Here is a 134,541-nt window from a genome sequence, read left to right as displayed (position 1 = left end):
GTCATGCAGGGGGTGGTGTTTCAGGGTTTGGGGCAGTGCAGTGGTGTTCGGGCAGTGTAGAGGTCGTGCAGGGGGTGGTGTTTCAGGATTTAGGGCAGTGCAGTGGTATTCAGGCAGTGTAGGGGTTCATGCTGGGGCTGGTGTTTCAGGGTTTAGGGTAGAGCAGTTGTGTTTGGGCAGTGTAGAGGGTCATGCTGGGGCTGGTGTTTCAGGGTTTAGGGCAGTGCAGTCGTGTTTGGGCAGTATAGGGGGTCGTGCTGGGGCTGGAGTTTTAGGGTTTAGGGCAGAGCAGTGGTGTTCGGTCATTGTAGGGGGTCATGCTGGGGCTGGTGTTTCAGGGTTTAGAGCAGTGCAGTGGTGTTTGGGCAGTGTAGGGTGTCTTGTAGGGGGTGATGTTTCAGGGTTTAGGGTAGTGCAGTGGTGTTTGGGCAGTGTAGGGGTCATGCAGGGGGTGGTGTTTCGGGATTTAGGGCAGTGCAGTGGTGTTTGGGCAGTGTAAGGGGTCGTGGTGGGGGGTGGTGTTTCAGAGCTTAGGGCAGTGCAGTGGTGTTCGGGCAGTGCAGGGTGTCGTGCAGGGGGTGGTGTTTCAGGGTTTAGGCCAGAGCAGTGGTGTTCGATAGTGTAGGGGGTCATGCAAGGTGTGGTGTTTCAGGGCTTAGGGCAGAGCAGTGGTGTTCGGGCAGTGTAGGGATCGTTCAGGGGGTGGTGTTTCAGGGTTTAGGGCAGTGCAGTGTGTTCGGGCAGTGTACGGGTTCGTGCTCGAGGTGGTGTTTAAGAGTTTAGGGCAGTGGTGCTCAGCAGTTTCATGGGTCTTGCTGGGGGTGGTGTTTCAGGGTTTAGGGCAGTCGTGTTCGGGTAGTGTACGGTGTCTTGCCGAGGGTGGTGTTTCAGGGTTTAGGGCAGTGCAGTGGTGTTCGGGCATTGTAGGAGGTCTTGCTGGGGGTGATGCTTCAGGGTTTAGGGCAGTGCAGTTGTGTTCAGGCAGTGTAGGGGTCGTGCAGGGGGTGGTGTTACAGGTTTTAGGGCAGTGCATTGGTGTGCGGGCAGTGTAGGGGTCGTGCTGGGGCTGGTGTTTCAGGGTTTAGGGCAGTGCAGCGGTGTTCAGGCAGTGAAGGGGGTCGTGCTGGTGGTGGTGTTTCAGTGTTTAGGGCAGTGCAGTGGTGTTCGGGCAGTGTAGGGGGTCGTGCTGGGGCTGGAGTTTCAGGATTTAGGGCAGTGCAGTGGTGTTCGAGGAGTGTAGGGGGTCGTGCTGGGGGTGATATTTCAGGGTTTGGGAAGTGCAATGGTGTTCGGGCAGTGTAGGGGGTTGTCCTGGGGGTGGTGTTTCAGGGTTTAGGGCAGAGCAGTGGTGCTCGAGCAGAGTAGGGGTTGTACTGGGGCTGGTGTTATAGGATTTAGGACAGAGCAGTGGTGTTTGGGCAGTGTAGGGGGTCGTGCTGGGGGAGGAGCATCAGGGTTTAGTGCAGTGCAGTGGTGTTCGGGCAGTGTAGTGGGTCATGCTGGGGCTGGTGTTTCAGGGTTTAGGGCAGTGCAGGGGTGTTCGGGCAGTGTAGGGGGTCATGCTGGGGCTGGTGTTTTAGGGTTTAGGGCAGAGCAGTGGTGTTCGGACAGTGTAGGGGGTCGTGCTGGGGCTGGTGTTTTAGGGTTTAGGGCAGAGCAGTGGTGTTCGGGCAATGTAGGGGGTCGTGCTGGGGATGGTGTTTCAGGGTTTAGGGCAGTGCAATGGTGTTCGGGCAGTGTAGGGATCGTGCAGGGGGTGGTGTTTCAGGATTTAGGGCAGTGCAGTGGTTTTCGGGCAGTGTAGGGGGTTGTGCAGGGGATGGTGTTTCAGGGTTTAGGGCAGTGCAGTGGTGTTCGGGCATTGTAGGGGGTCTTGCTGGGGGTGGTGTTTCAGGGTATAGGGCAGTGCAGAGGTGTTTGGGCAGTGTAGGGGGTCGTGCAGGAGGTGGTGTTTCAGGGTTTAGGGCAGTGAAGTGGTGTTCTATAGTGTAGGGGGTCATGCAGGGGGTGGTGTTTCAGGGTTTAGGGCAGTGCAGTTGTGTGCGGGCAGTGTAGGGGTTGTGCGGGGGCTGGAGTTTCAGGGTTTAGGGCAGTGCAGCGGTGTTCAGGCAGTGTAGGGGGTCGTGCTGGTGGTGGTGTTTCAGTGTTTAGGGCAGTGCAGTGGTGTTTGGGCAGTGTAGGGGGTCGTGCTGGGGCTGGAGTTTCAGGGTTTAGGGCAGTGCAGTGGTGTTCAAAGAGTGTAGGGGGTTGTCCTGGGGGTGGTAATTCAGGGTTTAGGGCAGAGCAGTGGTGCTCGAGCAGAGTAGGGGTCGTACTGGGGCTGGTGTTATAGGATTTAGGACAGAGCAGTGGTGTTTGGGCAGTGTAGGGGGTTGTGCTGGGGGAGGAGCATCAGGGTTTAGTGCAGTGCAGTGGTGTTCGGGCAGTGTAGTGGGTCATGCTGGGGCTGGTGTTTCAGGGTTTAGGGCAGTGCAGTGGTGTTCGGGCAGTGTAGGGGGTCGTGCTGGGGATGGTGTTTTAGGGTTTAGGGCAGAGCAGTGGTGTTCGGGCAATGTAGGGGGTCATGCTGGGGATGGTGTTTCAGGGTTTAGGGCAGTGCAATGGTGTTTGGGCAGTGTAGGGGTCGTGCAGGGGGTGGTGTTTCAGGATATAGGGCAGTGTAGTGGTTTTTGGGCAGTGTAGGGGGTTGTGCAGGGGATGGTGTTTCAGGGTTTAGGGCAGTGCAGTGGTGTTCGGGCATTGTAGGGGGTCTTGCTGGGGGTGGTGTTTCAGGGTATAGGGCAGTGCAGTGGTGTTCGGGCAGTGTATTGGGTCGTGCTGGGGCTGGTGTTTCAGGGTTTAGGGCAGTTCAGTGGTGTTTTGGCAGTATAGGGGGTCGTGCTGGGGCAGGTGTTTTAGGGTTTAGGGCAGAGCAGTAGTGTTCGGTCATTGTAGGGGTTCGTGCTGGGGCTGGTGTTTTAGGGTTTAGGGCATAGCAGTTGTGTTCGGTCAGTGCAGGGGGATGTGCGGGGGTGGTGTTTTAGGGTTTAGGGCAGAGCAGTAGTGTTCAGGCAGTGTAGGTGGTTGTTCTGGGGGTGGTGTTTCAGGGTATAAGGCAGTGCAGTGGTGTTCGGGCAGTGTAGGGGGTCTTGCTCGGGGTGGTGTTTCAGGGATTAGGGCAGTGGTGTTCGAGCAGTGTTAGTGGTCTAGCTGAGGGTGGTGTTTCAGGGTTTATGGAAGGCTAGTGGTGTTTGGGCAGTGTAGGGGGTCTTGCTCGGGTGGTGTTTCTGGGTTTAGGGCAGTGGTGTTCGGGCAGTGTACGGGTTCGTGCTGGCGTGGTGTTTCAGGGTTTAGGGCAGTGGTGTTTGGGCAGTGTCGGGGGTCTTGCTAGGGGTGGTGTTTCAGGGTTTAGGGCAGTGGTTTTTGGGCAGTGTAGGGTGTCTTGCTGAGGGTGGTGTTTCAGGGTTTAGGGCAGTGCAGTATTGTTCAGGCAGTGTAGGGGGTCTCTTTCTGGGGGTGGTGTTTCAGGTTTAGGGCAGTGCAGTGGTGTTCGGGCAGTGTACGGTGTCGTGCAGGGGGTGGTGTTTCATTGTTTAGGGTAGTGTAGTGGTGTTCGGGCAGTGTAGGGGGTCGTGCAGGGGGTGGTGTTTTAGGGTTTAGGGCAGTGCAGTGGTGTTCTATAGTGTAGGGGGTCATGCAGGCGGTGGTGTTTCAGGGTTTAGGGCAGTGCAGTTGTGTGCGGGCAGTGTAGGGGTCGTGCTGGGGCTGGTGTTTCAGGGTTTAGGGCAGTGCAGCGGTGTTCCTGCAGTGTAGGGGGTCGTGCTGTTGGTGGTGATTCAGTGTTTAGGGCAGTGCAGTGGTGTTCGGGCAGTGTAGGGGGTCGTGCTGGGGATGGAGTTTCAGGGTTTAGGGCAGTGCAGTGGTGTTCGAGCAGTGTAGGGGGTCGTGCTGGGGTGATATTTCAGGGTTTGGGAAGTGCAATAGTGTTCGGGCAGTGTAGGGGGTTGTCCTGGGGGTGGTGTTTCAGGGATTAGGGCAGAGCAGTGGTGCTCGAGCAGAGTAGGGGTCGTACTGGGGCTGGTGTTATAGGATTTAGGACAAAGCAGTGGTGTTTGGGCAGTGTAGGGGGTCGTGCTGGGGGAGGAGCATCAGGGTTTAGTGCAGTGCAGTGGTGTTCGGGCAGTGTAGTGGGTCATGCTGGGGCTGGTGTTTCAGGGTTTAGGGCAGTGCAGTGGTGTTCGAGCAGTGTAGGGGGTCGTGCTGGGGCTGATGTTTTAGGTTTTAGGGCAGAGCAGTGGTTTTCGTGCAATGTAGGGGGTCGTGCTGGGGATGGTGTTTCAGGGTTTAGGGCAGTGCAATGGTGTTCGGGCAGTGTAGGGGTCGTGCAGGGGGTGGTGTTTCAGGATTTAGGGCAGTGCAGTGGTTTTCGGGCAGTGTATTGGGTTGTGCAGGGGATGGTGTTTCAGGGTTTAGGGCAGTGCAGTGGTGTTCGGGCAGTGTAGGAGGTCATGCAAGGGGTGGTGTTTCAGGGTTTAGGGCAGTGCAGTGGTGATCGGGCAGTGTAGGGGTCGTTCAGGGTGTGGTGTTTCAGGGTTTAGGGCAGTGCAGTGGTGTTCGGGCAGTGTAGGGGTCATGCTGGGGTGGTATTTCAGGGTTTAGAGCAGTGCAGTATTGTTCAGGCAGTGTAGGGGGTCTCTTTCTGGGGGTGGTGTTTCAGGGTTTAGGGCAGTGCAGTGGTGTTCGGGCAGTGTACGGTGTCGTGCAGGGGGTGGTGTTTCATTGTTTAGGGTAGTCTAGTGGTGTTCTATAGTGTAGGGGGTCATGCAGGGCGTTTTGTTTCAGGGTTTAGGGCAGTGCAGTGGTGTGCGGGCAGTGTAGGGGTCGTGCTGGGGCTGGTGTTTCAGGGTTTAGGGCAGTGCAGCGGTGTCCCTGCAGTGTAGGGGGTCGTGCTGGTGGTGGTGTTTCAGTGTTTAGGGCAGTGCAGTGGTGTTCGAGCAGTGTAGGGGGTCGTGCTGGGGCTGGAGTTTCAGGGTTTAGGGCAGTGCAGTGGTGTTCGAGCAGTGTAGGGGGTCGTGCTGGGGTGATATTTCAGGGTTTGGGAAGTGCAATGGTGTTCGGGCAGTGTAGGGGGTTGTCCTGGGGGTGGTGTTTCAGGGTTTACGGCAGAGCAGTGGTGCTCGAGCAGAGTAGGGGTCGTACTGGGGCTGGTGTTATAGGAATTAGGACAGAGCAGTGGTGTTTGAGCAGTGTAGGGGGTCGTGCTGGGGGAGGAGCATCAGGGTTTAGAGCAGTGCAGTGGTGTTTGGGCAGTGTAGTGGGTCATGCTGGGGCTGGTGTTTCAGGGTTTAGGGCAGTGCAGTGGTGTTCGAGCAGTGTAGGGGTCGTGCCGGGCTGATGTTTTAGGAAATAGGGCAGAGCAGTGGTGTTCGGGCACTGTAGTGGGTCGTGCTGGGGATGGTGTTTCAGAGTTGAGGGCAGTGCAATGGTGTTCGGGCAGTGTAGGGGTCGTGCAGGGGGTGGTGTTTCAGGATTTAGGGCAGTGCAGTGGTGTTCGGGCAGTGTAGGGGTCATGCTGGGGTGGTATTTCAGGGTTTAGGGCAGTGGTGTCTGGGCACTGCAGGGGGTGTTGCTGGGGTGTTGTTTCAGGGTTTAGGGCACTGCAATGGTGTTTGGGCAGTGTAGGGGGTCGTGCTGGGGTGGTGTTTCAAGGTTTAGGGCAGTGCAGTGGTGATCGGGCAGTGTAGGGGTCGTTCAGGGTGTGGTGTTTCAGGGTTTAGGGCAGTACAGTGGTTTTCGGGCAGTGTACGGGTTCATGCTTGGGGTGGTGGTTGAGAGTTTAGGGCAGTGGTGTTCGGCAGTTTCGGGATTCTTGCTGGGGTGGTGTTTCAGGGTTTAGGGCATTGGTGTTCTGGCAGCGTAAGGTGTCTTGCTGTGGGTGGTGTTTCAGGGTTTAGGGCAGTGCAGTGGTGTTCGGGCAGTGTAGGGGGTCTTGCTGGGGGTGGTGTTTCAGGGTTTAGGGCAGTGGTGTTCGGGCAGTGTCATGGGTCTTGCTGGGGGTGGTGTTTCAGGGTTTATGGCAGGGCAGTGGTGTTCGGGCAGTGTAGGGAGTCTTGCTCGGGTGGTGTTTTAGGGTTTAGGGCAGTGGTGTTCGGGCAGTGTACGGGTTCGTGCTGGGGGTGGTGTTTCAGGGTTTAGAGCAGTGGTGTTTGGGCAGTGTCGGGGGTCTTGCTGGGGGTGGTGTTTCAGGGTTTAGGGCAGTGGTGTTTGGGCAGTGTAGGGGGTCGTGCTGGGGGAGGAGCATCAGGGTTTAGTGCAGTGCAGTGGTGTTCGGGCAGTGTAGTGGGTCATGCTGGGGCTGGTGTTTCAGGGTTTAGGGCAGTGCAGTGGTGTTCGGGCAGTGTAGGGGGTCGTGCTAGGGCTGGTGTTTTAGGGTTTAGGGCAGAGCAGTGGTGTTCGGGCAATGTAGGGGGTCGTGCTGGGGATGGTGTTTCAGGGTTTAGGGTAGTGTAATGGTGTTCGGGCAGTGTAGGGGTCATGCAGGGGGTGGTGTTTCAGGATTTAGGGCAGTGCAGTGGTTTTCAGGCAGTGTAGGGGGTTGTGCAGGGGATGGTGTTTCAGGGTTTAGGGCAGTGCAGTGGTGTTCGGGCAGGGCAGGAGGTCATGCAGGGGGTGGTGATTCAGGGTTTAGGGCAGTGCAGTGGTGATCGGGCAGTGTAGGGGTCGTTCAGGGTGTGGTGTTTCAAGGTTTAGGGCAGTGCAGTGGTGTTCGGGCAGTGTACGGGTTCGTGCTTGGGGTGGTGGTTGAGAGTTTAGGGCAGAGGTGTTCGGGCAGCGTAGGGTGTCTTGCTGTGGGTGGTGCTTCAGGGTTTAGGGCAGAGGTGTTCGGGCAGCGTAGGGTGTCTTGCTCTGGGTGGTGTTTCAGGGTTTAGGGCAGTGCAATGGTGTTCGGGCAGTGTAGGGGGTCTTGCTGGGGTGGTGTTTCAGGTTTTGGGGAAGTGCAGTGGTGTTCGGGCAGTGTAGGGTGTCGTGCAGGGGGTGATGTTTCAGGGTTTAGGGCAGTGCAGTGGTGTTAGGGCAGTGTAGGGGGTCGTGCAGGGGGTGGTGTTTCAGGGTTTAGGGCAGTGCAGTGGTGTTCGGGCAGTGATGGGGTCGTGCTGGGGTGGTATTTCAGGGTTTAGGGCAGTGGTGTTTGGGCACTGCAGGGGGTGTTGCCGGGGTGTTGTTTCAGGGTTTAGGGCACTGAAATGGTGTTTGGGCAGTGTAGGGGGTCGTGCTGGGGTGGTGTTTCAAGGTTTAAAGCAGTGCAGTGGTGTTCGGGAAGTTTAGGGGGTCTTGCTGGCGGATGGTGATTCAGGGTTTAGGGCAGTGCAGTGGTGTTCGGGCAGTGTAGGGCGCGTGCAGGGGGTGAGGTTTCAGCGTTTAGGGCAGTGCAGTGGTGTGTCGGTCAGTGTAGGGGGTCGTGCTGGTGGTGGTGTTTCAGGGTTTAGGGCACTGCAATAGTGTTCGGGCAGTGTAGGGGGTCATGCTGGGGCTGGTGTTTCAGGGTTTAGGGCAGTGCAGTGGTGTTCGAGCAGTGTAGGGGGTCATGCTGGGGGTGATGTTTCAGGGTTTATGGAAGTGCAGTGGTGTTCGGGCAGTGTAGGGGTTGTTCTGGGGCTGGTGTTATAGGATTTAGGACAGAGCAGTGGTGTTCGGGCAGTGTAGGGGTTGTGCTGGGGCTGGTGTTATAGGATTTAGGACAGAGCAGTGGTGTTCGGGCAGTGTATGGGGTTGTGCTGGGGCTGGTGTTTCAGGGTTTAGGGCAGTGCAGTGGTGTTCGGGCAGTGTACAGGTTCTTGCTTGGGGTGGTGGTTGAGAGTTTAGGGCAGTGGTGTTCGGCAGTTTCGGGATTCTTGCTGGGGGTGGTGTTTCAGGGTTTAGGGCAGTGGTGTTTGGGCACTGCAGGGGGTGTTGCTGGGGTGTTGTTTCAGGGTTTAGGGCACTGAAATGGTGTTTGGGCAGTGTAGGGGTCGTGCTGGGGTGGTGTTTCAAGGTTTAAGGCAGTGCAGTGGTGTTCAGAAAGTTTAGGGGGTCTTGCTGGTGGATGGTGTTTCAGGGTTTAGGGCAGTGCAGTGGTGTTCGGGCAGTGTAGGGCGTCGTGCAGGGGGTGATGTTTCAGCGTTTAGGGCAGTGCAGTGGTGTGTCGGGCAGTGTAGGGGGTCGTGCTGGTGGTGGTGTTTCAGGGTTTAGGGCACTGCAATAGTGTTCGGGCAGTGTAGGGGGTCATGCTGGGGCTGGTGTTTCAGGGTTTAGGGCAGTGCAGTGGTGTTCGAGCAGTGTAGGGGGTCATGCTGGGGGTGGTGTTTCAAGGTTTAGGGCAGTGCAGTGGTGTTCGGGAAGTTTAGGGGGTCTTGCTCGGGTGGTGTTTTAGGGTTTAGGGCAGTGGTATTCTGGCAGTGTACGGGTTCATGCTGTTGGTGGTGTTTCAGGGTTTAGGGCAGTGGTGTTCGGGCAGTGTCAGGGGTCTTGCTGGGGGTGGTGTTTCAGGGTTTATGGCAGGGCAGTGGTGTTCGGGCAGTGTAGGGGGTCTTGCTCGGGTGGTGTTTTAGGGTTTAGGGCAGTGGTGTTCGGGCAGTGTACGGGTTCGTGCTGGGGGTGGTGTTTCAGGGTTTAGGGCAGTGGTGTTCGGGCAGTGTCGGGGGTCTTGCTGGGGGTGGTGTTTCAGGGATTAGGGCAGTGGTGTTTGGGCAGTGTAGGGTGTCTTGCTGAGGGTGGTGTTTCAGGGTTTAGGGCAGTGCAGTATTGTTCAGGCAGTGTAGGGGTCTCTTTCTGGGGGTGGTGTTTCAGGGTTTAGGGCAGTGCAGTGTTGTTCGGGCAGTGTACGGTGTCGTGCAGGGGGCGGTGTTTCATTGTTTAGGGTAGTGTAGTGGTGTTCGGGCAGTGTAGGGGGTCGTGCAGGGGGTGGTGTTTCAGGGTTTAGGGCAGTGAAGTGGTGTTCTATAGTGTAGGGGTCATGCAGGGGGTGGTGTTTCAGGGTTTAGGGCAGTGCAGTGGTGTGCGGGCAGTGTAGGGGTCGTGATGGGGCTGGAGTTTCAGGGTTTAGGGCAGTGCAGTGGTGTTCAATCAGTGTAGGGGGTCATGCTGGGGGTGATATTTCAGGGTTTGGGAAGTGCAATGGTGTTCGGTTAGTGTAGGGGGTTGTCCTGGGGGTAGTGTTTCAGGGTTTAGGGCAGAGCAGTGGTGCTCGAGCAGAGTAGGGGTCGTACTGGGGCTGGTGTTATAGGATTTAGGACAGAGCAGTGGTGTTTGGCCAGTGTAGGGGGTTGTGCTGGGGGAGGAGCCTCAGGGTTTAGTGCAGTGCAGTGGTGTTGGGGCAGTGTATTGGGTCATGCTGGGGCTGGTGTTTCAGGGTTTAGGGCAGTGCAGTGGTGTTCGGGCAGTGTAGGGGGTCGTGCTGGGGCTGGTGTTTTAGGGTTTAAGGCAGAGCAGTGGTTTTCGGGCAATGTAGGGGTTCGTGCTGGGGATGGTGTTTCAGGGTTTAGGGCAGTGCAATGGTGTTCGGGCAGTGTAGGGGTCGTGCAGGGGTGGTGTTTCAGGATTAGGGCAGTGCAGTGGTTTTCGGGCAGTGTAGGGGGTTGTGTAGGGGATGGAGTTTCAGGGTTTAGGGCAGTGCAGTGGTGTTCGGGCAGTGTAGGAGGTCATGCAGGGGGTGGTGTTTCAGGGTTTAGGGCAGTGCAGTGGTGATCGGGCAGTGTAGGGGTCGTTAAGGGTGTGGAGTTTCAGGGTTTAGGGCAGTGCAGTGGTGTTTGGGCAGTGTACGGGTTCGTGCTTGGGGTGGTGGTTGAGATTTTAGGGCAGTGGTGTTCGGCAGTTTCGGGATTCTTGCTGGGGGTGGTGTTTCAGGGATTAGGGCAGAGGTGTTCTGGCAGTGTAGGGGGTCTTGTTGGGGTGGTGTTTCAGGGTTTAGGGCAGTGCAGTGGTGTTAGGGCAGTGTAGGGGGTCGTGCAGGGGGAGGGGTTTCAGGGTTTAGGGCAGTGCAGTGGTGTTCGGGCAGTGTAGGGGTCGTGCTGGGGTGGTATTTCAGGGTTTAGGGCAGTGGTGTTTGGGCACTGCAGGGGGTGTTGCTGGGGTGTTGTTTCAGGGTTTAGGGCACTGAAATGGTGTTTGGGCAGTGTAGGGGGTCGTGCTGGGGTGGTGTTTCAAGGTTTAAGGCAGTGCAGTGGTGTTCAGGAAGTTTAGGGGGTCTTGCTGGCGGATGGTGTTTCAGGGTTTAGGGCAGTGCAGTGGTGTTCGGGCAGTGTAGGGAGTCGTGCAGGGGGAGATGTTTCAGCATTTAGGGCAGTGCAGTGGTGTGTCGGGCAGTGTAGGGGGTCGTGCTGGTGGTGGTGTTTCAGGGTTTAGGGCACCGCAATAGTGTTCGGGCAGTGTAGGGGGTCATGCTGGGGCTGGTGTTTCAGGGTTTAGGGCAGTGCAGTGGTGTTCGAGCAGTGTAGGGGGTCATGCTGGGGGTGATGTTTCAGGGTTTATGGAAGTGCAATGGTGTTCGGGCAGTGTAGGGGGTCGTGCCTGGGGTGGTGTTTCAGGGTTTAGGGCAGAGCAGTGGTGTTTGGGCAGTGTAGGGGTTGTGCTGGGGCTGGTGTTATAGGATTTAGGACAGAGCAGTGGTGTTCGGGCAGTGTATGGGGTCGTGATGGGGCTGGTGTTTCAGGGTTGAGGGCAGTGCAGTGGTGTTCGGGCACTGTAGGGGTTTATGCTGGGGTTAGTATTTTAGGGTTTAGGGCAGTGCAGTGGTGCTCGGGCAGTGTAGGGGGTTGTACTGGGGCTGGTCTTTCAGGGTTTAGGGCAGAGCAGTGTTGTTCGGGCAGTGTAGGGAGTTGTGCTGGGGCTGCTGTTTCAGGGTTTAGGGCAGAGCAGTGGTGTTCAGGCATTGTAGGGGGTACTGCTGGGGCTAGTGTTTTAGGGTTTAGGGCAGAACAGTGGTGTTCGGTCACTGCAGGGGGATGTGCGGGGGTGGTGTTTTGGGGTTTATGGAAGAGCAGTAGTGTTCAGGCAGTGTAGGGGTCGTGCTAGGGGTGGTGTTTCAGGGTTTAGGGCAGTGCAGTGGTGTTCAGGCAGTGTAGGGGATTGTGCAGGGGGTGGTGTTTCAGGGTTTAGGGCAGTGGTGTTCGGGCAGTGTAGGGGGTCTTGCTGGGGGTGGTGTTTCAGTGTTTAGGGCAGTGCAGTTGTGCTCAGGCAGTGTAGGGCATCGTGCAGGGGGTGATGTTTCAGAGTTTAGGGTAGTGCAGTGGTGTTCGGGCAGTGTAGGGTTCGTGCAGGGGGTGGTGTTTCAAGATTTAGGGCAGTGCAGTGGTGTTCGGGCAGTGTAGGGGTCATGCTGGGGTGGTATTTCAGGGTTTAGGGCAGTGGTGTTTGGGCACTGCAGGGGGTGTTGCTGGGGTGTTGTTTCAGGGTTTAGGGCACTGCAATGGTGTTTGGGCAGTGTAGGGGGTCGTGCTGGGATGGTGTTTCAAGGTTTAGGGCAGTGCAGATGTGTGTGCGGGAAGTTTAGGGGGTCTTGCTCGGGTGGTGTTTTAGGGTTTAGGGCAGGGGTATTCAGGCGGTGTACGGGTTCGTGCTGGGGGTGGTGTTTCAGGGTTGAGGGCAGTGGTGTTTGGGCAGTGTAGGGTGTCTTGCTGAGGGTGATGTTTCAGGGTTTAGGGCAGTGCAGTATTGTTCAGGCAGTGTAGGGGCTCTCTTTCTGGGTGTGGTGTTTAAGGGTTTAGGGCAGTGCAGTGGTGTTCGGGCAGTGTACGGTGTCATGCAGGGGGTGGTGTTTCATTGTTTAGGGTAGTGTAGTGGTGTTCAGGCAGTGTAGGGGGTCGTGCAGGGGGTGGTGTTTCAGGGATTAGGGCAGTGCAGTGGTGTTCTATAGTGTAGGGGGTCATGCAGGGGGTGGTGTTTCAGGGTTTAGGGCAGTGCAGTGGTGTGCGGGCAGTCTAGGGGTTGTGCTGGGGCTGGTGTTTCACGGTTTAGGGCAGGTCAGCGGTTTTCCTGCAGTGTAGGGGGTCGTGCTGGTGGTGGTGTTTCAGTGTTTAGGGCAGTGCAGTGGTGTTCGGGCAGTGTAGGGGGTCGTGCTGGGGCTGGAGTTTCAGGGTTTAGGACAGTGCAGTGGTGTTCAAGCAGTGTAGGGGGTCGTGCTGGGGGTGATATTTCAGGGTTTGGGAAGTGCAATGGTGTTCGGGCAGTGTAGGGGGTTGTCCTGGGGGTGGTGTTTCAGGGTTTAGGGCAGAGCAGTGGTGCTCGAGCAGAGTAGGGGTCGTACTGGGGCTGGTGTTATAGGATTTAGGACAGAGCAGTGGTGTTTGGGCAGTGTAGGGGGTCGTGCTGAGGGAGGAGCATCAGGGTTTAGTGCAGTGCAGTGGTGTTCGGGCAGTGTAGTGGGTCATGTTGGGGCTGGTGTTTCAGGGTTTAGGGCAGTGCAGTGGTGTTCGAGCAATGTAGGGGGTCATGCTGGGGATGGTGTTTTAGGGTTTAGGGCAGAGTAGTGGTGTTCGGGCAATGTAGGGGGTCGTGCTGGGGATGGTGTTTCAGGGTTTAGTGCAGTGCAATGGTGTTCGGGCAGTGTAGGGGTCGTGCAGGTGGTGGTGTTTCAGGATTTAGGGCAGTGCAGTGGTTTTCGGGCAGTGTAGGGGGTTGTGCAGGGGATGGTGTTTCAGGGTTTAGGGCAGTGCAGTGGTGTTCGGGCAGTGTAGGAGGTCATGCAGGGGGTGGTGTTTCAGGGTTTAGGGCAGTGCAGTGGTGATCGGGCAGTGTAGGGGTCGTTCAGGGTGTGGTGTTTCAGGGTTTAGGGCAGTGCAGTGGTGTTCGGGCAGTGTACGGGTTCGTGCTTGGGGTGGTGGTTGAGAGTTTAGGGCAGTGGTGTTCGCCAGGTTCGGGATTTTTGCTGGGGGTGGTGTTTTAGGGTTTAGGGCAGAGGTGTTTGGGCAGCGTAGGGTGTCTTGCAGTGGGTGGTGTTTCACGGTTTAGGGCAGTGCAGTGGTGTTCGGACAGTGTAGGGGGTCTTGCTGGGGTGGTGTTTCAGGGTTTGGGGCAGTGCAGTGGTGTTCGGGCAATGTAGGGGGTCGTGCAGGGAGTGGTGTTTCAGGGTTTAGGGCAGTGCAGTGGTGTTCGGGCAGTGTAGGGGTCGTGCTGGGGTGGTATTTCAGGGTTTAGGGCAGTGGTGTTTGGGCACTGCAGGGGGTGTTGCTGGGGTGTTGTTTCAGTGTTTAGGGCACTGAAATGGTGTTTGGGCAGTGTAGGGGGTCATGCTGGGGTGGTGTTTCAAGGTTTAAGGCAGTGCAGTGGTGTTCCGGAAGTTTAGCGGGTCTTGCTGGCGGATGGTGTTTTAGGGTTTAGGGCAGTGCAGTGGTGTTCGGGCAGTGTAGGGCGTCGTGCAGAAGGTGATGTTTCAGCGTTTAGGGCAGTGCAGTGGTGTGTCAGGCAGTGTAGGGGGTCGTGCTGGTGGTGGTGTTTCATGGTTTAGGGCACTGCAATAGTATTCGGGCAGTGTAGGGGGTCATGCTGGGGCTGGTGTTTCAGGGTTTAGGGCAGTGCAGTGGTGTTCAAGCAGTGTAGGGATCATGCTGGGGGTAAAGTTTCAGGGTTTATGGACGTGCAATGGTGTTCGGGCAGTGTAGGGGGTTGTGCCTGGGGTGGTGTTTCAGGGTTTAGGGCAGAGCAGTGGTGTTCGGGCAGTGTAGGGGTTGTGCTGGGGCTGGTGTTATAGGATTTAGGACAGAGCAGTGGTGTTCGGGCAGTGTATGGGGTTGTGCTGGGGCTGGTGTTTCAGGGTTGAGGGCAGTGCAGTGGTGTTCGGGCACTGTAGGGGTTCATGCTGGGGTTAGTATTTTAGGGTTTAGGGCAGTGCAGTGGTGCTCGGGCAGTGTAGGGGGTTGTGCTGGGGCTGGTCTTTCAGGGTTTAGGGCAGAGCAGTGTTGTTCGGGCAGTGTAGGGAGTTGTGCTGGGGCTGCTGTTTCAGGGTTTATGGCAGAGCAGTGGTGTTCAGGCATTGTAGGGGGATGTGAGGGGGTGGTGTTTCGGGGTTTATGGAAGAGCAGTAGTGTTCAGGCAGTGTAGGGGGTCGTGCTAGGGGTGGTGCTTCAGGGTTTAGGGCAGTGCAGTGGTGTTCGGGCAGTGTAGGGGATTGTGCAGGGGGTGGTATTTCAGGGTTTAGGGCAGTGCAGTAATGTTCTGGCAGTGTTGGGGGTCTTGCTGGGGGTGGTGTTTCAGGGTTTAGGGCAGTGGTGTTCGGGCAATTTAGGGTGTCTTGCCAGGGGTGGTGTTTCAGGGTTTAGGGCAGTGCAGTGGTGTTCGGGCAGTGTAGGGGGTCTTGTTGAGGGTGGTGTTTCAGTGTTTAGAGCAGTGCAGTGGTGCTCAGGCAGTGTAGGGCATCGTGCAGGGGGTGATGTTTCAGAGTTTAGGGTAGTGCAGTAGTGTTCGGGCAGTGTAGGGGTCGTGCAGGGCGTGGTGTTTCAAGATTTAGGGCAGTGCAGTGGTGTTTGGGAATTGTAGGGGGTCATGCAGGCGGTGGTGTTTCAGGGTTTAGGGCAGTGCAGTGGTGTTCAGGAAGTGTAGTGTGTCGTGCAGGGGGTGGTGTTTCAGGGTTTAGGGCAGTGCAGTGGTGTTTGATAGTGTAGGGGGTCATGCAGGGGGTGGTGTTTCAGGGTTTAGGGCAGTGCAGTGGTGTTCAGGCAGTGTAGGGGTTGTGCCGGGGTGGTGTTTCAGGGTTTAGGGCAGTGGTGTTCGGGCACTGTAGGGGGTGTTGCTGGGGGTGGTGTTTCAGGGTTTAGGGCGGTGCAGTGGTGTTCGGGAATTTTAGGGGGTCTTGCTGGCGGATGGTGTTTCAGGGTTTAGAGCAGTGCAGTGGTGTTCGATCAGTGTAGGGGGTCATGCTGGGGGTGTTGTTTCAGGGTTTAGGGAAGTACAATGGTGTTCGGGCAGTGTAGGGTGTCGTGCCTGGGATGGTGTTTCAGGGTTTTGGGCAGAGCAGTGGTGTTCGGGAAGTGTAGGGGTCGTGCTGGGGCTGGTGTTATAAGATTTAGGACAGAGCAGTGGTGTTCGGGCAGTGTAGGGGGTCGTGCTGGGAGTGGACCTTCAGGGTTTATGGCAGTGCAGTGTTGTTCGGGCAGTGTATGGGGTCGTGCTGGGGCTGGTGTTTCAGGGTTTAGGGCAGTGCAGTGGTGTTCGGGCACTGTAGGGGTTCATGCTGGGGTTAGTATTTTAGGGTTTAGGGCAGTGCAGTGGTGCTCGGGCAGAGTACGGGTTTGTGCTGGGGCTGGTCTTTCAGGGTTTAGGGCAGAGCGGTGTTGTTCGGGCAGTGTGGGAAGTTGTGCTGGGGCTGCTGTTTCAGGGTTTAGGGCAGTGCAGTGGTGTTTGCGCAGTGTAGGTGGTCGAGCTGGGCCTGGTGTTTTAGGCTTTAGGGCAGAGCAGTGGTGTTCAGGCATTGTAGGGGGTCCTGCTGGGGCTAGTCTTTTAGGGTTTAGGGCAGAACAGTGGTGTTCGGTCACTGCAGGGGGATGTGCGGGGGGTGGTGTTTCGGGGTTTAGGGAAGAGCAGTAGTGTTCAGGCAGTGTAGGGGGTCGTGCTGGGGGTGGTGTTTCAGGGTTTAGGGCAGTGCAGTGGTGTTTGGACAGTGTAGCGTGTCGTTCAGGGGGTGGTGTTTCAGGGTTTAGGGCAGTGAAGTGGTGTTCGGGCAGAGTATGGGTTTGTGCTGGGGGTGGTGTTTCAGGGTTTAGGGCAGTGGTGTTCGGGCAGTGTTGGTGGTCTTGCTGGTGGGTGGTGTTTCAGGGTTTAGGGCAGTGGTGTTCGGGCAGTGTAGGGTGTCTTGCTGGGGGTGGTGTTTCAGGGTTTAGGGCAGTGCGGTGGTGTTCGGGCAGTGTAGGGGGTCTTGCTGGGGTGGTGTTTCAGGGTTTGGGGCAGTGCAGTGGTTTTAGGGCAATGTAGGGGGTCGTGCAGGGAGTGGTGTTTCAGGATTTAGGGCAGTGCAGTGGTGTTCGGGCAGTGTAGGGGTCGTGCTGGGGTGGTATTTCAGGGTTTAGGGCAGTGGTGTTTGGGCACTGCAGGGGGTGTTGCTGGGGTGTTGTTTCAGGGTTTAGGGCACTGAAATGGTGTTTGGGCAGTGTAGGGGGTCATGCTGGGGCTGGTGTTTCTGGGTTTAGGGCAGTGCAGTGGTGTTCGAGCAGTGTAGGGATCATGCTGGGGGTGATGTTTCAGGGTTCATGGAAGTGCAATAGTGTTCGGGCAGTGTAGGGGTTTGTGCCTGGGGTGGTGTTTCAGGGTTTAGGGCAGAGCAGTGGTGTTCGGGCAGTGTAGGGGTTGTGCTGGGGCTGGTGTTATAGGATTTAGGACAGAGCAGTGGTGTTCGGGCAGTGTATGGGATTGGGCTGGGGCTGGTGTTTCAGGGTTGAGGGCAGTGCAGTGGTGTTCGGGCACTGTAGGGGTTCATGCTGGGGTTAGTATTTTAGGGTTTAGGGCAGTGCAGTGGTGCTCGGGCAGTGTAGGGGGTTGTGCTGGGGCTGGTCTTTCAGGGTTTAGGGCAGAGCAGTGTTGTTCGGGCAGTGTAGGGAGTTGTGCTGGGGCTGCTGTTTCAGGGTTTAGGGCAGAGCAGTGGTGTTCAGGCATTGTAGGGGGATGTGAGGGGGTTGTGTTTCGGGGTTTTTGGAAGAGCAGTAGTGTTCAGGCAGTGTAGGGGGTCATGCTAGGGGTGGTGTTTCAGGGTTTAGGGCAGTGCAGTGGTGTTCGGGCAGTGTAGGGGATTGTGCAGGGGGTGGTGTTTCAGGGTTTAGGGCAGTGCAGTAATGTTCGGGCAGTGTTGGGGGTCTTGCTGGGGGTGGTGTTTCAGGGTTTAGGGCAGTGGTGTTCGGGCAATGTAGGGTGTCTTGCTGGGGGTGGTGTTTCAGGGTTTAGGGCAGTGCAGTGGTGTTCGGGCAGTGTAGGGGGTCTTGTTGAGGGTGGTGTTTCAGAGTTTAGGGCAGTGCAGTGGTGCTCAGGCAGTGTAGGTCATCGTGCAGGGGGTGATGTTTCAGAGTTTAGGGTAGTGCAGTGGTGTTCGGGCAGTGTAGGGGTCGTGCAGGGGGTGGTGTTTCAAGATTTAGGGCAGTGCAGTGGTGTTTGGAAATTGTAGGGGGTCGTGCAGGCGGTGGTGTTTCAGGGTTTAGGGCAGTGCAGTGGTGTTCGGGAAGTGTAGTGTGTCGTGCAGGGGGTGGTGGTTCAGGGTTTAGGGCAGTGGTGTTTGATAGTGTAGGGGGTCATGCAGGGGGTGGTGTTTCAGGGTTTAGGGCAGTGCAGTGGTGTTCAGGCAGTGTAGGGGTTGTGCCGGGGTGGTGTTTCAGGGTTTAGGGCAGTGGTGTTCGAGCACTGTAGGGGATGTTGCTGGGGGTGGTGTTTCAGGGTTTAGGGCAGTGCAGTGGTGTTCGGGCAGTGTAGGGGGTCGTGCAGGGATGGTGTTTCAAGGTTTAGGGCAGTGCAGTGGTGTTCGGGAATTTTAGGGGGTCTTGCTGGCGGATGGTGTTTCAGGGTTTATAGCAGTGCAGTGGTTTTCGATCAGTGTAGGGGGTCATGCTGGGGGTGTTGTTTCAGGGTTTAGGGAAGTGCAATGGTGTTCGTGCAGTGTAGGGTGTCATGCCTGGGAAGGAGTTTCAGGGTTTTGGGCAGAGCAGTGGTGTTCGGGAAGTGTAGGGGTCGTGCTGGGGCTGGTGTTATAGGATTTAGGACAGAGCAGTGGTGTTCGGGCAGTGTAGGGGGTCGTGCTGGGAGTGGACCTTCAGGGTTTATGGCAGTGCAGTGTTGTTTGGGCAGTGTATGGGGTCGTGCTGGGGCTGGTGTTTCAGGTTTTAGGGCAGTGCAGTGGTTTTCGGGCACTGTAGGGGTTCATGCTGGGGTTAGTATTTTAGGGTTTAGAGCAGTGCAGTGGTGCTCGTGCAGAGTACGGGTTTGTGCTGGGGCTGGTCTTTCAGGGTTTAGGGCAGAGCGGTGTTGTTCGGGCAGTGTGGGAAGTTGTGCTGGGGCTGCTGTTTCAGGGTTTAGGGCAGTGCAGTGGTGTTTGCGCAGTTTAGGTGGTCGTGCTGGGGCTGGTGTTTTAGGCTTTAGGGCAGAGCAGTGGTGTTCAGGCATTGTAGGGGGTCCTGCTGGGGCTAGTGTTTTAGGGTTTAGGGCAGAACAGTGGTGTTCGGTCACTGCAGGGGGATGTGCGGGGGGTGGTGTTTCGGGGTTTAGGGAAGAGCAGTAGTGTTCAGGCAGTGTAGGGGGTCGTGCTGGGGGTGGTGTTTCAGGGTTTAGGGCAGTGCTGTTCGGGCAGTGTTGGTGGTCTTGCTGGTGGGTGGTGTTTCAGGGTTTAGGGCAGTGGTGTTCGGTCAGTGTAGGGTGTCTTGCTGGGGGTGGTGTTTCAGGGTTTAGGGCAGTGCGGTGGTGTTCGGGCAGTGTAGGGGGTCTTGCTCGGGGTAGTGTTTCAGGGTTTAGGGCAGTGCAGTGGTGTTTGGACAGTGTAGGGGGTTGTTCAGGGGGTGGTGTTTTAAGGTTTAGGGCAGTGCAGTGGTGTTCGGGCAGAGTACGGATTTGTGCTGGGGGTGGTGTTTCAGGGTTTAGGGCAGTGGTGATCGGGCAGTGTTGGGGGTCTTGCTGGTGGGTGGTGTTTCAGGGTTTAGAGCAGTGGTGTTTGGGCAGTGTAGGGTGTCTTGCTGGGGGTGGTGTTTCAGGGTTTAGGGCAGTGCGGTGGTGTTCGGGCAGTGTAGGGGGTCTTGCTCGGGGTAGTTTTTCAGGGTTTAGGGCAGTGCAGTGGTGTTTGGACAGTGTAGGGGGTTGTTCAGGGGGTGGTGTTTTAAGGTTTAGGGCAGTGCAGTGGTGTTCGGGCAGAGTACGGATTTGTGCTGGGGGTGGTGTTTCAGGGTTTAGGGCAGTGGTGATCGGGCAGTGTTGGGGCTCTTGCTGGTGGGTAGTGTTTCAGGTTTTAGAGCAGTGGTGTTCGGGCAGTGTAGGGTGTCTTGCTGAGGGTGGTGTTTCAGGGTTTAGGGCAGTGCAGTGGTGTTCCGGCAGTGTAAGGGGTCTTGCTGGGGTGGTGTTTTAGGGTTTGGGGCAGTGCAGTGGTGTTTGGGCAATGTAGGGGGTCGTGCAGGGAGTGGTGTTTCAGGGTTTAGGGCAGTGCAGTGGTGTTCGGGCAGTGTAGGGGTCGTGCTGGGGTGGTATTTCAGGGTTTAGGGCAGTGGTGTTTGGGCACTGCAGGGGGTGTTGCTGGGGTGTTATTTCAGGGTTTAGGGCACTGAAATGGTTTTTGGGCAGTGTAGGGGGTCGTGCTGGGGTGGTGTTTCAAGGTTTAAGGCAGTGCAGTGGTGTTCGGGAAGTTTAGCGGGTCTTGCTGGCGGAGGGTGTTTTAGGGTTTAGGGCAGTGCAGTGGTGTTCGGGCAGTGTAGGGTGTCGTGCAGGGGGTGATGTTTCAGCGTTTAGGGCAGTGCGGTGGTGTGTCGGGCAGTGTAGGGGGTCGTGCTGGTGGTGGTGTTTCAGGGTTTAGGGCACTGCAATAGTGTTCGGGCAGTGTAGGGGGTCATGCTGGGGCTGGTGTTTCTGGGTTTAGGGCAGTGCAGTGGTGTTCGAGCAGTGTAGGGATCATGCTGGGGGTGATGTTTCAGGGTTCATGGAAGTGCAATAGTGTTCGGGCAATGTAGGGGTTTGTGCCTGGGGTGGTGTTTCAGGGTTTAGGGCAGAGCAGTGGTGTTCGGGCAGTGTAGGGGTTGTGCTGGGGCTGGTGTTATAGGATTTAGGACAGAGCAGTGGTGTTCGGGCAGTGTATGGGATTGGGCTGGGGCTGGTGTTTCAGGTTTGATGGCAGTGCAGTGGTGTTCGGGCACTGTAGGGGTTCATGCTGGGGTTAGTATTTTAGGGTTTAGGGCAGTGCAGTGGTGCTCGGGCAGTGTAGGGGGTTGTGCTGGGGCTGGTCTTTCAGGGTTTAGGGCAGAGCAGTGTTGTTCGGGCAGTGTAGGGAGTTGTGCTGGGGCTGCTGTTTCAGGGTTTAGGGCAGAGCAGTGGTGTTCAGGCATTGTAGGGGGATGTGAGGGGGTTGTGTTTCGGGGTTTATGGAAGAGCAGTAGTGTTCAGGCAGTGTAGGGGGTCGTGCTAGGGGTGGTGTTTCAGGGTTTAGGGCAGTGCAGTGGTGTTCGGGCAGTGTAGGGGATTGTGCAGGGGGTGGTGTTTCAGGGTTTAGGGCAGTGCAGTAATGTTCGGGCAGTGTTGGGGGTCTTGCTGGGGGTGGTGTTTCAGGGTTTAGGGCAGTGGTGTTCGGGCAATGTAGGGTGTCTTGCTGGGGGTGGTGTTTCAGGGTTTAGGGCAGTGCAGTGGTGTTCGGGCAGTGTAGGGGGTCTTGTTGAGGGTGGTGTTTCAGAGTTTAGGGCAGTGCAGTGGTGCTCAGGCAGTGTAGGTCATCGTGCAGGGGGTGATGTTTCAGAGTTTAGGGTAGTGTAGTGGTGTTCGGGCAGTGTAGGGGTCGTGCAGGGGGTGGTGTTTCAAGATTTAGGGCAGTGCAGTGGTGTTTGGAAATTGTAGGGGGTCGTGCAGGCGGTGGTGTTTCAGGGTTTAGGGCAGTGCAGTGGTGTTCGGGAAGTGTAGTGTGTCGTGCAGGTGGTGGTGGTTCAGGGTTTAGGGCAGTGGTGTTTGATAGTGTAGGGGGTCATGCAGGGGGTGGTGTTTCAGGGTTTAGGGCAGTGCAGTGGTGTTCAGGCAGTGTAGGGGTTGTGCCGGGGTGGTGTTTCAGGGTTTAGGGCAGTGGTGTTCGAGCACTGTAGGGGATGTTGCTGGGGGTGGTGTTTCAGGGTTTAGGGCAGTGCAGTGGTGTTCGGGCAGTGTAGGGGGTCGTGCAGGGATGGTGTTTCAAGGTTTAGGGCAGTGCAGTGGTGTTCGGGAATTTTAGGGGGTCTTGCTGGCGGATGGTGTTTCAGGGTTTATAGCAGTGCAGTGGTTTTCGATCAGTGTAGGGGGTCATGCTGGGGGTGTTGTTTCAGGGTTTAGGGAAGTGCAATGGTGTTCGTGCAGTGTAGGGTGTCATGCCTGGGAAGGAGTTTCAGGGTTTTGGGCAGAGCAGTGGTGTTCGGGAAGTGTAGGGGTCGTGCTGGGGCTGGTGTTATAGGATTTAGGACAGAGCAGTGGTGTTCGGGCAGTGTAGGGGGTCGTGCTGGGAGTGGACCTTCAGGGTTTATGGCAGTGCAGTGTTGTTTGGGCAGTGTATGGGGTCGTGCTGGGGCTGGTGTTTCAGGTTTTAGGGCAGTGCAGTGGTTTTCGGGCACTGTAGGGGTTCATGCTGGGGTTAGTATTTTAGGGTTTAGAGCAGTGCAGTGGTGCTCGTGCAGAGTACGGGTTTGTGCTGGGGCTGGTCTTTCAGGGTTTAGGGCAGAGCGGTGTTGTTCGGGCAGTGTGGGAAGTTGTGCTGGGGCTGCTGTTTCAGGGTTTAGGGCAGTGCAGTGGTGTTTGCGCAGTTTAGGTGGTCGTGCTGGGGCTGGTGTTTTAGGCTTTAGGGCAGAGCAGTGGTGTTCAGGCATTGTAGGGGGTCCTGCTGGGGCTAGTGTTTTAGGGTTTAGGGCAGAACAGTGGTGTTCGGTCACTGCAGGGGGATGTGCGGGGGGTGGTGTTTCGGGGTTTAGGGAAGAGCAGTAGTGTTCAGGCAGTGTAGGGGGTCGTGCTGGGGGTGGTGTTTCAGGGTTTAGGGTAGTGCTGTTCGGGCAGTGTTGGTGGTCTTGCTGGTGGATGGTGTTTCAGGGTTTAGGGCAGTGGTGTTCGGTCAGTGTAGGGTGTCTTGCTGGGGGTGGTGTTTCAGGGTTTAGGGCAGTGCGGTGGTGTTCGGGCAGTGTAGGGGGTCTTGCTCGGGGTAGTGTTTCAGGGTTTAGGGCAGTGCAGTGGTGTTTGGACAGTGTAGGGGGTTGTTCAGGGGGTGGTGTTTTAAGGTTTAGGGCAGTGCAGTGGTGTTCGGGCAGAGTACGGATTTGTGCTGGGGGTGGTGTTTCAGGGTTTAGGGCAGTGGTGATCGGGCAGTGTTGGGGGTCTTGCTGGTGGGTGGTGTTTCAGGGTTTAGAGCAGTGGTGTTTGGGCAGTGTAGGGTGTCTTGCTGGGGGTGGTGTTTCAGGGTTTAGGGCAGTGCGGTGGTGTTCGGGCAGTGTAGGGGGTCTTGCTCGGGGTAGTTTTTCAGGGTTTAGGGCAGTGCAGTGGTGTTTGGACAGTGTAGGGGGTTGTTCAGGGGGTGGTGTTTTAAGGTTTAGGGCAGTGCAGTGGTGTTCGGGCAGAGTACGGATTTGTGCTGGGGGTGGTGTTTCAGGGTTTAGGGCAGTGGTGATCGGGCAGTGTTGGGGCTCTTGCTGGTGGGTGGTGTTTCAGGTTTTAGAGCAGTGGTGTTCGGGCAGTGTAGGGTGTCTTGCTGAGGGTGGTGTTTCAGGGTTTAGGGCAGTGCAGTGGTGTTCGGGCAGTGTAAGGGGTCTTGCTGGGGTGGTGTTTCAGGGTTTGGGGCAGTGCAGTGGTGTTTGGGCAATGTAGGGGGTCGTGCAGGGAGTTGTGTTTCAGGGTTTAGGGCAGTGCAGTGGTGTTCGGGCAGTGTAGGGGTCGTGCTGGGGTGGTATTTCAGGGTTTAGGGCAGTGGTGTTTGGGCACTGCAGGGGGTGTTGCTGGGGTGTTATTTCAGGGTTTAGGGCACTGAAATGGTTTTTGGGCAGTGTAGGGGGTCGTGCTGGGGTGGTGTTTCAAGGTTTAAGGCAGTGCAGTGGTGTTCGGGAAGTTTAGTGGGTCTTGCTGGCGGAGGGTGTTTTAGGGTTTAGGGCAGTGCAGTGGTGTTCGGGCAGTGTAGGGTGTCATGCAGGGGGTGATGTTTCAGCGTTTAGGGCAGTGCGGTGGTGTGTCGGGCAGTGTAGGGGGTCATGCTGGTGGTGGTGTTTCAGGGTTTAGGGCACTGCAATAGTGTTCGGGCAGTGTAGGGGGTCATGCTGGGGCTGGTGTTTCAGGGTTTAGGGCAGTGCAGTGGTGTTTGAGCAGTGTAGGGATCATGCTGGGGGTGATGTTTCAGGGTTTATGGAAGTGCAATGGTGTTCGGGCAGTGTAGGGGTTTGTGCCTGGGGTGGTGTTTCAGGGTTTAGGGCAGAGCAGTGGTGTTGGGGCAGTGTAGGGGTTGTTCTGGGGCTGGTGTTATAGGATTTAGGACAGAGCAGTGGTGTTCGGGCAGTGTATGGGGTTTTGCTGGGGCTGGTGTTTCAGGGTTGAGGGCCGTGCAGTGGTGTTCGGGCACTGTAGGGGTTCATGCTGGGGTTAGTATTTTAGGGTTTAGGGCAGTGCAGTGGTGCTCGGGCAGTGTAGGGGGTTGTGCTGGGGTGGTATTTCAGGGTTTAGGGCAGTGGTGTTTGGGCACTGCAGGGGGTGTTGCTGGGGTGTTGTTTCAGGGTTTAGGGCACTGAAATGGTGTTCGGGCAGAGTATGGGTTTGTGCTGGGGGTGGTGTTTCAGGGTTTAGGGCACTGGTGTTCGGGCAGTGTTGGTGGTCTTGCTGGTGGGTGGTGTTTCAGGGTTTAGGGCAGTGGTGTTCGGGCAGTGTAGGGTGTCTTGCTGGGGGTGGTGTTTCAGGGTTTAGGGCAGTGCGGTGGTGTTCGGGCAGTGTAGGGGGTCTTGCTCGGGGTAGTGTTTCAGGGTTTAGGGCAGTGCAGTGGTGTTTCGACAGTGTAGGGGGTTGTTCAGGGGGTGGTGTTTTAAGGTTTAGGGCAGTGCAGTGGTGTTCGGGCAGAGTACGGATTTGTGCTGGGGGTGGTGTTTCAGGGTTTAGGGCAGTGGTGATCGGGCAGTGTTGGGGGTCTTGCTGGTGGGTGGTGTTTCAGGGTTTAGAGCAGTGGTGTTTGGGCAGTGTAGGGTGTCTTGCTGGGGGTGGTGTTTCAGGGTTTAGGGCAGTGCGGTGGTGTTCGGGCAGTGTAGGGGATCTTGCTCGGGGTAGTGTTTCAGGGTTTAGGGCAGTGCGGTGGTGTTTGGACAGTGTAGGTGGTTGTTCAGGGGGTGGTGTTTTAAGGTTTAGGGCAGTGCAGTGGTGTTCGGGCAGAGTACGGATTTGTGCTGGGGGTGGTGTTTCAGGGTTTAGGGCAGTGGTGATCGGGCAGTGTTGGGGGTCTTGCTGGTGGGTGGTGTTTCAGGTTTTAGAGCAGTGGTGTTCGGGCAGTGTAGGGTGTCTTGCTGAGGGTGGTGTTTCAGGGTTTAGGGCAGTGCAGTGGTGTTCGGGCAGTGTAGGGGGTCTTGCTGGGGTGGTGTTTCAGGGTTTGGGGCAGTGCAGTGGTGTTCGGGCAATGTAGGGAGTCGTGCAGGGAGTGGTGTTCCAGGGTTTAGGGCAGTGCAGTGGTGTTCGGGCAGTGTAGGGGTCGTGCTGGGGTGGTATTTCAGGGTTTAGGGCAGTGGTGTTTGGGCACTGCAGGGGGTGTTGCTGGGGTGTTATTTCAGGGTTTAGGGCACTGAAATGGTGTTTGGGCAGTGTAGGGGGTCGTGCTGGGGTGGTGTTTCAAGGTTTAAGGCAGTGCAGTGGTGTTCGGGAAGTTTAGCGGGTCTTGCTGGCGGATGGTGTTTTAGGGTTTAGGGCAGTGCAGTGGTGTTCGGGCAGTGTAGGGCGTCGTGCAGGGGGTGATGTTTCAGCATTTAGGGCAGTGCAGTGGTGTGTCAGGCAGTGTAGGGGGTCATGCTGGTGGTGGTGTTTCAGGGTTTAGGGCACTGCAATAGTGTTTGGGCAATGTAGGGGGTCATGCTGGGGCTGGTGTTTCAGGGTTTAGGGCAGTGCAGTGGTGTTCGAGCAGTGTAGGGATCATGCTGGGGGTGATGTTTCAGGGTTTATGGAAGTGCAATGGTGTTCGGGCAGTGTAGGGGTTTGTGCCTGGGGTGGTGTTTCAGGGTTTAGGGCAGAGCAGTGGTGTTCGGGCAGTGTAGGGGTTGTGCTGGGTCTGGTGTTATAGGATTTAGGACAGAGCTGTGGTGTTCGGGCAGTGTATGGGGTTGTGCTGGGGCTGGTGTTTCAGGATTGAGGGCCGTGCAGTGGTGTTCGGGCACTGTAGGGGTTCATGCTGGGGTTAGTATTTTAGGGTTTAGGGCAGTGCAGTGGTGCTCGGGCAGTGTAGGGGGTTGTGCTGGGGTGGTATTTCAGGGTTTAGGGCAGTGGTGTTTGGGCACTGCAGGGGGTGTTGCTGGGGTGTTGTTTCAGGGTTTAGGGCACTGAAATGATGTTCGGGCAGAGTATGGGTTTGTGCTGGGGGTGGTGTTTCAGGGTTTAGGGCAGTGGTGTTCGGGCAGTGTTGGTGGTCTTGCTGGTGGGTGGTGTTTCAGGGTTTAGGGCAGTGGTGTTCGGGCAGTGTAGGGTGTCTTGCTGGGGGTGGTGTTTCAGGGTTTAGGGCAGTGCGGTGGTGTTCGGGCAGTGTAGGGGGTCTTGCTTGGGGTAGTGTTTCAGGGTTTAGGGCAGTGCAGTGGTGTTTGGACAGTGTAGGGGGTTGTTCAGGGGGTGGTGTTTTAAGGTTTAGGGCAGTGCAGTGGTGTTCGGGCAGAGTACGGATTTGTGCTGGGGGTGGTGTTTCAGGGTTTAGGGCAGTGGTGATCGGGCAGTGTTGGGGGTCTTGCTGGTGGGTGGTGTTTCAGGGTTTAGAGCAGTGGTGTTTGGGCAGTGTAGGGTGTCTTGCTGGGGGTGGTTTTTCAGGGTTTAGGGCAGTGCGGTGGTGTTCGGGCAGTGTAGGGGGTCTTACTCGGGGTAGTGTTTCAGGGTTTAGGGCAGTGCAGTGGTGTTTGGACAGTGTAGGGGGTTGTTCAGGGGGTGGTGTTTTAAGGTTTAGGGCAGTGCAGTGGTGTTCGGGCAGAGTACGGATTTGTGCTGGGGTGGTGTTTCAGGGTTTAGGGCAGTGGTGATCGGGCAGTGTTGGGGGTCTTGCTGGTGGGTGGTGTTTCAGGTTTTAGAGCAGTGGTGTTCGGGCAGTGTAGGGAATCTTGCTGAGGGTGGTGTTTCAGGGTTTAGGGCAGTGCAGTGGTGTTCGGGCAGTGTAGGGGGTCTTGCTGGGGTGGTGTTTCAGGGTTTGGGGCAGTGCAGTGGTGTTCGGGCAATGTAGGGGGTCGTGCAGGGATTGGTGTTTCAGGGTTTAGGGCAGTGCAGTGGTGTTCGGGCAGTGTAGGGGTCGTGCTGGGGTGGTATTTCAGGGTTTAGGGCAGTGGTGTTTGGGCACTGCATGGGGTGTTGCTGGGGTGTTGTTTCAGGGTTTAGGGCACTGAAATGGTGTTTGGGCAGTGTAGGGGGTCATGCTGGGGTGGTGTTTCAAGGTTTAAGGCAGTGCAGTGGTGTTCGGGAAGTTTAGCGGGTCTTGCTGGCGGATGGTGTTTTAGGGTTTAGGGCAGTGCAGTGGTGTTCGGGCAGTGTAGGGCATCGTGCAGGGGGTGATGTTTCAGTGTTTAGGGCAGTGCAGTGGTGTGTCGGGCAGTGTAGGGGGTCGTGCTGGTGGTGGTGTTTCAGGGTTTAGGGCACTGCAATAGTGTTTGGGCAGTGTAGGGGGTCATGCTGGGGCTGGTGTTTCAGGGTTTAGGGCAGTGCAGTGGTGTTCGAGCATTGTAGGGATCATGCTGGGGGTGATGTTTCAGGGTTTATGGAAGTGCAATGGTGTTCGGGCAGTGTAGGGGTTTGTGCCTGGGGTGGTGTTTCAGGGTTTAGGGCAGAGCAGTGGTGTTCGGGCAGTGTAGGGGTTGTGCTGGGTCTGGTGTTATAGGATTTAGGACAGAGCTGTGGTGTTCGGGCAGTGTATGGGGTTGTGCTGGGGCTGGTGTTTCAGGGTTGAGGGCCGTGCAGTGGTGTTCGGGCACTGTAGGGGTTCATGCTGGGGTTAGTATTTTAGGGTTTAGGGCAGTGCAGTGGTGCTCAGGCAGTGTAGGGGGTTGTGCTGGGGTGGTATTTCAGGGTTTAGGGCAGTGGTGTTTGGGCACTGCAGGGGGTGTTGCTTGGGTGTTGTTTCAGGGTTTAGGGCACTGAAATGGTGTTCGGGCAGAGTATGGGTTTGTGCTGGGGGTGGTGTTTCAGGGTTTAGGGCAGTGGTGTTCGGGCAGTGTTGGTGGTCTTGCTGGTGGGTGGTGTTTCAGGGTTTAGGGCAGTGGTGTTCGGGCAGTGTAGGGTGTCTTGCTGGGGGTGGTGTTTCAGGGTTTAGGGCAGTGCGGTGGTGTTCGGGCAGTGTAGGGGGTCTTGCTCAGGGTAGTGTTTCAGGGTTTAGGGCAGTGCAGTGGTGTTTGGACAGTGTAGGGGGTCATGCTGGGGCTGGTGTTATAGGATTTAGGACAGAGCTGTGGTGTTCGGGCAGTGTATGGGGTTGTGCTGGGGCTGGTGTATCAGGGTTGAGGGCCGTGCAGTGGTGTTCGGGCACTGTAGGGGTTCATGCTGGGGCTGGTCTTTCAGGGTTTAGGGCAGAGCAGTGTTGTTCGGCAGTGTAGGGAGTTGTGCTGGGGCTGCTGTTTCAGGGTTTAGGGCAGAGCAGTGGTGTTCAGGCATTGTAGGGGGATGTGAGGGGGTGGTGTTTCGGGGTTTATGGAAGAGCAGTAGTATTCAGGCAGTGTAGGGGGTCGTGCTAGGGGTGGTGTTTTAGGGTTTAGGGCAGTGCAGTGGTGTTCGGGCAGTGTAGGGGATTGTGCAGGGGGTGGTGTTTCAGGGTTTAGGGTAGTGCAGTAATGTTCGGGCAGTGTTGGGGGTCTTGCTGGGGGTGGTGTTTCAGGGTTTAGGGCAGTGGTGTTCGGGCAATGTAGGGTGTCTTGCTGGGGGTGGTGTTTCAGGGTTTAGGGCAGTGCAGTGGTGTTCGGGCAGTGTAGGGGGTCTTGTTGAGTGTGGTGTTTCAGTGTTTAGGGCAGTGCAGTGGTGCTCAGGCAGTGTAGGGCATCGTGCAGGGGGAGATGTTTCAGAGTTTAGGGTAGTGCAGTGGTTTTCGGGCAGTGTAGGGGTCGTGCAGGGGGTGGTGTTTCAAGATTTAGGGCAGTGCTGTGGTGCTCAGGCAGTGTAGGGCATCGTGCAGGGGGTGATGTTTCAGAGTTTAGGGTAGTGCAGTGGTGCTCAGGCAGTGTAGGGCATCGTGCAGGGGGTGATGTTTCAGAGTTTAGGGTAGTGCAGTGGTGTTCGGGCAGTGTAGGGGTCGTGCAGGGGGTGGTGTTTCAGTGTTTAGGGCAGTGCAGTGGTGCTCAGGCAGTGTAGGGCATCGTGCAGGGGGTGATGTTTCAGAGTTTAGGGTAGTGCAGTGGTGCTCAGGCAGTGTAGGGCATCGTGCAGGGGGTGATGTTTCAGAGTTTAGGGTAGTGCAGTGGTGTTCGGGCAGTGTAGGGGTCGTGCAGGGGGTGGTGTTTCAGAGTTTAGGGCAGTGCAGTGGTGCTCAGGCAGTGTAGGGCATCGTGCAGGGGGTGATGTTTCAGAGTTTAGGGTAGTGCAGTGGTGTTCGGGCAGTGTAGGGGTCGTGCAGGGGGTGGTGTTTCAAGATTTAGGGCAGTGCAGTGGTGTTTGGGAATTGTAGGGGGTCGTGCAGGCGGTGGTGGTTCAGGGTTTAGGGCAGTGCAGTGGTGTTCGGGAAGTGTAGTGTGTCGTGCAGGGGGTGGTGGTTCAGGGTTTAGGGCAGTGCAGTGGTGTTTGATAGTGTAGGGGGTGTTGCTGGGGGTGGTGTTTCAGGGTTTATGGCAGTGCAGTGTTGTTCGGGCAGTGTAGGGGGTCGTGCTGGGAGTGGACCTTCAGGGTTTATGGCAGTGCTGTGTTGTTCGGGCAGTGTATGGGGTCGTGCTGGGGCTGGGGTTTCAGGGTTTAGGGCAGTGCAGTGGTTTTCGGGCACTGTAGGGGCTCATGCTGGGGTTAGTATTTTAGGGTTTAGGGCAGTGCAGTGGTGCTCGGGCAGAGTACGGGTTTGTGCTGGGGCTGGTCTTTCAGGGTTTAGGGCAGAGCGGTGTTGTTCGGGCAGTGTGGGAAGTTGTGCTGGGGCTGCTGTTTCAGGGTTTAGGGCAGTGCAGTGGTGTTTGCGCAGTGTAGGTGGTCGTGCTGGGGCTGGTGTTTTAGGCTTTAGGGCAGAGCAGTGGTGTTCAGGCATTGTAGGGGGTCCTGCTGGGGCTAGTGTTTTAGGGTTTAGGGCAGAACAGTGGTGTTCGGTCACTGCAGGGGGATGTGCGGGGGGTGGTGTTTCGGGGTTTAGGGAAGAGCAGTAGTGTTCAGGCAGTGTAGGGGGTCGTGCTGGGGGTGGTGTTTCAGGGTTTAGGGCAGTGGTGTTCGGGCAGTGTTGGTGGTCTTGCTGGTGGGTGGTGTTTCAGGGTTTAGGGCAGTGGTGTTCGGTCAGTGTAGGGTGTCTTGCTGGGGGTGGTGTTTCAGGGTTTAGGGCAGTGCGGTGGTGTTCGGGCAGAGTACGGATTTGTGCTGGGGGTGGTGTTTCAGGGTTTAGGGCAGTGGTGATCGGGCAGTGTTGGGGGTCTTGCTGGTGGGTGGTGTTTCAGGGTTTAGAGCAGTGGTGTTTGGGCAGTGTAGGGTGTCTTGCTGGGGGTGGTGTTTCAGGGTTTAGGGCAGTGCGGTGGTGTTCGGGCAGTGTAGGGGATCTTGCTCGGGGTAGTGTTTCAGGGTTTAGGGCAGTGCGGTGGTGTTTGGACAGTGTAGGTGGTTGTTCAGGGGGTGGTGTTTTAAGGTTTAGGGCAGTGCAGTGGTGTTCGGGCAGAGTACGGATTTGTGCTGGGGGTGGTGTTTCAGGGTTTAGGGCAGTGGTGATCGGGCAGTGTTGGGGGTCTTGCTGGTGGGTGGTGTTTCAGGTTTTAGAGCAGTGGTGTTCGGGCAGTGTAGGGTGTCTTGCTGAGGGTGGTGTTTCAGGGTTTAGGGCAGTGCAGTGGTGTTCGGGCAGTGTAGGGGGTCTTGCTGGGGTGGTGTTTCAGGGTTTGGGGCAGTGCAGTGGTGTTCGGGCAATGTAGGGAGTCGTGCAGGGAGTGGTGTTCCAGGGTTTAGGGCAGTGCAGTGGTGTTCGGGCAGTGTAGGGGTCGTGCTGGGGTGGTATTTCAGGGTTTAGGGCAGTGGTGTTTGGGCACTGCAGGGGGTGTTGCTGGGGTGTTATTTCAGGGTTTAGGGCACTGAAATGGTGTTTGGGCAGTGTAGGGGGTCGTGCTGGGGTGGTGTTTCAAGGTTTAAGGCAGTGGTGTGGTGTTCGGGAAGTTTAGCGGGTCTTGCTGGCGGATGGTGTTTTAGGGTTTAGGGCAGTGCAGTGGTGTTCGGGCAGTGTAGGGCGTCGTGCAGGGGGTGATGTTTCAGCATTTAGGGCAGTGCAGTGGTGTGTCAGGCAGTGTAGGGGGTCATGCTGGTGGTGGTGTTTCAGGGTTTAGGGCACTGCAATAGTGTTTGGGCAATGTAGGGGGTCATGCTGGGGCTGGTGTTTCAGGGTTTAGGGCAGTGCAGTGGTGTTCGAGCAGTGTAGGGATCATGCTGGGGGTGATGTTTCAGGGTTTATGGAAGTGCAATGGTGTTCGGGCAGTGTAGGGGTTTGTGCCTGGGGTGGTGTTTCAGGGTTTAGGGCAGAGCAGTGGTGTTCGGGCAGTGTAGGGGTTGTGCTGGGTCTGGTGTTATAGGATTTAGGACAGAGCTGTGGTGTTCGGGCAGTGTATGGGGTTGTGCTGGGGCTGGTGTTTCAGGATTGAGGGCCGTGCAGTGGTGTTCGGGCACTGTAGGGGTTCATGCTGGGGTTAGTATTTTAGGGTTTAGGGCAGTGCAGTGGTGCTCGGGCAGTGTAGGGGGTTGTGCTGGGGTGGTATTTCAGGGTTTAGGGCAGTGGTGTTTGAGCACTGCAGGGGGTGTTGCTGGGGTGTTGTTTCAGGGTTTAGGGCACTGAAATGATGTTCGGGCAGAGTATGGGTTTGTGCTGGGGGTGGTGTTTCAGGGTTTAGGGCAGTGGTGTTCGGGCAGTGTTGGTGGTCTTGCTGGTGGGTGGTGTTTCAGGGTTTAGGGCAGTGGTGTTCGGGCAGTGTAGGGTGTCTTGCTGGGGGTGGTGTTTCAGGGTTTAGGGCAGTGCGGTGGTGTTCGGGCAGTGTAGGGGGTCTTGCTTGGGGTAGTGTTTCAGGGTTTAGGGCAGTGCAGTGGTGTTTGGACAGTGTAGGGGGTTGTTCAGGGGGTGGTGTTTTAAGGTTTAGGGCAGTGCAGTGGTGTTCGGGCAGAGTACGGATTTGTGCTGGGGGTGGTGTTTCAGGGTTTAGGGCAGTGGTGATCGGGCAGTGTTGGGGGTCTTGCTGGTGGGTGGTGTTTCAGGGTTTAGAGCAGTGGTGTTTGGGCAGTGTAGGGTGTCTTGCTGGGGGTGGTGTTTCAGGGTTTAGGGCAGTGCGGTGGTGTTCGGGCAGTGTAGGGGGTCTTACTCGGGGTAGTGTTTCAGGGTTTAGGGCAGTGCAGTGGTGTTTGGACAGTGTAGGGGGTTGTTCAGGGGGTGGTGTTTTAAGGTTTAGGGCAGTGCAGTGGTGTTCGGGCAGAGTACGGATTTGTGCTGGGGTGGTGTTTCAGGGTTTAGGGCAGTGGTGATCGGGCAGTGTTGGGGGTCTTGCTGGTGGGTGGTGTTTCAGGTTTTAGAGCAGTGGTGTTCGGGCAGTGTAGGGAATCTTGCTGAGGGTGGTGTTTCAGGGTTTAGGGCAGTGCAGTGGTGTTCGGGCAGTGTAGGGGGTCTTGCTGGGGTGGTGTTTCAGGGTTTGGGGCAGTGCAGTGGTGTTCGGGCAATGTAGGGGGTCGTGCAGGGATTGGTGTTTCAGGGTTTAGGGCAGTGCAGTGGTGTTCGGGCAGTGTAGGGGTCGTGCTGGGGTGGTATTTCAGGGTTTAGGGCAGTGGTGTTTGGGCACTGCATGGGGTGTTGCTGGGGTGTTGTTTCAGGGTTTAGGGCACTGAAATGGTGTTTGGGCAGTGTAGGGGGTCATGCTGGGGTGGTGTTTCAAGGTTTAAGGCAGTGCAGTGGTGTTCGGGAAGTTTAGCGGGTCTTGCTGGCGGATGGTGTTTTAGGGTTTAGGGCAGTGCAGTGGTGTTCGGGCAGTGTAGGGCATCGTGCAGGGGGTGATTTTTCAGTGTTTAGGGCAGTGCAGTGGTGTGTCGGGCAGTGTAGGGGTCATGCAGGGGGTGGTGTTTCAGGATTTAGGGCAGTGCAGTGGTGTTCGGGCAGTGTAGGGGGTCGTGCTGGTGGTGGTGTTTCAGGGTTTAGGGCACTGCAATAGTGTTTGGGCAGTGTAGGGGGTCATGCTGGGGCTGGTGTTTCAGGGTTTAGGGCAGTGCAGTGGTGTTCGAGCATTGTAGGGATCATGCTGGGGGTGATGTTTCAGGGTTTATGGAAGTGCAATGGTGTTCGGGCAGTGTAGGGGTTTGTGCCTGGGGTGGTGTTTCAGGGTTTAGGGCAGAGCAGTGGTGTTCGGGCAGTGTAGGGGTTGTGCTGGGTCTGGTGTTATAGGATTTAGGACAGAGCTGTGGTGTTCGGGCAGTGTATGGGGTTGTGCTGGGGCTGGTGTTTCAGGGTTGAGGGCCGTGCAGTGGTGTTCGGGCACTGTAGGGGTTCATGCTGGGGTTAGTATTTTAGGGTTTAGGGCAGTGCAGTGGTGCTCAGGCAGTGTAGGGGGTTGTGCTGGGGTGGTATTTCAGGGTTTAGGGCAGTGGTGTTTGGGCACTGCAGGGGGTGTTGCTTGGGTGTTGTTTCAGGGTTTAGGGCACTGAAATGGTGTTCGGGCAGAGTATGGGTTTGTGCTGGGGGTGGTGTTTCAGGGTTTAGGGCAGTGGTGTTCGGGCAGTGTTGGTGGTCTTGCTGGTGGGTGGTGTTTCAGGGTTTAGGGCAGTGGTGTTCGGGCAGTGTAGGGTGTCTTGCTGGGGGTGGTGTTTCAGGGTTTAGGGCAGTGCGGTGGTGTTCGGGCAGTGTAGGGGGTCTTGCTCAGGGTAGTGTTTCAGGGTTTAGGGCAGTGCAGTGGTGTTTGGACAGTGTAGGGGGTCATGCTGGGGCTGGTGTTATAGGATTTAGGACAGAGCTGTGGTGTTCGGGCAGTGTATGGGGTTGTGCTGGGGCTGGTGTTTCAGGGTTGAGGGCCGTGCAGTGGTGTTCGGGCACTGTAGGGGTTCATGCTGGGGCTGGTCTTTCAGGGTTTAGGGCAGAGCAGTGTTGTTCGGCAGTGTAGGGAGTTGTGCTGGGGCTGCTGTTTCAGGGTTTAGGGCAGAGCAGTGGTGTTCAGGCATTGTAGGGGGATGTGAGGGGGTGGTGTTTCGGGGTTTATGGAAGAGCAGTAGTATTCAGGCAGTGTAGGGGGTCGTGCTAGGGGTGGTGTTTTAGGGTTTAGGGCAGTGCAGTGGTGTTCGGGCAGTGTAGGGGATTGTGCAGGGGGTGGTGTTTCAGGGTTTAGGGTAGTGCAGTAATGTTCGGGCAGTGTTGGGGGTCTTGCTGGGGGTGGTGTTTCAGGGTTTAGGGCAGTGGTGTTCGGGCAATGTAGGGTGTCTTGCTGGGGGTGGTGTTTCAGGGTTTAGGGCAGTGCAGTGGTGTTCGGGCAGTGTAGGGGGTCTTGTTGAGTGTGGTGTTTCAGTGTTTAGGGCAGTGCAGTGGTGCTCAGGCAGTGTAGGGCATCGTGCAGGGGGAGATGTTTCAGAGTTTAGGGTAGTGCAGTGGTTTTCGGGCAGTGTAGGGGTCGTGCAGGGGGTGGTGTTTCAAGATTTAGGGCAGTGCAGTGGTGCTCAGGCAGTGTAGGGCATCGTGCAGGGGGTGATGTTTCAGAGTTTAGGGTAGTGCAGTGGTGCTCAGGCAGTGTAGGGCATCGTGCAGGGGGTGATGTTTCAGAGTTTAGGGTAGTGCAGTGGTGTTCGGGCAGTGTAGGGGTCGTGCAGGGGGTGGTGTTTCAGTGTTTAGGGCAGTGCAGTGGTGCTCAGGCAGTGTAGGGCATCGTGCAGGGGGTGATGTTTCAGAGTTTAGGGTAGTGCAGTGGTGCTCAGGCAGTGTAGGGCATCGTGCAGGGGGTGATGTTTCAGAGTTTAGGGTAGTGCAGTGGTGTTCGGGCAGTGTAGGGGTCGTGCAGGGGGTGGTGTTTCAGTGTTTAGGGCAGTGCAGTGGTGCTCAGGCAGTGTAGGGCATCGTGCAGGGGGTGATGTTTCAGAGTTTAGGGTAGTGCAGTGGTGTTCGGGCAGTGTAGGGGTCGTGCAGGGGGTGGTGTTTCAAGATTTAGGGCAGTGCAGTGGTGTTTGGGAATTGTAGGGGGTCGTGCAGGCGGTGGTGGTTCAGGGTTTAGGGCAGTGCAGTGGTGTTCGGGAAGTGTAGTGTGTCGTGCAGGGGGTGGTGGTTCAGGGTTTAGGGCAGTGCAGTGGTGTTTGATAGTGTAGGGGGTGTTGCTGGGGGTGGTGTTTCAGGGTTTATGGCAGTGCAGTGTTGTTCGGGCAGTGTAGGGGGTCGTGCTGGGAGTGGACCTTCAGGGTTTATGGCAGTGCTGTGTTGTTCGGGCAGTGTATGGGGTCGTGCTGGGGCTGGGGTTTCAGGGTTTAGGGCAGTGCAGTGGTTTTCGGGCACTGTAGGGGCTCGTGCTGGGGTTAGTATTTTAGGGTTTAGGGCAGTGCAGTGGTGCTCGGGCAGAGTACGGGTTTGTGCTGGGGCTGGTCTTTCAGGGTTTAGGGCAGAGCGGTGTTGTTCGGGCAGTGTGGGAAGTTGTGCTGGGGCTGCTGTTTCAGGGTTTAGGGCAGTGCAGTGGTGTTTGCGCAGTGTAGGTGGTCGTGCTGGGGCTGGTGTTTTAGGCTTTAGGGCAGAGCAGTGGTGTTCAGGCATTGTAGGGGGTCCTGCTGGGGCTAGTGTTTTAGGGTTTAGGGCAGAACAGTGGTGTTCGGTCACTGCAGGGGGATGTGCGGGGGGTGGTGTTTCGGGGTTTAGGGAAGAGCAGTAGTGTTCAGGCAGTGTAGGGGGTCGTGCTGGGGGTGGTGTTTCAGGGTTTAGGGCAGTGGTGTTCGGTCAGTGTAGGGTGTCTTGCTGGGGGTGGTGTTTCAGGGTTTAGGGCAGTGCGGTGGTGTTCGGGCAGTGTAGGGGGTCTTGCTCGGGGTAGTGTTTCAGGGTTTAGGGCAGTGCAGTGGTGTTTGGACAGTGTAGGGGGTTGTTCAGGGGGTGGTGTTTTAAGGTTTAGGGCAGTGCAGTGGTGTTCGGGCAGAGTACGGATTTGTGCTGGGGGTGGTGTTTCAGGGTTTAGGGCAGTGGTGATCGGGCAGTGTTGGGGGTCTTGCTGGTGGGTGGTGTTTCAGGGTTTAGAGCAGTAGTGTTCGGGCAGTGTAGGGGGTCTTGCTGGTGGTGGTGGTTCAGGGTTTAGGGCAGTGCAGTGGTGTTCGGGCAGTGTAGGGAGTCGTGCAGGGGGTGATGTTTCAGGGTTTAGGGCAGTGCATTGGTGTTCGAACAGTGTAGGGGGTCATGCTGGGGGTGATGTTTCAGGGTTTAGAAAAGTGCAATGGTGTTCAGGCAGTGTAGGGGTCCATGCCAGGGTTGGTATTTCAAGGGTTTAGGGCAGAGCAGTGGTGTTTGGGCAGTGTAGGGGTCGTGCTGGGGCTGGTGGTATAGGATTTAGGACAGAGCAGTGGTGTTCGGGCAGTGTAGGGGGTCGTGCTTGGAGTGGACCTTCAGGGTTTAGGGCAGTGCAGTGGTGTTTGGGCAGTGTAGGGGGTCGTGCTTGGGCCGGTGTTTCAGGGATTAAGGCAGTGCAGTGGTGTTCAGGCAGTGTAGGGGTTCATCCTGGGGCTGGTGTTTCAGGGTTATGTTAGTGCAGTGGTGTTCGCTCAGTGTAGTGATTTGTGCTGGTGTTTCAGGGTTTAGGGCACTGCAATGGTGTTCGGGCAGTGTAGGGGGTCGTGCCGGGGCTGGTGTTTCAGGGTTTAGGGCAGTGCATTGGTGTTCGAGCAGTGTAGGGGGTCATGCTGGGGGTGATGTTTCAGGGTTTAGAAAAGTGCAATGGTGTTCAGGCAGTGTAGGGGTCCATGCCAGGGTTGGTGTTTCAAGGGTTTAGGGCAGAGCAGTGGTGTTCGAGCAGTGTAGGGGTCGTGCTGGGGCTGGTGGTATAGGATTTAGGACAGAGCAGTGGTGTTCGGGCAGTGTAGGGGGTCGTGCTTGGAGTGGACCTTCAGGGTTTAGGGCAGTGCAGTGGTGTTTGGGCAGTGTAGGGGGTCGTGCTTGGGCTGGTGTTTCAGGGATTAAGGCAGTGCAGTAGTGTTCAGGCAGTGTAGGGGTTCATCCTGGGGCTGGTGTTTCAGGGTTTAGGGTAGTGCAGTGGTGTTCGGGCAGTGTAGGGGGTCGTGCTGGGGCTGGTGTTTCAGGGTTTAGGGCAGAGTAGTTGTGTTTGGGCTGTGTAGGGGGTCATGCTGGGGCTGGTGTTTCAGGGTTTAGGGCAGTGCAGTCATGTTTGGGGAGTATAGGGGGTCGTGCTGGGGCTGGAGTTTAAGGTTTAGGGCAGAGCAGTGGTGTTTGGTCATTGTAGGGGGTCGTGCTGGGGCTGGTGTTTCAGGGTTTAGAGCAGTGCAGTGCTGTTTGGGCAGTGTAGGATGTCATGTAGGGGGTGATGTTTCAGGGTTTAGGGCAGTGCAGTGGTGTTCGGGCAGTGTAGGGGTCGTGCAGGGGGTGGTGCTTCAGGATTTAGGGCAGTGCAGTGGTGTTTGGGCAGTGTAGGGGGTCGTGGTGGGGGTGGTGTTTCAGAGTTTAGGGCAGTGCAGTGGTGTTCGGGCAGTGCAGGGTGTCGTGCAGAGGGTGGTGTTTCAGGGTTTAGGGCAGTGCAGTGCAGTGGTGTTCGATAGTGTAGGGGGTCATGCAAGGTGTGGTGTTTCAGGGCTTAGGGCAGTGCAGTGGTGTTCGGGCAGTGTAGGGGTCGTTCAGGGGGTGGTGTTTCAGGATTTAGGGCAGTGCAGTGGTTTTGGGGCAGTGTACGGGTTCGTGCTCGGGGTGGTGTTTAAGAGTTTAGGGCAGTGGTGTTCAGCAGTTTCGAGGGTCTTGCTGGGGGTGGTGTTTCAGGGTTTAGGGCAGTGGTGTTTGGGCAGTGTAGGGTGTCTTGCTGAGGGTGGTGTTTCAGGGTTTAGGGCAATGCAGTGGAGTTCGGGCATTGTAGGGGGTCTTGCTGGGGGTGGTGTTTCAGGCTTTAGGGCAGTGCAGTGGTGTTCGGGCAGTGTAGGGTGTCGTGCATGGGGTGATGCTTCAGGGTTTAGGGCAGTGCAGTTGTGTTCAGGCAGTGTAGGGGTCGTGCAGGGGGTGGTGTTACAAGATTTAGGGCAGTGCAGTGGTGTTTGGGCAGTGTCGGGGATCATGCAGGGGTTGGTGTTTCAGGGTTCAGGGCAGTGCAGTGGTGTTTGGGCAGTGCAGGGTGTCGTGCAGGGGGTGGTGTTTCAGGGTTTAGGGCAGTGCAGTGCTGTTCGATAGTGTAGGGGGTCATGCAGGGGGTGGTGTTTCAGGGTTTAGGGCAGTGCAGTGGTGTTCGGGCAGTGTAGGGTTCATGCTGGGGTGGTGTTTCAGGGTTGAGGGCAGTGCAGTGGTGTTCGGGCATTGCAGGGTGTCGTGCAGGGGGTGGTGTTTCAGGGTTTAGGGCAGTGCAGTGGTGTTCGATAGTGTAGGGGGTCATGCAAGGTGTGGTGATTCAGGGCTTAGGGCAGTGCAGTGGTGTTCGGGCAGTGTAGGGGTCGTTCAGGGGGTGGTGTTTCAGGGTTTAGGGCAGTGCAGTGGTGTTCGTGCAGTGTAGGGCGTCGTGCAGGGGGTGATGTTTCAGGTTTTAGGGCAGTGCAGTGGTGATCGCGCAGTGTAGTGGGTCGTGCTGGTGGTGGTGTTTTAGGGTTTAGGGCACTGCAATGGTGTTCGGGCAGTGCAGGGGGTCGTGCTGGGGGTGATGTTTCAGGGTTTAGGGAAGTGCAATGGTGTTCGGGCAGTGTAGGGGTCCGTGCCAGAGGTGGTGTTTCAAGGGTTTAGGGCAGAGCAGTGGTGTTCGGGCAGTGTAGGGGTCGTGCTGGGGCTGGTGTTATAGAATTTAGGACAAAGCAGTGGTGTTCGGGCAGTGTAGGGGGTTGTGCTGGGAGCAGAGCTTCAGGGTTTAGGGCAGTGCAGTGGTGTTTGGGCAGTGTAAGGGGTCGTGCTTGGGCTGGTGTTTCAGGGATTAGGGCAGTGCAGTGGTGTTCAGGCAGTGTAGGGGTTCATGCTGGGGCTGGTGTTTCAGGGTTTAGGGAAGTGCAATGGTGTTCGGGCAGTGTAGGGGTCTGTGCCAGGGGTGGTGTTTCAAGGGTTTAGGGCAGAGCAGTGGAGTTCGGGCAGTGTAGGGGTCGTGCTGGGGCTGGTGTTATAGGATTTAGGACAGAGCAGTGGTGTTCGGGCAGTTTAGGGGGTGGTTCTGGAAATGGAGCTTCAGGGATTAGGGCAGTGCTGTGGTGTTTGGGCAGTGTAGGGGGTCGTGCTTGGGCTGGTGTTTCAGGGATTAGGTCAGAACAGTTGTGTTTGGGCAGTGTAGGGGGTCATGCTGGGGCTGGTGTTTCAGGGTTTAGGGCAGTGCAGTCGTGTTTGGGCAGTATAGGGGGTCATGCTGGGGCTGGAATTTAAGGTTTAGGGCAGAGCAGTGGTGTTCGGTCATTGTAGGGGGTCGTGCTGGGGCTGGTGTTTCAGGGTTTAGGGCAGTGCAGTGGTTTTCGGGCAGTGTACGGGTTCGTGCTCGGGTGGTGTTTGAGAGTTTAGGGCAGTGGTGTTCAGCAGTTTCGAGGGTCTTGCTGGGGTGGTGTTTCAGGGTTTAGGGCAGTGGTGTTTGGGCAGTGTAGGGTGTCTTGCTGAGGGTGGTGTTTCAGGGTTTAGGGCAGTGCAGTGGTGTTCGGGCATTGTAGGGGGTCTTGCTGGGGGTGGTGTTTCAGGCTTTAGGGCAGTGCAGTGGTGTTCTGGCAGTGTAGGGTGTCGTGCAGGGGGTGATGCTTCAGGGTTTATGGCAGAGCAGTGGTGTTCGGGAAGTGTAGGGATCGTGCTGGGGCTGGTGTTATAGGATTTAGGACAGAGCAGTGGTGTACGGGCAGTGTAGGGGGTCGTGCTGGGAGTGGACCTTCAGGGTTTATGGCAGTGCAGTGTTGTTCAGGCAGTGTATGGGGTCGTGCTGGGGCTGGTGTTTCAGGGTTTAGGGCAGTGCAGTGGTGTTCGGGCACTGTAGTGGTTCATGCTGGGGTTAGTATTTTAGGGTTTAGGGCAGTGCAGTGGTGCTCGGGCAGAGTACGGGTTTGTGCTGGGGCTGGTCTTTCAGGGTTTAGGGCAGAGCGGTGTTGTTCGGGCAGTGTGGGAAGTTGTGCTGGGGCTGCTGTTTCAGGGTTTAGGGCAGTGCAGTGGTTTTTGCTCAGTGTAGGTGGTCATGCTGGGGCTGGTGTTTTAGGCTTTAGGGCAGAGCAGTGGTGTTCAGGCATTGCAGGGGGTCCTGCTGGGGCTAGTGTTTTAGGGTTTAGGGCAGAACAGTGGTGTTCGGTCACTGCAGGGGGATGTGCGGGGGGTGGTGTTTTGGGGATTAGGGAAGAGCAGTAGTGTTCAGGCAGTGTAGGGGGTCATGCTGGGGGTGGTGTTTCAGGGTTTAGGGCAGTGCAGTGGTGTTTGGACAGTGTAGCGTGTCGTTCAGGGGGTGGTGTTTCAGGGTTTAGGGCAGTGAAGTGGTGTTCGGGCAGAGTATGGGTTTGTGCTGGGGGTGGTGTTTCAGGGTTTAGGGCAGTGGTGTTCGGGCAGTGTTGGTGGTCTTGCTGGTGGGTGGTGTTTCAGGGTGTAGGGCAGTGGTGTTTGGGCAGTGTAGGGTGTCTTGCTGAGGGTGGTGTTTCAGGGGTTAGGGCAGGGCAGTTTGTTCGGGCAGTGTAGGGTGTCTTGCTGGGGGTGGTGTTTCAGTGTTTAGGTCAGTGCAGTGGTGCTCAGGCATTGTAGGGCATCGTGCAGGGGGTGATGTTTCAGAGTTTAGGGTAGTGCAGTGGTGTTCGGGCAGTGTAGGGGTCGTGCAGGGAGTGGTGTTTCAGGATTTAGGGCAGTGCAGTGGTGTTTGGGGAGTGTAGTGTGTCATGCAGGGGTGGTGTTTCAGGGTTTAGGGCAGTGCAGTGGTGTTCGATAGTGTAGGGGGTCATGCAGGAGGTGGTGTTTCAGGGTTTAGGGCAGTGCAGTGGTGTTCGGGCACTGTAGGGGTTGTGCCGGGGTGGTGTTTCAGGGTTTACAGCAGTGGTGTTTGGGCACTGTAGGGGGTGTTGCTGGGGGTGATGTTTCAGGGTTTAGGGCAGTGCAGTGGTGTTCGGGCAGTGTAGGGGCTCGTGCAGGGATGGTGTTTCAAGGTTTAGGGCAGTGCAGTGGTGTTCGGGCAGTGTAGGGGTCGTTCTGGGGCTGGTGTTATAGGATTTAGGACAGAGCAGTAGTTTTCGGGCAGTGTAGGGGGTTGTGCTGGGAGTGGACCTTCAGGGTTTAGGGCACTGCAGTGGTGTTCAGGCAGTGTAGAGGGTCGTGCTGGGGCTGGTGTTTCAGGGTTTAGGGCAGTGCAGTGGTGTTCGGGCACTGTAGGGGTTCATGCTGGGGCTGGTATTTCAGGCTTTAGGACAGTGCAGTGGTGCTCAGGCAGTGTAGGGGATCGTGCTGGGGCTTGTCTTTCAGGGTTTAGGGCTGAGCAGTGGTGTTCGTGCAGTGTAGGGAGACGTGCTGGGGCTGCTGTTTCGGAGTTTAGGGCAGTGCAGTGGTGTTTGGGTAGTGTAGGGGATCGTGCTGGACTGGTGTTTTAGGCTTTAGGGCAGAGCAGTGGTGTTCGGGCATTGTAGGGGGTCATGCTGGGGCTGGTGTTTTAGGGTTTAGGCCTGAACAGTGTTGTTCAGTCAGTGCAGGGGGATGTGCAGGGGGTGGTGTATCGGGGTTTAGGGAAGAGAAGTAGTGTTCAGGCAGTGTACGGGGTCGTGCTGGGGGTGGTGTTTCAGGGTTTAGGGCAGTGCAGTGGTGTTCGGGCAGTGTTGAGGGTCTTGCTGGGGGTGGTGTTTCAGGGTTTAGGGCAGTGGTGTTCGGGCAGTGTAGGGTGTCTTGCTGGGGGTGGTGTTTCAGGGTTTAGGGCAGTGCGGTGCTGTTCGGGCAGTGTAGGGGGTCTTGCTCGGGGTAGTGTTTCAGGGTTTAGGGCAGTGCAGTGGTGTTTGGACAGTGTAGGGGGTTGTTCAGGGGGTGGTGTTTTAAGGATTAGGGCAGTGCAGTGGTGTTCGGGCAGAGTACGGATTTGTGCTGGGGGTGGTGTTTCAGGGTTTAGGGCAGTGGTGATCGGGCAGTGTTGGGGGTCTTGCTGGTGGGTGGTGTTTCAGGGTTTAGAGCAGTGGCGTTCGGGCAGTGTAGGGTGTCTTGCTGAGGGTGGTGTTTCAGGGTTTAGGGCAGGGCAGTTGTGCTCGGGCAGTGTAGGGGGTCTTGCTGGGGGTGGTGTTTCAGGGTTTAGGGCAGTGCAGTGGTGTTCAGGCAGTGTAGGGAGTGGTGCAGGGGGTGATGTTTCAGGGTTTAAGGCAGTGCAGTGGTGATCGCGCAGTGTAGTGGGTCGTGCTGGTGTTTCAGGGTTTATGGCACTGCAATGGTGTTCGGGCAGTGTAGGGGGTCGTGCCGGGGCTGGTGTTTCAGGGTTTAGGGCAGTGCAGTGGAGTTCAAGCAGTGTAGGGGGTCATGCTGGGGGTGATGTTTCAGGGTTTAGAAAAGTGCAATGGTTTTCAGGCAGTGTAGGGGTCCATGCCAGGGTTGGTGTTTCAAGGGTTTAGGGCAGAGCAGTGGTGTTCGGGCAGTGTAGGGGTCGTGCTGGGGCTGGTGGTATAGGATTTAGGACAGAGCAGTGGTGTTCGGGCAGTGTAGGGGGTCATGCTTGGAGTGGAGCTTCAGGGTTTAGGGCAGTGCAGTGGTGTTTGGGCAGTGTAGGGGGTCGTGCTTGGGCTGGTGTTTCAGGGATTAAGGCAGTGCAGTGGTGTTCAGGCAGTGTAGGGGTTTATCCTGGGGCTGGTGTTTCAGGGTTTAGGGTAGTGCAGTGGTGTTCGGGCAGTGTAGGGTGTCATGCTGGGGCTGGTGTTTCAGGGTTCAGGGCAGAGCAGTTGTGTTTGGGCAGTGTAGGGGGTCATGCTGGGGCTGGTGTTTCAGGGTTTAGGGCAGTGCAGTCATGTTTGGGGAGTATAGGGGGTCGTGCTGGGGCTGGAGTTTAAGGTTTAGGGCAGAGCAGTGGTGTTTGGTCATTGTAGGGGGTCGTGCTGGTTCTGGTGTTTCACGGTTTAGAGCAGTGCAGTGCTGTTCGGGCAGTGTAGGATGTCATGTAGGGGATGATGTTTCAGGGTTTAGGGCAGTGCAGTGGTGTTCGGGGAGTGTAGTGGTCGTGCTGGGGGTGGTGTTTCAGGATTTAGGGCAGTGCAGTGGTGTTCGGGCAGTGTAGGGGGTCGTGGTGGGGGGTGGTGTTTCAGAGTTTAGGGCAGTGCAGTGGTGTTCGGGCAGTGCAGGGTGTCATGCAGGGGGTGGTGTTTCAGGGTTTAGGGCAGTGCAGTGGTGTTCGATAGTGTAGGGGGTCATGCAAGGTGTGGTGTTTCAGGGCTTAGGGCAGTGCAGTGGTGTTCGGGCAGTGTAGGGGTCGTTCAGGGGTGGTGTTTCAGGGTTTAGGGCAGTGCAGTTGTGTTCGGGCAGTGTAAGGGTCGTTCAGGGGGTGGTGTTTCAGGGTTTAGGGCAGTGCAGTGGTTTTCGGGCAGTGTACGGGTTCGTGCTCGGGGTGGTGTTTAAGAGTTTAGGGCAGTGGTGTTCAGCAGTTTCGAGGGTCTTGCTGGGGGTGGTGTTTCAGGGTTTAGGGCAGTGGTGTTTGGGCAGTGTAGGGTGTCTTGCTGAGGGTGGTGTTTCAGGGTTTAGGGCAGTGCAGTGGTGTTCGGGCAGTGTAGGGGCCGTGCAGGGGGTGGTGATACAGGATTTAGGGCAGTGCAGTGGTGTTCGGGCAGTGTAGGGGGTCATGCAGGGGTTGGTGTTTCAGGGTTAAGGTCAGTGCCGTGGTGTTCAGGCAGTGTAGAGTGTCGTGCAGGGGGTGGTGTTTCAGGGTTTAGGGCTGTGCAGTGGTGTTCGATAGTGTAGGGGGTCATGCAGGGGGTGGTGTTTCAGGGTTTAGGGCAGTGCAGTGGTTTTCGGGCAGTGTACGGGTTCGTGCTCGGGTGGTGTTTGAGAGTTTAGGGCAGTGGTGTTCAGCAGTTTCGAGGGTCTTGCTGGGGTGGTGTTTCAGGGTTTAGGGCAGTGGTGTTTGGGCAGTGTAGGGTGTCTTGCTGAGGGTGGTGTTTCAGGGTTTAGGGCAGTGCAGTGGTGTTCGGGCATTGTAGGGGGTCTTGCTGGGGGTGGTGTTTCAGGCTTTAGGGCAGTGCAGTGGTGTTCGGGCAGTGTAGGGTGTCGTGCAGGGGGTGATGCTTCAGGGTTTAGGGCAGTGCAGTTGTGTTCAGGCAGTGTAGGGGTCGTGCAGGGGGTGGTGTTACAGGATTTAGGGCAGTGCAGTGGTGTTCGGGCAGTGTAGGGGGTCATGCAGGGGGTGGTGTTTCAGGGTTTAGGGCAGTGCAGTGGTGTTCGGGCAGTGTAGGGTTCATGCTGGGGTGGTGTTTCAGGGTTGAGGGCAGTGCAGTGGTGTTCGGGCAGTGCAGGGTGTCATGCAGGGGGTGGTGTTTCAGGGTTTAGGGCAGTGCAGTGGTGTTCGATAGTGTAGGGGGTCATGCAAGGTGTGGTGATTCAGGGCTTAGGGCAGTGCAGTGGTGTTCGGGCAGTGTAAGGGTCGTTCAGGGGGTGGTGTTTCAGGGTTTAGGGCAGTGCAGTGGTTTTCAGGCAGTGTACGTGTTCGTGCTCGGGTGGTGTTTGAGAGTTTAGGGCAGTGGTGTTCAGCAGTTTCGAGGGTCTTGCTGGGGTGGTGTTTCAGGGTTTAGGGCAGTGGTGTTTGGGCAGTGTAGGGTGTCTTGCTGAGGGTGGTGTTTCAGGGTTTAGGGCAGTGCAGTGGTGTTCGGGCATTGTAGGGGGTATTGCTGGGGGTGGTGTTTCAGGCTTTAGGGCAGTGCAGTGGTGTTCGGGCAGTGTAGGGTGTCGTGCAGGGGGTGATGCTTCAGGGTTTAGGGCAGTGCAGTTGTGTTCAGGCAGTGTAGGGGTCGTGCAGGGGGTGGTGTTACAGGATTTAGGGCAGTGCATTGGTGTTCGGGCAGTGTAGGGGGTCATGCAGGGGTTGGTGTTTCAGGGTTTAGGGCAGTGCAGTGGTGTTCGGGCAGTGCAGGGTGTCGGAGCAAGGGGTGGTGTTTCAGGGTTTAGGGCAGTGCAGTGCAGTGGTGTTTGATAGTGTAGGGGGTCATGCAGGGGGTAGTGTTTCAGGGTTTAGGGCAGTGCAGTGGTGTTCGGGCAGTGTAGGATTCATGCTGGGGTGGTGTTTCAGGGTTGAGGGCAGTGGTTTTCGTGCACTGCAGGGGGTGTTGCTGGGGGTGTTGTTTTAGGCTTTAGGGCAGTGCAGTGGTGTTCGGGCAGTGTAGGGTGTTGTGCAGGGGGTGATGCTTCAGGGTTTAGGGCAGTGCAGTTGTGTTCAGGCAGTGTAGGGGGTCGTGCAGGTGATGGTGTTTCAGGGTTTAGGGAAGTGCAGTGGTGTTCGGGCAGTGTAGGGGTCGTGCAGGGGGTGGTGTTTCAGGATTTAGGGCAGTGCAGTGGTGTTCAGGCTGTGTGGGGAGTCATGCAGGGGATGGTGTTTCAGGGTTTAGGGCAGTGCAGTGGTGTTCGGGCAGGGTAGGAGGTCGTTCAGGGTGTGGTGTTTCAGGGTTTAGGGCAGTGCAGTGGTGTTCGGGCATTGTAGGGGGTCATGCAGGGGTTGGTGTTTCAAGGTTTAGGGCAGTGCAGTGGTGTTCGGGCAGTGTAGGGTGTTGTGCAGGTGGTGGTGTTTCAGGGTTTAGGGCAGTGCAGTGGTGTTCGATAGTGTAGGGGGTCATGCAGGGGGTGGTGTTTCAGGGTTTAGGGCAGTGCAGTGGTGTTCGGGCAGTGTAGGGGTCATGCTGGGTGGTGTTTCAGGGTTGAGGGCAGTGGTTTTTGGGCACTGCAGGGGGTGTTGCTGGGGGTGTTGTTTTAGGGTTTAGGGCAGTGCAGTGGTGTTTGGGCAGTGTAGGGGGTCATGCAGGGGTAGTGTTAAAAGGTTTAGGGCAGTGCAGTGGTGTTCGGGAAGTTTAGGAGGTCTTGCTGGCGGATGGTGTTTCAGGGTTTAGGGCAGTGCAGTGGTGCTCGGGCAGTGAAGGGGGTCGTGCTGGGGCTGGTCTTTCAGGGTTTAGGGCAGAGCACTGGTGGTCGGGCAGTGCGGGAGTCGTGCTGGGGCTGCTGTTTCAGGGTTTAGGGCAGTGCAGTGGTGTTTGGGCAGTGTAGGGGGTCGTGCTGGGCTGGTGTTTTAGGCTTTAGGCCAGAGCAGTGGTGTTCAGGCATTGTAGGGGGTCATGCTGGGGCTGGTGTTTTAGGGTTTAGGCCAGAACAGTGTTGTTCGGTCAGTGCAGGGGGATGTGCGGGGTGGTGTTTCGGGGTTTAGGGAAGAGCAGTAGTGGTCAGGCAGTGTAGGGGGTCATGCTGGGGGTGGAGTTTCAGGGTTTAGGACTGTGCAGTGGTGTTCGGGAAGTGTTGGGGGTCTTGCTGGGAATGGTGATTCAGGGTTTAGGGCAGTGATGTTCGGGCAGTGTAGGGTGTCTTGCTGGGGGTGGTGTTTCAGGGTTTAGGGCAGTGCGGTGGTGTTCGGGCAGTGTAGGGGGTCTTGCTCGGGGTAGTGTTTGAGGGTTTAGGGAAGTGCAGTGGTGTTTGGACAGTGTAAGGGGTCGTTCAGGGGGTGGTGTTTTAGGGATAAGGGAAGTGCAGTGGTGTTCGGGCAGAGTACGGGTTTGTGCTGGGGGTGGAGTTTCAGGGTTTAGGGCAGTTGTGTTCGGGCAGTGTCGGGGGTCTTGCTGGTGGGTGGTGTTTCAGGGTTTAGGGCAGTGGTGTTCGGGCAGTGTAGGGTGTCTTGCTGAGGGTGGTGTTTCAGGGTTTAGGGCAGGGCCGTTGTGTTCGGGCAGTGTAAGGGGTCTTGCTGGGGGTGGTGTTTCAGGGTTTAGGGCAGTGCAGTGGTGTTCAGGCAGTGTAGGGGTTCATGCTGGGGCTGGTGTTTCAGGGTTTAGGGCAGAGCAGTTGTGTTTGGGCAATGTAGGGGGTCATGCTGGGGCTGGTGTTTCAGGGTTTAGGGCAGTGCAGTTGTGTTCGGGCAGTGTAAGGGTCGTTCAGGGGGTGGTGTTTCAGGGTTTAGGGCAGTGCAGTGGTTTTCGGGCAGTGTACGGGTTCGTGCTCGGGGTGGTGTTTAAGAGTTTAGGGCAGTGGTGTTCAGCAGTTTCGAGGGTCTTGCTGGGGGTGGTGTTTCAGGGTTTAGGGCAGTGGTGTTTGGGCAGTGTAGGGTGTCTTGCTGAGGGTGGTGTTTCAGGGTTTAGGGCAGTGCAGTGGTGTTCGGGCAGTGTAGGGTGTCGCGCAGGGGGTGATGCTTCAGGGTTTAGGCCAGTGCAGTTGTGTTCAGGCAGTGTAGGGGCTGTGCAGGGGGTGGTGATACAGGATTTAGGGCAGTGCAGTGGTGTTCGGGCAGTGTAGGGGGTCATGCAGGGGTTGGTGTTTCAGGGTTAAGGTCAGTGCCGTGGTGTTCAGGCAGTGTAGAGTGTCGTGCAGGGGGTGGTGTTTCAGGGTTTAGGGCTGTGCAGTGGTGTTCGATAGTGTAGGGGGTCATGCAGGGGGTGGTGTTTCAGGGTTTAGGGCAGTGCAGTGGTGTTCGGGCAGTGTAGGGTTCATGCTGGGGTGGTGTTTCAGGGTTGAGGGCTGTGCAGTGGTGTTCGATAGTGTAGGGGGTCATGCAGGGGGTGGTGTTTCAGGGATTAGGGCAGTGCAGTGGTTTTCGGGCAGTGTACGGGTTCGTGCTCGGGTGGTGTTTGAGAGTTTAGGGCAGTGGTGTTCAGCAGTTTCGAGGGTCTTGCTGGGGTGGTGTTTCAGGGTTTAGGGCAGTGGTGTTTGGGCAGTGTAGGGTGTCTTGCTGAGGGTGGTGTTTCAGGGTTTAGGGCAGTGCAGTGGTGTTTGGGCATTGTAGGGGGTCTTGCTGGGGGTGGTGTTTCAGGCTTTAGGGCAGTGCAGTGGTGTTCGGGCAGTGTAGGGTGTCGTGCAGGGGGTGATGCTTCAGGGTTTAGGGCAGTGCAGTTGTGTTCAGGCAGTGTAGGGGTCGTGCAGGGGGTGGTGTTACAGGATTTAGGGCAGTGCAGTGGTGTTCGGGCAGTGTAGGGGGTCATGCAGGGGGTGGTGTTTCAGGGTTTAGGGCAGTGCAGTGGTGTTCGGGCAGTGTAGGGTTCATGCTGGGGTGGTGTTTCAGGGTTGAGGGCAGTGCAGTGGTGTTCGGGCAGTGCAGGGTGTCATGCAGGGGGTGGTGTTTCAGGGTTTAGGGCAGTGCAGTGGTGTTCGATAGTGTAGGGGGTCATGCAAGGTGTGGTGATTCAGGGCTTAGGGCAGTGCAGTGGTGTTCGGGCAGTGTAGGGGTCGTTCAGGGGGTGGTGTTTCAGGGTTTAGGGCAGTGCAGTGGTTTTCGGGCAGTGTACGTGTTCGTGCTCGGGTGGTGTTTGAGAGTTTAGGGCAGTGGTGTTCAGCAGTTTCGAGGGTCTTGCTGGGGTGGTGTTTCAGGGTTTAGGGCAGTGGTGTTTGGGCAGTGTAGGGTGTCTTGCTGAGGGTGGTGTTTCAGGGTTTAGGGCAGTGCAGTGGTGTTCGGGCATTGTAGGGGGTCTTGCTGGGGGTGGTGTTTCAGGCTTTAGGGCAGTGCAGTGGTGTTCGGGCAGTGTAGGGTGTCGTGCAGGGGGTGATGCTTCAGGGTTTAGGGCAGTGCAGTTGTGTTCAGGCAGTGTAGGGGTCGTGCAGGGGGTGGTGTTACAGGATTTAGGGCAGTGCAGTGGTGTTCGGGCAGTGTAGGGGGTCATGCAGGGGTTGGTGTTTCAGGGTTTAGGGCAGTGCAGTGGTGTTCGGGCAGTGCAGGGTGTCGGAGCAAGGGGTGGTGTTTCAGGGTTTAGGGCAGTGCAGTGCAGTGGTGTTTGATAGTGTAGGGGGTCATGCAGGGGGTAGTGTTTCAGGGTTTAGGGCAGTGCAGTGGTGTTCGGGCAGTGTAGGATTCATGCTGGGGTGGTGTTTCAGGGTTGAGGGCAGTGGTTTTCGTGCACTGCAGGGGGTGTTGCTGGGGGTGTTGTTTTAGGCTTTAGGGCAGTGCAGTGGTGTTCGGGCAGTGTAGGGTGTTGTGCAGGGGTGATGCTTCAGGGTTTAGGGCAGTGCAGTTGTGTTCAGGCAGTGTAGGGGGTCGTGCAGGTGATGGTGTTTCAGGGTTTAGGGAAGTGCAGTGGTGTTCGGGCAGTGTAGGGGTCGTGCAGGGGGTGGTGTTTCAGGATTTAGGGCAGTGCAGTGGTGTTCAGGCTGTGTGGGGAGTCATGCAGGGGATGGTGTTTCAGGGTTTAGGGCAGTGCAGTGGTGTTCGGGCAGGGTAGGAGGTCGTTCAGGGTGTGGTGTTTCAGGGTTTAGGGCAGTGCAGTGGTGTTCGGGCATTGTAGGGGGTCATGCAGGGGTTGGTGTTTCAAGGTTTAGGGCAGTGCAGTGGTGTTCGGGCAGTGTAGGGTGTTGTGCAGGTGGTGGTGTTTCAGGGTTTAGGGCAGTGCAGTGGTGTTCGATAGTGTAGGGGGTCATGCAGGGGGTGGTGTTTCAGGGTTTAGGGCAGTGCAGTGGTGTTCGGGCAGTGTAGGGGTCATGCTGGGTGGTGTTTCAGGGTTGAGGGCAGTGGTTTTTGGGCACTGCAGGGGGTGTTGCTGGGGGTGTTGTTTTAGGGTTTAGGGCAGTGCAGTGGTGTTTGGGCAGTGTAGGGGGTCATGCAGGGGTAGTGTTAAAAGGTTTAGGGCAGTGCAGTGGTGTTCGGGAAGTTTAGGAGGTCTTGCTGGCGGATGGTGTTTCAGGGTTTAGGGCAGTGCAGTGGTGCTCGGGCAGTGAAGGGGGTCGTGCTGGGGCTGGTCTTTCAGGGTTTAGGGCAGAGCACTGGTGGTCGGGCAGTGCGGGAGTCGTGCTGGGGCTGCTGTTTCAGGGTTTAGGGCAGTGCAGTGGTGTTTGGGCAGTGTAGGGGGTCGTGCTGGGCTGGTGTTTTAGGCTTTAGGCCAGAGCAGTGGTGTTCAGGCATTGTAGGGGGTCATGCTGGGGCTGGTGTTTTAGGGTTTAGGCCAGAACAGTGTTGTTCGGTCAGTGCAGGGGGATGTGCGGGGTGGTGTTTCGGGGTTTAGGGAAGAGCAGTAGTGGTCAGGCAGTGTAGGGGGTCATGCTGGGGGTGGTGTTTCAGGGTTTAGGACTGTGCAGTGGTGTTCGGGAAGTGTTGGGGGTCTTGCTGGGGATGGTGATTCAGGGTTTAGGGCAGTGATGTTCGGGCAGTGTAGGGTGTCTTGCTGGGGGTGGTGTTTCAGGGTTTAGGGCAGTGCGGTGGTGTTCGGGCAGTGTAGGGGGTCTTGCTCGGGGTAGTGTTTGAGGGTTTAGGGCAGTGCAGTGGTGTTTGGACAGTGTAAGGGGTCGTTCAGGGGGTGGTGTTTTAGGGATAAGGGAAGTGCAGTGGTGTTCGGGCAGAGTACGGGTTTGTGCTGGGGGTGGAGTTTCAGGGTTTAGGGCAGTTGTGTTCGGGCAGTGTCGGGGGTCTTGCTAGTGGGTGGTGTTTCAGGGTTTAGGGCAGTGGTGTTGGGGCAGTGTAGGGTGTCTTGCTGAGGGTGGTGTTTCAGGGTTTAGGGCAGGGCCGTTGTGTTCGGGCAGTGTAAGGGGTCTTGCTGGGGGTGGTGTTTCAGGGTTTAGGGCAGTGCAGTGGTGTTCAGGCAGTGTAGGGGTTCATGCTGGGGCTGGTGTTTCAGGGTTTAGGGCAGAGCAGTTGTGTTTGGGCAATGTAGGGGGTCATGCTGGGGCTGGTGTTTCAGGGTTTAGGGCAGTGCAGTCGTGTTTGGGCAGTATAGGGGGTCGTGCTGGGGCTGGAGTTTTAGGGTTTAGGGCAGAGCAGTGGTGTTCGGTCTTTGTAGGGGGTTGTGCTGGGGCTCGTGTTTCAGGGTTTAGAGCAGTGCAGTGGTGTTTGGGCAGTGTAGGGTGTCATGAAGGGGGTGATGTTTCAGGGTTTAGGGCAGTGCAGTGGTGTTCGGGCAGTGTAGGGGTCATGCAGGGGGTGGTGTTTCAGGATTTAGGGCAGTGCAATGGTGTTAGGGCAGTGTATGGGGTTGTGGTGGGGGTGGTGTTTCAGGGTTTAGGGCAGTGCAGTGGTGTTCGGGCATTGTAGGAGGTCTTGCTGGGGGTGGTGTTTCAGGGTTTAGGGCGGTGCAGTGGTGTTCAGTCATTGTAGAGTGTCGTGCAGGGGGTGATGCTTCAGGGTTTAGGGCAGTGCAGTTGTGTTCAGGCAGTGTAGGGGTTGTGCAGGGGGTGGTGTTACAGGATTTAGGGCAGTGCAGTGGTGTTCGGACAGTGTAGGGGGTCAAGCAAGGTGTGGTGTTTGAGGGCTTAGGGCAGTGCAGTGGTGTTTGGGCAGTGTAGGGGTCGTTCAGGGGGTGGTGTTTCAGAGTTTAGCGCAGTGCAGTGGTGTTCGGGCAGTGTACGGGTTCGTGCTCAGGGTGGTGTTTAAGAGTTTAGGGCAGATGTTCAGCAGTTTCGGGGGTCTTGCTGGGGGTGGTGTTTCAGGGTTTAGGGCAGTCGTGTCCGGGCAGTGTAGGGTGTCTTGCTGAGGGTGGTGTTTCAGGGTTTAGGGCAGTGCAGTGGTGTTCGGGCATTGTAGGAGGTCTTGCTGGGGGTGGTGTTTCAGTGTTTAGGGCCGTGCAGTGGTGTTCAGGCAGTGTAGGGTGTCGTGCAGGGGGTGATGCTTCAGGGTTTAGGGCAGTGCAGTTGTGTTCAGGCAGTGTAGGGGTTGTGCAGGGGGCGGTGTTACAGGATTTAGGGCAGTGCAGTGGTGTTCGGGCAGTGTAGGGGGTCATGCAGGGGTTGGTGTTTCAGGGTTTAGGGCAGTGCAGTGGTGTTCAGACAGTGTAGGGGGTCATGCAGGGGTAGTGTTAAAAGTTTTAGGGCAGTGCAGTGGTGTTCGGGAAGTTTAGGGGTCTTACTGGCGGATGGTGTTTCAGGGTTTAGGGCAGTGCAGTGGTGTTCGGACAGTGTAGGGCGTCGTGCATGGGGGTGATGTTTCAGAGTTTAGGGCAGTGCAGTGGTGTTAGGGCAGTGCAGGGGGATATGCGGGGGTGGTGTTTTAGGGTTTGGGGCAGAGCAGTAGTGTTCAGGCAGTGTAGGGGGTCATGCTGGAGGTGGTGTTTCAGTGTTTAGGGCAGTGCAGTGGTATTCGGGCAGTGTAGGGGGTCTTGCTGAGGGTGGTGTTTCAGGATTTAGGGCAGTGCAGTGATGTTCGGGCAGTTTAGGGGCTCTTGCTCGGGTTGGTGTTTCAGGGTTTAGGGCAGTGGTGTTCGGGCAGAGTAGGGTGTCTTGCTGAGGGTGGTGTTTCAGGGTTGAGGGCAGTGCAGTAGTGTTCCGGCAGTGTACGGGTTCGTGCTGGTGGTGGTGTTTCATTGTTTAGGGCAGTGGTGTTTGGGCAGTGTCGGGGGTCTTGATGGGGGTGGTGTTTCAGGGTTTAGGGCAGTGGTGTTCGGGCAGTGTAGGGTGTCTTGCTGAGGGTGGTGTTTCCGGGTTTAGGACAGTGCAGTGGTGTTTGGGCAGTATAGGGGGTCTTGCCGGGGGTGGTTTTTCAGGGTTTAGGGCAGTGCAGTGGTGTTCGGGCAGTGTAGGGTGTCATGTAGGGGTTGATGTTTCAGGGTTTAGGGCAGTGCAGTGGTGTTCGGGCAGTGTAGGGGTCGTGGAGGGGGTGGTGTTTCAGGATTTAGGGCAGTGCAGTGGTGTTCGGGCAGTGTAGAGGGTCGTGGTAGGGGGTGGTGTTTCAGAGTTTAGGGCAGTGCAGTGGTGTTCGGGCAGTGCAGGGTGTTGTGCAGGGGGTGGTGTTTCAGGGCTTAGGGCAGTGCAGTTGTGTTCGGGCAGTGTAAGGGTCGTTCAGGGGGTGGTGTTTCAGGGTTTAGGGCAGTGCAGTGGTTTTCGGGCAGTGTACGGGTTCGTGCTCGGGGTGGTGTTTAAGAGTTTAGGGCAGTGGTGTTCAGCAGTTTCGAGGGTCTTGCTGGGGGTGGTGTTTCAGGGTTTAGGGCAGTGGTGTTTGGGCAGTGTAGGGTGTCTTGCTGAGGGTGGTGTTTCAGGGTTTAGGGCAGTGCAGTGGTGTTCGGGCAGTGTAGGGTGTCGCGCAGGGGGTGATGCTTCAGGGTTTAGGCCAGTGCAGTTGTGTTCAGGCAGTGTAGGGGTCGTGCAGGGGGTGGTGATACAGGATTTAGGGCAGTGCAGTGGTGTTCGGGCAGTGTAGGGGGTCATGCAGGGGTTGGTGTTTCAGGGTTAAGGTCAGTGCCGTGGTGTTCAGGCAGTGTAGAGTGTCGTGCAGGGGGTGGTGTTTCAGGGTTTAGGGCAGTGCAGTGGTGTTCGATAGTGTAGGGGGTCATGCAGGGGGTGGTGTTTCAGGGTTTAGGGCAGTGCAGTGGTGTTCGGGCAGTGTAGGGGTCATGCTGGGGTGGTGTTTCAGGGTTGAGGGCAGTGGTTTTCGGGCACTGCAGGGGGTGTTGCTGGGAGTGTTGTTTCAGGGTTTAGGGCAGTGCAGTGGTGTTCGGGAAGTTTAGGGGGTCTTGCTGGCGGATGGTGTTTCAGGGTTTAGGGCAGTGCAGTTGTGCTCCGGCAGTGTAGGGGGTCATGCTGGGGCTGGTATTTCAGGGTTTAGGGCAGAGCAGTGGTGTTCGGGCAGTGTAGGGAGTCGTGCTGGGGCTGCTGTTTCAGGGTTTAGGGCAGTGCAGTGGTGTTTGGGCAGTGTAGAGGGTCGTGCTGGGCTGGTGTTTTAGGCTTTAGGGCAGAGCAGTGGTGTTCGGGCATTGTAGGGGGTCATGCTGGGGCTGGAGTTTTAGGGTTTAGGCCTGAACAGTGTTGTTCAGTCAGTGCAGGGGGATGTGCGGGGGGTGGTGTTTTGGGGTTTAGGGAAGAGCAGTAGTGTTCAGGCAGTGTAGGGGGTCGTGCTGGGGATGGTGTTTCAGGGTTTAGGGCAGTGCAGTGGTGTTCGGGAAGTGTTGGGGGTCTTGCTGGGGATGGTGTTTCAGGGTTTAGGGCAGTGGTGTTCGGGCAGTGTAGGGTGTCTTGCTGGGGTGGTGTTTCAGGGTTTAGGGCAGTGCGGTGGTGTTCGGGCAGTGTAGGGGGTCTTGCTCGGGGTAGTGTTTCAGGGTTTAGGGCAGTGCAGTGGTGTTTGGACAGTGTAGGGGGTCATTCAGGGGGTGGTGTTTTAGGGATAAGGGAAGTGCAGTGGTGTTCGGGCAGAGTACAGGTTTGTGCTGGGGGTGGTGTTTCAGGGTTTAGGGCAGTGGTGTTCGGGCACGGTCAGGGGTCTTGCTGGTGGGTGGTGTTTCAGGGTTTGGGGCAGTGGTGTTCGGGCAGTGTAGGGTGTCTTGCTGAGGGTGGTGTTTCAGGGTTTAGGGCAGGGCAGTTGTGTTCGGGCAGTGTAGGGGGTCTTGCTGGGGGTGGTGTTTCAGGGTTTATGGCAGTGCAGTGGTGTTCGGGCAGTGTAGGGTGTCATGCAGGGGGTGATGTTTCAGGGTTTAAGGCAGTGCAGTGGTGCTCGGGCAGCGTAGGGGGCGTGCAGGGGGTGGTGTTTCAGGCTTTAGGGCAGTGCAGTGGTGTTTCGGAAGTGTAGGGGGTCATGCAGGGGTTGGTGTTTCAGTGTTTAGGGCAGTGCAGTGGTTTTCGAGCAGTGTAGTGTGTCATGTAGGGGGTGATGTTTCAGGGTTTAGGGTAGTTCAGTGGTGTTCGATAGTGTAGGGGGTCATGCAGGGGGTGGTGTTTCAGGGTTTAGGGCAGTGCAGTGGTGTTCTAGCAGTGTAGGGGTTGTGATGGGGTGGTGTTTCAGGGTTTAGGGCAGTGGTGTTCGGGCACTGTAGGGGGGGTTGCTGGGGGTGGTGTTTCAGGGTTTAGGGTAGTGCAGTGGTGTTCGGGCAGTGTAGGGGGTCGTGCAGCAGTGGTGTTTCAAGGTTTAGGTCAGTGCAGTGGTGTTCGGGAATTTTAGGGGGTCTTGCTGGCAGATGGTGTTTCACGGTTTAGAGCAGTGCAGTGGTGTTCGGGCAGTGTAGGGTGTCATGTAGGGGGTGACGTTTCAGGGTTTAGGGCAGTGCAGTGGTGTTCGGGCAGTGTAGGGGTCGTGCAGGGGGTGGTGTTTCAGGATTTAGGGCAGTTCTGCGGTGTTCAGGCAGTGTAGGACGTCTTGCAGGGGGTGATGTTTCAGGGTTTAGGGCAGTGCAGTGATGATCGCTCAGTGTAGTGGGTCGTGCTGGTGGTGGTGTTTCAGGGTTTAGGGCACTGCAATGGTGTTCGGGCAGTGTAGGGGGTCGTGCTGGGGCTGGTGTTCCAGGGTTTAGGGCAGTGCAGTGGTGTTCGAGCAGTGTAGGGGGTCATGCTGGGGGTGATGTTTCAGGGTTTAGGGAAGTGCAATGGTGTTCGGGCAGTGTAGGGGTCCGTGCCAGGGGTGGTGTTTCAAGGGTTTAGGGCAGAGCAGTGGTGTTCGTACAGTGTCGGTGTCGTGCTGGGGCTGGTGTTATAGGATTTAGGACAGAGCAGTGGTGTTCGAGCAGTGTAGGGGGTCGTGCTGGGAATGGAGCTTCAGGGTTTAGGGCAGTGCAGTGTTGTTTGGGAAGATAGGGGGTCGTGGTTGGGCTGGTGTTTCAGTGATTAGGGCAGTGCAGTGGTTTTCAGGCAGTGTAGGGGTTCATGCTGGGGCTGGTGTTTCAGGGTTTAGGGCAGAGCATTTGTGTTTGGGCAGTGTAGGGGGTCATGCTGGGGCTGGTGTTTTAGGGTTTAGGGCAGTGCAGTCGTGTTTGGGCAGTATAGGGGGTCGTGCTGGGGCTGGAGTTTTAGGGTTTAGGGCAGAGCAGTGGTGTTCGGTCTTTGTAGGGGGTTGTGCTGGGGCTGGTGTTTCAGGGTTTAGAGCAGTGCAGTGGTGTTTGGGCAGTGTAGGGTGTCATGTAGGGAGTGGTGTTTCAGGGTTTAGGGCAGTGCAGTGGTGTTCGGGCAGTGTAGGGGTCGTGCAGGGGGTGGTGTTTCAGGATTTAGGGCAGTGCAGTGGTGTTTGGGCACTGTAGGGGGTCTTGGTGGGGGGTGGTGTTTCAGAGTTAAGCCCTTCTGTGCCCATGACGAGATGGTCTCGTCATGGAGCACAGTCGCGCTGTGCCCATGACGAGACCATCTCGTCATGGGACCCACCCTTGGGGAAAGCGCTGGCGCTCCCCCCGTGATTCCTCGATCTTTTTTTTTTTTGCTGGGGAGGCAGGGGAAGACCTTCCCCTGCCTCCCCCCGCCCCCCCGCCTGCGTCATCAATGACGTCAGCGCGCAAGGCGCGCTGACGTCATCGGAGGCTTCCCCTTTGCTCTCTGAGGCGCAGGAAGCCATTTGCTTCCTGCGCGTCGGAGAGTAAAGGTCAGTTTCGGGGCTGGGGAGGGGGGCTATTTTGTGATCGGTGGGTGCTGGTCGCGTGGGGGGGTGGGGGGAATCTAAATAAGTGCGAGGGGTTGCAAAGTGGCCTGATTTTTTTTGTTTTACTATAAAAATACACAGAGTTTGCCAGTGAAATTTACTTGTGTAACGTTGAAGAGCATTGTTGTTCCCAGGGGGGGCAAATAAAGTGAGACAGAGGGGTTGCAAAGTGGCCAGATTGATTTTATTTGCTTCCAAGTACACCAGCATCAGAGTTTGCCAGTGCAGTGCGACTTTCGTTGTCTCGTCTAACTTTGAACATTATTGTTGTACCAAGGGGGGGCGAAAGAAAGTAAGACAGAGGGGTTGCAAAGTGGCCAGATTGATTTTATTTGCTTCCAAGTACACCAGCATCAGAGTTTGCCAGTGATGTGCTTCTTTGTTTTTTTTGTCTTCCTTTGAACAGTATTGTTGTTCCCAAGGGGGGGCGAAATAAAGTAAGACAGAGGGGTTGCAAAGTGGCCAGATTGATTTCATTTGCATCCAAGTACACCAGCATCAGAGTTTGCCAGTGCAGTGCGACTTTCGTTTTCTCGTCTAACTTTGAACAGCATTGTTGTACCAAGGGGGGTCGAAAGAAAGTAAGACAGAGGGGTTGCAAAGTGGCCAGATTGATTTTATTTGCTTCCAAGTACACCAGCATCAGAGTTTGCCAGTGATGTGCTTCTTTCATTTTTTTGTCTTCCTTTGAACAGTATTGTTGTTCCCAGGGGGGGCGAAATAAAGTAAGACAGAGGGGTTGCAAAGTGGCCAGATTGATTTTATTTGCATCCAAGTACACCAGCATCAGAGTTTGCCAGTGCAGTGCGACTTTCGTTTTCTCGTCTAACTTTGAACAGCATTGTTGTACCAAGGGGAGGGCGAAAGAAAGTAAGACAGAGGGGTTGCAAAGTGGCCAGATTGATTTTATTTGCTTCCAAGTACACCAGCATCAGAGTTTGCCAGTGATGTGCTTCTTTCGTTTTTTTGTCTTCCTTTGAACAGTATTGTTGTTCCCAGGGGGGGGCGAAATAAAGTAAGACAGAGGGGTTGCAAAGTGGCCAGATTGATTTTATTTGCATCCAAGTACACCAGCATCAGAGTTTGCCAGTGCAGTGCGACTTTCGTTTTCTCGTCTAACTTTGAGCAGCATTGTTGTTCCCAGGGGGGGCAAAATAAAGTAAGACAGAGGGGTTGCAAAGTGGCCAGATTGATTTTGTTAGCATCCAAGTACACCAGCATCAGAGTTTGCCAGTGAAGTGGTACTTTCGTTTTCTCGTCTAACTTTGAACAGCATTGTTGTTCCCAGGGGGGGGCGAAATAAAGTAAGACAGAGGGGTTGCAAAGTGGCCAGATTGATTTTATTTGCATCCAAGTACACCAGCATCAGAGTTTGCCAGTGAAGTGCTACTTTTGTTTTCTCGTCTTCCTTTGAACAGTATTTTTGTTCCCAGGGGGGGCGAAATAAAGTAAGACAGAGGGGTTGCAAAGTGGCCTGATTGATTTTATTTGCATCCAAGTACACCAGCATCAGAGTTAGCCAGTGCAGTGCGACTTTCGTTTTCTCGTCTAACTTTGAACAGCATTGTTGTACCAAGGGGGGGGCTAAATAAAGTAAGACAGAGGGGTTGCAAAGTGGCCAGATTGATTTTATTTGCATCCAAGTACACCAGCATCAGAGTTTGCCAGTGTAGTGCTACTTTAGTTTTCTCGTCTTCCTTTGAACAGCATTGTTGTTTCCAGGGTGGGAGAGTGTACCATTTCTGGAGGTACTGCAATACCTGGTTGATGGGTGAATTGGAAAACACAATGTGCACCATGGTTCTGTGTTTATGGATGTGGTCTACCATACTGTTTATGTTTTGTAAGGATGTAAGCAATGGACAGTGAAACGGTTCCCTTCAGGGCCCTCTAGTCATGTCCATAACTTTTCAGGTGAAACCACTCGCTGATTTCTGAATAGTTAGTGAGAGATCGTTTAGGTAACTATGTTGTTTCTGCTTACATTTCACATGCTTTGCATTCCCTAGGAGTGTTTTTTTTTTTTAGGCAGCGTATTACTCTTATCAAGTGCATAATTTGAATTGAGCCACATCCAAGTGTTTATAGCGGGCACAATTAGGTTATAGCTGAAGGCAGTGCGAGTTTCTCTCAGTGGGCAAGTATGGCGTTCAGTGGGGATGTGGCACTATGGCCGGAGCTGTTGAATTTGGAAATGGGGAACCGGGTTCAGCATTCATGACCAGTCCACCACAACACTGTACTTTCCCATGCTAGACAGTAGAAGGCCCCACTAGACCTTAGAAGGCTTGATGTCTTAGCACAAGCAGGTGTACTGTAGTGGTGTCAACTTACAAAAGAGTACAAAGTACAAGTAGAGGTATAAAAGTGCAATAAATGGCAGACATGCAAAACACAGGAACACACTGGGTAGGCACTTCTACGGGCATGGAGAACAGAATTTCCTATAATGTAAAGACTTTCTTCACACAATAGAGGGTGTGAATTAGGTTTGGAAGTGTCTTTGCAGGAGGAGAACTTTGAGGTTAGTTTTGAAGGACTGGGAAGAGGGAGGGGGTGGTCCGGAGCTGAGGCTCAGTTCCAGATTCTCGCCGCTTTGCTTGTAAAGGATTGGGCCATCGATCTTTTCTTTTTGAAAGTGGGAGGTTCAAGCAATATATTTTGCGCAGTACGTGATGGTATAGAGCATTATATGCATATGTTACAATAAAGTTTTTTTTCTTCTTTTTATTCTAGTCTAAAGCTTTTCGACGGTGGCTGTTCTGCAGTTTTGTGTAGTTGCATTGTGTTGGTAAGAAATTTTTTGTTGTTGTATTTACACCAAATGAGTAATAATATAATGTCTGAATGAATTTTTTTGTAAGTGATGTCATAATGGCAGCATATTTAGTTAGTGGTTTGAGCATGAAATTCTTTGCGATGTGTTTTGCATAGTCTTATGTGTAATTGCTTTTCTCTTTCTTTTTTAGTGGGATATTGTTGATCCATACTGTGTCTGTACAGAGTTGGTGGTGGTGAGTAGTTTAGCTGCCTCTGGCAAGTGAGTGGTATTGTTTTGGAGTATGTTTGAGTTTTTGATAAAGGTGCTTTTTGTTTATTACTTATTTCACAAAGAGTTTGTTGTTGTTGACTTGTTTGACAAGTTACCTTTATTAGTAAGCAATATGGCTAGCCGTAGAATGACTTCTCAACAGGTGGTCGGTATGCTTCTTGAATCTTCCTCTGAGCATGATTATGAGACTGACAGTGCGTCTGAGGGAGAGGAGGGAGGGGAAGATTCTGGCAGTGAGTTTTCACTCAACATGGAATCATCGGATGATGAAGGTACTCTCAGTGCAGATGTAGGTACTCTTGGTGTGGATGAAGCAACTCTCAGTGCGGATGAAGTGCCTGTCTTAGAGGAGGAAACTGCTGTGCCGATGGTGCAAGAGGCATCTGGATTGCAGTCTGAGGCTGCTAGGCTTCCTACTGGAAGTGCTGGACTTTGGGTTGATCCAAACATGGTGCAGCCGGTGTTGCCTGCCTTTAGCGGTGATGCAGGGTGTACAGTGAATTGTGAAAACTTTTTGCCTATACAGTTTTTTCAGTTGTTTATGGATGATGTATTTTTGGGTGAGATTGTTGAGCAGACGAATTTGTATGCTGAACAGTTTTTGAGGAACAACAGCGACAAACTTAGTCCCCAGTCTAGAGCTACCTGGTGGACTCCCACATATCTGGAAGAGATTAAGAAGTTTTTGGGTTTGACTTTATTGATGGGTGTGGTAAGGAAGCCAACCTTGGCTTCATATTGGTCTACTAGCCCCTTGTTGGCAACTGCCATATTTCCTGCAGTTATGACTCGTAATCGGTATTTACTTTTGCTACGTATGCTGCATTTTGTTGATAATTCTATGGCGTTGCCACGAGATCACCCTGACTGTGACCGTCTTTTTAAGATTCGGCCCGTTCTTGATCACTTTGTGGATCGATTTTCTGAGATCTATACTCCAGGGAAAGAAATATCTATTGATGAGTCTTTGGTCTTGTTCAAGGGCCGTTTGGTTTTTAGGCAGTACATCCCTAGCAAGAGGGCACGCTATGGAATTAAGCTGCATATGTTGTCTGAGAGTAGGACAGGATATGTTTTTAATTTTCGTGTGTACACTGGTAAAGATTCTACTATTGACCCCCCAGGTTGTCCGTCCACTTTTGGAGTTGCAGAGAAAATTGTGTGGGATCTTGCTAGGAGACTGTTTAACAGAGGCCACGATTTGTACCTTGATAACTTCTATACTGCTGTGCAATTATTTAAGGAATTGTATAAAGTGGACACTTTTGCATGTGGCACAATCCGCTCTAACCGTAAAGCTTATCCGAAAGAGCTTGTTTGCAAAAAACTTCAGAGGGGGCAGTGCAGTTCCTTGCGTAGTGATGAACTACTAGCTGTAAAATTGGTGGACAGGAGGGATGTGTACATGCTGACTACCATCCATGATGAGAGTACTTCACCTGTGGCTGTTTGGGGTCAGGTTGCTGAAGTGCGCAAACCTGTGTGCATTCTAGACTACAATAAGCACATGGGTGGTGTTGACAGAGTAGATCAGAGGTTGGAACCTTACTCTGCTATTCGGAAGGCTTATGTTTGGTATAAGAAGTTGTCCATCCATTTCTTCGAATTAGCAATGTTCAATGCTTTTATTGTGTTCAAGGAGTGTTCTCCTGCGTCAAAGTTGACATTTCTTCAGTTTCAGCACTCTGTGATAGCTAGCCTTGTTGTTGTGGAACAGGCAAGTGTTCCTAGATTTGGAGTGGTGGAGGATGTGGTTCGATTGAAAGATCGCCACTTTCCTGATTTCATCCCTCCCACACCGGGAAAAGATTTTCCCACTAGGAGATGCAGAGTCTGTTGGCGAAGAGGTACGCGGAAGGAGATTCGGATGTACTGCCCCGACTGTCCATCTAAACCTGGGCTGTGTGTCCCTGCTTGTTTTAGAGCGTACCATACGCAAAATAATTTTTGGGAGCATTCATGAGTGGTAAAGTTAACTGATTGGTTTGTATTCTTTGAAAAATTTGATTCTGTTTCAAGGTTGGCGTTAGTGCAATGTGTTTAGTTTCTGATTATGTGTTTGTAGATTTGTATCTATTTGTGATTTGTTTGTGTTTTTATGTTTGTCTTAAAAAATCCTAAATGTGTTGGCAGTGTGTGTGGACTGGCACTTCTTTGGCGGTGTACGTGGAATGGTGCTTGGCTGGCGGTGTGCATGGACTGGTGCTTGGCTGGTGGTGTGCTGGTGCTTGGCTGGTGGTGTGCGTGGACTGGTGCTTGGCTGGTGGTGTGCGTGGACTGGTGCTTGGCTGGTGGTGTGCGTGGACTGGTGCTTGGCTGGCGGTGTGCGTGGACTGGTGCTTGGCTGGCGGTGTGTGTGGACTGGTGCTTGGCTGGCGGTGTGCGTGGACTGGTGCTTGGCTGGCGGTGTGCGTGGACTGGCGATTGGCTGGTGGTGCGCCTGCACTGGCGCTTGGCTAGCGGTGTGCGTGGACTGGTGTTTAGCTAGCGGTGTGCGTGGACTGGTGCTCGGCTAGCGGTGTGCGTGGACTGGCGCTCGGCTGGCTGTGTGTGAGTAGTGACTTGCTGCTGGTCACTATACACACTGCTGCTAGCTGAGTGCCACTCCATGCAATCCATCTGCTTGTGTAGTTGCTGTGTCAGGAATGTGGGCATGTGAAAGTGATGGGCCCTTGAATGGCGCTGTGTGCTGGTGTGAGTTTTGTTATGTGATGGGCCCGCGGCTGGCGGTATGAATGGTTTTGTATGTCTCACGCGTATGAAAGGTGTATGAATGGCCTGTAAAGTACCCGCGGCAGGCAAGGGCCCAAAACGTAGTGATGCGGCATTTGCGATAGGCCATTTTGATGTCGCCTCACTACGTTTTGGGCCCTTGCCTGCCGCGGGTACTTGGGCCTCCCACACAAGTGAGGCACCATTTTTACCGGGAGACCTGGGGGAACGCTGGGTGGTGGTAAATTTGTGTGAGCCCGGTGATGCCACTACTTTCCCACCCCAAAATGTGTGAAAAAAGTGATTTTTTCAGCAAAAATTGAGGTTTGCAGGGGATTCTGGGTAAGGAAACGTTGGGGGATCCACGCAAGCCATACCTCCCTGGAAGCCGCCGGGTGTCTAGTTTTCAGAAATGCGTGGGTTTGGTAGGTTTCCCTAGATGGCCGCCGAGCACCGGGCCAAAAACCTAAGTGACCCCCCTTGCAAAACCAGGTGGTTTTGCGATAGGCCATTTTGATGTCGCCTCACTACGTTTTGGGCCCTTGCCTGCCGTGGGTACTTGGGCCTCCCACAAAAGTGAGGCACCATTTTTACCGGGAGACCTGGGGGAACGCTGGGTGGTGGTAAATTTGTGTGAGCCCGGTGATGCCACTACTTTCCCACCCCAAAATGTGTGAAAAAAGTGATTTTTTCAGCAAAAATTGAGGTTTGCAGGGGATTCTGGGTAAGGAAACGTTGGGGGATCCACGCAAGCCATACCTCCCTGGAAGCCGCTGGGTGTCTAGTTTTCAGAAATGCGTGGGTTTGGTAGGTTTCCCTAGATGGCCGCCGAGCACCGGGCCAAAAACCTAAGTGACCCCCCTTGCAAAACCAGGTGGTTTTGCGATAGGCCATTTTGATGTCGCCTCACTACGTTTTGGGCCCTTGCCTGCCGCGGGTACTTGGGCCTCCCACACAAGTGAGGCACCATTTTTACCGGGAGACCTGGGGGAACGCTGGGTGGTGGTAAATTTGTGTGAGCCCGGTGATTCCACTACTTTCCCACCCCAAAATGTGTGAAAGAAGTGATTTTTTCAGCAAAAATTGAGGTTTGCAGGGGATTCTGGGTAAGGAAACGTTGGGGGATCCACGCAAGCCATACCTCCCTGGAAGCCGCCGGGTGTCTAGTTTTCAGAAATGCGTGGGTTTGGTAGGTTTCCCTAGATGGCCGCCGAGCACCGGGCCAAAAACCTAAGTGACCCCCCTTGCAAAACCAGGTGGTTTTGCGATAGGCCATTTTGATGTCGCCTCACTACGTTTTGGGCCCTTGCCTGCCGTGGGTACTTGGGCCTCCCACAAAAGTGAGGCACCATTTTTACCGGGAGACCTGGGGGAACGCTGGGTGGTGGTAAATTTGTGTGAGCCCGGTGATGCCACTACTTTCCCACCCCAAAATGTGTGAAAAAAGTGATTTTTTCAGCAAAAATTGAGGTTTGCAGGGGATTCTGGGTAAGGAAACGTTGGGGGATCCACGCAAGCCATACCTCCCTGGAAGCCGCTGGGTGTCTAGTTTTCAGAAATGCGTGGGTTTGGTAGGTTTCCCTAGATGGCCGCCGAGCACCGGGCCAAAAACCTAAGTGACCCCCCTTGCAAAACCAGGTGGTTTTGCGATAGGCCATTTTGATGTCGCCTCACTACGTTTTGGGCCCTTGCCTGCCGTGGGTACTTGGGCCTCCCACAAAAGTGAGGCACCATTTTTACCGGGAGACCTGGGGGAACGCTGGGTGGTGGTAAATTTGTGTGAGCCCGGTGATGCCACTACTTTCCCACCCCAAAATGTGTGAAAAAAGTGATTTGTTCAGCAAAAATTGAGGTTTGCAGGGGATTCTGGGTAAGGAAACGTTGGGGGATCCACGCAAGCCATACCTCCCTGGAAGCCGCAGGGTGTCTAGTTTTCAGAAATGCGTGGGTTTGGTAGGTTTCCCTAGATGGCCTCCGAGCACCGGGCCAAAAACCTAAGTGACCCCCCTTGCAAAACCAGGTGGTTTTGCGATAGGCCATTTTGATGTCGCCTCACTACGTTTTGGGCCCTTGCCTGCCGCGGGTACTTGGGCCTCCCACACAAGTGAGGCACCATTTTTACCGGGAGACCTGGGGGAACGCTGGGTGGTGGTAAATTTGTGTGAGCCCGGTGATGCCACTACTTTCCCACCCCAAAATGTGTGAAAAAAGTGATTTTTTCAGCAAAAATTGAGGTTTGCAGGGGATTCTGGGTAAGGAAACGTTGGGGGATCCACGCAAGCCATACCTCCCTGGAAGCCGCCGGGTGTCTAGTTTTCAGAAATGCGTGGGTTTGGTAGGTTTCCCAAGGTGCCGGCAGGGCTAGGGTTCAAAAACTACAGCTAGTCACTTTGCCAAAAAGGGGTCATTTTTCACTGCAAAATGGAGATGTGACCACGTTGCGTTTTGCGCCGTTTCCTGTCAAGGGCACTAGGCCGACCCGCACAAGTGAGGTACCATTTTTCTCGTAGGACTTTGGGGAACGCGGGGTGGGTGAAAATTTGTGGATCCACGCAGATTCCAGAACTTTCCATCCCAGAAATGTGGGGAAAATGTGGTTTTTTTTGTCATTTTTTTACGTTTGCAAGGGATTCTGGGTAACAGACCATGGTGGGAGGCAGTCAAGTCACCCCATCCTGGATTCCCCTGGGTGTCTAGTTTTCAAAAATATATAGGTTTGCTAGGTTTCCCTAGGTGCCGGCAGGGCTAGGGTTAAAAAACTACAGCTAGTCACTTTGCCAAAAAAGGGTCATTTTTCACTGCAAAATTGAGGTGTGACCACGTTGCGTTTTGCGCCGTTTCCTGTCACGGGCACTAGGCCGACCCGCACAAGTGAGGTACCATTTTTCTCGTAGGACTTTGGGGAACGCGGGGTGGGTGGAAATTTGTGGATCCACGCAGATTCCAGAACTTTCCATCCCAGAAATGTGGGGAAAATGTGTTTTTTTTGTCATTTTTTTACGTTTGCAAGGGATTCTGGGTAACAGACCATGGTGGGAGGCAGTCAAGTCACCCCATCCTGGATTCCCCTGGGTGTCTAGTTTTCAAAAATGTATAGGTTTGCTAGGTTTCCCTAGGTGCCGGCAGGGCTAGGGTTCAAAAACTACAGCTAGTCACTTTGCCAAAAAGGGGTCATTTTTCACTGCAAAATGGAGGTGTGACCACGTTGCGTTTTGTGCCGTTTCCTGTCGAGGGCACTAGGCCGACCCGCACAAGTGAGGTACCATTTTTCTCGTAGGACTTTGGGGAACGCGGGGTGGGTGGAAATTTGTGGATCCACGCAGATTCCAGAACTTTCCATCCCAGAAATGTGGGGAAAATGTGTTTTTTTTGTCATTTTTTTACGTTTGCAAGGGATTCTGGGTAACAGACCATGGTGGGAGGCAGTCAAGTCACACCATCCTGGATTCCCCTGGGTGTCTAGTTTTCAAAAATGTATAGGTTTGCTAGGTTTCCCTAGGTGCCGGCAGGGCTAGGGTTCAAAAACTACAGCTAGTCACTTTGCCAAAAAAGGGTCATTTTTCACTGCAAAATTGAGGTGTGACCACGTTGCGTTTTGCGCCGTTTCCTGTCGCGGGCACTAGGCCGACCCGCACAAGTGAGGTACCATTTTTCTCGTAGGACTTTGGGGAACGCGGGGTGGGTGGAAATTTGTGGATCCACGCTGATTCCAGAACTTTCCATCCCAGAAATGTGGGGAAAATGTGTTTTTTTTGTCATTTTTTTACGTTTGCAAGGGATTCTGGGTAACAGACCATGGTGGGAGGCAGTCAAGTCACCCCATCCTGGATTCCCCTGGGTGTCTAGTTTTCAAAAATGTATAGGTTTGCTAGGTTTCCCTAGTTGCCGGCAGGGCTAGGGTTCAAAAACTACAGCTAGTCACTTTGCCAAAAAAGGGTCATTTTTTACTGCAAAATTGAGGTGTGACCACGTTGTGTTTTGCGCCATTTCCTGTCGCGGGCACTAGGCCAACCCGCACAAGTGAGGTACCATTTTTCTCGTAGGACTTTGGGGAACGCGGGGTGGGTGGAAATTTGTGGATCCACGCAGATTCCAGAACTTTCCATCCCAGAAATGTGGGGAAAATGTGTTTTTTTTGTCATTTTTTTACGTTTGCAATGGATTCTGGGTAACAGACCTTGGTGGGAGGCAGTGAAGTCACCCCATCCTGGATTCCCCTGGGTGTCTAGTTTTCAAAAATGTATAGTTTTGCTAGGTTTCCCTAGGTGCCGGCAGGGCTAGGGTTCAAAAACTACAGCTAGTCACTTTGCCAAAAAAGGGTCATTTTTCACTGCAAAATTGAGGTGTGACCACGTTGCGTTTTGCGCCGTTTCCTGTCGCGGGCACTAGGCCGACCCGCACAAGTGAGGTACCATTTTTCTCGTAGGACTTTGGGGAACACGGGGTGGGTGGAAATTTGTGGATCCACGCAGATTCCAGAACTTTCCATCCCAGAAATGTGGGGAAAATGTGTTTTTTTTGTCATTTGTTTACGTTTGCAAGGGATTCTGGGTAACAGACCATGGTGGGAGGCAGTCAAGTCACCCCATCCTGGATTCCCCTGGGTGTCTAGTTTTCAAAAATGTATAGGTTTGCTAGGTTTCCCTAGGTGCCGGCAGGGCTAGGGTTCAAAAACTACAGCTAGTCACTTTGCCAAAAAAGGGTCATTTTTCACTGCAAAATTGAGGTGTGACCACGTTGCGTTTTGCGCCATTTCCTGTCGCGGGCACTAGGCCAACCCGCACAAGTGAGGTACCATTTTTCTCGTAGGACTTTGGGGAACGCGGGGTGGGTGGAAATTTGTGGATCCACGCAGATTCCAGAACTTTCCATCCCAGAAATGTGGGGAAAATGTGTTTTTTTTGTCATTTTTTTACGTTTGCAATGGATTCTGGGTAACAGACCTTGGTGGGAGGCAGTCAAGTCACCCCATCCTGGATTCCCCTGGGTGTCTAGTTTTCAAAAATGTATAGTTTTGCTAGGTTTCCCTAGGTGCCGGCAGGGCTAGGGTTCAAAAACTACAGCTAGTCACTTTGCCAAAAAAGGGTCATTTTTCACTGCAAAATTGAGGTGTGACCACGTTGCGTTTTGCGCCGTTTCCTGTCGCGGGCACTAGGCCGACCCGCACAAGTGAGGTACCATTTTTCTCGTAGGACTTTGGGGAATGCGGGGTGGGTGGAAATTTGTGGATCCACGCAGATTCCAGAACTTTCCATCCCAGAAATGTGGGGAAAATGTGTTTTTTTTGTCATTTTTTTACGTTTGCAAGGGATTCTGGGTAACAGACCATGGTGGGAGGCAGTCAAGTCTTCCCATCCTGGATTCCCCTGGGTGTCTAGTTTTCAAAAATGTATAGGTTTGCTAGGTTTCCCTAGGTGCCGGCAGGGCTAGGGTTAAAAAACTACAGCTAGTCACTTTGCCAAAAAGGGGTCATTTTTCACTGCAAAATTTAGGTGTGACCACGTTGCGTTTTGCGCCGTTTCCTGTCGCGGGCACTAGGCCGACCCGCACAAGTGAGGTACCATTTTTCTCGTAGGACTTTGGGAAACGCGGGTGGGTGGAAATTTGTGGATCCATGCAGATTCCAGAACTTTCCATCCCAGAAATGTGGGGAAAATTTGATTTTTTTGTAATTTTTTTACGTTTGCAAGGGATTCTGGGTAACTGACCATGGTGGGAGCAGTCAAGTCACCCCATCCTGGATTCCCCTGGGTGTCTAGTTTTTAAAAATGTATAGGTTTGCTAGGTTTCCCTAGGTGCCGGCAGGGCTAGGGTTAAAAAACTACAGCTAGTCACTTTGCCAAAAAAGGGTCATTTTTCACTGCAAAATTGAGGTGTGACCACGTTGCGTTTTGCGCCGTTTCCTGTCGCGGGCACTAGGCCGACCCGCACAAGTGAGGTACCATTTTTCTTGTAGGACTTTGGGGAACGCGGGGTGGGTGGAAATTTGTGGATCCACGCAGATTCCAGAACTTTCCATCCCAGAAATGTTGGGAAAATGTGTTTTTTTTGTCATTTTTTACGTTTGCAAGGGTTTCTGGGTAACAGACCATGGTGGGAGGCAGTCAAGTCACCCCATACTGGATTCCCCTGGGTGTCTAGTTTTCAAAAATGTATAGGTTTGCTAGGTTTCCCTAGGTGCCGGCAGGGCTAGGGTTCAAAAACTACAGCTAGTCACTTTGCCAAAAAAGGGTCATTTTTCACTGCAAAATTGAGGTGTGACCACGTTGTGTTTTGCGCCGTTTCCTGTCGCGGGCACTAGGCCGACCCGCACAAGTGAGGTACCATTTTTCTTGTAGGACTTTGGGGAACGCGGGGTGGGTGGAAATTTGTGGATCCACGCAGATTCCAGAACTTTCCATCCCAGAAATGTTGGGAAAATGTGTTTTTTTTGTCATTTTTTACGTTTGCAAGGGTTTCTGGGTAACAGACCATGGTGGGAGGCAGTCAAGTCACCCCATCCTGGATTCCCCTGGGTGTCTAGTTTTCAAAAATGTATAGGTTTGCTAGGTTTCCCTAGGTGCCGGCAGGGCTAGGGTTCAAAAACTACAGCTAGTCACTTTGCCAAAAAGGGGTCATTTTTCACTGCAAAATTGAGGTGTGACCACGTTGCGTTTTGTGCCGTTTCCTGTCGCGGGCACTAGGCCGACCCCCACAAGTGAGGTACCATTTTTCTCGTAGGACTTTGGGGAACGCGGGGTGGGTGGAAATTTGTGGATCCACGCAGATTCCAGAACTTTCCATCCCAGAAATGTGGGGAAAATGTGTTTTTTTTGTCATTTTTTAACGTTTGCAAGGGATTCTGGGTAACAGACCATGGTGGGAGGCAGTCAAGTCACCCCATCCTGGATTCCCCTGGGTGTCTAGTTTTCAAAAATGTATAGGTTTGCTAGGTTTCCCTAGGTGCCGGCAGGGCTAGGGTTAAAAAACTACAGCTAGTCACTTTGACAAAAAAGGGTCATTTTTCACTGCAAAATTGAGGTGTGACCACGTTGCGTTTTGCGCCGTTTCCTGTCGCGGGCACTAGGCCGACCCGCACAAGTGAGGTACCATTTTTCTCGTAGGACTTTGGGGAACGCGGGGTGGGTGGAAATTTGTGGATCCACGCAGATTCCAGAACTTTCCATCCCAGAAATGTGGGGAAAATGTGTTTTTTTTGTCATTTTTTTACATTTGCAAGGGATTCTGGGTAACAGACCATGGTGGGAGGCAGTCAAGTCACCCCATCCTGGATTCCCCTGGGTGTCTAGTTTTCAAAAATGTATAGGTTTGCTAGGTTTCCCTAGGTGCCGGCAGGGCTAGGGTTCAAAAACTACAGCTAGTCACTTTGTCAAAAAGGGGTCATTTTTCACTGCAAAATTGAGGTGTGACTGACCACGTTGTGTTTTGCGCCGTTTCCTGTCGCGGGCCCTAAGCCGACCCGCACAAGTGAGGTACCATTTTTCTCGTAGGACTTTGGGAAACGCGGGGTGGGTGGAAATTTGTGGATCCACGCAGATTCCAGAACTTTCCATCCCAGAAATGTGGGGAAAATGTGTTTTTTTTGTCATTTTTTTACGTTTGCAAGGGATTCTGGGTAACAGACCATGGTGGGAGGCAGTCAAGTCACCCCATCCTGGATTCCCCTGGGTGTCTAGTTTTCAAAAATGTATAGGTTTGCTAGGTTTCCCTAGGTGCCGACAGGGCTAGGGTTCAAAAACTACAGCTAGTCACTTTGCCAAAAAGGGGTCATTTTTCACTGCAAAATGGAGGTGTGACCACGTTGCGTTTTGCGCCGTTTCCTGCCGCGGGCACTAGGCCGACCCGCACAAGTGAGGTACCATTTTCTCGTAGGACTTTGGGGAACGCGGGGTGGGTGGAAATTTGTGGATCCACGCAGATTCCAGAACTTTCCATCCCAGAAATGTGGGGAAAATGTGTTTTTTTTGTCATTTTTTTACGTTTGCAAGGGATTCTGGGTAACAGACCATGGTGGGAGGCAGTCAAGTCACCCCATCCTGGATTCCCCTGGGTGTCTAGTTTTCAAAAATGTATAGGTTTGCTAGGTTTCCCTAGGTGCCGGCAGGGATAGGGTTCAAAAACTACAGCTAGTCACTTTGCCAAAAAGGGTTCATTTTTCACTGCAAAATGGAGGTGTGACCACGTTGCGTTTTGCACCGTTTCCTGTCGCGGGCACTAGGCCGACCCGCACAAGTGAAGTACCATTTTTCTCGTAGGAATTTGGGGAACGCGGGGTGGGTGGAAATTTGTGGATCCACGCAGATTCCAGAACTTTCCATCCCAGAAATGTGGGGAAAATGTGTTTTTTTTGTCATTTTTTTACGTTTGCAAGGGATTCTGGGTAACAGACCATGGTGGGAGGCAGTCAAGTCACCCTATCCTGGATTCCCCTGGGTGTCTAGTTTTCAAAAATGTATAGGTTTGCTAGGTTTCCCTAGGTGCCGGCAGGGCTAGGGTTAAAAAACTACAGCTAGTCACTTTGCCAAAAAGGGGTCATTTTTCACTGCAAAATTGAGGTGTGACTGACCACGTTGCGTTTTGCGCTGTTTCCTGTCGCGGGCACTAGGCCGACCCGCACAAGTGAGGTACCATTTTTCTCGTAGGACTTTAGGGAATGCGGGGTGGGTGGAAATTTGTGGATCCACGCAGATTCCAGAACTTTCCATCCCAGAAATATGGGGAAAATGTGGTTTTTTTGTCATTTTTTTACATTTGCAAGGGATTCTGGGTAACAGACCATGGTGGGAGGCAGTCAAGTCTTCCCATCCTGGATTCCCCTGGGTGTCTAGTTTTCAAAAATGTATAGGTTTGCTAGGTTTCCCTAGGTGCCGGCAGGGCTAGGGTTCAAAAACTACAGCTAGTCACTTTGCCAAAAAGGGGTCATTTTTCACTGCAAAATTGAGGTGTGACCACGTTCCATTTTGCGCCATTTCCTGTCGCGGGCACTAGGCCGACCCGCACAAGTGAGGTACCATTTTTCTCGTAGGACTTTGGGGAACGCGGGGTGGGTGGAAATTTGTGGATCCACGCAGATTCCAGAACTTTCCATCCCAGAAATGTGGGGAAAATGTGTTTTTTTTGTCATTTTTTTACGTTTGCAAGGGATTCTGGGTAACAGACCATGGTGGGAGGCAGTCAAGTCACCCCATCCTGGATTCCCCTGGGTGTCTAGTTTTCAAAAATTTATAGGTTTGCTAGGTTTCCCTAGGTGCTGGCAGGGCTAGGGTTAAAAAACTACAGCTAGTCACTTTGCCAAAAAGGGGTCATTTTTCACTGCAAAATTGAGGTGTGACTGACCACGTTGCGTTTTGCGCCGTTTCCTGTCGCGGGCACTAGGCCGACCCGCACAAGTGAGGTACCATTTTTCCCGTAGGACTTTGGGAAACGCGGGGTGGGTGGAAATTTGTGGATCCACGCAGATTCCAGAACTTTCCATCCCAGAAATGTGGGGAAAATTTGTTTTTTTTGTCATTTTTTTACGTTTGCAAGGGATTCTGGGTAACTGACCATGGTGGGAGCAGTCAAGTCACCCCATCCTGGAATCCCCTGGGTGTCTAATTTTTAAAAATGTATAGGTTTGCTAGGTTTCCCTAGGTGCCGGCAGGGCTAGGGTTCAAAAACTACAGCTAGTCACTTTGCCAAAAAAGGGTCATTTTTCACTGCAAAATTGAGGTGTGACCACGTTGCGTTTTTCGCCGTTTCCTGTCGCGGGCACTAGGCCGACCCGCACAAGTGAGGTACCATTTTTCTCATAGGACTTTGGGGAAAGCGGGGTGGGTGGAAATTTGTGGATCCACACAGATTCCAGAACTTTCCATCCCAGAAATGTGGGGAAAATGTGTTTTTTTTTCTTTTTTTTACGTTTGCAAGGGATTCTGGGTAACAGACTATGGTGGGTGGCAAACAAGTCACCCCATCCTGGATTCCCCTGGGTGTCTAGTTTTCAAAAATGTATAGGTTTGCTAGGTTTCCCTAGGTGCCGGCAGGGCTAGGGTTAAAAAACTACAGCTAGTCACTTTGCCAAAAAGGGGTCATTTTTCACTGCAAAATTGAGGTGTGACCACGTTGCGTTTTGCGCCGTTTCCTGTCGCGGGCACTAGGCCGACCTGCACAAGTGAGGTACCATTTTTCTCGTAGGACTTTGGGGAATGCGGGGTGGGTGGAAATTTGTGGATCCACGCAGATTCCAGAACTTTCCATCTCAGAAATATGGGGAAAATGTGTTTTTTTTGTCATTTTTTACGTTTGCAAGGGATTCTGGGTAACAGACCATGGTGGGAGGCAGTCAAGTCACCCCATCCTGGATTCCCCTGGGTGTCTAGTTTTCAAAAATGTATAGGTTTGCTAGGTTTCCCTAGGTGCCGGCAGGGCTAGGGTTCAAAAACTACAGCTAGTAACTTTGCCAAAAAGGGGTCATTTTTCACTGCAAAATGGAGGTGTGACCACGTTGCGTTTTGCGCCGTTTCCTGTCGCGGGCACTAGGCCGACCCGCACAAGTGAGGTACCATTTTCTCGTAGGACTTTGGGGAACGCGGGGTGGGTGGAAATTTGTGGATCCACGCAGATTCCAGAACTTTCCATCCCAGAAATGTGGGGAAAATGTGTTTTTTTTGTCATTTTTTTACGTTTGCAAGGGATTCTGGGTAACAGACCATGGTGGGAGGCAGTCAAGTCACCCCATCCTGGATTCCCCTGGGTGTCTAGTTTTCAAAAATGTATAGGTTTGCTAGGTTTCCCTAGGTGCCGGCAGGGCTAGGGTTCAAAAACTACAGCTAGTCACTTTGCCAAAAAGGGGTCATTTTTCACTGCAAAATGGAGGTGTGACCACTTTGCGTTTTGCACCGTTTCCTGTCGCGGGCACTAGGCCGACCCGCACAAGTGAGGTACCATTTTTCTCGTAGGACTTTGGGGAACGCAGGGTGGGTGGAAATTTGTGGATCCACGCAGATTCCAGAACTTTCCATCCCAGAAATGTGGGGAAAATGTGTTTTTTTTGTAATTTTTTTACGTTTGCAAGGGATTCTGGGTAACAGACCATGGTGGGAGGCAGTCAAGTCACCCCATCCTGGATTCCCCTGGGTGTCTAGTTTTAAAAAATGTATAGGTTTGCTATGTTTCCCTAGGTGCCGGCAGGGCTAGGATTAAAAAACTACAGCTAGTCACTTTGCCAAAAAGGGGTCATTTTTCACAGCAAAATGGAGGTGTCACCACGTTGCGTTTTGCGCCGTTTCCTGTCGCGGGCACTAGGCCGACCCGTACAAGTGAGGTACTATTTTTCTCGTAGGACTTTGGGGAAAGCGGGGTGGGTGGAAATTTGTGGATCCACGCAGATTCCAGAACTTTCCATCCCAGAAATGTGGGGAAAATGTGTTTTTTTTGTTATTTTTTTACGTTTGCAAGGGATTCTGGGTAACAGACCATGGTGGGAGGCAGTCAAGTCACCCCATCCTGGATTCCCCTGGGTGTCTAGTTTTCAAAAATGTATAGGTTTGCTAGGTTTCCCTAGGTGACGGCAGGGCTAGGGTTCAAAAACTACAGCTAGTCACTTTGCCAAAAAGGGGTCATTTTTCACTGCAAAATGGAGGTGTGACCACGTTGCGTTTTGCACCGTTTCCTGTCGCGGGCACTAGGCCGACCCGCACAAGTGAGGTACCATTTTTCTCGTAGAAATTTGGGGAACGCGGGGTAGGTGGAAATTTGTGGATCCACGCAGATTCCAGAACTTTCCATCCCAGAAATGTGGGGAAAATGCGTTTTTTTTGTCATTTTTTTACGTTTGCAAGGGATTCTGGGTAACAGACCATGGTGGGAGGCAGTCAAGTCACCCCATCCTGGATTCCCCTGGGTGTCTAGTTTTCAAAAATGTATAGGTTTGCTAGGTTTCCCTAGGTGCCGGCAGGGCTAGGGTTAAAAAACTACAGCTAGTCACTTTGCCAAAAAGGGGTCATTTTTCACTGCAAAATGGAGGTGTGACCACATTGCGTTTTGCGCCGTTTCCTATCGCGGGCACTAGGCCGACCCGCACAAGTGAGGTACCATTTTTCTCGTAGGACTTTGGGGAACGCGGGGTGGGTGGAAATTTGTGGATCCACGCAGATTCCAGAACTTTCCATCCCAGAAATGTGGGGAAAATGTGTTTTTTTTGTCATTTTTTTACGTTTGCAAGGGATTCTGGGTAACAGACCATGGTGGGAGGCAGTCAAGTCACCCCATCCTGGATTCCCCTGGGTGTCTAGTTTTCAAAAATTTATAGGTTTGCTAGGTTTCCCTAGGTGCTGGCAGGGCTAGGGTTAAAAAACTACAGCTAGTCACTTTGCCAAAAAGGGGTCATTTTTCACTGCAAAATTGAGGTGTGACTGACCACGTTGCGTTTTGCGCCGTTTCCTGTCGCGGGCACTAGGCCGACCCGTACAAGTGAGGTACCATTTTTCTCGTAGGACTTTGGGGAAAGCGGGGTGGGTGGAAATTTGTGGATCCACGCAGATTCCAGAACTTTCCATCCCAGAAATGTGGGGAAAATGTGTTTTTTTGTCCTTTTTTTACGTTTGCAAGGGATTCTGGGTAACAGACCATGGTGGGAGGCAGTCAAGTCACCCCATCCTGGATTTCCCTGGGTGTCTAGTTTTCAAAAATGTATAGGTTTGCTAGTTTTCCCTAGGTGCCGGCAGGGCTAGGATTAAAAAACTACAGCTAGTCACTTTGCCAAAAAGGAGTCATTTTTCACAGCAAAATGGAGGTGTGACCACGTTGCGTTTTGCGCCGTTTCCTGTCGCGGGCACTAGGCCGACCCGTACAAGTGAGGTACCATTTTTCTCGTAGGACTTTGGGGAAAGCGGGGTGGGTGGAAATTTGTGGATCCACGCAGATTCCAGAACTTTCCATCCCAGAAATGTGGGGAAAATGTGTTTTTTTTGTTATTTTTTTACGTTTGCAAGGGATTCTGGGTAACAGACCATGGTGGGAGGCAGTCAAGTCACCCCATCCTGGATTCCCCTGGGTGTCTAGTTTTCAAAAATGTATAGGTTTGCTAGGTTTCCCTAGGTGACGGCAGGGCTAGGGTTCAAAAACTACAGCTAGTCACTTTGCCAAAAAGGGGTCATTTTTCACTGCAAAATGGAGGTGTGACCACGTTGCGTTTTGCACCGTTTCCTGTCGCGGGCACTAGGCCGACCCGCACAAGTGAGGTACCATTTTTCTCGTAGGAATTTGGGGAACGCGGGGTAGGTGGAAATTTGTGGATCCACGCAGATTCCAGAACTTTCCATCCCAGAAATGTGGGGAAAATGCGTTTTTTTTGTCATTTTTTTACGTTTGCAAGGGATTCTGGGTAACAGACCATGGTGGGAGGCAGTCAAGTCACCCCATCCTGGATTCCCCTGGGTGTCTAGTTTTCAAAAATGTATAGGTTTGCTAGGTTTCCCTAGGTGCCGGCAGGGCTAGGGTTAAAAAACTACAGCTAGTCACTTTGCCAAAAAGGGGTCATTTTTCACTGCAAAATGGAGGTGTGACCACATTGCGTTTTGCGCCGTTTCCTATCGCGGGCACTAGGCCGACCCGCACAAGTGAGGTACCATTTTTCTCGTAGGACTTTGGGGAACGCGGGGTGGGTGGAAATTTGTGGATCCACGCAGATTCCAGAACTTTCCATCCCAGAAATGTGGGGAAAATGTGTTTTTTTTGTCATTTTTTTACGTTTGCAAGGGATTCTGGGTAACAGACCATGGTGGGAGGCAGTCAAGTCACCCCATCCTGGATTCCCCTGGGTGTCTAGTTTTCAAAAATTTATAGGTTTGCTAGGTTTCCCTAGGTGCTGGCAGGGCTAGGGTTAAAAAACTACAGCTAGTCACTTTGCCAAAAAGGGGTCATTTTTCACTGCAAAATTGAGGTGTGACTGACCACGTTGCGTTTTGCGCCGTTTCCTGTCGCGGGCACTAGGCCGACCCGTACAAGTGAGGTACCATTTTTCTCGTAGGACTTTGGGGAAAGCGGGGTGGGTGGAAATTTGTGGATCCACGCAGATTCCAGAACTTTCCATCCCAGAAATGTGGGGAAAATGTGTTTTTTTGTCCTTTTTTTACGTTTGCAAGGGATTCTGGGTAACAGACCATGGTGGGAGGCAGTCAAGTCACCCCATCCTGGATTTCCCTGGGTGTCTAGTTTTCAAAAATGTATAGGTTTGCTAGTTTTCCCTAGGTGCCGGCAGGGCTAGGATTAAAAAACTACAGCTAGTCACTTTGCCAAAAAGGAGTCATTTTTCACAGCAAAATGGAGGTGTGACCACGTTGCGTTTTGCGCCGTTTCCTGTCGCGGGCACTAGGCCGACCCGTACAAGTGAGGTACCATTTTTCTCGTAGGACTTTGGGGAAAGCGGGGTGGGTGGAAATTTGTGGATCCACGCAGATTCCAGAACTTTCCATCCCAGAAATGTGGGGAAAATGTGTTTTTTTTGTTATTTTTTTACGTTTGCAAGGGATTCTGGGTAACAGACCATGGTGGGAGGCAGTCAAGTCACCCCATCCTGGATTCCCCTGGGTGTCTAGTTTTAAAAAATATATAGGTTTGCTAGGTTTCCCTAGGTGCCGGCAGGGCTAGGGTTCAAAAACTACAGCTAGTAACTTTGCCAAAAAGGGGTCATTTTTCACTGCAAAATGGAGGTGTGACCACGTTGCGTTTTGCGCCGTTTCCTGTCGCGGGCACTAGGCCGACCCGCACAAGTGAGGTACCATTTTCTCGTAGGACTTTGGGGAACGCAGGGTGGGTGGAAATTTGTGGATCCACGCAGATTTCAGAACTTTCCATCCCAGAAATGTGGGGAAAATGTGTTTTTTTTGTCATTTTTTTACGTTTGCAAGGGATTCTGGGTAACAGACCATGGTGGGAGGCAGTCAAGTCACCCCATCCTGGATTCCCCTGGGTGTCTAGTTTTCAAAAATGTATAGGTTTGCTAGGTTTCCCTAGGTGCCGGCAGGGCTAGGGTTCAAAAACTACAGCTAGTCACTTTGCCAAAAAGGGGTCATTTTTCACTGCAAAATGGAGGTGTGACCACTTTGCGTTTTGCACCGTTTCCTGTCGCGGGCACTAGGCCGACCCGCACAAGAAAGGTACCATTTTTCTCGTAGGACTTTGGGGAACGCGGGGTGGGTGGAAATTTGTGGATCCACGCAGATTCCAGAACTTTCCATCCCAGAAATGTGGGGAAAATGTGTTTTCTTTGTAATTTTTTTACGTTTGCAAGGGATTCTGGGTAACAGACCATGGTGGGAGGCAGTCAAGTCACCCCATCCTGGATTCCCCTGGGTGTCTAGTTTTAAAAAATGTATAGGTTTGCTATGTTTCCCTAGGTGCCGGCAGGGCTAGGATTAAAAAACTACAGCTAGTCACTTTGCCAAAAAGGGGTCATTTTTCACAGCAAAATGGAGGTGTGACCACGTTGCGTTTTGCACCGTTTCCTGTCGCGGGCACTAGGCCGACCCGCACAAGTGAGGTACCATTTTTCTCGTAGGAATTTGGGGAACGCGGGGTAGGTGGAAATTTGTGGATCCACGCAGATTCCAGAACTTTCCATCCCAGAAATGTGGGGAAAATGTGTTTTTTTTGTCATTTTTTTACGTTTGCAAGGGATTCTGGGTAACAGACCATGGTGGGAGGCAGTCAAGTCACCCCATCCTGGATTCCCCTGGGTGTCTAGTTTTAAAAAATATATAGGTTTGCTAGGTTTCCCTAGGTGCCGGCAGGGCTAGGGTTCAAAAACTACAGCTAGTAACTTTGCCAAAAAGGGGTCATTTTTCACTGCAAAATGGAGGTGTGACCACGTTGCGTTTTGCGCCGTTTCCTGTCGCGGGCACTAGGCCGACCCGCACAAGTGAGGTACCATTTTCTCGTAGGACTTTGGGGAACGCAGGGTGGGTGGAAATTTGTGGATCCACGCAGATTTCAGAACTTTCCATCCCAGAAATGTGGGGAAAATGTGTTTTTTTTGTCATTTTTTTACGTTTGCAAGGGATTCTGGGTAACAGACCATGGTGGGAGGCAGTCAAGTCACCCCATCCTGGATTCCCCTGGGTGTCTAGTTTTCAAAAATGTATAGGTTTGCTAGGTTTCCCTAGGTGCCGGCAGGGCTAGGGTTCAAAAACTACAGCTAGTCACTGTTGTATTCTATCTATTGCATATTTCTATGTCTGCCTTTACCCACTCAATGCCTTTCTAGTGGAATGCTTCAGCACTGTGATGTACTACGGAATGTTGGGTGCTGATTGAAGATAAGCCACAGTTATGATGGGGCTGAGCTGCCTGCTGGCTGCTCCTGGTGGGGTTTATTCCAGGATACTTATCATCTAACAATAAATCCTCTTGAAATACCTCAACCTGTCTGGACTACATTACTACATCTTTTTGGCGACGAGTTGATCTTACCTACGTTCTCAACCAAAGAAGTCAAGTTTCAAAAAGGCAACTAAAGATGCTGTTTCAAGAAGGTAACTAAATAGTCAAGTTTCAAGAAGGCAAGTTATTTTAAATCTACTTCAATTTATCTACACGTCAATTCAAGAGCTCTATATTTCAAGAACGCAAGATTTTCAACATTCATCAAACATCAAGCAAAGACTCTGGCTTCAGAGCCCCACCAGTGACCATCACACCGGTCGCCCTTACCTGTTCAAGCCAGATTCTTCCTCAATTTCATCGACTCCTGTGTTTTCTCAACACTTTCAACAAAAATCTACATTATTTATATCTCAAGTAATTCGTTCCAGCGCAAAACGACCTAAGCCTGTTAAGCCTGTTTTTCAAGTGCTGTGCCTTCTGCTGTGCTCTCAGGAGAGGTGTTACACCACGGGACAATTTTCGATCTCATCAGAGCTTCTACCTGCTACCTGCTCGAGGAACCCCTATCCTAGAAGGGTTGGATCTAGTGTTGTATTTCAACTGTTGAGCGTTCCTGTATTATTGCCTGACATGCAATGGTGCTACCTTCAAGCGCTACGGAGGAGGGTTATTACTATGCTTTCCCCGTCTTTTTACCCAGCGCTATCTATATTGGAAAAGCTTTATTTCTGTGAGGTGAGCCATGTTTTTTTTTTGTATCGATTGGTCTCTGGTAAATTTTTGCTTTCTGGCAGTTTATTTATTTTATTTTAAAAAAAAGAGCGCACGTTCGTTCTAGTGCACGCGATCTTACCTGCTTGTCGTAATCTTCGGAACTCTTCCTATGTCATCACTGACAGCTGGTGAGAGACGCTCTGCAGTAAGGACGTGCAGTGAGCCATCCTGCAGGACGTGGGATAGCGTGCCGCCATCTTAAGTTTGTCTCTACATCCGTGTGCATCATTGAAAATCATAGCCTTGTTTATTGTGCCAACCACGTTGTCCGTGTTCATAAAGTTCCACACTTATTCAATGGCGTCGCTTTGTTTTTTGCCAACCACGTTTTCTCCTGTGACAATAAAGTTATTACCAGGCTGGAGTTGTCCAAGATCGTCGCAGTTTGATCATCGAGTGCACCACGAAGGTACAGGTTTTCTCAAAACGTGCCATCATCCTAGTTTTAATATTTTTCATGGTGGTTTTCTCTATCGAGATTTTACGGAATATACCGGTAATGAAAATGTTGGAGTCTGGAGACTTTTTATGGAGGTCAGAGAACACTCGCATCAAGGTTGGGAAACGTTTTTTTTTTAAGTTGTTGTGCTACTCGGAGTTCTTATATGTTTCTCAGTTTAAGACTAATCTTTACGTCGAAAGTTTCATATTTTTAATGTGACTCGAGTGCATTTTTGGTGACCAACGTCAATTCAATCCTAATATTACCATGCCATCTAGTGGCCATCTATCTCTTTTGCAGCAACATATCTTTTTCCAGTTTTGAACGCTTCAAATAGAGTGTTCTAGTGGTTTTCAATCTCCTTTGCATCAGCATATTCTAATTTCCAGTATGAACACTTGTTGGTCTGTTTTGTTTCAGCAGCACAAATGGAATTTATGTCTGAGCACACAGGTGGTTCATTCAAGTTTTCAAGTACATTATTTTACTATGGCATGTCTTCTTGAATATGCTCATTTTCAATTGCCACATTTATTTAAGTTTCAAGAAGGCAAGTGACATGCTCTCAAGAAATCGATTGTTCAATATATTTTTTTTTATTTACAGTGTGCAGGTTGGCAGATTTTCAATAAAAAAAAAAAAAAATTCAAACTCAATTTTTCTCTAGTTTTTCAATTTGTGCATGGAATGTTTCCTGTACAGAGTTTGCTTAGTAAACATTAACAAACGTGCAGCATTCTCTGTAGGGATTGCACATATCGATTTATGTACTCAAATTACCAATGTATATGCATGCGTCCAGTATTTCTTGGTAAGAAATGTGTATCTCTATCGATTTATCAATTTGCATGTGTTCTAGTTGTTTTCAAAAGGGCAACATTTCAATGTTTATCAATGTATATGCATGCATCCAGTATTTCTGGGTAAGAAATGTGTTTCTCTATCGATTCATCAATTTGCATGTATTCTAGTTGTTTTCAAAGGGCAACATTTCAATGGTTTTCAATTTGATTGAGGTTGTCAATATGTGTTGTTGCTTCCTTTCAATTATTCAATGTTTTTCAATGTTTTCAAGGTTGTCGTTTTGGGGTTTAACCCTCTCAAGGTTTCAATGGAATTTCTATCGAGCCGCGTTTTTTCAATGTGTAGTCATTACGAGGTTGTCTCTGTATGAGTTATATCTCTTTCAAATGTTCAATAATATTCAATCTAATTTTTTAATGCTGTTTCACAGGGCGGTGTGAAGGATCTTTTGTTTGTTCCTCTGCCTCTCTGTTTTATATCTTTCTATTCTCTTTCTCGTTGTTTAATGAAGAAGGGAATAAGAGTACTTATTTGTGTTTGTACCTTTAGGTGGTTTTCTCTAAGTCTTTCTATCTTCCTGTTCCTTTTGTGTTTTCGTTGGAGAAGGGAAGAAGAGTACCTATCCTCCCAGTCTATCTATTCTTTTTGTTCCTTTTATGTGTTGGTTTGATGATGGACTAATAGTGCCTATGTTATGTCAACTTAAGGAGCGTGTTTGTATTGTATTGTGTTCTCAGAGAAGGAATGTGTCTGATTTTATTCTATCATTTCTTTTCTGTATTTTCTGCATGCTGTGCTTTGGCTTCTGTCACATCTGTCTGGCCAGTGGGTGTGATAGAGGTTAATGATTGGTACGCTTTCTTTGACAGGTGTTCCTATACTTCTATGTTTAGTTTTCTGTTGTGGAAGAAAAGGAGGTATGTTGTATTCTATCTATTGCATATTTCTATGTCTGCCTTTACCCACTCAATGCCTTTCTAGTGGAATGCTTCAGCACTGTGATGTACTACGGAATGTTGGGTGCTGATTGAAGATAAGCCACAGTTATGATGGGGCTGAGCTGCCTGCTGGCTGCTCCTGGTGGGGCTTATTCCAGGATACTTATCATCTAACAATAAATCCTCTTGAAATACCTCAACCTGTCTGGACTACATTACTACAGTCACTTTGCCAAAAAGGGGTCATTTTTCACTGCAAAATGGAGGTGTGACCACTTTGCGTTTTGCACCGTTTCCTGTCGCGGGCACTAGGCCGACCCGCACAAGAAAGGTACCATTTTTCTCGTAGGACTTTGGGGAACGCGGGGTGGGTGGAAATTTGTGGATCCACGCAGATTCCAGAACTTTCCATCCCAGAAATGTGGGGAAAATGTGTTTTTTTTGTAATTTTTTTACGTTTGCAAGGGATTCTGGGTAACAGACCATGGTGGGAGGCAGTCAAGTCACCCCATCCTGGATTCCCCTGGGTGTCTAGTTTTAAAAAATGTATAGGTTTGCTATGTTTCCCTAGGTGCCGGCAGGGCTAGGATTAAAAAACTACAGCTAGTCACTTTGCCAAAAAGGGGTCATTTTTCACAGCAAAATGGAGGTGTGACCACGTTGCGTTTTGCGCCGTTTCCTGTCGCGGGCACTAGGCCGACCCGTACAAGTGAGGTACCATTTTTCTCGTAGGACTTTGGGGAAAGCGGGGTGGGTGGAAATTTGTGGATCCACGCAGATTCCAGAACTTTCCATCCCAGAAATGTGGGGAAAATGTGTTTTTTTTGTTATTTTTTTATGTTTGCAAGGGATTCTGGGTAACAGACCATGGTGGGAGGCAGTCAAGTCACCCCATCCTGGATTCCCCTGGGTGTCTAGTTTTCAAAAATGTATAGGTTTGCTAGGTTTCCCTAGGTGACGGCAGGGCTAGGGTTAAAAAACTACAGCTAGTCACTTTGCCAAAAAGGGGTCATTTTTCACTGCAAAATGGAGGTGTGACCACGTTGCGTTTTGCACCGTTTCCTGTCGCGGGCACTAGGCCGACCCGCACAAGTGAGGTACCATTTTTCTCGTAGGAATTTGGGGAACGCGGGGTAGGTGGAAATTTGTGGATCCACGCAGATTCCAGAACTTTCCATCCCAGAAATGTGGGGAAAATGCGTTTTTTTTGTCATTTTTTTACGTTTGCAAGGGATTCTGGGTAACAGACCATGGTGGGAGGCAGTCAAGTCACCCCATCCTGGATTCCCCTGGGTGTCTAGTTTTCAAAAATGTATAGGTTTGCTAGGTTTCCCTAGGTGCCGGCAGGGCTAGGGTTAAAAAACTACAGCTAGTCACTTTGCCAAAAAGGGGTCATTTTTCACTGCAAAATGGAGGTGTGACCACATTGCGTTTTGCGCCGTTTCCTATCGCGGGCACTAGGCCGACCCGCACAAGTGAGGTACCATTTTTCTCGTAGGACTTTGGGGAACGCGGGGTGGGTGGAAATTTGTGGATCCACGCAGATTCCAGAACTTTCCATCCCAGAAATGTGGGGAAAATGTGTTTTTTTTGTCATTTTTTTACGTTTGCAAGGGATTCTGGGTAACAGACCATGGTGGGAGGCAGTCAAGTCACCCCATCCTAGATTCCCCTGGGTGTCTAGTTTTCAAAAATTTATAGGTTTGCTAGGTTTCCCTAGGTGCTGGCAGGGCTAGGGTTAAAAAACTACAGCTAGTCACTTTGCCAAAAAGGGGTCATTTTTCACTGCAAAATTGAGGTGTGACTGACCACGTTGCGTTTTGCGCCGTTTCCTGTCGCGGGCACTAGGCCGACCCGCACAAGTGAGGTACCATTTTTCTCGTAGGACTTTGGGGAAAGCGGGGTGGGTGGAAATTTGTGGATCCACGCAGATTCCAGAACTTTCCATCCCAGAAATGTGGGGAAAATGTGTTTTTTTTGTCATTTTTTTACGTTTGCAAGGGATTCTGGGTAACAGACCATGGTGGGAGGCAGTCAAGTCACCCCATCCTGGATTTCCCTGGGTGTCTAGTTTTCAAAAATGTATAGGTTTGCTAGTTTTCCCTAGGTGCCGGCAGGGCTAGGATTAAAAAACTACAGCTAGTCACTTTGCCAAAAAGGAGTCATTTTTCACAGCAAAATGGAGGTGTGACCACGTTGCGTTTTGCGCCGTTTCCTGTCGCGGGCACTAGGCCGACCCGTACAAGTGAGGTACCATTTTTCTCGTAGGACTTTGGGGAAAGCGGGGTGGGTGGAAATTTGTGGATCCACGCAGATTCCAGAACTTTCCATCCCAGAAATGTGGGGAAAATGTGTTTTTTTTGTTATTTTTTTACGTTTGCAAGGGATTCTGGGTAACAGACCATGGTGGGAGGCAGTCAAGTCACCCCATCCTGGATTCCCCTGGGTGTCTAGTTTTCAAAAATGTATAGGTTTGCTAGGTTTGCCTAGGTGACGGCAGGGCTAGGGTTCAAAAACTACAGCTAGTCACTTTGCCAAAAAGGGGTCATTTTTCACTGCAAAATGGAGGTGTGACCACGTTGCGTTTTGCACCGTTTCCTGTCGCGGGCACTAGGCCGACCCGCACAAGTGAGGTACCATTTTTCTCGTAGGAATTTGGGGAACGCGGGGTAGGTGGAAATTTGTGGATCCACGCAGATTCCAGAACTTTCCATCCCAGAAATGTGGGGAAAATGTGTTTTTTTTGTCATTTTTTTACGTTTGCAAGGGATTCTGGGTAACAGACCATGGTGGGAGGCAGTCAAGTCACCCCATCCTGGATTCCCCTGGGTGTCTAGTTTTCAAAAATGTATAGGTTTGCTAGGTTTCCCTAGGTGCCGGCAGGGCTAGGGTTAAAAAACTACAGCTAGTCACTTTGCCAAAAAGGGGTCATTTTTCACTGCAAAATGGAGGTGTGACCACATTGCGTTTTGCGCCGTTTCCTATCGCGGGCACTAGGCCGACCCGCACAAGTGAGGTACCATTTTTCTCGTAGGACTTTGGGGAACGCGGGGTGGGTGGAAATTTGTGGATCCACGCAGATTCCAGAACTTTCCATCCCAGAAATGTGGGGAAAATGTGTTTTTTTTGTCATTTTTTTACGTTTGCAAGGGATTCTGGGTAACAGACCATGGTGGGAGGCAGTCAAGTCACCCCATCCTGGATTTCCCTGGGTGTCTAGTTTTCAAAAATGTATAGGTTTGCTAGGTTTCCCTAGGTGCTGGCAGGGCTAGGGTTCAAAAACTACAGCTAGTCACTTTGCCAAAAAGGGGTCATTTTTCACTGCAAAATTGATGTGTGACCACGTTGCGTTTTGTGCCGTTTCCTGTCGCGGGCACTAGGCCGACCCGCACAAGTGAGGTATCATTTTTCTCGTAGGACTTTGGGGAACGCGGGGTGGGTGGAAATTTGTGGATCCACGCAGATTCCAGAACTTTCCATCCCAGAAATGTGGGGAAAATGTGTTTTTTTTGTCATTTTTTTATGTTTGCTAGGGATTCTGGGTAACAGACCATGGTGGGAGGCAGTAAAGTCACCCCATCCTGGATTCCCCCGGGTGTCTAGTTTTCAAAAATGTATAGGTTTGCTAGGTTTCCCTAGGTGCCGGCAGGGCTAGGGTTCAAAAACTACAGCTAGACTCTTCGCAAAAAAAGTGTAAATTTTTAGTGTGAAAATGTGGTGTGTTCAGCTTAGGTTTTGAGCCACTTCCTGTCGTGGGCACTATGCCTACCCACACAAGTGAGGTACCATTTTTTTTGGGAGACTTAGGGTAGTTCAGATTTGTAAAGCAACTGTTATTACCCATTGATTTTGGATGCATTTCTCCCTTCCAAATGAAAGACATTGTGTAAAAAAAAAGTCATTTTGAAAAATGACCAATAATTGTCATGCAAGTATGAGTATTCCCAATTTCGAAAATGTGCAAATATGCACTGTTTCTAAACTCTATAATTTGTTCCCATTTCAGAAATACATAGGTGTCTTTCATACCAATTTTTCCATGTATACATTTTCCAACAATAATTGCTATATACCCGGAACAAAAAAAAAAAAATTACAAAATGCTGCTCAGTTTTTTAGTCTGGGTTCGTTGGGCTCTTGGTGAACCTACAAGTCCTATATATCCCCACAACCAGTAATGTACAGTGGATGCAACGGTATATTGCTTTCAAAGAGCTGTCATAATTAGAAGAAGTTACAGGTGAAAACGTTGACACAAAAGGCTGTTTTTTTCAACTAAATTTCAATTTATCCTACATTTAACTGTTTGTTTCTATAAAAAAACCTTGATGGATCTACACAAATGACCCCTTGCTGAATTTAAAATGTTGTCTTCTTTTCGAAAATGTATAGCTTTCCAAGATCCACTATTGCTTTTGTACCCATTTCTGCCACTAACTGGAAGGAGGTCAAAAGCACAAAAAATAGCAAAAATAGGCTATGTCCCAGAAAAATGCCAAAACTGTGTAAAAAATGTTGGGTTTCTGACAAAAGTCAAGTATCCCCGAAAAGCTGGGAAAATGGTGATTTCAACCCCACAAACCCTTTTTTGATAACATTTGCAGGGAAAAACCCAGATGCTTTCATTTGCAGCCCGTTTTTCCAATTTTTCCAAAAAAAAACAAAATTTTGCTGTATTTTGGCTCTTTTCTGTGACCCCTCCAGGGGAATCCACAAACCCTGAGTACCTTTAGAATCCCCATGATGTTGGAAGAAAAGGACGCAAATTTGGCGCGGCTACCTAATGCGGTCAAAAAGTTACAGGGGCCTAAGCGCGCACTACCCCAAATAGCCAAAATAGGCCTGGCACAGGAGGGGGAAAAGGCCTGGCAGCGAAGGGGTTAAGGGCAGTGCAGTGGTGTTTCGAGCAGTGCAGGGTGTTGTGCAGGGGGTGGTGTTTCAGGGTTTAGGGCAGTGCAGTGGTGTTCGATAGTGTAGGGTGTCATGCAAGGTGTGGTGTTTCAGGGCTGAGGGCAGTGCAGTGGTGTTCGGGCAGTGTAGGGGTCGTTCAGGGGGTGGTGTTTCAGGGTTCAGGGAAGTGCTCGGGGTGGTGTTTAAGAGTTTAGGGCAGTGATGTTAGCAGTTTCGGGGGTCTTGCTAGGGGTGGTGTTTCAGGGTTTAGGGCAGTGGTGTTCGGGCAGTTTAGGGTGTCTTGCTGAGGGTGGTGTTTCAGGGTTTAGGGCAGTGCAGTGGTGTTCGGGCATTGTAGGAGGTCTTGCTGGGGGTGGTGTTTCAGGGTTTAGGGCAGTGCAGTGGTGTTCGGGCAGTGTAGGGTGTCGTGCAGGGGGTGATGCTTCAGGGTTTAGGGCAGTGCAGTTGTGTTCAGGCAGTGTAGGGGTCGTGCAAGGGGTGGTGTTACAGGATTTAGGGCAGTGCAGTGGTGTTCCGGAAGTGTAGGGGTTCATGCAGGGGTTGGTGTTTCAGGGTTTAGGGCAGTGCAGTGGTGTTCGGGCATTGTAGGAGGTCTTGCTGGGGGTGGTGTTTCAGGGTTTAGGGCAGTGCAGTGGTGTTCGGGCAGTGTAGGGTGTCGTGCAGGGGGTGATGCTTCAGGGTTTAGGGCAGTGCAGTTGTGTTCAGGCAGTTTAGGGGTCATGCAGGGGGTGGTGTTACAGGATATAGGGCAGTGCAGTGGTGTTCGGGAAGTGTAGGGGGTCATGCAGGGGTTGGTGTTTCAGGGTTTAGGGCAGTGCAGTGGTGTTCGGTAAGTGTTGGGGGTCTTTCTGGGGATGGTGTTTCAGGGTTTAGGGCAGTGGTGTTCGGGCAGTGTAGGGTGTCTTGCTGGGGGTGGTGTTTCAGGGTTTAGGGCAGTGCAGTGGTGTTTGGACAGTGTAGGGGGTCGTTCAGGGGGTGGTGTTTCAGGGTTTAGGGCAGTGGTGTTCGGGCACTGTAGGGGGTGTTGCTGGGGGTGGTGTTTCAGGGTTTAGGGCAGTGCAGTGGTGTTCAGGCAGTGTAGGGGGTCGTGCAGCAGTGGTGTTTCAAGGTTTAGGTCAGTGCAGTGGTGTTCGGGAATTTTAGGGGGTCTTGCTGGCAGATGGTGTTTCAGGGTTTAGAGCAATGCAGTGGTGTTCGGGCAGTGTAGGGTGTCATGTAGGGGGTGATGTTTCAGGGTTTAGGGCAGTGCAGTGGTGTTCGGGCAGTGTAGGGGTCGTGCAGGGGGTGGTGTTTCAGGATTAAGGGCAGTGCTGCGGTGTTCGGGCAGTGTAGGGCGTCGTGCAGGGGGTGATGTTTCAGGGTTTAGGGCAGTGCAGTGGTGATCGCTCAGTGTAGTGGGTCGTGCTGGTGGTGGTGTTTCAGGGTTTAGGGCACTGCAATGGTGTTCGGGCAGTGTAGGGGGTCATGCTGGGGCTGGTGTTTCAGGGTTTAGGGCAGTGCAATGGTGTTCGAGCAGTGTAGGGGGTCATGCTGGGGGTGATGTTTCAGGGTTTAGGGAAGTGCAATGTTGTTCGGGCAGTGTAGGGGTCCGTGCCAGGGGTGGTGTTTCAAGGGTTTAGGGCAGAGCAGTGGTGTTCGTACAGTGTAGGGGTCGTGCTGGGGCTGGTGTTATAGGATTTAGGACAGAGCAGTGGTGTTCGGGCAGTGTAGGGGGTTGTGCTGGGAATGGAGCTTCAGGGTTTAGGGCAGTGCAGTGGTGTTTGGGAAGATAGGGGGTGGCGCTTGGGCTGGTGTTTCAGGGATTAGGGCAGTGCAGTGGTTTTCAGGCAGTGTAGGGTGTCATGTAGGGGGTGGTGTTTCAGGGTTTAGGGCAGTGCAGTGGTGTTCGGGCAGTGTAGGGGTCGTGCAGGGGGTGGTGTTTCAGGATTTAGGGCAGTGCAGTGGTGTTCGGGCACTGTAGGGGGTCGTGGTGGGGGGAGGTGTTTCAGAGTTAAGGGCAGTGCAGTGGTGTTCGGGCAGTGCAGGGTGGTGTGCAGGGGGTGGTGTTTCAGGGTTTAGGGCAGTGCAGTGGTGTTCGATAGTGTCGGGTGTCATGCAAGGTGTGGTGTTTCAGGGCTTAGGGCAGTGCAGTGGTGTTCGGGCACTGTAGGGGTCGTTCAGGGGGTGGTGTTTCACGGTTCAGGGCAGTGCTCGGGTGGTGTTTAAGAGTTAGGGCAGTGATGTTCAGCAGTTTCGGGGGTCTTGCTGGGGGTGGTGTTTCAGGGTTTAGGGCAGTGGTGTTCGGGCAGTGTAGGGTGTCTTGCTGAGGTTGGTGTTTCAGGGTTTAGGGCAGTGCAGTTGTGTTCGGGCAGTGTAGGGTGTCGTGCAGGGGGTGATGCTTCAGGGTTTAGGGCAGTGCAGTTGTGTTCAGGCAGTGTAGGGGTCGTGCAGGGGGTGGTGTTACAGGATTTAGGGCAGTGCAGTGGTGTTTGATAGTGTAGGGGTCATGCAGGGGGTGGTGTTTCAGGGTTTAGGGCAGTGGTGTTCGGGCAGTGTAGGGGTCATGCTGGGGTGGTGTTTCAGGGTTGAGGGCAGTGGTGTTCAGGCACTGCAGGGGGGGTTGCTGGGGGGGTTGTTTCAGGGTTTAGGGCAGTGCAGTGGTGTTCGGGCAGTGTAAGGGGTCATGCAGGGGGTGGTGTTTCAGGGTATAGGGCAGGGCAGTGGTGTTCAGGCAGTGTTGGGGGTCTTGATGGGGGTGGTGTTTCAGGGTTTAGGGCAGTGGTTTTCGGGCAGTGTAGGGGGTCTTGCTGAGGGTGGTGTTTCAGGGTTTAGGGCAGTGCAGTGGTGTTCGGGCAGTGTACGGGTTCGTGCTGGTGGTGGTGTTTCAGGGTTTAGGGCTGTGGTGTTTGGGCAGTGTCGGGGGTCTTGCTGGGGGTGGTGTTTCAGGGTTTAGGGCAGTGGTGTTCGGGCAGTGTAGGGTGTATTGCTGAGGCTGGAGTTTCAGGGTTTAGGGCAGTGCAGTGGTGTTTGGGCAGTTTAGGGGGTCTTGCCGGGGTGGTGTTTCAGGGTTTAGGGCAGTGCAGTGGTGTTTTCTGTCAGTGTAGGGTGTCATGCAGGGTGTGGTGTTTCTGGGTTTAGGGTAGTGTAGTGGTGTTCGGGCAGAGTAGGGGTCGTGCAGGGGGTGGTGTTTCAGGGTTTAGGGCAGTGCAGTGGTGTTCGATAGTGTAGGGGCTCGTGCTGGGGCTGGTGTTTCAGGGTTTAGGGCAGGGCAGTGGTATTTGGGCAGTGTAGGGGGTCATGCTGGCGCTGGAGCTTCAGGGTTTAGGGCAGAGCAGTCGTGTTTGGGCAGAATAGGGCGTCGTGCTGGGGCTGGAGTATTAGGGTTTAGGGCAGAGCAGAGGTGTTCGGTCATTGTAAGGGGTCGTGCTGGGGCTGGTGTTTCAGTGTTTAGAGCAGTGCAGTGGTGTTCGGGCAGTGTAGGGTGTCATGTAGGGGGTGATGTTTCAGGGTTTAGGGCAGTGCAGTGGTGTTCGGGCAGTGTAGGGGTTCGTGCTGGTGGTGGTGTTTCAGCGTTTAGGGCAGTGGTGTTTGGGCAGTGTTGGGGGTCTTGCTGGGGGTGGTGTTTCAGGGTTTAGGGCAGTGGTGTTCGGGCAGTGTAGGGTGTATTGCTGAGGGTGGTGTTTCAGGGTTTAGGGCAGTGCAGTGGTGTTTGGGCAGTATAGGGGGTCTTGCCGGGGTGGTGTTTCAGGGTTTAGGGCAGTGCAGTGGTGGTCGGGCAGTGTAGGGTGTCATGCAGGGTGTGGTGTTTCTGGGTTGAGGGTAGTGTAGTGGTGTTCGGGTAGAGTATGGGTAGTGCAGGAGATGGTGTTTCAGGGTTTAGGGCAGTGCAGTGGTGTTCGATAGTGGAGGGGCTCGTGCTGGGGCTGGTGTTTCAGGGTTTAGGGCAGGGCAGTGGTGTTTGGGCAGTGTAGGGGGTCATGCTGGTGCTGGAGCTTCAGGGTGTAGGGCAGAGCAGTCGTGTTTGGGCAGAATAGGGGGTCGTGCTGGGGCTGGAGTATTAGGGTTTAGGGCAGAGCAGAGGTGTTCGGTCACTGTAGGGGGTCGTGCAGGGGCTGGTGTTTCAGGGTTTAGAGCAGTGCAGTGGTGTTCGGGCAGTGTAGGGTGTCATGTAGGGGGTGATGTTTCAGGGTTTAGGGCAGTGCAGTGGTGTTCGGGCAGTGTAGGGGTCGTGCAGGGGGTGCTGTTTCAGGATTTAGGGCAGTGCAGTGGTGTTCGGGCAGTGTAGGGGGTCGTGGTGGGGGGTGGTGTTTCAGGGTTTAGGGCAGTGCAGTTGTGTTCGTGCAGTGTAGGGTGTCATGAAGGGGGTGGTGTTTCAGGGTTTAGGGCAGTGCAGTGGTGTTCGATAGTCTAGGGGGTCGTGCAAGGGGTGGTGTTTCAGGGCTTAGGGCAGTGCAGTGGTGTTCGGGCAGCGTAGGGGTCGTTCAGGGGGTGGTGTTTCAGGGTTTAGGGCAGTGCAGTGGTGTTCGGGCAGTGTACGGGTTTGTGCTGGGGGTGGTGTTTAAGAGTTTAGGGCATTGGTGTTCAGCAGTTTCGGGGGTCTTGCTGGGGGTGGTGTTTCAGGGTTTAGGGCAGTGGTGTTCTGGCACTGTAGGGTGTCTTGCTGAGGGTGGTGTTTCAGGGTTCAGGGCAGTGCAGTGGTGTTCGGGCAGTGTAGGGGGTCTTGCTGGGGGTGGTGTTTCAGGGTTTAGGGTAGTGCAGTGGTGTTCGGGCAGTGTAGGGGGTCGTGCAGGGGGTGGTGTTTCAGGGTTTAGGGCAGTGCAATGGTGTTCTATATTGTAGGTGGTCATGCAGGGGATGGTGTTTCAGGGTTTAGGGCAGTGCAGTGGTGTGCGGGCAGTGTAGGGGTCGTGCTGGGGCTGGTGTTTCAGGGTTTAGGGCAGTGCAGCGGTGTTCAGGCAGTGTAGGGGGTTGTGCTGGTGGTGGTATTTCAGTGTTTAGGGCAGTGCAGTGGTGTTCGGGCATTGTAGGGGGTCGTGCAGCAGTGGTGTTTCAAGGTTTAGGGCAGTGCAGTGGTGTTCGGGTAGTATAGGGGGTCATGGTGAGGGGTGGTGTTTCAGAGTTAAGGGCAGTGCAGTGGTGTTCGGGCAGTGCAGGGTGTTGTGCAGGGGCTGGTGTTTCAGGGTTTAGGGCAGTGTAGTGGTGTTCGATAGTGTAGGGTGTCATGCAAGGTGTGGTGTTTCAGGGCTAAGGGCAGTGCAGTGGTGTTCGGGCACTGTAGGGGTCGTTTAGGGGGTGGTGTTTCACGGTTCAGGGCAGTGCTCGGGGTGGTGTTTAAGAGTTTAGGGCAGTGATGTTCAGCAGTTTCGGGGGTCTTGCTGGGGGTGATGTTTCAGGGTTTAGGGCAGTGGTGTTCGGGCAGTGTAGGGTGTCTTGCTGAGGGTGGTGTTTCAGGGTTTAGGGCAGTGCAGTGGTGTTCGGGCATTGTAGGAGGTCTTGCTGGGGGTGGTGTTTCAGGGTTTAGGGCAGTGCAGTGGTGTTCGGGCAGTGTAGGGTGTCGTGCAGGGGATGATGCTTCAGGGTTTAGGGCAGTGCAGTTGTGTTCAGGCAGTGTAGGGGTTGTGCAGGGGGTGGTCTTACAGGATTTAGGGCAGTGCAGTGGTGTTCAGGAAGTGTAGGGGGACATGCAGGGGTTGGTGTTTAAGGGTTTAGGGCAGTGCAGTGGTGTTCAGGCAGTGTAGGGTGTCATGCAGCGGGTGGTGTTTCAGGGTTTAGGGCAGTGCAGTGGTGTTTGATAGTGTAGGGGTCATGCAGGGGGTGGTGTTTCAGAGTTTAGGGCAGTGGTGTTCGGGCAGTGTAGGGGTCATGCTGGGGTGGTGTTTCAGGTTTGGGGGCAGTGGTGTTCAGGCACTGCAGGGGGTGTTGCTGGGGGTGTTGTTTCAGGGTTTAGGGCAGTGCAGTGGTGTTCGGGCCGTGTAGGGGGTCATGCAGGGGGTGGTGTTTCAGGGTATAGGGCAGTGCAGTGGTGTTCGGGCAGTGTAGGGGGTCATGCTGGTGCTGGAGCTTCAGGGTGTAGGGCAGAGCAGTCATGTTTGGGCAGAATAGGGGGTCGTGCTGGCGCTGGAATATTAGGGTTTAGGGCAGAGCAAAGGTGTTCGGTCATTGTAGGGGGTCGTGCTAGGGCTGATGTTTCAGGGTTTAGAGCAGTGCAGTGGTGTTCGGGCAGTGTAGGGTGTCATGTAGGGGGTGATGTTTCAGGGTTTAGGGCAGTGCAGTGGTGTTCGGGCAGTGTAGGGGTCGTGCTGGGGCTGGTGTTTCAGGGTTTAGGGCAGTGCAGCGGTGTTCAGGCAGTGTAGGGGGTCGTGCTGGTGGTGGTATTTCAGTGTTTAGGGCAGTGCAGTGGTGTTCGAGCAGTGTAGGGGGTCATGCAGCAGTGGTGTTTCAAGGTTTAGGGCAGTGCAGTGGTGTTTGGGCAGTGTAGGGGTCGTGCAGGGGGTGGTGTTTCAGGATTTAGGGCAGTGCAGTGGTGTTCGGGCACTGTAGGGGGTCGTGGTGAGGGGTGGTGTTTCAGAGTTAAGGGCAGTGCAATGGTGTTCGGGCAGTGCAGGGTGTTGTGCAGGGGGTGGTGTTTCAGGGTTTAGGGCAGTGCAGTGGTGTTCGATAGTGTAGGGTGTCATGCAAGGTGTGGTGTTTCAGGGCTAAGGGCAGTGCAGTGGTGTTCGGGCACTGTAGGGGTCGTTCAGGGGGTGGTGTTTCACGGTTCAGGGCAGTGCTCGGGGTGGTGTTTAAGAGTTTAGGGCAGTGATGTTCAGCAGTTTCGGGGGTCTTGCTGGGGGTGGTGTTTCAGGGTTTAGGGCAGTGGTGTTCGGGCAGTGTAGGGTGTCTTGCTGAGGGTGGTGTTTCAGGGTTTAGGGCAGTGCAGTGGTGTTCGGGCATTGTAGGAGGTCTTGCTGGGGGTGGTGTTTCAGGGTTTAGGGCAGTGCAGTGGTGTTCGGGCAGTGTAGGGTGTCGTGCAGGGGATGATGCTTCAGGGTTTAGGGCAGTGCAGTTGTGTTCAGGCAGTGTAGGGGTCGTGCAGGGGGTGGTCTTACAGGATTTAGGGCAGTGCAGTGGTGTTCAGGAAGTGTAGGGGGACATGCAGGGGTTGGTGTTTAAGGGTTTAGGGCAGTGCAGTGGTGTTCAGGCAGTGTAGGGTGTCATGCAGCGGGTGGTGTTTCAGAGTTTAGGGCAGTGCAGTGGTGTTTGATAGTGTAGGGGTCATGCAGGGGGTGGTGTTTCAGGGTTTAGGGCAGTGGTGTTCGGGCAGTGTAGGGGTCATGCTGGGGTGGTGTTTCAGGTTTGGGGGCAGTGGTGTTCAGGCACTGCAGGGGGTGTTGCTGGGGGTGTTGTTTCAGGGTTTAGGGCAGTGCAGTGGTGTTCGGGCCGTGTAGGGGGTCATGCAGGGGGTGGTGTTTCAGGGTATAGGGCAGTGCAGTGGTGTTCGGGCAGTGTAGGGGGTCATGCTGGTGCTGGAGCTTCAGGGTGTAGGGCAGAGCAGTCGTGTTTGGGAAGAATAGGGGGTCGTGCTGGGGCTGGAATATTAGGGTTTAGGGCAGAGCAGAGGTGTTCGGTCATTGTAGGGGGTCGTGCTGGGGCTGATGTTTCAGGGTTTAGGGCAGTGCAGTGGTGTTCGGGCAGTGTAGGGTGTCATGTAGGGGGTGATGTTTCAGGGTTTAGGGCAGTGCAGTGGTGTGCGGGCAGTGTAGGGGTCGTGCAGGGGGTGCTGTTTCAGGGTTTAAGGCAGTGCAGTGGTGTTCGGGCAGTGTAGGGGTCGTGGTGGGGGGTGGTGTTTCAGGGTTTAGGGCAGTGCAGTCGTGTTCGTGCAGTGTAGGGTGTCATGAAGGGGGTGTTGTTTCAGGGTTTAGGGAAGTGCAGTGGTGTTCGATAGTCTAGGGGGTCATGCAAGGGGTGGTGTTTCAGGGCTTAGGGCAGTGCATTGGTGTTCGGGCAGTTTAGGGGTCGTTCATGGGGTGGTGTTTCAGGGTTTAGGGCAGTGCAGTGGTGTTCGGGCAGTGTACGGGTTTGTGCTGGGGGTGGTGTTTAAGAGTTTAGGGCAGTGGTGTTCAGCAGTTTCGGGGGTCTTGCTGGGGGTGGTGTTTCAGGGTTTAGGGCAGTGGTGTTCTGGCACTGTAGGGTGTCTTGCTGAGGGTGGTGTTTCAGGGTTCAGGGCAGTGCAGTGGTGTTCGGGCAGTGTAGGGGGTCTTGCTGGGGGTGGTGTTTCAGGGTTTAGGGCAGTGCAGTGGTGTTCGGGCAGTGTAGGGTGTCGTGCAGGGGATGATGCTTCAGGGTTTAGGGCAGTGCAGTTGTGTTCAGGCAGTGTAGGGGTCGTGCAGGGGGTGGTCTTACAGGATTTAGGGCAGTGCAGTGGTGTTCAGGAAGTGTAGGGGGACATGCAGGGGTTGGTGTTTAAGGGTTTAGGGCAGTGCAGTGGTGTTCAGGCAGTGTAGGGTGTCATGCAGCGGGTGGTGTTTCAGAGTTTAGGGCAGTGCAGTGGTGTTTGATAGTGTAGGGGTCATGCAGGGGGTGGTGTTTCAGGGTTTAGGGCAGTGGTGTTCGGGCAGTGTAGGGGTCATGCTGGGGTGGTGTTTCAGGTTTGGGGGCAGTGGTGTTCAGGCACTGCAGGGGGTGTTGCTGGGGGTGTTGTTTCAGGGTTTAGGGCAGTGCAGTGGTGTTCGGGCCGTGTAGGGGGTCATGCAGGGGGTGGTGTTTCAGGGTATAGGGCAGTGCAGTGGTGTTGGGGCAGTGTAGGGGGTCATGCTGGTGCTGGAGCTTCAGGGTGTAGGGCAGAGCAGTCGTGTTTGGGAAGAATAGGGGGTCGTGCTGGGGCTGGAATATTAGGGTTTAGGGCAGAGCAGAGGTGTTCGGTCATTGTAGGGGGTCGTGCTGGGGCTGATGTTTCAGGGTTTAGGGCAGTGCAGTGGTGTTCGGGCAGTGTAGGGTGTCATGTAGGGGGTGATGTTTCAGGGTTTAGGGCAGTGCAGTGGTGTGCGGGCAGTGTAGGGGTCGTGCAGGGGGTGCTGTTTCAGGATTTAAGGCAGTGCAGTGGTGTTCGGGCAGTGTAGGGGTCGTGGTGGGGGGTGGTGTTTCAGGGTTTAGGGCAGTGCAGTCGTGTTCGTGCAGTGTAGGGTGTCATGAAGGGGGTGTTGTTTCAGGGTTTAGGGCAGTGCAGTGGTGTTCGATAGTCTAGGGGGTCATGCAAGGGGTGGTGTTTCAGGGCTTAGGGCAGTGCATTGGTGTTCGGGCAGTGTAGGGGTCGTTCATGGGGTGGTGTTTCAGGGTTTAGGGCAGTGCAGTGGTGTTCGGGCAGTGTACGGGTTTGTGCTGGGGGTGGTGTTTAAGAGTTTAGGGCAGTGGTGTTCAGCAGTTCGGGGGTCTTGCTGGGGGTGGTGTTTCAGGGTTTAGGGCAGTGGTGTTCTGGCACTGTAGGGTGTCTTGCTGAGGGTGGTGTTTCAGGGTTCAGGGCAGTGCAGTGGTGTTCGGGCAGTGTAGGGGGTCTTGCTGGTGGTGGTGTTTCAGGGTTTAGGGTAGTGCAGTGGTGTTCGGGCAGTGTAGAGTGTCGTGCAGGGGGTGGTGTTTCATTGTTTAGGATAGTGTAGTGGTGTTCGGGCAGTGTAGGGGGTCGTGAAGGGGGTGGTGTTTCAGGGTTTAGGGCAGTGCAGTGGTGTTCTATAGTGTAGGGGGTCATGCAGGGGGTGGTGTTTCAGGGTTTAGGGCAGTGCAGTGGTGTGCGGGCAGTGTAGGGGTCGTGCTGGGGCTGGTGTTTCAGGGTTTAGGGCAGTGCAGCGGTGTTCAGGCAGTGTAGGGGGTCGTGCTGGTGGTGGTGTTTCAGTGTTTAGGGCAGTGCAGTGGTGTTCGGGCAGTGTAGGGGGTCGTGCAGCAGTGGTGTTTCAAGGTTTAGAGCAGTGCAGTGGTGTTCGGGCAGTGTAGGGGTCGTGCAGGGGGTGGTGTTTCAGGATTTAGGGCAGTGCAGTGGTGTTCAGGCACTGTAGGGGGTCGTGGTGGGGAGTGGTGTTTCAGAGTTAAGGGCAGTGCAGTGGTGTCCGGGCAGTGCAGGGTGTTGTGCAGGGGGTGGTGTTTCAGGGTTTAGGGCAGTGCAGTGGTGTTCGATAGTGTAGGGTGTCATGCAAGGTGTGGTGTTTCAGGGCTTAGGGCCGTGCAGTGGTATTCGGGCACTGTAGGGGTCGTTCAGGGGGTGGTGTTTCATGGTTCAGGGCAGTGCTTGGGTGGTGTTTAAGAGTTTAGGGCAGTGATGTTCAGCAGTTTCGGGGGTCTTGCTGGGGGTGGTGTTTCATGGTTTAGGGCAGTGGTGTTCGGGCAGTGTAGCGTGTCTTGCTGAGTGTGGTGTTTCAGGGTTTAGGGCAGTGCAGTGGTGTTCGGGCATTGTAGTAGGTCTTGCTGGGGGTGGTTTTCAGGGTTTAAGGCAGTGCAGTGGTGTTCGGGCAGTGTAGGGTGTCGTACAGGGGGTGATGCTTCAGAGTTTAGGGCAGTGCAGTTGTGTTCAGGCAGTGAAGGGGTCGTGCAGGGGGTGGTGTTACAGGATTTAGGGCAGTGCAGTGGTGTTCGGGAAGTGTAGGGGGTCATGCAGGGGTTGGTGTTTAAGGGTTTAGGGCAGTGCAGTGGTGTTCAGGCAGTGTAGGGTGTCATGCAGCGGGTGGTGTTTCAGGGTTTAGGGCAGTGCAGTGGTGTTTGATAGTGTAGGGGTCATGCAGGGGGTGGTATTTCAGGGTTTAGGGCAGTGGTGTTCGGGCAGTGTAGGGGTCATGCTGGGGTGGTGTTTCAGGGTTGAGGGCAGTGGTGCTCAGGCACTGCAGGGGGTGTTGCTGGGGGTGTTGTTTCAGGGTTTAGGGCAGTGCAGTGGTGTTCGGGCAGTGTATTGGGTCATGCAGGGGGTGGTGTTTCAGGGTATAGGGCAGTGCAGTGGTGTTCGGGCAGTGTAGGGGGTCATGCTGGTGCTGGAGCTTCAGGGTGTAGGGCAGAGCAGTCGTGTTTGGGCAGAATAGGGGGTCGTGCTGGGGCTGGAGTATTAGGGTTTAGGGCAGAGCAGAGGTGTTCGGTCATTGTAGGGGGTCATGCTGGGGCTGGTGTTTCAGGGTTTAGAGCAGTGCAGTGGTGTTCGGGCAGTGTAGGGTGTCATGTAGGGGGTTATGTTTCAGGGTTTAGGGCAGTGCAGTGGTGTTCGGGCAGTGTAGGGGTCGTGCAGGGGGTGCTGTTTCAGGATTTAGGGCAGTGCAGTGGTGTTCGGGCAGTGTAGGGGGTCGTGGTGGGGGGTGGTGTTTCAGGGTTTAGGGCAGTGCAGTAGTGTTCGTGCAGTGTAGGGTGTCATGAAGGGGGTGGTGTTTCAGGGTTTAGGGCAGTGCAGTGGTGTTCGATAGTGTAGGGGCTCGTGCTGGGGCTGGTGTTTCAGGGTTTAGGGCAGGGCAGTGGTGTTTGGGCAGTGTAGGGGGTCATGCTGGTGCTGGAGCTTCAGGGTGTAGGGCAGAGCAGTCGTGTTTGGGCAGACTAGGGGGTCTTGCTGGGGCTGGAGTATTAGGGTTTAGGGCAGAGCAGAGGTGTTCGGTCATTGTAGGGGGTCGTGCTGGGGCTGGTGTTTCAGGGTTTAGAGCAGTGCAGTGGTGTTCGGGCAGTGTACAGGTTTGTGCTGGGGGTGGTGTTCAAGAGTTTAGGGCAGTGGTGTTCAGCAGTTTCGGGGGTCTTGCTGGGGGTGGTGTTTCAGGGTTTAGGGCAGTGGTGTTCTGGCACTGTAGGGTGTCTTGCTGAGGGTGGTGTTTCAGGGTTCAGGGCAGTGCAGTGGTGTTCGGGCAGTGTAGGGGGTCTTGCTCGGGGTGGTGTTTCAGGGTTTAGGGTAGTGCAGTGGTGTTCGGGCAGTGTAGAGTGTCGTGCAGGGGGTGGTGTTTCATTGCTTAGGATAGTGTAGTGGTGTTCGGGCAGTGTAGGGGGTCGTGCAGGGGGTGGTGTTTCAGGGTTTAGGGCAGTGCAGTGGTGTTCTATAGTGTAGGGGGTCATGCAGGGGGTGGTGTTTCAGGGTTTAGGGCAGTGCAGTGGTGTGCGCGCAATGTAGGGGTCATGCTGGGGCTGGTGTTTCAGGGTTTAGGGCAGTGCAGCGGTGTTCAGGCAGTGTAGGGGGTCGTGCTGGTGGTGGTGTTTCAGTGTTTAGGGCATTGCAGTGGTGTTCGGGCAATGTAGGGGGTCGTGCAGCAGTGGTGTTTCAAGGTTTAGGGCAGTGCAGTGGTGTTCGGGCAGTGTAGGGGTCGTGCAGGGGGTGGTGTTTCAGGATTTAGGGCAGTGCAGTGGTGTCCGGGCACTGTAGGGGGTCGTGGTGGGGGGTGGTGTTTCAGAGTTAAGGGCAGTGCAGTGGTGTTCGGGCAGTGCAGGGTGTTGTGCAGAGGGAGGTGTTTCAGGGTTTAGGGCAGTGCAGTGGTGTTCGATAGTGTAGGGTGTCATGCAAGGTGTGGTGTTTCAGGGCTTAGGGCAGTGCAGTGGTGTTCGGGCACTGTAGGGGTCGTTCAGGGGGTGGTGTTTCACGGTTCAGGGCAGTGCTCGGGTGGTGTTTAAGAGTTTAGGGCAGTGATGTTCAGCAGTTTTGGGGGTCTTGCTGGGGGTGGTGTTTCAGGGTTTAGGGCAGTGGTGTTCGGGCAGTGTAGGGTGTCTTGCTGAGGGTGGTGTTTCAGGATTTAGGGCAGTGCAGTGGTGTTCGGGCATTGTAGGAGGTCATGCTGGGGGTGGTGTTTCAGGGTTTAGGGCAGTTCAGTGGTGTTCGGGCAGTGTAGGGTGTCGTGCAGGGGATGATGCTTCAGGGTTTAGGGCAGTGCAGTTGTGTTCAGGCAGTGTAGGGGTCGTGCAGGGGGTGGTGTTACAGGATTTAGGGCAGTGCAGTGGTGTTCGGGAAGTGTAGGGGGACATGCAGGGGTTGGTGTTTAAGGGTTTAGGGCAGTGCAGTGGTGTTCAGGCAGTGTAGGGTGTCATGCAGCGGGTGGTGTTTCAGGGTTTAGGGCAGTGCAGTGGTGTTTGATAGTGTAGGGGTCATGCAGGGGGTGGTGTTTCAGGGTTTAGGGCAGTGGTGTTCGGGCAGTGTAGGGGTCATGCTGGGGTGGTGTTTCAGGGTTGAAGGCAGTGGTGTTCAGGCACTGCAGGGGGTGTTGCTGGGGGTGTTGTTTCAGGGTTTAGGGCAGTGCAGTGGTGTTCGGGCCGTGTAGGGGGTCATGCAGGGGGTGGTGTTTCAGGGTATAGGGCAGTGCAGTGGTGTTCGGGCAGTGTAGGGGGTCATGCTGGTGCTGGAGCTTCAGGGTGTAGGGCAGAGCAGTCGTGTTTGGGCAGAATAGGGGGTCGTGCTGGCGCTGGAATATTAGGGTTTAGGGCAGAGCAAAGGTGTTCGGTCATTGTAGGGGGTCATGCTGGGGCTGATGTTTCAGGGTTTAGAGCAGTGCAGTGGTGTTCGGGCAGTGTAGGGTGTCATGTAGGGGGTGATGTTTCAGGGTTTAGGGCAGTGCAGTGGTGTTCGGGCAGTGTAGGGGTCGTGCTGGGGCTGGTGTTTCAGGGTTTAGGGCAGTGCAGCGGTGTTCAGGCAGTGTAGGGGGTCGTGCTGGTGGTGGTATTTCAGTGTTTAGGGCAGTGCAGTGGTGTTCGGGCAGTGTAAGGTGTCGTGCAGGGGATGATGCTTCAGGGTTTAGGGCAGTGCAGTTGTGTTCAGGCAGTGTAGGGGTCGTGCAGGGGGTGGTGTTACAGGATTTAGGGCAGTGCAGTGGTGTTCGGGAAGTGTAGGGGGACATGCAGGGGTTGGTGTTTAAGGGTTTAGGGCAGTGCAGTGGTGTTCAGGCAGTGTAGGGTGTCATGCAGCGGGTGGTGTTTCAGGGTTTAGGGCAGTGCAGTGGTGTTTGATAGTGTAGGGGTCATGCAGGGGGTGGTGTTTCAGGGTTTAGGGCAGTGGTGTTCGGGCAGTGTAGGGGTCATGCTAGGGTGGTGTTTCAGGGTTGAGGGCAGTGGTGTTCAGGCACTGCAGGAGGTGTTGCTGGGGGTGTTGTTTCAGGGTTTAGGGCAGTGCAGTGGTGTTCGGGCCGTGTAGGGGGTCATGCAGGGGGTGGTGTTTCAGGGTATAGGGCAGTGCAGTGGTGTTCGGGCAGTGTAGGGGGTCATGCTGGTGCTGGAGCTTCAGGGTGTAGGGCAGAGCAGTCGTGTTTGGGAAGAATAGGGGGTCGTGCTGGGGCTGGAATATTAGGGTTTAGGGCAGAGCAGAGGTGTTCGGTCATTGTAGGGGGTCGTGCTGGGGCTGATGTTTCAGGGTTTAGAGCAGTTTAGTGGTGTTCGGGCAGTGTAGGGTGTCATGTAGGGGGTGATGTTTCAGGGTTTAGGGCAGTGCAGTGGTGTGCGGGCAGTGTAGGGGTCGTGCAGGGGGTGCTGTTTCAGGATTTAAGGCAGTGCAGTGGTGTTCGGGCAGTGTAGGGGTCGTGGTGGGGGGTGGTGTTTCAGGGTTTAGGGCAGTGCAGTCGTGTTCGTGCAGTGTAGGGTGTCATGAAGGGGGTGTTGTTTCAGGGTTTAGGGCAGTGCAGTGGTGTTCGATAGTCTAGGGGGACATGCAAGGGGTGGTGTTTCAGGGCTTAGGGCATTGCAGTGGTGTTCGGGCAGTGTAGGGGTCGTTCATGGGGTGGTGTTTCAGGGTTTAGGGCAGTGCAGTGGTGTTCGGGCAGTGTACGGGTTTGTGCTGGGGGTGGTGTTTAAGAGTTTAGGGCAGTGGTGTTCAGCAGTTTCGGGGGTCTTGCTGGGGGTGGTGTTTCAGGGTTTAGGGCAGTGGTGTTCTGGCACTGTAGGGTGTCTTGCTGAGGGTGGTGTTTCAGGGTTCAGGGCAGTGCAGTGGTGTTCGGGCAGTGTAGGGGGTCTTGCTGGGGGTGGTGTTTCAGGGTTTAGGGTAGTGCAGTGGTGTTCGGGCAGTGTAGAGTGTCGTGCAGGGGGTGGTGTTTCATTGTTTAGGATAGTGTAGTGGTGTTCGGGCAGTGTAGGGGGTCGTGAAGGGGGTGGTGTTTCAGGGTTTAGGGCAGTGCAGTGGTGTTCTATAGTGTAGGGGGTCATGCAGGGAGTGGTGTTTCAGGGTTTAGGGCAGTGCAGTGGTGTGCGGGCAGTGTAGGGGTCGTGCTGGGGCTGGTGTTTCAGGGTTTAGGGCAGTGCAGCGGTGTTCAGGCAGTGTAGGGGGTCGTGCTGGTGGTGGTGTTTCAGTGTTTAGGGCAGTGCAGTGGTGTTCGGGCAGTGTAGGGGGTCGTGCAGCAGTAATGTGTTTCAAGGTTTAGGGCAGTGCAGTGGTGTTCGGGCAGTGTAGGGGTCGTGCAGGGGGTGGTGTTTCAGGATTTAGGGCAGTGCAGTGGTGTTCAGGCACTATAGGGGGTCGTGGTGGGGAGTGGTGTTTCAGAGTTAAGGGCAGTGCAGTGGTGTTCGGGCAGTGCAGGGTGTTGTGCAGGGGGTGGTGTTTCAGGGTTTAGGGCAGTGCAGTGGTGTTCGATAGTGTAGGGTGTCATGCAAGGTGTGGTGTTTCAGGGCTTAGGGCAGTGCAGTGGTGTTCGGGCACTGTAGGGGTCGTTCAGGGTGTGGTGTTTCACGGTTCAGGGCAGTGCTTGGGTGGTGTTTAAGAGTTTAGGGCAGTGATGTTCAGCAGTTTCGGGGGTCTTGCTGGGCGTGGTGTTTCATGGTTTAGGGCAGTGGTGTTCGAGCAGTGTAGGGTGTCTTGCTGAGTGTGGTGTTTCAGGGTTTAGGGCAGTGCAGTGGTGTTCGGGCATTGTAGTAGGTCTTGCTGGGGGTGGTTTGCAGGGTTTAGGGCAGTGCAGTGGTGTTCGGGCAGTGTAGGGGTCGTGCAGGGGGTGCTGTTTCAGGATTTAGGGCAGTGCAGTGGTGTTCGGGCAGTGTAGGGGGTTGTGGTGGGGGGTGGTGTTTCAGGGTTTAGGGCAGTGCAGTCGTGTTCGTGCAGTGTAGGGTGTCATGAAGGGGGTGGTGTTTCAGGGTTTAGGGCAGTGCAGTGGTGTTCGATAGTGTAGGGGCTCGTGCTGGGGCTGGTGTTTCAGGGTTTAGGGCAGGGCAGTGGTGTTTGGGCAGTGTAGGGGGTCATGCTGGTGCTGGAGCTTCAGGGTGTAGGGCAGAGCAGTCGTGTTTGGGCAGACTAGGGGGTCGTGCTGGGGCTGGAGTATTTGGGTTTAGAGCAGAGCAGAGGTGTTCGGTCATTGTAGGGGGTCGTGCTGGGGCTGGTGTTTCAGGGTTTAGAGCAGTGCAGTGGTGTTCGGGCAGTGTACGGGTTTGTGCTGGGGGTGGTGTTCAAGAGTTTAGGGCAGTGGTGTTCAGCAGTTTCGGGGGTCTTGCTGGGGGTGGTGTTTCAGGGTTTAGGGCAGTGGTGTTCTGGCACTGCAGGGTGTCTTGCTGAGGGTGGTGTTTCAGGGTTCAGGGCAGTGCAGGGGGTCTTGCTTGGGGTGGTGTTTCAGGGTTTAGGGTAGTGCAGGGGTGTTCGGGCAGTGTAGAGTGTCGTGCAGGGGGTGGTGTTTCATTGCTTAGGATAGTGTAGTGGTGTTCGGGCAGTGTAGGGGGTCGTGCAGGGGGTGGTGTTTCAGGGTTTAGGGCAGTGCAGTGGTGTTCTATAGTGTAGGGGGTCATGCAGGGGGTGGTGTTTCAGGGTTTAGGGCAGTGCAGTGGTGTGCGCGCAGTGTAGGGGTCATGCTGGGGCTGGTGTTTCAGGGTTTAGAGCAGTGCAGCGGTGTTCAGGCAGTGTAGGGGGTCGTGCTGGTGGTGGTGTTTCAGTGGTTAGGGCAGTGCAGTGGTGTTCGGGCAATGTAGGGGGTCGTGCAGCAGTGGTGTTTCAAGGTTTAGGGCAGTGCAGTGGTGTTTGGGCAGTGTAGGGGTCGTGCAGGGGGTGGTGTTTCAGGATTTAGGGCAGTGCAGTGGTGTCCGGGCACTGTAGGGGGTAGTGGTGGGGGGTGGTGTTTCAGAGTTAAGGGCAGTGCAGTGGTGTTCGGGCAGTGCAGGGTGTTGTGCAGGGGGAGGTGTTTCAGGGTTTAGGGCAGTGCAGTGGTGTTCGATAGTGTAGGGTGTCATGCAAGGTGTGGTGTTTCAGGGCTTAGGGCAGTGCAGTGGTGTTCGGGCACTGTAGGGGTCGTTCAGGGGGTGGTGTTTCACGGTTCAGGGCAGTGCTCGGGGTGGTGTTTAAGAGTTTAGGGCAGTGATGTTCAGCAGTTTCGGGGGTCTTGCTGGGGGTGGTGTTTCAGGGTTTAGGGCAGTGGTGTTCGGGCAGTGTAGGGTGTCTTGCTGAGGGTGGTGTTTCAGGATTTAGGGCAGTGCAGTGGTGTTCGGGCATTGTAGGAGGTCTTGCTGGGGGTGGTGTTTCAGGGTTTAGGGCAGTGCAGTGGTGTTCGGGCAGTGTAGGGTGCCGTGCAGGGGGTGATGCTTCAGGGTTTAGGGCAGTGCAGTTGTGTTCAGGCAGTGTAGGGGTCGTGCAGGGGGTGGTGTTATAGGATTTTGGGCAGTGCAGTGGTGTTCGGGAAGTGTAGGGGGTCATGCAGGGTTTGGTGTTTAAGGGTTTAGGGCAGTGCAGTTGTGTTCAGGCAGTGTAGGGTGTCATGCAGCGGGTGGTGTTTCAGGGTTTAGGGCAGTGCAGTCTTGTTTGATAGTGTAGGGGTCATGCAGGTGGTGGTGTTTCAGGGTTTAGGGCAGTGGTGATCGGGCAGTATAGGGGTCATGCTGGGGTGGTGTTTCAGGGTTGAGGGCAGTGGTGTTCAGGCACTGCAGGGGGTGTTGCTGGGGGTGTTGTTTCAGGGTTAAGGGCAGTGCAGTGGTGTTCGGGCAGTGTAGGGGGTCATGCAGGGGGTGGTGTTTCAGGGTATAGGGCAGTGCAGTGGTGTTTGGGCAGTGTTGGGGGTCTTGATGGGGGTGGTGTTTCAGGGTTCAGGGCAGTGGTTTTCGGGCAGTGTAGGGGGTCTTGCTGAGGGTGGTGTTTCAGGGTTTAGGGCAGTGCAGTAAGGTTCTGGCAGTTTAGGGGGTCTTGCTCGGGTGGTGTTTCAGAGTTTAGGGCAGTGGTGTTCGGGCAGTGTAGGGTGTCTTGCTGAGGGTGGTGTTTCAGGGTTTAGGGCAGTGCAGTGGTGTTCGGGCAGTGTATGGGTTCGTGATGGTGGTAGTGTTTCAGGGTTTAGGGCAGTGGTGTTTGGGCAGTGTCGGGGGTCTTGCTGGGGGTGGTGTTTCAGGGTTTAGGGCAGTGGTGTTCGGGCAGTGTAGGGTGTATTGCTGAGGGTGGTGTTTCAGGGTTTAGGGCAGTGCAGTGGTGTTTGGGCAGTATAGGGGGTCTTGCCGGGGTGGTGTTTCAGGGTTTAGGGCAGTGCAGTGGTGTTTTCTGTCAGTGTAGGGTGTCATGCAGGGTGTGGTGTTTCTGGGCTTAGGGTAGTGTAGTGGTGTTCCGGCAGAGTAGGGGTCGTGCAGGGGGTGGTGTTTCAGGGTTTAGGGCAGGGCAGTGGTGTTTGGGCAGTGTAGGGGGTCATGCTGGTGCTGGAGCTTCAGGGTATAGGGCAGAGCAGTCGTGTTTGGGAAGAATAGGGGGTCGTGCTGGGGCAGGAGTATTAGGGTTTAGGGCAGAGCAGAGGTGTTCGGTCATTGTAGGGGGTCATGCTGGGGCTGGTGTTTCAGGGTTTACAGCAGTGCAGTGGTGTTCGGGCAGTGTAGGGTGTCATGTAGGGGGTGATGTTTCAGGGTTTAGGGCAGTGCAGTGGTGTTCGGGCAGTGTAGGGGTTCGTGCTGGTGGTGGTGTTTCAGGGTTTAGGGCAGTGGTGTTTGGGCAGTGTCGGGGGTCTTGCTGGGGGTGGTGTTTCAGGGTTTAGGGCAGTGGTGTTCGGGCAGTGTAGGGTGTATTGCTGAGGGTGGTGTTTCAGGGTTTAGGGCAGTGCAGTGGTGTTTGGTCAGTATAGGGGGTCTTGCCGGGGTGGTGTTTCAGGGTTTAGGGCAGTGCAGTGGTGTTCGGGCAGTGTAGAGTGTCATGCAGGATGTGGTGTTTCTGGGTTTAGGGTAGTGTAGTGGTGTTCGGGCAGAGTAGGGGCCGTGCAGGAGGTGGTGTTTCAGGGTTTAGGGCAGTGCAGTGGTGTTCGATAGTGTAGGGACGTGTGCTGGGGCTGGTGTTTCACGGTTTAGGGCAGGGCAGTGGTGTTTGGGCAGTGTAGGGGGTCATGCTGGTGCTGGAGCTTCAGAGTGTAGGGCAGAGCAGTCGTGTTTGGGCAGAATAGGGGGTCGTGCTGGGGCTGGAGTATTAGGGTTTAGGGCAGAGCAGAGGTGTTCGGTCATTGTAGGGGGTCATGCTGGGGCTGGTGTTTCAGGGTTTAGAGCAGTGCAGTGGTGTTCGGGCAGTGTACGGGTTTGTGCTGGGGGTGGTGTTCAAGAGTTTAGGGCAGTGGTGTTCAGCAGTTTTGGGGGTCTTGCTGGGGGTGGTGTTTCAGGGTTTAGGGCAGTGGTGTTCTGGCACTGTAGGGTGTCTTGCTGAGGGTGGTGTTTCAGGGTTCAGGGCAGTGCAGTGGTGTTCGGGCATTGTAGGGGGTCTTGCTCGGGTGGTGTTTCAGGGTTTAGGGTAGTGCAGTGGTGTTCGGGCAGTGTAGAGTGTCGTGCAGGGGGTGGTGTTTCATTGCTTAGGATAGTGTAGTGGTGTTCAGGCAGTGTAGGGGGTTGTGCAGGGGGTGGTGTTTCAGGGTTTAGGGCAGTGCAGTGGTGTTCTATAGTGTAGGGGGTCATGCAGCGGGTGGTGTTTCAGGGTTTAGGGCAGTGCAGTGGTGTGCGCGCAGTGTAGGGGTCATGCTGGGGCTGGTGTTTCAGGGTTTAGGGCAGTGCAGCGGTGTTCAGGCAGTGTAGGGGGTCGTGCTGGTGGTGGTGTTTCAGTGGTTAGGGCAGTGCAGTGGTGTTCGGGCAATGTAGGGGGTCGTGCAGCAGTGGTGTTTCAAGGTTTAGGGCAGTGCAGTGGTGTTCGGGCAGTGTAGGGGTCGTGCAGGGGGTGGTGTTTCAGGATTTAGGGCAGTGCAGTGGTGTCCGGGCACTGTAGGGGGTCGTGGTGGGGGGTGGTGTTTCAGAGTTAAGGGCAGTGCAGTGGTATTCGGACAGTGCAGGGTGTTGTGCAGGGGGAGGTGTTTCAGGGTTTAGGGAAGTGCAGTGGTGTTCGATAGTGTAGGGTGTCATGCAAGGTGTGGTGTTTCAGGGTTTAGGGCAGTGCAGTGGTGTTCGGGCACTGTAGGGGTCGTTCAGGGTGTGGTGTTTCACGGTTCAGGGCAGTGCTCGGGGTGGTGTTTAAGAGTTTAGGGCAGTGATGTTCAGCAGTTTCGGGGGTCTTGCTGGGGATGGTGTTTCAGGGTTTAGGGCAGTGGTGTTCGGGCAGTGTAGGGGTCGTGCAGGGGGTGGTGTTATAGGATTTTGGGCAGTGCAGTGGTGTTCGGGAAGTGTAGGGGATCATGCAGGGTTTGGTGTTTAAGGGTTTAGGGCAGTGCAGTGGTGTTCAGGCAGTGTAGGGTGTCATGCAGCGGGTGGTGTTTCAGGGTTTAGGGCAGTGCAGTGGTGTTCGGGCAATGTAGGGGGTCGTGCAGCAGTGGTGTTTCAAGGTTTAGGGCAGTGCAGTGGTGTTCGGGCAGTGTAGGGGTCGTGCAGGGGGTGGTGTTTCAGGATTTAGGGCAGTGCAGTGGTGTCCGGGCACTGTAGGGGGTCGTGCTGGTGGTGGTGTTTCAGTGGTTAGGGCAGTGCAGTGGTGTTCGGGCAATGTAGGGGGTCGTGCAGCAGTGGTGTTTCAAGGTTTAGGGCAGTGCAGTGGTGTTCGGGCAGTGTAGGGGTCGTGCAGGGGGTGGTGTTTCAGGATTTAGGGCAGTGCAGTGGTGTCCGGGCACTGTAGGGGGTCGTGGTGGGGGGTGGTGTTTCAGAGTTAAGGGCAGTGCAGTGGTATTCGGACAGTGCAGGGTGTTGTGCAGGGGGAGGTGTTTTAGGGTTTAGGGAAGTGCAGGGGTGTTCGATAGTGTAGGGTGTCATGCAAGGTGTGGTGTTTCAGGGTTTAGGGCAGTGCAGTGGTGTTCGGGCACTGTAGGGGTCGTTCAGGGTGTGGTGTTTCACGGTTCAGGGCAGTGCTCGGGGTGGTGTTTAAGAGTTTAGGGCAGTGATGTTCAGCAGTTTCGGGGGTCTTGCTGGGGATGGTGTTTCAGGGTTTAGGGCAGTGGTGTTCGGGCAGTGTAGGGGTCGTGCAGGGGGTGGTGTTATAGGATTTTGGGCAGTGCAGTGGTGTTCGGGAAGTGTAGGGGATCATGCAGGGTTTGGTGTTTAAGGGTTTAGGGCAGTGCAGTGGTGTTCAGGCAGTGTAGGGTGTCATGCAGCGGGTGGTGTTTCAGGGTTTAGGGCAGTGCAGTGTTGTTTGATAGTGTAGGGGTCATGCAGGGGGTGGTGTTTCAGGGTTTAGGGCAGTGGTGATCGGGCAGTATAGGGGTCATGCTGGGGTGGTGTTTCAGGGTTGAGGGCAGTGGTGTTCAGGCACTGCAGGGGGTGTTGCTGGGGGTGTTGTTTCAGGGATAAGGGCAGTGCAGTGGTGTTCGGGCAGTGTAGGGGGTCATGCAGGGGGTGGTGTTTCAGGGTATAGGGCAGTGCAGTGGTGTTCGGGCAGTGTTGGGGGTCTTGATGGGGGTGGTGTTTCAGGGTTCAGGGCAGTGGTTTTCGGGCAGTGTAGGGGGTCTTGCGGAGGGTGGTGTTTCAGGATTTAGGGCAGTGCAGTAATGTTCTGGCAGTTTAGGGGGTCTTGCTCGGGTGGTGTTTCAGGGTTTAGGGCAGTGGTGTTCGGGCAGTGTAGGGTGTCTTGCTGAGGGTGGTGTTTCAGGGTTTAGGGCAGTGCAGTGGTGTTCGGGCAGTGTATGGGTTCGTGATGGTGGTAGTGTTTCAGGGTTTAGGGCAGTGGTGTTTGGGCAGTGTCGGGGGTCTTGCTGGGGGTGGTGTTTCAGGGTTTAGGGCAGTGGTGTTCGGGCAGTGTAGGGTGTATTGCTGAGGGTGGTGTTTCAGGGTTTAGGGCAGTGCAGTGGTGTTTGGGCAGTATAGGGGGTCTTGCCGGGGTGGTGTTTCAGGGTTTAGGGCAGTGCAGTGGTGTTTTCTGTCAGTGTAGGGTGTCATGCAGGGTGTGGTGTTTCTGGGTGTAGGGTAGTGTAGTGGTGTTCGGGCAGAGTAGGGGTCGTGCAGGGGGTGGTGCTTCAGGGTTTAGGGCAGGGCAGTGGTGTTTGGGCAGTGTAGGGGGTCATGCTGGTGCTGGAGCTTCAGGGTTTAGGGCAGAGCAGTCATGTTTGGGAAGAATAGGGGGTCGTGCTGGGGCTGGAGTATTAGGGTTTAGGGCAGAGCAGAGGTGTTCGGTCATTGTAGGGGGTCATGCTGGGGCTGGTGTTTCAGGGTTTAGAGCAGTGCAGTGGTGTTCGGGCAGTGTGGGGTGTCATGTAGGGGGTTTTGTTTCAGGGTTTAGGGCAGTGCAGTGGTGTTCGGGCAGTGTAGGGGTTCGTGCTGGTGGTGGTGTTTCAGGGTTTAGGGCAGTGGTGTTTGGGCAGTGTCGGGGGTCTTGCTGGGGGTGGTGTTTCAGGGTTTAGGGCAGTGGTGTTCTGGCAGTGTAGGGTGTATTGCTGAGGGTGGTGTTTCAGGGTTTAGGGCAGTGCAGTGGTGTTTGGTCAGTATAGGGGGTCTTGCCGGGGTGGTGTTTCAGGGTTTAGGGCAGTGCAGTGGTGTTCGGGCAGTGTAGAGTGTCATGCAGGGTGTGGTGTTTCTGGGTTTAGGGTAGTGTAGTGGTGTTCGGGCAGAGTAGGGGCCGTGCAGGAGGTGGTGTTTCAGGGTTTAGGGCAGTGCAGTGGTGTTCGATAGTGTAGGGGCTCGTGCTGGGGCTGGTGTTTCACGGTTTAGGGCAGGGCAGTGGTGTTTGGGCAGTGTAGGGGGTCATGCTGGTGCTGGAACTTCAGGGTGTAGGGCAGAGCAGTCGTGTTTGGGCAGAATAGGGGGTCGTGCTGGGGCTGGAGTATTAGGGTTTAGGGCAGAGCAGAGGTGTTCGGTCATTGTAGGGGGTCGTGCTGGGGCTGGTGTTTCAGGGTTTAGAGCAGTGCAGTGGTGTTCGGGCAGTGTAGGGTGTCATGTAGGGGGTGATGTTTCAGGGTTTAGGGCAGTGCAGTGGTGTTTGGGCAGTGTAGGGGTCGTGCAGGGGGTGCTGTTTCAGGATTTAGGGCAGTGCAGTCGTGTTCGTGCAGTGTAGGATGTCATGAAGGGGGTGGTGTTTCAGGGTTTAGGGCAGTGCAGTGGTGTTCGGGCAATGTAGGGGTTGTTCAGGGGGTGGTGATTCAGGGTTTAGGGCAGTGCAGTGGTGTTTGGGCAGTGTACGGGTTTTGTTGCTGGGGGTGGTGTTTAAGAGTTTAGGGCAGTGGTGTTCAGCAGTTTCGGGGGTCTTGCTGGGGGTGGTGTTTCAGGGTTTAGGGCAGTGGTGTTCTGGCACTGTAGGGTGTCTTGCTGAGGGTGGTGTTTCAGGGTTCAGGGCAGTGCAGTGGTGTTCGGGCACTGTAGGGGTCGTTCAGGGGGTGGTGTTTCACGGTTCAGGGCTGTCTTCGGGGTGGTGTTTAAGAGTTTAGGGCAGTGATGTTCAGCAGTTTCGGGGGTCTTGCTGAGGGTGGTTTTTCAGGGTTTAGGGCAGTGGTGTTCGGGCAGTGTAGGGTGTCTTGCTGAGGGTGGTGTTTCAGGATTTAGGGCAGTGCAGTGGTGTTCGGGCATTGTAGGAGGTCTTGCTGGGGGTGGTGTTTCAGGGTTTAGGGCAGTGCAGTGGTGTTCGGGCAGTGTAGGGTGTCGTGCAGGGGATGATGCTTCATGGTTTAGGGCAGTGCAGTTGTGTTCAGGCAGTGTAGGGGTCGTGCAGGGGGTGGTGTTACAGGATTTAGGGCAGTGCAGTGGTGTTCGGGAAGTGTAGGGGTACATGCAGGGGTTGGTGTTTAAGGGTTTAGGGCAGTGCAGTGGTGTTCAGGCAGTGTAGGGTGTCATGCAGCGGGTGGTGTTTCAGGGTTTAGGGCAGTGCAGTGGTGTTTGATAGTGTAGGGGTCATGCAGGGGGTGGTGTTTCAGGGTTTAGGGCAGTGGTGTTCGGGCAGTGTAGGGGTCATGCTGGGGTGGTGTTTCAGGGTTGAAGGCAGTGGTGTTCAGGCACTGCAGGGGGTGTTGCTGGGGGTGTTGTTTCAGGGCTTAGGGCAGTGCAGTGGTGTTCGGGCCGTGTAGGGGGTCATGCAGGGGGTGGTGTTTCAGGGTATAGGGCAGTGCAGTGGTGTTCGGGCAGTGTAGGGGGTCATGCTGGTGCTGGAGCTTCAGGGTGTAGGGCAGAGCAGTCGTGTTTGGGCAGAATAGGGGGTCGTGCTGGCGCTGGAATATTAGGGTTTAGGGCAGAGAAAAGGTGTTCGGTCATTGTAGGGGGTCGTGCTGGGGCTGATGTTTCAGGGTTTAGAGCAGTGCAGTGGTGTTCGGGCAGTGTAGGGTGTCATGTAGGGGGGTGATGTTTCAGTGTTTAGGCAGTGCAGTGGTGTTCGGGCAGTGTAGGGGTCGTGCTGGGGCTGGTGTATCAGGGTTTAGGGCAGTGCAGCGGTGTTCAGGCAGTGTAGGGGGTCGTGCTGGTGGTGGTATTTCAGTGTTTAGGGCAGTGCAGTGGTGTTCGGGCAGTGTAGGGCGTCGTGCAGCAGTGGTGTTTCAAGGTTTAGGGCAGTGCAGTGGTGTTTGGGCAGTGTAGGGGTCGTGCAGGGGGTGGTGTTTCAGGATTTAGGGCAGTGCAGTGGTGTTCGGGCACTGTAGGGGGTCGGGGTGAGGGGTGGTGTTTCAGAGTTAAGGGCAGTGCAGTGGTGTTCGGGCAGTGCAGGGTGTTGTGCAGGGGGTGGTGTTTCAGGGTTTAGGGCAGTGCAGTGGTGTTCGATAGTGTAGGGTGTCATGCAAGGTGTGGTGTTTCAGGGCTAAGGGCAGTGCAGTGGTGTTCGGGCACTGTAGGGGTCTTTCAGGGGGTGGTGTTTCACGGTTCAGGGCAGTGCTCGGGGTGGTGTTTAAGAGTTTAGGGCAGTGATGTTCAGCAGTTTCGGGGGTCTTGCTGGGGGTGGTGTTTCAGGGTTTAGGGCAGTGGTGTTCGGGCAGTGTAGGGTGTCTTGCTGAGGGTGGTGTTTCAGGGTTTAGGGCAGTGCAGTGGTGTTCGGGCATTGTAGGAGGTCTTGCTGGGGGTGGTGTTTCAGGGTTTAGGGCAGTGCAGTGGTGTTCGGGCAGTGTAAGGTGTCGTGCAGGGGATGATGCTTCAGGGTTTAGGGCAGTGCAGTTGTGTTCAGGCAGTGTAGGGGTCGTGCAGGGGGTGGTGTTACAGGATTTAGGGCAGTGCAGTGGTGTTCGGGAAGTGTAGGGGGACATGCAGGGGTTGGTGTTTAAGGGTTTAGGGCAGTGCAGTGGTGTTCAGGCAGTGTAGGGTGTCATGCAGCGGGTGGTGTTTCAGGGTTTAGGGCAGTGCAGTGGTGTTTGATAGTGTAGGGGTCATGCAGGGGGTGGTGTTTCAGGGTTTAGGGCAGTGGTGTTCGGGCAGTGTAGGGGTCATGCTGGGGTGGTGTTTCAGGGTTGGGGGCAGTGGTGTTCAGGCACTGCAGGAGGTGTTGCTGGGGGTGTTGTTTCAGGGTTTAGGGCAGTGCAGTGGTGTTCGGGCCGTGTAGGGGGTCATGCAGGGGGTGGTGTTTCAGGGTATAGGGCAGTGCAGTGGTGTTCGGGCAGTGTAGGGGGTCATGCTGGTGCTGGAGCTTCAGAGTGTAGGGCAGAGCAGTCGTGTTTGGGAAGAATAGGGGGTCGTGCTGGGGCTGGAATATTAGGGTTTAGGGCAGAGCAGAGGTGTTCGGTCATTGTAGGGGGTCGTGCTGGGGCTGATGTTTTAGGGTTTAGAGCAGTGCAGTGGTGTTCGGGCAGTGTAGGGTGTCATGTAGGGGGTGATGTTTGTGGGTTTAGGGCAGTGCAGTGGTGTTCAGTGTGAGAAGTTGGCCTGGTATATGATGCTCACTAGTTAAAGTGATCACCTTGTACCATGCCAAGCAACCCTTATGGTGTGGTTGTAAGTCAACCTTTTCGGACTAGCTGCCCTAGTGGTAGCGTAGGCTAAGCAGTCTTTGAGGCTAAACTCGTGAAGCGTGTTAAGCAAGCTGTTTTACCAATAGTAACCCCCTTTTATACCAATGAAAGGACACCACACAGATATATATTCAAAATATATATGTATTTATTTCTCAAAGTAACCCCTAGTCTCTTTATGAGCACAGGAGCACAAATCGTCAAACAAGATTATCACAGAATACACAGAAGTTGCACTTTATATGGATAGGCCCTGGTGGCCACTCGAACCATATACTAAAATAGTGGTATAAGTACCACGAACAGAAAAGGGAAAAGGCCTAGGGCCTCTAGAATCGCTGGGCCTACAAGGAGCTAACGTCAGTTAGTGACCAGGAGGTCCACGGGTGGCGTGTGCAGAGCAAATAGTCACACGCGTGCTCCCATAGGTTTCAATGGGTGCGTAAAAAGTACAAAGTTACTGCAAAGGAGATCTTCCGGGTTGACTAGGAACTTAAGATTTGGAACACAGGCACTAGAGATGTATTACTACACATGGGCACCGGAGTACCAGCTTTACCTCACCCACAGGAAGCGGGTGCATAGGCCTCAAAGTGCGTCGGGTTTCTTCTATCTGTTCCGTTGAGCCTGGGACAAAGATGCTGCAGGCGGTCGGTCCGGTAGAGATGCGGTGGATCCAAGGGTGGATCGGAGATGTTGAAGACCTGTAAGCAGAGGGGACAGTGTTCACAGTCACTAGCCAGTGACCAGCGTGGCACCAGGTGGGTACCAGGCGATGTCGGGTGCAAACAGGTGATGAGGGGTAGCTTGTCTCCGCAGCCACGTGGTCCCTGAAGGTCGACGACGTCCAGGAGTCGGCTCACGAGCTGTCCCACGCAGGCTCTCACTGTCGGCGGTGTCGGCGACTTGATCGAAGCAAACAAGCCTTGGCAAAAGCAATTGTAGAAGGATTCGGAAATCAGCTGTTGGTTCTGACCAGCAAAGTCAGAGGGATTGCTCCTTTGGAGGGGAGCAAGGGCCAGTCTGGAGCAACCAGACCAGCGGTGTTTGTCGTAGATTTCGTCGCCAAGATGGCCACTAGCCAGCGGGCCAGCAACCGGTTAGGCGCGTCGAGTGGCAAAATGCAGAAGGGCCCCACGCAGATCGTGGAGATGCTGGAGGGCTCACCTTTGGTGCAGATGCTGCTCGAGGGTTGGGCTTCTCAGGACCCAAAGCACAACTTGGAGGGAGCCTCGGTTGTTGCACTGGTCAGCTTGTCGTAGTCGTTTCAAGATGGCTGGCTCCACGTGTCTCGGTGCCTCCACGGGTCTCCTCTTTTCAGGGACTGTGGATCGGGCGGTGAGAGGTCTGGAGGTCCAGGTCTTGTCAGTCTCTGGGCTCGGGCTCCGGCGGGAGGCGGCGGCAAAGCAGACGGTGATTCGCTGGATGGTGCTTGCGTTAGCAAGGTGGTCACTCCCTGACCACAGGGGAGATTGGCTTCAGTCCTCTGTGCGGCAGAGCGTCGAAGTTCCCGTCTTCTTCTTAGTTTCAAGTTGATTCCAGGATGTCTAAAGTCTTAGGACACAGCTCCTACCTTTATTCGGATTCTAGGGGCCGGACTACCTGCTAGGTCCCTCCCTATGGGTGGGACCAGGAAGGGGGGTGGTTACACCCCCAATCCTTTGTCCAGCTCGCCCCAGGCCCGGGACTGGTGTGCCCCAGGACCGGTTTGAACTGGCATATGCCCCGAGGCTCCTTGTGAGCCACAGGCATGTCTGGTTTCTTTCAAGCCCTACCTGACCAATACACAAAATCCTGTCTGGGGTGGTGCATGCACCTCCCCTGGCAGGAAACCCTTTGTCCACACCTCCCAAGCTGGAAGGACTCCCAGCAGCAGGAGGGCAGACTTGTGTCTGTGGTGGCAGCATCCATTTTGTGGAGCTGAGGCTATGTCTGATTTTACCCGGGTTTCAGGCACTGTACATGTCGTGTCCCTCTAGAAGGGTGGAATGCTAACCCCGTCGCCAGAATTGGCGAGGGGTTAGTATTCCAATTCGTATGACACCTTACTCGACATGTTTTGATAAAGCCAAACCAAAGATAGCATTTAACCGCGAGGTTCATAATGCACTTAAGAGTATATGGTATGACGATATCTGGAAACAGTAGAAGGAAGTTGTTCCGACCACTGCAGACAGGCTCAGCTCATGCCAGAGCACCATCTCACATGGAACCAAGCACTCTGCCTTCAGGATTGTTAAGGCCTGCCATAGGAGTGACTTATAGGTTACCAGGTGTCCCATTTAAGTTTAGGTATAGGTATACTACACCTAAGTAAGAGGTGATTACACCAACTTACCCCAGCTGAGTGATCAGCCAGTTGTGTCAGATTGTTAGGCCAAGCCTGGGGTGGCATAATACATGCTTCAGCCCCTGGCAGGCCTTGGATACACCAATGCCCTGGGTACCTAGTGTACACTGGTACAGGGGCTGACAGGGTGATCCAACCAATTGGGTATGTACCTAGGGTACATGGAGTCCATTTTACAGAGAGAGCAGATAGCCTGAGAGCCTGAATGGCAGGATCTCAGGCCAACTAAGTCGAAAAACCAGCTAGACACTAGGCAAAAATTTGGGGGTAACCATAGTCAGATATCCACCTTCCTACACAACCCCCCCCCAAACGAAGGGAGATAAGGCTGACCTTGACCAGGTAAGCCTATATTGCCCAAGTGGCCATATAAGGAGGAACCAGCACTGGCATGGTTACCCCCTGTCTCATGGTCCACTAAGCAATCCCTCACCCTAAGGGTATCAGAGGGTCTCCACCATAGGGAATCTCTACCTGTGGTGTGTCTTGGCAAAGTAAAAGGCTGGTGTTGAGATGGAGTACTGAAGTGAGTGTCCTCAAAGTGAGGCCTCAGCTTCCTCCAATCATCCTCCACCATGGATGCCTTTCTTTCTTTAACTGAGTTGCACTGTGCTCTCAGGGTCAGCCTCTGGCTACCTAAAGCTGGAGGCTGGGTCCCTTTTGTGGGCTTACTGGAGGGACAGGTCAGGTTTGGGGCCCTAAGGTCCCATGTTTGCCTGTGCCCAACAGAATCCCCCTGGGGGAGGTCCCTAACTACCTGTAAAGGAGATCCCTCAGGAATGTTTTTACCCATCACCTGACTAGGGCTACTAGCCAGGCAATCCTCATTCTTTTGATGGGGGGGTTCTTGTGGACAGGGGCCCTCTGGGGGTCCACTGGCCTCCCTGACCTCTGCAGCCCTGGGCTGACTGAGGCAGGGTAGAGAGAGGCAGGCTACCTGCACCAGACTGGATCCCACCTTGGAAGGGGCCACTGACATCAGAGGCTCTGCCAGGCCAGGCCTGGCTACCTCTGGGGCAGTTCCTTCACAAGGGGTGAGGTCAGATCCCTGAGGAGGCTGACCTTTTCCTAATGTCTGGGGAGAGGGAGACTTTTCTTCCTCCCCACTACTCTCAGTTTGTGTGGAGTGATCCATTGTTTCAGGCTTCACTACACCTATGTCAGTCTGAGTATAGGCTGAGACCATTACAGCCTTGCCAACCTTTTCAGGGGGGCACTCAGTTTGTGTTTGAGCTGTGACTGTCACAGCTCTGCCAGTCCCTACAGGGAAGTCTGTCTGTGCCTGGGCTGTGGCTACCACTGCCCTTCCAACCTTTTCAGGGAGGAAATCTATTTGGACAGGGGTTGTGAATGGCACAACCCCCCTACCCTTTTGTGAAAGGCCTACCATTTTAGAATGGGTGTCTTGTTCAACTCCAGCCCAAGCTGAGAGTTCTAAGTCATTCCCCAGTAAGCAGTCTACAGGCAAGGTTGGGGACACTGCTACCCTTTTAGGGCCAGTGACCCCTCCCCAGCTGAGACATACCTCTGCCATGGGATGACTGTTCTGTTTGCCATCAATGTTAGTCACCTGGTAGGAGAAACCGGGCAAAAGCTGCTCAGAGGGAACTAGCCAATGGGCCACCATTGTGATGCTAGCCCCAGTGTCTCTGTAGGCCTCAGCTTTTGTACCATTGATGTAGGGCTCCTGTCTGTACCTACCCAAAGTGTTGGGACAGGCAGTGAAGTTGGCAAACCCCATGCCACCATCACAGACAAGAGTGGTTGCTGTAGGGGAATTGGCTAAGCCAGGGTCCCCCTGTGTTCCCCAAGTAAACCCACCCAGATTTCTGGGGGCACTCCCACCACCTGGGGGATTACTGCTGACAGTAATAGGTGGTGTGACAGGAGTAATTGGAGGAACAGTTTTGTTTTTAGCCCTTGGGCAACCGCTGTCAGTTTTCCAATGCCCAGGAGTTTTACACTCATGGCAGTAGGGCTTTTTAGCTGTGGTAGAGGAGGGAGCTTGGGACCCACCACCCTGTGTGGAGTTTTGGGGCCCTGAGGACGGTTTCTCTTTTTCTTTATCCCCACCCTTCTCTTGAGGCTTGGTGGTATCTTTCTTTTGGTCACCACCCTGGTTTTTAGGCCTGATCCTGGTCCTGACCCATTTATCTGCCCTCTTTCCCAATTCTTGGGGAGAGGTCAAATCTGAGTCTACCAGGTGTTGATGGAGAAGCTGGTTTTGACAATTACTTAAAATCTGCTCTCTCATCATCAAATTGTACAATCCTGTATAATCAGACACCTTACTTCCCAGCAACCAACCCTCCAAAGCCTTAGTGGCACATTCCACATATTCAGACCAGTCCTGAGTCTGTGTCTTCTGGGTGTCTCTGAACATTAACCTGTACTGTTCAGTGGTTAAGCCTAACCCATCAACTAGGACACTCTTCAGGACTCTGTAATTTCTGACATCCTCTTCTCTAACAGTGAGGAGTCTATCTCTGCCTCTCCCCTCAAAGGAGAGCCATAAGATTGCTGCCCACTGGTCTTCAGGAACCTGCTGCACTTTGCAGGCTCTCTCAAGAGCAGTCATCCATTTGTGGATGTCATCCCCACTTTTGTAGGGGGGCACAATCTTGGACAGGTTCCTATTGTCAAAGACCCTATCTTTGTCCCTAGGGACATTGCTGCCACCAGTGGGTATAGACCCACTCTCTCTATGCTGCCTAGCCTTGCTCAGTTTTTCTTCCATCAGGGCTACTTCTAGCTCCTGCTTCCTGATCCTCAGCTGGGCTTCCTGCATTCTGGCCTCATGTTCCCTCCTCTGAGGGGTGGTCAGTCTCCTTCTGGAGTGACCTTGAGAGCCTCTAGAGCCATGGGAAGCATTGGAGTCACCTGAGCGATTCCTTTGCCTTCCAAGCCCTGTGTTAAGTCCACTGGGGAGATCCAATGGGGTGAACCCACTGTCAGTCCCCAATAGCCTTAGTTTAGCTGGGCCAAGTATAACACTTGGCACTGGGCTAGTTCTCCCTTCATCCCCACTCACATCTGTATCCCCATCACTTTCTTCCTCTGTGGTAGGCATCCCATCTAAGGGGTGACTATTGGGAAGGGGTACTTCAGTGGCATCTTCAGAAGGGGGGCCTCCTGTTCCTGTCCCTAAGGGGGCTAACTGGGAGGCTTTCTTGAGTGCTCTCTGATTCTCATCATTCTGTAAGAGCTCTCTGAGCTCAGCAGAGTTTGGGTTCTTGGGCTGTTTAAGGCCTCTAAGAGTTGCCAAATGCCTGAGCTCATTCTGATTAAGGGTAGCAAAGCTGGTTGGTGCCCTCTGGGGGTCACTCTCGACAGAGATGGGTACAGTGGACCCCTCTGCCCCGGCCATTGCTCTTAAGTGTGGGTGGATGTGTTGCAATCTACCTACACTTGGGTTTACCTACTAAACCTATCTAGTAGTTGTAGTCAGGGTGTGCTACTCCCTTTGCTCTACAACAACTAAGTTCAGTAGAACTTAAGTATATCTAATCTTGTTTTATATGTACCTACAGGTACCTATGTGATCTTTCAATTGGTAACCAAGAGATTACAATGGTAAAACACAGCAAGCTCAAATCCAACCGCTGCTCACCAATGTGAGAAGTTGGCCTGGTATATGATGCTCACTAGTTAAAGTGATCACCTTGTACCATGCCAAGCAACCCTTATGGTGTGGTTGTAAGTCAACCTTTTCGGACTAGCTGCCCTAGTGGTAGCGTAGGCTAAGCAGTCTTTGAGGCTAAACTCGTGAAGCGTGTTAAGCAAGCTGTTTTACCAATAGTAACCCCCTTTTATACCAATGAAAGGACACCACACAGATATATATTCAAAATATATATGTATTTATTTCTCAAAGTAACCCCTAGTCTCTTTATGAGCACAGGAGCACAAATCGTCAAACAAGATTATCACAGAATACACAGAAGTTGCACTTTATATGGATAGGCCCTGGTGGCCACTCGAACCATATACTAAAATAGTGGTATAAGTACCACGAACAGAAAAGGGAAAAGGCCTAGGGCCTCTAGAATCGCTGGGCCTACAAGGAGCTAACGTCAGTTAGTGACCAGGAGGTCCACGGGTGGCGTGTGCAGAGCAAATAGTCACACGCGTGCTCCCATAGGTTTCAATGGGTGCGTAAAAAGTACAAAGTTACTGCAAAGGAGATCTTCCGGGTTGACTAGGAACTTAAGATTTGGAACACAGGCACTAGAGATGTATTACTACACATGGGCACCGGAGTACCAGCTTTACCTCACCCACAGGAAGCGGGTGCATAGGCCTCAAAGTGCGTCGGGTTTCTTCTATCTGTTCCGTTGAGCCTGGGACAAAGATGCTGCAGGCGGTCGGTCCGGTAGAGATGCGGTGGATCCAAGGGTGGATCGGAGATGTTGAAGACCTGTAAGCAGAGGGGACAGTGTTCACAGTCACTAGCCAGTGACCAGCGTGGCACCAGGTGGGTACCAGGCGATGTCGGGTGCAAACAGGTGATGAGGGGTAGCTTGTCTCCGCAGCCACGTGGTCCCTGAAGGTCGACGACGTCCAGGAGTCGGCTCACGAGCTGTCCCACGCAGGCTCTCACTGTCGGCGGTGTCGGCGACTTGATCGAAGCAAACAAGCCTTGGCAAAAGCAATTGTAGAAGGATTCGGAAATCAGCTGTTGGTTCTGACCAGCAAGGTCAGAGGGATTGCTCCTTTGGAGGGGAGCAAGGGCCAGTCTGGAGCAACCAGACCAGCGGTGTTTGTCGTAGATTTCGTCGCCAAGATGGCCACTAGCCAGCGGGCCAGCAACCGGTTAGGCGCGTCGAGTGGCAAAATGCAGAAGGGCCCCACGCAGATCGTGGAGATGCTGGAGGGCTCACCTTTGGTGCAGATGCTGCTCGAGGGTTGGGCTTCTCAGGACCCAAAGCACAACTTGGAGGGAGCCTCGGTTGTTGCACTGGTCAGCTTGTCGTAGTCGTTTCAAGATGGCTGGCTCCACGTGTCTCGGTGCCTCCACGGGTCTCCTCTTTTCAGGGACTGTGGATCGGGCGGTGAGAGGTCTGGAGGTCCAGGTCTTGTCAGTCTCTGGGCTCGGGCTCCGGCGGGAGGCGGCGGCAAAGCAGACGGTGATTCGCTGGATGGTGCTTGCGTTAGCAAGGTGGTCACTCCCTGACCACAGGGGAGATTGGCTTCAGTCCTCTGTGCGGCAGAGCGTCGAAGTTCCCGTCTTCTTCTTAGTTTCAAGTTGATTCCAGGATGTCTAAAGTCTTAGGACACAGCTCCTACCTTTATTCGGATTCTAGGGGCCGGACTACCTGCTAGGTCCCTCCCTATGGGTGGGACCAGGAAGGGGGGTGGTTACACCCCCAATCCTTTGTCCAGCTCGCCCCAGGCCCGGGACTGGTGTGCCCCAGGACCGGTTTGAACTGGCATATGCCCCGAGGCTCCTTGTGAGCCACAGGCATGTCTGGTTTCTTTCAAGCCCTACCTGACCAATACACAAAATCCTGTCTGGGGTGGTGCATGCACCTCCCCTGGCAGGAAACCCTTTGTCCACACCTCCCAAGCTGGAAGGACTCCCAGCAGCAGGAGGGCAGACTTGTGTCTGTGGTGGCAGCATCCATTTTGTGGAGCTGAGGCTATGTCTGATTTTACCCGGGTTTCAGGCACTGTACATGTCGTGTCCCTCTAGAAGGGTGGAATGCTAACCCCGTCGCCAGAATTGGCGAGGGGTTAGTATTCCAATTCGTATGACACCTTACTCGACATGTTTTGATAAAGCCAAACCAAAGATAGCATTTAACCGCGAGGTTCATAATGCACTTAAGAGTATATGGTATGACGATATCTGGAAACAGTAGAAGGAAGTTGTTCCGACCACTGCAGACAGGCTCAGCTCATGCCAGAGCACCATCTCACATGGAACCAAGCACTCTGCCTTCAGGATTGTTAAGGCCTGCCATAGGAGTGACTTATAGGTTACCAGGTGTCCCATTTAAGTTTAGGTATAGGTATACTACACCTAAGTAAGAGGTGATTACACCAACTTACCCCAGCTGAGTGATCAGCCAGTTGTGTCAGATTGTTAGGCCAAGCCTGGGGTGGCATAATACATGCTTCAGCCCCTGGCAGGCCTTGGATACACCAATGCCCTGGGTACCTAGTGTACACTGGTACAGGGGCTGACAGGGTGATCCAACCAATTGGGTATGTACCTAGGGTACATGGAGTCCATTTTACAGAGAGAGCAGATAGCCTGAGAGCCTGAATGGCAGGATCTCAGGCCAACTAAGTCGAAAAACCAGCTAGACACTAGGCAAAAATTTGGGGGTAACCATAGTCAGATATCCACCTTCCTACATTCAGGCACTGTAGGGGGTCGTGGTGGGGAGTGGTGTTTCAGAGTTAAGGGCAGTGCAGTGGTGTTCGGGCAGTGCAGGGTGTTGTGCAGGGGGTGGTGTTTCAGGGTTTAGGGCAGTGCAGTGGTGTTCGATAGTGTAGGGTGTCATGCAAGGTGTGATGTTTCAGGGCTTAGGGCAGTGCAGTGGTGTTCAGGCACTGTAGGGGTCGTTCAGGGGGTGGTGTTTCACGGTTCAGGGCAGTGCTTGGGTGGTGTTTAAGAGTTTAGGGCAGTGATGTTCAGCAGTTTCGGGGGTCTTGCTGGGCGTGGTGTTTCATGGTTTAGGGCAGTGGTGTTCGAGCAGTGTAGGGTGTCTTGCTGAGTGTGGTGTTTCAGGGTTTAGGGCAGTGCAGTGGTATTCGGGCATTGTAGTAGGTCTTGCTGGGGGTGGTTTTAAGGGTTTAGGGCAGTGCAGTGGTGTTCGGGCAGTGTAGGGGTCGTGCAGGGGGTGCTGTTTCAGGATTTAGGGCAGTGCAGTGGTGTTCGGGCAGTGTAGGGGGTTGTGGTGGGGGGTGGTGTTTCAGGGTTTAGGGCAGTGCAGTCGTGTTCGTGCAGTGTAGGGTGTCATGAAGGGGGTGGTGTTTCAGGGTTTAGGGCAGTGCAGTGGTGTTCGATAGTGTAGGGGCTCGTGCTGGGGCTGGTGTTTCAGGGTTTAGGGCAGGGCAGTGGTGTTTGGGCAGTGTAGGGGGTCATGCTGGTGCTGGAGCTTCAGGGTGTAGGGCAGAGCAGTCGTGTTTGGGCAGACTAGGGGGTCGTGCTGGGGCTGGAGTATAAGGGTTTAGGGCAGAGCAGAGGTGTTCGGTCATTGTAGGGGGTCGTGCAGGGGGTGGTGTTTCAGGGTTTAGGGCAGTGCAGTGGTGTTCTATAGTGTAGGGGGTCATGCAGGGGGTGGTGTTTCAGGGTTTAGGGCAGTGCAGTGGTGTGCGCGCAGTGTAGGGGTCATGCTGGGGCTGGTGTTTCAGGGTTTAGGGCAGTGCAGCGGTGTTCAGGCAGTGTAGGGGGTCGTGCTGGTGGTGGTGTTTCAGTGGTTTGGGCAGTGCAGTGGTGTTCGGGCAATGTAGGGGGTCGTGCAGCAGTGGTGTTTCAAGGTTTAGGGCAGTGCAGTGGTGTTCGGGCAGTGTAGGGGTCGTGCAGGGGGTGGTGTTTCAGGATTTAGGGCAGTGCAGTGGTGTCCGGGCACTGTAGGGGGTAGTGGTGGGGGGTGGTGTTTCAGAGTTAAGGGCAGTGCAGTGGTGTTTGGGCAGTGCAAGGTGTTGTGCAGGGGGAGGTGTTTCAGGGTTTAGGGCAGTGCAGTGGTGTTCGATAGTGTAGGGTGTCATGCAAGGTGTGGTGTTTCAGGGCTTAGGGCAGTGCAGTGGTGTTCGGGCACTGTAGGGGTCGTTCAGGGGGTGGTGTTTCACGGTTCAGGGCAGTGCTCGGGGTGGTGTTTAAGAGTTTAGGGCAGTGATGTTCAGCAGTTTCGGGGGTCTTGTTGGGGGTGGTGTTTCAGGGTTTAGGGCAGTGGTGTTCGGGCAGTGTAGGGTGTCTTGCTGAGGGTGGTGTTTCAGGATTTAGGGCAGTGCAGTGGTGTTCGGGCATTGTAGGAGGTCTTGCTGGGGGTGGTGTTTCAGGGTTTAGGGCAGTGCAGTGGTGTTCGGGCAGTGTAGGGTGTCGTGCAGGGGGTGATGCTTCAGGGTTTAGGGCAGTGCAGTTGTGTTCAGGCAGTGTAGGGGTCGTGCAGGGGGTGGTGTTATAGGATTTTGGGCAGTGCAGTGGTGTTCGGGAAGTGTAGGGGGTCATGCAGGGTTTGGTGTTTAAGGGTTTAGGGCAGTGCAGTGGTGTTCAGGCAGTGTAGGGTGTCATGCAGCGGGTGGTGTTTCAGGGTTTAGGGCAGTGGTGATCGGGCAGTATAGGGGTCATGCTGGGGTGGTGTTTCAGGGTTGAGGGCAGTGGTGTTCAGGCACTGCAGGGGGTGTTGCTGGGGGTGTTGTTTCAGGGTTAAGGGCAGTGCAGTGGTGTTCGGGCAGTGTAGGGGGTCATGCAGGGGGCGGTGTTTCAGGGTTTAGGGCAGTGGTGATCGGGCAGTATAGGGGTCATGCTGGGGTGGTGTTTCAGGGTTTAGGGCAGTGGTGTTCAGGCACTGCAGGGGGTGTTGCTGGGGGTGTTGTTTCAGGGTTAAGGGCAGTGCAGTGGTGTTCGGGCAGTGTAGGGGGTCATGCAGGGGGTGGTGTTTCAGGGTATAGGGCAGTGCAGTGGTGTTTGGGCAGTGTTGGGGTCTTGATGGGGGTGGTGTTTCAGGGTTCAGGGCAGTGGTTTTTGGGCAGTGTAGGGGGTCTTGCTGAGGGTGGTGTTTCAGGGTTTAGGGCAGTGCAGTAATGTTCTGGCAGTTTAGGGGGTCTTGCTCGGGTGGTGTTTCAGGGTTTAGGGCAGTGGTGTTCGGGCAGTGTAGGGTGTCTTGCTGAGGGTGGTGTTTCAGGGTTTAGGGCAGTGCAGTGGTGTTCGGGCAGTGTATGGGTTCGTGATGGTGGTAGTGTTTCAGGGTTTAGGGCAGTGGTGTTTGGGCAGTGTCGGGGGTCTTGCTGGGGGTGGTGTTTCAGGGTTTAGGGCAGTGGTGTTTGGGCAGTGTAGGGTGTATTGCTGAGGGTGGTGTTTCAGGGTTTAGGGCAGTGCAGTGGTGTTTGGGCAGTATAGGGGGTCTTGCCGGGGTGGTGTTTCAGGGTTTAGGGCAGTGCAGTGGTGTTTTCTGTCAGTGTAGGGTGTCATGCAGGGTGTGGTGTTTCTGGGCTTAGGGTAGTGTAGTGGTGTTCGGGCAGAGTAGGGGTCGTGCAGGGGGTGGTGTTTCAGGGTTTAGGGCAGGGCAGTGGTGTTTGGGCAGTGTAGGGGGTCATGCTGGTGCTGGAGCTTCAGGGTTTAGGGCAGAGCAGTCGTGTTTGGGAAGAATAGGGGGTCGTGCTGGGGCAGGAGTATTAGGGTTTAGGGCAGAGCAGAGGTGTTCGGTCATTGTAGGGGGTCATGCTGGGACTGGTGTTTCAGGGTTTACAGCAGTGCAGTGGTGTTCGGGCAGTGTAGGGTGTCATGTAGGGGGTGATGTTTCAGGGTTTAGGGCAGTGCAGTGGTGTTCGGGCAGTGTAGGGGTTCGTGCTGGTGGTGGTGTTTCAGGGTTTAGGGCAGTGGTGTTTGGGCAGTGTCGGGGGTCTTGCTGGGGGTGGTGTTTCAGGGTTTAGGGCAGTGGTGTTCGGGCAGTGTAGGGTGTATTGCTGAGGGTGGTGTTTCAGGGTTTAGGGCAGTGCAGTGGTGTTTGGTCAGTATAGGGGGTCTTGCCGGGGTGGTGTTTCAGGGTTTAGGGCAGTGCAGTGGTGTTCGGGCAGTGTAGAGTGTCATGCAGGATGTGGTGTTTCTGGGTTTAGGGTAGTGTAGTGGTGTTCGGGCAGAGTAGGGGCCGTGCAGGAGGTGGTGTTTCAGGGTTTAGGGCAGTGCAGTGGTGTTCGATAGTGTAGGGACGCGTGCTGGGGCTGGTGTTTCACGGTTTAGGGCAGGGCAGTGGTGTTTGGGCAGTGTATGGGGTCATGATGGTGCTGGAGCTTCAGGGTGTAGGGCAGAGCAGTCGTGTTTGGGCAGAATAGGGGGTCGTGCTGGGGCTGGAGTATTAGGGTTTAGGGTAGAGCAGATGTGTTCGGTCATTGTAGGGGGTCGTGCTGGGGCTGGTGTTTCAGGGTTTAGAGCAGTGCAGTGGTGTTCGGGCAGTGTACGGGTTTGTGCTGGGGGTGGTGTTCAAGAGTTTAGGGCAGTGGTGTTCAGCAGTTTTGGGGGTCTTGCTGGGGGTGGTGTTTCAGGGTTTAGGGCAGTGGTGTTCTGGCACTGTAGGGTGTCTTGCTGAGGGTGGTGTTTCAGGGTTCAGGGCAGTGCAGTGGTGTTCGGGCAGTGTAGGGGGTCTTGCTCGGGTGGTGTTTCAGGGTTTAGGGTAGTGCAGTGGTGTTCGGGCAGTGTAGAGTGTCGTGCAGGGGGTGGTGTTTCATTGCTTAGGATAGTGTAGTGGTTTTCGGGCAGTGTAGGGGGTCGTGCAGGGGGTGGTGTTTCAGGGTTTAGGGCAGTGCAGTGGTGTTCTATAGTGTAGGGGGTCATGCAGGGGGTGGTGTTTCAGGGTTTAGGGCAGTGCAGTGGTGTGCGCGCAGTGTAGGGGTCATGCTGGGGCTGGTGTTTCAGGGTTTAGGGCAGTGCAGCGGTGTTCAGGCAGTGTAGGGGGTCGTGCTGGTGGTGGTGTTTCAGTGGTTAGGGCAGTGCAGTGGTGTTCGGGCAATGTAGGGGGTCGTGCAGCAGTGGTGTTTCAAGGTTTAGGGCAGTGCAGTGGTGTTCGGGCAGTGTAGGGGTCGTGCAGGGGGTGGTGTTTCAGGATTTAGGGCAGTGCAGTGGTGTCCGGGCACTGTAGGGGGTCGTGGTGGGGGGTGGTGTTTCAGAGTTAAGGGCAGTGCAGTGGTGTTCGGACAGTGCAGGGTGTTGTGCAGGGGGAGGTGTTTCAGGGTTTAGGGCAGTGCAGTGGTGTTCGATAGTGTAGGGTGTCATGCAAGGTGTGGTGTTTCAGGGCTTAGGGCAGTGCAGTGGTGTTCGGGCACTGTAGGGGTCGTTCAGGGGGTGGTGTTTCACGGTTCAGGGCAGTGCTCGGGTGGTGTTTAAGAGTTTAGGGCAGTGATGTTCAGCAGTTTCGGGGGTCTTGCTGGGGATGGTGTTTCAGGGTTTAGGGCAGTGGTGTTCGGGCAGTGTAGGGTGTCTTGCTGAGGGTGGTGTTTCAGGATTTAGGGCAGTGCAGTGGTGTTCGGGCATTGAAGGAGGTCTTGCTGGGGGTGGTGTTTCAGGGTTTAGGGCAGTGCAGTGGTGTTCGGGCAGTGTAGGGTGTCGTGCAGGGGGTGATGCTTCAGGGTTTAGGGCAGTGCAGTTGTGTTCAGGCAGTGTAGGGGTCGTGCAGGGGGTGGTGTTATAGGATTTTGGGCAGTGCAGTGGTGTTTGGAAAGTGTAGGGGATCATGCAGGGTTTGGTGTTTAAGGGTTTAGGGCAGTGCAGTGGTGTTCAGGCAGTGTAGGGTGTCATGCAGCGGGTGGTGTTTCAGGGTTTAGGGCAGTGCAGTGTTGTTTGATAGTGTAGGGGTCATGCAGGGGGTGGTGTTTCAGGGTTTAGGGCAGTGGTGATCGGGCAGTATAGGGGTCATGCTGGGGTGGTGTTTCAGGGTTGAGGGCAGTGGTGTTCAGGCACTGCAGGGGGTGTTGCTGGGGGTGTTGTTTCAGGGTTAAGGGCAGTGCAGTGGTGTTCGGGCAGTGTAGGGGGTCATGCAGGGGGTGGTGTTTCAGGGTATAGGGCAGTGCAGTGGTGTTCGGGCAGTGTAGGGGGTCGTGCAGCAGTGGTGTTTCAAGGTTTAGGGCATTGCAGTGGTGTTCGGGCAGTGTAGGGGTCGTGCAGGGGGTGGTGTTTCAGGATTTAGGGCAGTGCAGTGGTGTTCAGGCACTGTAGGGGGTCGTGGTGGGGAGTGGTGTTTCAGAGTTAAGGGCAGTGCAGTGGTGTTCGGGCAGTGCAGGGTGTTGTGCAGGGGGTGGTGTTTCAGGGTTTAGGGCAGTGCAGTGGTGTTCGATAGTGTAGGGTGTCATGCAAGGTGTGGTGTTTCAGGGCTTAGGGCAGTGCAGTGGTGTTCGGGCACTGTAGGGGTCGTTCAGGGGGTGGTGTTTCACGGTTCAGGGCAGTGCTCGGGTGGTGTTTAAGAGTTTAGGGCAGTGATGTTCAGCAGTTTCGGGGGTCTTGCTGGGCGTGGTGTTTCATGGTTTAGGGCAGTGGTGTTCGAGCAGTGTAGGGTGTCTTGCTGAGTGTGGTGTTTCAGGGTTTAGGGCAGTGCAGTGGTGTTCGGGCATTGTAGTAGGTCTTGCTGGGGGTGGTTTTCAGGGTTTAGGGCAGTGCAGTGGTGTTCGGGCAGTGTAGGGTGTCGTACAGGGGGTGATGCTTCAGGGTTTAGGGCAGTGCAGTTGTGTTCAGGCAGTGTAGGGGTCGTGCAGGGGGTGGTGTTACAGGATTTAGGGCAGTGCAGTGGTGTTCGGGAAGTGTAGGGGGTCATGCAGGGGTTGGTGTTTAAGGGTTTAGGGCAGTGCAGTGCTGTTCAGGCAGTGTAGGGTGTCATGCAGCGGGTGGTGTTTCAGGGTTTAGGGCAGTGCAGTGGTGTTTGATAGTGTAGGGGTCATGCAGGGGGTGGTGTTTCAGGGTTTAGGGCAGTGGTGTTCAGGCAGTGTAGGGGTCATGCTGGGGTGGTGTTTCAGGGTTGAGGGCAGTGGTGTTCAGGCACTGCAGGGGGTGTTGCTGGGGGTGTTGTTTCAGGGTTTAGGGCAGTGCAGTGGTGTTCGGGCAGTGTATTGGGTCATGCAGGGGGTGGTGTTTCAGGGTATAGGGCAGTGCAGTGGTGTTCGGGCAGTGTAGGGGGTCATGCTGGTGCTGGAGCTTCAGGGTGTAGGGCAGAGCAGTCGTGTTTGGGCAGAATAGGGGGTCGTGCTGGGGCTGGAGTATTAGGGTTTAGGGCAGAGCAGAGGTGTTCGGTCATTGTAGGGGGTCGTGCTGGGGCTGGTGTTTCAGGGTTTAGAGCAGTGCAGTGGTGTTCGGGCAGTGTAGGGTGTCATGTAGGGGGTGATGTTTGAGGGTTTAGGGCAGTGCAGTGGTGTTCGGGCAGTGTAGGGGTCGTGCAGGGGGTGCTGTTTCAGGATTTAGGGCAGTGCAGTGGTGTTCGGGCAGTGTAGGGGGTTGTGGTGGGGGGTGGTGTTTCAGGGTTTAGGGCAGTGCAGTCGTGTTCGTGCAGTGTAGGGTGTCATGAAGGGGGTGGTGTTTCAGGGTTTAGGGCAGTGCAGTGGTGTTCGATAGTATAGGGGCTCGTGCTGGGGCTGGTGTTTCAGGGTTTAGGGCAGGGCAGTGGTGTTTGGGCAGTGTAGGGGGTCATGCTGGTGCTGGAGCTTCAGGGTGTAGGGCAGAGCAGTCGTGTTTGGGCAGACTAGGGGGTCGTGCTGGGGCTGGAGTATTAGGGTTTAGGGCAGAGCAGAGGTGTTCGGTCATTGTAGGGGGTCGTGCTGGGGCTGGTGTTTCAGGGTTTAAAGCAGTGCAGTGGTGTTCGGGCAGTGTACGGGTTTGTGCTGGGGGTGGTGTTCAAGAGTTTAGGGCAGTGGTGTTCAGCAGTTTCGGGGGTCTTGCAGGGGGTGGTGTTACAGGATTTAGGGCAGTGCAGTGGTGTTCGGGAAGTGTAGGGGGACATGCAGGGGTTGGTGTTTAAGGGTTTAGGGCAGTGCAGTGGTGTTCAGGCAGTGTAGGGTGTCATGCAGCGGGTGGTGTTTCAGGGTTTAGGGCAGTGCAGTGGTGTTTGATAGTGTAGGGGTCATGCAGGGGGTAGTGTTTCAGGGTTTAGGGCAGTGGTGTTCAGGCAGTGTAGGGGTCATGCTGGGGTGGTGTTTCAGGGTTGAAGGCAGTGGTGTTCGGGCAGTGTAGGGTGTCTTGCTGAGGGTGGTGTTTCAGGATTTAGGGCAGTGCAGTGGTGTTCGGGCATTGTAGGAGGTCTTGCTGGGGGTGGTGTTTCAGGGTTTAGGGCAGTGCAGTGGTGTTCGGGCAGTGTAGGGTGTCGTGCAGGGGGTGATGCTTCAGGGTTTAGGGCAGTGCAGTTGTGTTCAGCAGTTTCGGGGGTCTTGCAGGGGGTGGTGTTACAGGATTTTGGGCAGTGCAGTGGTGTTTGGAAAGTGTAGGGGATCATGCAGGGTTTGGTGTTTAAGGGTTTAGGGCAGTGCAGTGGTGTTCAGGCAGTGTAGGGTGTCATGCAGCGGGTGGTGTTTCAGGGTTTAGGGCAGTGCAGTGTTGTTTGATAGTGTAGGGGTCATGCAGGGGGTGGTGTTTCAGGGTTTAGGGCAGTGGTGATCGGGCAGTATAGGGGTCATGCTGGGGTGGTGTTTCAGGGTTGAGGGCAGTGGTGTTCAGGCACTGCAGGGGGTGTTGCTGGGGGTGTTGTTTCAGGGTTAAGGGCAGTGCAGTGGTGTTCGGGCAGTGTAGGGGGTCATGCAGGGGGTGGTGTTTCAGGGTATAGGGCAGTGCAGTGGTGTTCGGGCAGTGTAGGGGGTCGTGCAGCAGTGGTGTTTCAAGGTTTAGGGCATTGCAGTGGTGTTCGGGCAGTGTAGGGGTCGAGCAGGGGGTGGTGTTTCAGGATTTAGGGCAGTACAGTGGTGTTCAGGCACTGTAGGGGGTCGTGGTGGGGAGTGGTGTTTCAGAGTTAAGGGCAGTGCAGTGGTGTTCGGGCAGTGCAGGGTGTTGTGCAGGGGGTGGTGTTTCAGGGTTTAGGGCAGTGCAGTGGTGTTCGATAGTGTAGGGTGTCATGCAAGGTGTGGTGTTTCAGGGCTTAGGGCAGTGCAGTGGTGTTCGGGCACTGTAGGGGTCGTTCAGGGGGTGGTGTTTCACGGTTCAGGGCAGTGCTCGGGTGGTGTTTAAGAGTTTAGGGCAGTGATGTTCAGCAGTTTCGGGGGTCTTGCTGGGCGTGGTGTTTCATGGTTTAGGGCAGTGGTGTTCGAGCAGTGTAGGGTGTCTTGCTGAGTGTGGTGTTTCATGGTTTAGGGCAGTGCAGTGGTGTTCGGGCATTGTAGTAGGTCTTGCTGGGGGTGGTTTTCAGGGTTTAGGGCAGTGCAGTGGTGTTCGGGCAGTGTAGGGTGTCGTACAGGGGGTGATGCTTCAGGGTTTAGGGCAGTGCAGTTGTGTTCAGGCAGTGTAGGGGTCGTGCAGGGGGTGGTGTTACAGGATTTAGGGCAGTGCAGTGGTGTTCGGGAAGTGTAGGGGGTCATGCAGGGGTTGGTATTTAAGGGTTTAGGGCAGTGCAGTGCTGTTCAGGCAGTGTAGGGTGTCATGCAGCGGGTGGTGTTTCAGGGTTTAGGGCAGTGCAGTGGTGTTTGATAGTGTAGGGGTCATGCAGGGGGTGGTGTTTCAGGGTTTAGGGCAGTGGTGTTCAGGCAGTGTAGGGGTCATGCTGGGGTGGTGTTTCAGGGTTGAGGGCAGTGGTGTTCAGGCACTGCAGGGGGTGTTGCTGGGGGTGTTGTTTCAGGGTTTAGGGCAGTGCAGTGGTGTTCGGGCAGTGTATTGGGTCATGCAGGGGGTGGTGTTTCAGGGTATAGGGCAGTGCAGTGGTGTTCGGGCAGTGTAGGGGGTCATGCTGGTGCTGGAGCTTCAGGGTGTAGGGCAGAGCAGTCGTGTTTGGGCAGAATAGGGGGTCGTGCTGGGGCTGGAGTATTAGGGTTTAGGGCAGAGCAGAGGTGTTCGGTCATTGTAGGGGGTCGTGCTGGGGCTGGTGTTTCAGGGTTTAGAGCAGTGCAGTGGTGTTCGGGCAGTGTAGGGTGTCATGTAGGGGGTGATGTTTGAGGGTTTAGGGCAGTGCAGTGGTGTTCGGGCAGTGTAGGGGTAGTGCAGGGGGTGCTGTTTCAGGATTTAGGGCAGTGCAGTGGTGTTCGGGCAGTGTAGGGGGTTGTGGTGGGGGGTGGTGTTTCAGGGTTTAGGGCAGTGCAGTCGTGTTCGTGCAGTGTAGGGTGTCATGAAGGGGGTGGTGTTTCAGGGTTTAGGGCAGTGCAGTGGTGTTCGATAGTATAGGGGCTCGTGCTGGGGCTGGTGTTTCAGGGTTTAGGGCAGGGCAGTGGTGTTTGGGCAGTGTAGGGGGTCATGCTGGTGCTGGAGCTTCAGGGTGTAGGGCAGAGCAGTCGTGTTTGGGCAGACTAGAGGGTCGTGCTGGGGCTGGAGTATTAGGGTTTAGGGCAGAGCAGAGGTGTTCGGTCATTGTAGGGGGTCGTGCTGGGGCTGGTGTTTCAGGGTTTAAAGCAGTGCAGTGGTGTTCGGGCAGTGTACGGGTTTGTGCTGGGGGTGGTGTTCAAGAGTTTAGGGCAGTGGTGTTCAGCAGTTTCGGGGGTCTTGCAGGGGGTGGTGTTACAGGATTTAGGGCAGTGCAGTGGTGTTCGGGAAGTGTAGGGGGACATGCAGGGGTTGGTGTTTAAGGGTTTAGGGCAGTGCAGTGGTGTTCAGGCAGTGTAGGGTGTCATGCAGCGGGTGGTGTTTCAGGGTTTAGGGCAGTGCAGTGGTGTTTGATAGTGTAGGGGTCATGCTGGGGTGGTGTTTCAGGGTTGAAGGCAGTGGTGTTCAGGCACTGCAGGGGGTGTTGCTGGGGGTGTTGTTTCAGGGTTTAGGGCAGTGCAGTGGTGTTCGGGCCGTGTAGGGGGTCATGCAGGGGGTGGTGTTTCAGGGTATAGGGCAGTGCAGTGGTGTTCGGGCAGTGTAGGGGGTCATGCTGGTGCTGGAGCTTCAGGGTGTAGGGCAGAGCAGTCGTGTTTGGGCAGAATAGGGGGTCGTGCTGGCGCTGGAATATTAGGGTTTAGGGCAGAGCAAAGGTGTTCGGTCATTGTAGGGGGTCGTCCTGGGGCTGATGTTTCAGGGTTTAGAGCAGTGCAGTGGTGTTCGGGCAGTGTAGGGTGTCATGTAGGGGGTGATGTTTCAGGGTTTAGGGCAGTGCAGTGGTGTCGGGCAGTGTAGGGGTCGTGCTGGGGCTGGTGTTTCAGGGTTTAGGGCAGTGCAGCGGTGTTCAGGCAGTGTAGGGGGTCGTGCTGGTGGTGGTATTTCAGTGTTTAGGGCAGTGCAGTGGTGTTCGGGCAGTGTAGGGGGTCGTGCAGCAGTGGTGTTTCAAGGTTTAGGGCAGTGCAGTGGTGTTTGGGCAGTGTAGGGGTCGTGCAGGGGGTGGTGTTTCAGGATTTAGGGCAGTGCAGTGGTGTTCGGGCACTGTAGGGGGTCGTGGTGAGGGGTGGTGTTTCAGAGTTAAGGGCAGTGCAGTAGTGTTCGGGCAGTGCAGGGTGTTGTGCAGGGGGTGGTGCTTCAGGGTTTAGGGCAGTGCAGTGGTGTTCGATAGTGTAGGGTGTCATGCAAGGTGTGGTGTTTCAGGGCTAAGGGCAGTGCAGTGGTGTTCGGGCACTGTAGGGGTCGTTCAGGGGGTGGTGTTTCACGGTTCAGGGCAGTGCTCGGGGTGGTGTTTAAGAGTTTAGGGCAGTGATGTTCAGCAGTTTCGGGGGTCTTGCTGGGGGTGGTGTTTCAGGGTTTAGGGCAGTGGTGTTCGGGCAGTGTAGGGTGTCTTGCTGAGGGTGGTGTTTCAGGGTTTAGGGCAGTGCAGTGGTGTTCGGGCATTGTAGGAGGTCTTGCTGGGGGTGGTGTTTCAGGGTAGGGCAGTGCAGTGGTGTTCGGGCAGTGTAAGGTGTCGTGCAGGGGATGATGCTTCAGGGTTTAGGGCAGTGCAGTTGTGTTCAGGCAGTGTAGGGGTCGTGCAGGGGGTGGTGTTACAGGATTTAGGGCAGTGCAGTGGTGTTCGGGAAGTGTAGGGGGACATGCAGGGGTTGGTGTTTAAGGGTTTAGGGCAGTGCAGTGGTGTTCAGGCAGTGTAGGGTGTCATGCAGCGGGTGGTGTTTCAGGGTTTAGGGCAGTGCAGTGGTGTTTGATAGTGTAGGGGTCATGCAGGGGGTGGTGTTTCAGGGTTTAGGGCAGTGGTGTTCGGGCAGTGTAGGGGTCATGCTGGGGTGGTGTTTCAGGGTTGGGGGCAGTGGTGTTCAGGCACTGCAGGAGGTGTTGCTGGGGGTGTTGTTTCAGGGTTTAGGGCAGTGCAGTGGTGTTCGGGCCGTGTAGGGGGTCATGCAGGGGGTGGTGTTTCAGGGTATAGGGCAGTGCAGTGGTGTTCGGGCAGTGTAGGGGGTCATGCTAGTGCTGGAGCTTCAGGGTGTAGGGCAGAGCAGCCGTGTTTGGGAAGAATAGGGGGTCGTGCTGGGGCTGGAATTTTAGGGTTTAGGGCAGAGCAGAGGTGTTCGGTCATTGTAGGGGGTCGTGCTGGGGCTGATGTTTCAGGGTTTAGAGCAGTGCAGTGGTGTTCGGGCAGTGTAGGGTGTCATGTAGGGGGTGATGTTTCAGGGTTTAGGGCAGTGCAGTGGTGTGCGGGCAGTGTAGGGGTCGTGCAGCGGGTGCTGTTTCAGGATTTAAGGCAGTGCAGTGGTGTTCGGGCAGTGTAGGGGTCATGGTGGGGGGTGGTGTTTCAGGGTTTAGGGCAGTGCAGTCGTGTTCGTGCAATTTAGGGTGTCATGAAGGGGGTGTTGTTTCAGGGTTTAGGGCAGTGCAGTGGTGTTCGATAGTCTAGGGGGTCATGCAAGGGGTGGTGTTTCAGGGCTTAGGGCAGTGCAGTGGTGTTCGGGCAGTGTAGGGGTCGTTCATGGGGTGGTGTTTCAGGGTTTAGGGCAGTGCAGTGGTGTTCGGGCAGTGTACGGGTTTGTGCTGGGGGTGGTGTTTAAGAGTTTAGGGCAGTGGTGTTCAGCAGTTTCGGGGGTCTTGCTGGGGGTGGTGTTTCAGGGTTTAGGGCAGTGGTGTTTTGGCACTGTAGGGTGTCTTGCTGAGGGTGGTGTTTCAGGGTTCAGGGCAGTGCAGTGGTGTTCGGGCAGTGTAGGGGGTCTTGCTGGGGGTGGTGTTTCAGGGTTTAGGGTAGTGCAGTGGTGTTCGGGCAGTGTAGAGTGTCGTGCAGGGGGTGGTGTTTCATTGTTTAGGATAGTGTAGTGGTGTTCGGGCAGTGTAGGGGGTCGTGAAGGGGGTGGTGTTTCAGGGTTTAGGGCAGTGCAGTGGTGTTCTATAGTGTAGGGGGTCATGCAGGGGGTGGTGTTTCAGGGTTTAGGGCAGTGCAGTGGTGTGCGGGCAGTGTAGGGGTCGTGCTGGGGCTGGTGTTTCAGGGTTTAGGGCAGTGCAGCGGTGTTCAGGCAGTGTAGGGGGTCGTGCTGGTGGTGGTGTTTCAGTGTTTAGGGCAGTGCAGTGGTGTTCGGGCAGTGTAGGGGGTCGTGCAGCAGTGGTGTTTCAAGGTTTAGGGCAGTGCAGTGGTGTTCGGGCAGTGTAGGGGTCGTGCAGGGGGTGGTGTTTCAGGATTTAGGGCAGTGCAGTGGTGTTCAGGCACTGTAGGGGGTCGTGGTGGGGAGTGGTGTTTCAGAGTTAAGGGCAGTGCAGTGGTGTTCGGGCAGTGCAGGGTGTTGTGCAGGGGGTGGTGTTTCAGGGTTTAGGGCAGTGCAGTGGTGTTCGATAGTGTAGGGCAGAGCTTTCCAAAGTATGTGTCGCGACACGTTACTGTGTCGCCTGACCTTCGTGGGTGTGTCGCGCAACAGGAGCCTTGGCCCTCGCAGTGAGGGCTTGAAGGCAGGGGCGCAACGGAATTGAGCTCAAAGAGCTGTCTGTGTGTGCGCGCGCCCAGGCTGAGACAGCTTCCCACACACACAGACAGCTTTGAGATTATCGCAGCCGCACCCGGGTACTTCACAGGTCTTTACAAGACCATTAACGAGGCTTTGTTTTTTTTTTCACCCCTCCATCTCCACATGGCGAAAGGGACAAATCCTTTGTTTGTCACCGGTAACCTTTGCCGACTGTCCTGCTGCGTGGATATTTCCTTTTCTATGCAGTGCAGGAGAAAAGAAGTTTGTTTATTCCTGTCACCTTTCCCGACCCCTGCAGCAGTTTATCACACCAGGCTGTGACACAGTTTGACTAATAAAGTAGGTAGGAGAATTTGTCACTATTTGTTTTTCGATTTAAAATGTGCACAGGACCAGCAGGACACATACTTTGTGCGTGCTTCATTTAAACAATTTTTTTATCATTATCATGACCGATGCAGGATAAAATAAGACAACACAACATGCCCAGATAACGCTGGTGATTAATGATCCTGCTGGAGGGCAATCGTTTGTCTGTCCGTAGTTTTTAAATGCAGATCAACTGTATTTTATGTGGAAGCTCAGTGGGTTACTGCCTTTGTCACAGAGATCCTTGTGCTACTTGCAGTTCAGAAGTTACAATCCTAACATAGGACAGTGACCAATGAACTGTCACCAAAGAGCTGCATACAAACATGAATGGTGTAGTTAGAACTTCGCTTATTTTTGTTTTGTGATATAGTTAGAACTTCCTCAGTCTTTCATTATTCTAATGTTGCTGAAATGAGTATGTTTGGGCAGATATACATTTTTATCAGTAAAGCTGACCCCCATGTAATACTCTTTAAATCCTAAAGTTGTTTCCCCACACCAAACCCTCTTAAAATATATTGCCCACCAGTATGTATGACGTGATTCATACACCTTGTAATCCTCATTGGCTTATGTGACATTCCCTGTAGACTGATTTAC

This window comes from Triturus cristatus, chromosome 1_1 (assembly GCF_964204655.1).
Source record: "Triturus cristatus chromosome 1_1, aTriCri1.1, whole genome shotgun sequence".
NCBI classification, from domain to species: Eukaryota; Metazoa; Chordata; class Amphibia; order Caudata; family Salamandridae; genus Triturus; species Triturus cristatus.
The sequence above is the reverse complement of the archived record's forward strand: the minus strand, read 5'-3'. Positions refer to the sequence as shown.